This window comes from Cryptotermes secundus, unplaced genomic scaffold (assembly GCF_002891405.2).
Source record: "Cryptotermes secundus unplaced genomic scaffold, Csec_1.0 scaffold152, whole genome shotgun sequence".
NCBI lineage: Eukaryota > Metazoa > Arthropoda > Insecta > Blattodea > Kalotermitidae > Cryptotermes > Cryptotermes secundus.
In genome coordinates, this window is record NW_019720705.1 from 1,362,102 (window position 1) to 1,493,882 (window position 131,781).

The 131,781-nt window shown below is 41.1% G+C and overlaps 6 protein-coding genes across 18 annotated transcripts in view; 3 read left to right on the plus strand and 3 right to left on the minus strand.

Annotated features, from left to right (window-relative positions):
- The window catches only part of LOC111871089 (protein cortex), a 16,019-nt gene extending 916 nt beyond the window's left edge, over positions 1-15,103 (plus strand). For 3 of the 4 annotated variants that reach the window (XM_023863907.2, XM_023863897.2, XM_023863889.2), the window contains 8 exons: positions 1,060-1,227; positions 2,972-3,191; positions 5,475-5,662; positions 6,039-6,160; positions 8,123-8,348; positions 9,097-9,286; positions 10,101-10,241; positions 12,077-15,103. In XM_023863907.2, the coding sequence (XP_023719675.1) occupies positions 1,069-1,227; positions 2,972-3,191; positions 5,475-5,662; positions 6,039-6,160; positions 8,123-8,348; positions 9,097-9,286; positions 10,101-10,241; positions 12,077-12,327 (1,497 nt within the window). In that variant the 5' untranslated portion in view covers positions 1,060-1,068 and the 3' untranslated portion in view covers positions 12,328-15,103. Of the gene's footprint in view, positions 1-258; positions 462-1,059; positions 1,228-2,971; positions 3,192-5,474; positions 5,663-6,038; positions 6,161-8,122; positions 8,349-9,096; positions 9,287-10,100; positions 10,242-12,076 lie in introns of those variants that run through there. The other variant, XM_023863881.2, reaches the window with a different exon arrangement.
- A 20,122-nt stretch (positions 15,104-35,225) lies between these two features.
- Positions 35,226-62,707, plus strand: LOC111871122 (monocarboxylate transporter 9). Of its 3 annotated transcripts, XM_033754338.1 has the most exons (11): positions 35,226-35,338; positions 42,661-42,815; positions 43,083-43,339; positions 46,175-46,301; positions 49,227-49,370; positions 53,073-53,363; positions 54,451-54,599; positions 57,099-57,413; positions 59,639-60,113; positions 61,239-61,430; positions 62,401-62,707. In XM_033754338.1, the coding sequence occupies exons 3-11, from the start codon at positions 43,217-43,219 to the stop codon at positions 62,562-62,564; spliced, it is 1,980 nt and encodes a 659-aa protein (XP_033610229.1). In that variant the 5' UTR covers positions 35,226-35,338; positions 42,661-42,815; positions 43,083-43,216; the 3' UTR covers positions 62,565-62,707. The 3 variants fall into 3 exon arrangements, with proteins under 3 accessions (XP_033610229.1, XP_033610235.1, XP_033610233.1); XM_033754344.1 differs by lacking the exon at positions 57,099-57,413; XM_033754342.1 differs by lacking the exon at positions 42,661-42,815.
- A 5,691-nt stretch (positions 62,708-68,398) lies between these two features.
- LOC111871340 lies at positions 68,399-87,288 on the minus strand. Of its 3 annotated transcripts, none has more exons than XM_023864375.2 (6): positions 87,037-87,288; positions 79,371-79,497; positions 76,955-78,017; positions 74,871-75,181; positions 72,250-72,438; positions 68,399-68,873 (listed from the first exon to the last, which is right to left on the minus strand). In XM_023864375.2, exons 1-6 carry the CDS (start codon positions 87,142-87,144, stop codon positions 68,728-68,730), a joined length of 1,944 nt encoding a protein of 647 aa, XP_023720143.1. In that variant the 5' UTR covers positions 87,145-87,288; the 3' UTR covers positions 68,399-68,727. The 3 variants fall into 3 exon arrangements, with proteins under 3 accessions (XP_023720143.1, XP_023720151.1, XP_023720161.1); XM_023864383.2 differs by lacking the exon at positions 87,037-87,288 and adding an exon at positions 79,596-79,681; XM_023864393.2 differs by lacking the exon at positions 87,037-87,288 and adding an exon at positions 79,638-79,680.
- LOC111871303 lies at positions 69,902-120,226 on the plus strand. Of its 6 annotated transcripts, none has more exons than XM_023864310.2 (3): positions 69,902-70,293; positions 110,612-110,672; positions 114,807-120,226. In XM_023864310.2, the coding sequence occupies exon 3, from the start codon at positions 115,121-115,123 to the stop codon at positions 118,280-118,282; it is 3,162 nt and encodes a 1,053-aa protein (XP_023720078.1). In that variant the 5' UTR covers positions 69,902-70,293; positions 110,612-110,672; positions 114,807-115,120; the 3' UTR covers positions 118,283-120,226. The 6 variants fall into 6 exon arrangements, with proteins under 6 accessions (XP_023720078.1, XP_023720105.1, XP_033610136.1 ...); XM_023864337.2 differs by lacking the exon at positions 110,612-110,672 and having other exon boundaries at positions 114,807-117,940; positions 118,043-120,226; XM_033754245.1 differs by lacking the exon at positions 110,612-110,672 and having other exon boundaries at positions 114,807-117,365; positions 118,011-120,226.
- LOC111871326 lies at positions 93,190-108,658 on the minus strand. Its single transcript, XM_023864356.2, has 6 exons — positions 108,373-108,658; positions 105,617-105,743; positions 102,043-103,393; positions 100,113-100,423; positions 98,003-98,191; positions 93,190-94,767 (listed from the first exon to the last, which is right to left on the minus strand). Exons 1-6 carry the CDS (start codon positions 108,484-108,486, stop codon positions 94,622-94,624), a joined length of 2,238 nt encoding a protein of 745 aa, XP_023720124.1. The 5' UTR covers positions 108,487-108,658; the 3' UTR covers positions 93,190-94,621.
- A 6,133-nt stretch (positions 120,227-126,359) lies between the features above and the next one.
- LOC117282845 (helix-loop-helix protein 6-like) lies at positions 126,360-126,905 on the minus strand. Its single transcript, XM_033754195.1, has one exon. It carries the CDS (start codon positions 126,903-126,905, stop codon positions 126,360-126,362), a length of 546 nt encoding a protein of 181 aa, XP_033610086.1.
- Positions 126,906-131,781: the final 4,876 nt, after the last annotated feature.

The following is a 131,781-nucleotide window of genomic DNA, read 5'->3' on the forward strand; positions in this document are numbered from 1 at the left end:
ATATAAAGAGTAGGAATGGCAGATACTTCCGTTTAGTATGAACTGCCTTAGGAACTAAAATTTTAAGTACTATTTACGATTTTACTTCCCTGAAACCTACGGCAGTGCGTAAGAATTATTGCCTGTTTCGTGACGTCAACTCACGAGGCCCTTCAGAGGTCTGGGTCTTGGGCGGCTGCGCAAATCGCTACCCACGAGGAATGGTTTCGATGGAAGTTGACATTTAGGCAAAGTCTGCAGTCTCTTGTACTGTGAGCTCTGTTTAGGATCGCAGAGTGGGTCGGCTTTAGCCTGCAGTGATGGTCGGGCACATTCTCTCTTCGAAGAGGAGGCTCCATTTCAAAACAGATATAATGCGTCATAGGTCCCGACGGGGCCACAAGTTTAGAATAACTATGCCGCCGAAGACCAGCAACAAATTACAGTTTTGGTTCCTCCTTCATTTTGACTACTTGATTAAGGTTAAAGTCCACACCATGAGAATACATATTCAGGCTCCATGAATTCTTGATTTCATCACTAGATGGAAGTGAACGGTAAAAGTAAGATAAAGTTGTCCCTATGCATTAGGGGGAGTGGATGTATAGAGCCACATTTTCTTGACCTCGACACTAGCTGGATGTGAGTGGTCAGCTTCACGCTCCTGCCGCTTTACCCCCGGAGAAAGAGCCCCCAAGTACCCATTGGATTGGAGATTGGGTGGACCCCAGAGCCGGTCTGGACGACGTGAAGAGAAAATTCTTGACTCTACCGGGACTCGATCTCCTACCTTTCGGCCTTCCAGCCCGTAGCCAGTCGCTATACCGACTCCGCTTTTGGCTACTTTGTCTCCAGTGACGAAATCCTCTGTACATATTGGATAGAGGTATCAGTGGGGCCCAGAAATGGTGCCGTCGTTTTGCTAAACAGAAAAACTTCTGTCCCTGGCCGGTTTCAAACCTAAGTCATGCGGCCCATAAATAGCCACCTTGGTTCAGAATTCCATATAGATTTGTAAATATTCTGAATGTAGTGAGTTGGCTTAGATTACATTTTGAATTTATTTTTAAAATTTTCTAGATTTTGAACATGCTTATGCAATCCTTTGCTTTCAACCAAGAAAGAAGGGCTCTTCACTGTCATACTGGTGACCGCTTCATTCCTCGCAGATGTCGGCTCAACACAGACAATTTTCTGTACACCCAGGCATTATCAGAGGCTTTACAAGAGGAGGACATCTTGAAACAGGTATGCGGATGCTACTCCTAGTAAACGTTTGCATTAGTCTGTTCAGTACATTATCAATGGTTCATCATTACACAGGTAGCATCTCTGAGATTTGTTCCGACCCAAGGAAATCGTGTGTAACGTACACACAAAAGAAACCCACCAAAACTACAAAAAGGGCCCCAAAATTGAATAAACCTGTAAGATGTGAGGTTTTGACAGCAGTGACTATGAAGAATGCCGTCTTCTGGGATGTGGTGACGTGTAGATATTGTGTGAACAGGCGTTTCGGAGGAAAGTATCGCCTCCANATGGAACAATATTTGTAAGTAAAGTAAAAGTAAAGGTATCCTTGCAACAGGCCGTGGAGATCTATAGGATTGTGAGATGTTGAGGTTCCCACATTTTCTAGACAATCGGCTCACTGATGGCGGCAAGGTTTTCAGCCTTAGACGCCGGCCGCCCTTCATCCCCAAGAACATTCCAAGAATATTCCTGGTACTCATTTCTGACAGAGGCTGAGTCAACCCCAGGGCCACAGTGAGACTGGAAAATTAGGTCAATTGAAGACATCTAATGACCTCATCGGGACTTGAACCCGCGACCTTCTGGCTTGTAGCACAGTGCCTCAACCAACTACGCTAACGCGTGCCCCTTAATATTTATAAAGATTTCACAAATATTAAAACTTTTTGAGAATTATGATCAATTTACTGTTTCTGTACAAGATTCCCAGAACACCCTCTACCAAGATGGACACACCCGACACTTTGGAAACCACTCGGTTAAAACATACCCAAGTGTACACTCTGCATTCTGCTACAATGCAGGCAGACATTTGCCAGTGGAGTCTGAACTCATGTCTGATAGCTCATGTTCGTCTTACGGCACTAACTTGTTGACTAATGATGTTACAGACACATCGCAATGTGTTTTGGTCTCTTTTGTTACTGAAGATACTGGGAATTAATAGGAGACATATATGAATAGAGACTACTGAAGTACATACCATATATTTATACATAATACACTGATCTTTGATTGTAGCTGGCTGCGTTCCCCTCTTAAGCACATTTCCTTCTTGGGGCAGTTAGGGAGTTTAATGTTCTCACAATTCCATAATTTACCCAGATAAAATGCTGTTGCATTCTTAATCCACCTCTTTCCACCACCTAATTCTAATTGTGTTGATGGATTTGTAGTCTATTACTCCAGCGTACACTATCACGTCAGCTCTTATCCATTATCAAGTCCCAGCTATCAATCATTTTTCATTATGTTTCAAAATAGAAACTTCACTGTGCACTCTACGGTTTTGTCATACTTTTGGGGTTCATGGCCTCACAGTGCACTGTGATGAGATCCACTATTCGTGTCATAATTCTTAAAATAGTTTGGTTTACATATTTGCATTACTTGTTTAGACTGCTGGTCATGATTTAAAAAAAAAAGATCAAGAGAAATTAATTTTTATTTTATGACAGCACAAAAAAGGAACGACAAATGTGGATGTCATTTGGCTCTTTGTCCAGCTGTGCTTTTGCGCTGGTCCTGCAGAATACTGAATTATGTTCCCATACCATTAAAAGTGTATTGACATGAAATGGACTGATGATGTGAAAGAGGGATAGGTATAAAAAGCGTCAAAAAAATAAATATTGCTTCTTCCAACTTTCATTAATTTCTTACAGTCCTTAGCGGCCTGCCCAGTACTTCTTTGAACCTATTACTATGCACGTAATATATTCAATATGTATTATTTCAGGATATCTGCAATATCTATGTGGAAGAATATGGCAGGCTATTGCAGTCAGCTTTGAACCTTAGTCATGCACATGCTCGGCTGCTAACATTCTGCTGCTCATCCCCACCAGAAGAGAAAGCACCTAAAGAGGTGTATCAGTGGCCTATTAGATGCCGAAGACGACCACTGATTAAACAACCACATCACTTATTGGATTTGCCAAATTTCAGATCCAATTTTTGTATGCATTAAATCATAAATTTCATTAAATTATTTGAAAATGTTTTGTTAGTTTGGTTAGTTTTAGTCTGTTTAACAATTCTTTCTTGTGGCATTGATCATACAATGTCAAATGAGAGGATGATTATGAACAATGGAAAAGGATGGCTCTAGAAGGAAGCAGTTATATCCCATTTTAAGGCATTGTACCAGAATTTGTCCAAATTTATTTTTATTTCTAGTTCATTTAATGATGCTGTCAGTAATTCACACTACACAATGTCAAATGGCTGAAAAGAAATTTGAAAAGTTATGAAATGAAGTGGTCATACTATGTAAGATATTATAATTGAATTTTTCTGGAGGAACTGAGGAAACATCAAATTTGTTCTCAGTCTGAATATTAGGTGTCCTCATAGAGATTCAAATGAACACCTCCCAAATAAGAGTCAGTATTACCATTTGACCCATTTGCTTTTTCTTTCTTCTGGAGTTACTGATGGAATCTGTGAAAGGACTCAATCATGATAACAACCCTTCACCCTTTCACATTTAAAAATGAAATGTTATTTGATTCACTAGGATATGTGTATTAATCTAATTTAATTCCCAATGAATTTAACAACTGTTATTTAACGCTTTTTTGTAATTTATGTAGCAAAGCTGTCAGTAACTGGACTATATAATCTGGAACATAACTTCTACTTCTCTGATATTTAAAGCATAAAACAATAAATGCCACAATTATATATACAGTAAAACTTGGTTATAGCAACATCGGTTTCTGTGACACCTTGTCTATTGCGTCAAATATTCAATGGTATGAACTAATTCCTCATAAAGCAACTGTTTTTATACCTTGCTTAGTATGACATGCACAAATGCATCAACCTCGTATGTAACGTCATTTTCATTCCTGAATTTCTCTGATATCGTGGGAAAGTTCGATGTGTCTGCCCACCCTCACTTTCTCTACTTGCCGACGTGAATGTCCTGGAAGAATACGACCGCGGGCTGCAAGAGGGGCGTGGGTTTTATGCGAAAACAAGGGTGTGGTGTGGGACTGCGTGAATAGTGCAAGAGGATGCGGCAGGTTGTTAACAGCATTGCTTTCCTAGAATCTCGTCTAACAGGACCTCACATTGTCTACTTACCCTATAGTGTACCTGCCTATACCCAGAGAAGTGCAGTAGCGAAAACATGGCGTGACTAACATAAGGCTACTATGGAAGTGCCCATTTCGGTTACAACGACATTCATTTATAATTACATTATTTTTAGGTCCCTTTGATGACGTTATAACCAAGTTCTACTGTATATATAAAGCTAAAAATTATTCTAATATGTTAAAGACTGAGTTGGTATGCTAGACAGTTCATAAATTCAGTATACATGGGAATATAACATTAAAGAGAACTCAGAGAAACATGGCATTAAACTGGCTGGATACAACAGGCTTAGGATACAGCCCAGCAGCAGATATTTGTTAAGTATGATGATGAAACTACTGTTCCCAGAAAAGCATGAAATGTTATTACCTGAAAAAGTGACATTTATAATGAAGGCCAGTGAGACTCACTGAAGCTAAGGCATATCATCCAATCAACTTGTCTCCCTTAATGAAGATGATAGATACACTTGTGTAGAAGCACATTAGAAAAATGTAATGAAGAACTATCCCTTGCATCAAAATCAATCTGCCTACAAAACTGGAAAATCCATTCAAACTGCACTTTACAATATGGTACTACACAGTGGCAGTACAGCTTAACACAAGGAAAGATCCTTAGTTGTCTTCCTTAATACAGAGGGGCTATCTTACATAACCTCATCTGAAGTGCTAAGACTGAAAGGTACAGAGATAATTCCAACATTATTTGGTGAATTTACTTTATGCTAGAAAGTGGAAACATAACATCACACTACCACAAGAAATCCTTAACTGGTAAACAACCTGCAACAGCCCACAGGGAGGCNTGGGCGCGGCATACAGGCTCTTGTTCATCGATGGCAAAAGTGCATAGCAAATGGTGGTGATTATGTGGAAAAATAGCTGTAAGTAGCTGAAATCTTGCTCTATTTAACTGCGTTATTATGATTTCTGTATCAGTCGTAGTTTTCTTTAAAAAAAAAAAAGGAGGCATTATATACAGAACGCCCTTAGTACATTACTGGACGACAGGACTACAGTTACAATAAAACCAACTCAGCTCAACTCCCCAATACATATTTATGATGTGGTTCTCAGTTAAGCATAGGGGCAATTTTACTTATTTCGCTGCTGAACCAGTAATGTGTGTTGCAGTTCTGAATCTATTAGACTGGGGGCCATCAAACTATTTGGCTGCTTCTCTGCACAATTCTGTTTATTTGTATGCTACTGGAGAGGACACTACAGAGCTCACTACCATTGCAAATGGCTACTACTCAGCTGTCAAGTGGGATTCTATTGGAGAGAAATTAGTTATAGGAACTAATAACTCTGCTATACAGGTGAGAATTTTGTTATAGTGGATGTACACTGCAAATAAAAAATTGTCTTTGGATTTATCTTGCAATAAAAATGCAGAAACATTAACATGTAATGAAGCAGTCGGTGAGTTATGGGTTTCATTTGCTGTTATGGTAGTTCAAATCAATTCAGTTCTTTATTTTTGCATTCTAACTCAGCAGCTACAGAAGACAATTGAAGAGTTGGCACAATAGAACAAATAAAAATTGAAAGAAACAATACAGTGGTATAGGACAAACTTGTGCATGTAATATATTCTATTGCATAGTACTAGCACTCTTTATTAGCTGCAGAATTATTCAATTCAGTATAATTAATTAATGACAAAGCATTTGAAATCTGTAACAATTTCCTCAGGTATGGAACACACGAAATAGAAACCTGCTTGCAGAGACAACATGTAACTGTGCTGATTCCTTGGTTAGCAAGTGTCTTATTAACGCTCTGGCCTGGCATCCCAGTGACACAAAATTTGTAAGGTAATTTGGTTTTAAAAGTATGATATGTACAGAGAATTTGATGGCTTCTTGGCTTTTTTCATATATTGGCCATCAAACCTCTAAATTATGAGTATTTCTTAATCGTGCCTCATCTTTTCCAGCTTCCTTTAAATTTTAACTATTTCCTACGCCATTTCAATGTATTGCATCTTGTCCTGAGTAATTATGGTTCGACACTAGAATGAGAACTAATTTAACAAAATTATTACATTATATGAAAACAAAATTAAAAACGTAGGAACAGGAATAAAATACATGAATTAAATTCTTTTCTCAAAAAATCATAAATCTTAAAATATATTTATCATATCATTACCAAAAGAATATTTATATTTAGGTCTTGTTTGAATAATACATTTTTTTAACTGGAACCATATATATTATTTGGATTTTCTGAAGGGTAATACAGTTCTCATCCTCCATAAACAATCTTTCCAGCGCACCAAAATAAACCCAGCAGGTCAACTGAGTATGAGGCCAGACAGTTTAGTTGGTGTAGTGTCAGGCTTCAAGCCATACAGCTTTGGTTCGATTCCTGGCAGGGTTAAGAGATTTTTCTCTACCCCCCAGGAGCCAGACCGAAAGTGGGGCACACCCAGCCTCCTATACATTGGGTGCTGCATGCTTCTTACCCAGAGATAAAGCAGTCATGACATGCAGTTGTCCATTCACTTCCATCTAGTTCATAGGTCAAGAATGGTGGAGCTATACCTCCACTCCACAATATATCTTCATGGCGTCATGTTTAATTTATTAATCAGTGAGACAATTATAGGCTTACTTTAGAATATTGTGAGAGTGGAGAGTGGTATGGTTACATCTTCTGGCATTAGCGTGCCTCTCATTTGATTGAAATATCGAGACTCCCCTTTCTAGATTGTTCAAGATATTGCTGAGCTGATGCTGAAGGCTGTGGTCGCCCAAGCACTCGTGGGAAACCTTCTGAAGAATGCAATGCCATGACATCTAAGGCTGAAGACAATGGTGGAGCACCTGGAGAGACCGGCGTCCGGGGGACTGCTGTGGACAAGCAGCCTTGACAAGGGAATGGTATCACCAAGGATGTGATTCTAGCCTAGGAGAGCTTCTCATTTGATCAAAATTACAAGACTCTCCCTTTCCACATTTTTCAGACAGGAGCAGATGTGAAGTAGTGAGTGCTGTGAGTTGTCAGTTCATTAGTGAGTCAGTGAGCTAGGGTACTTCGTATCAGTTTAGTGATAATAGAGAAGAGGGAAGAAAAGGTGAGCAGAGTGAGTGAACAGTGGTGTTGTGGAAAATGAACAGAGAACTGACCTGAAGAGCATAAGGTCAGGAGTAAAATAACTATTCCAAAGATCAGTAAGCATTACAATACCATATATAGTTAAGAATATGTTAAATCCTCTGAGAATCTATCTGACTTGATGGGCCATTGATGCAAATTTGAAATATAATGTATTTATTTCAAGAAGTTTATTTTCCAGTTCCCCAGTTTGGACTTCTATTATAGTGTTTTCTATACAAATCACAATTAACAGTATCACTGCCTCATATATAACATCAGAGTCCATCAAAAATGTGGTAAAAAGATAAAGTTGTCATTGTGCTTAATTAATTAAACACTAAGCCATGAAGATATATGGAGGAGTGGAGCTACAGCTCCACTATTCTTGGCCTCAGCATTAGATGGAGGAGGTGAGTAGTCAGCTTCATGATCCGGCCTCTTTAGCCCCAGTACCAAATTGATAGGAGGGTGGGTGGGCCCCCGAGCCAGTCTGGAAGTCATGGAGGAGAGAAAATTTTTGCCCTTGCTGGGAGTCAAACCCTGGCCATCCAGCTAATAGCCTTTCACTATAATGACTGAGCCAACCCAACTCCCACTAAAATATTGTATAAAACTTAGTGTAGTTATAAAATTCATTGGCATACAGTTCAACTTATTTGTATTCCTGTGTGCAGTGCTTGCTCAAATGGAACTTTGCTCTTGATTCCACTCTCATCCTTTCAACTTCGAAGTGAACAGACATCTATTTTACGAGCTCATGAAGGTCAGATTTGCAGTTTGCGATGTTCCCAAGATGGTCGGTTCTTGGCATCATCAGGTGAAGACAGTGCAGTGAGACTGTGGCTTTGGCCTTCGCTGACACCAGGAATGGAGATTATTAACTTTGGTGATCCAGTAAGGGTAAATTGAACATTAAATTCAATACCTCATCTTGAAAGTCTTTGTAATTTTGGTAAGTGCTGGAGCAGATATGGACACCAGTACAATACTTTTCATTATGTTTAAACATTTAAAGAGGGGGGAATAAACATATTATACACCACAGCTTTGTAATTTTGGTAAGTGTTGGAGCAGATATGGGCACAAGTACAATACTTTCTATTATGTTAAAACTTTTAGAGAAGGGTGAATAAATATATTATACATCAGTGGTTCTGAATATTTATCAGTCAACATATCCCTTAATCTGGATATGATACATTAGAGGCCCCCCTCTCAGTGGTGATAACAGTCTAATTGTCTATTGCCAAAATGATTATTCCATTTAAACATACTATTTTATCCATGGATAGAAAAAGATACATATTGAAAACACAATGACAAATTCCAAAACATACCAAAAACTTGTTAGTCTAAACACTGTTGCTGCTTACTAGCAACCAACATTTCAGGTCTGACTGACATTTTTGACAGAGCCACATGCATGTCATTTTTAACTTTTAGTTTGTTCCTTACTTTTGAATTGCAGAGATAAATTGTGACAGACACAGCTAGAATTTTGTACCATTGAGTAGATAAGTCCAACTTAATAAGATAGAAAGAGTTAATTATAAGCCCTTTAACAGAAGTTCACAAAGCAAATCAGTGGGACTTACAGAAAAACCTGCTTCATTAATTAAATGATTGCATTCAACCATATTATTTTCAGGCAATGGCATGGCATCCATGGAAACCTTCATACTTAGTCATTGGGAGTTCAATAAGTGGATCCATCAGTCTGTGGAATGTTAATAAATATACCCAAGAAGCTCATCATACATTAGGCTCTTCAGCTTTTGTGTGCAGCTTGGAATGGAGTCCAGTTACTGGAGAACTGGTAGCAGGCATCTGGATCTCAGGTGAGCCACAAGAACTGCAATTCATTTACTGACATGTCACTACCATAAATGGACCCCATAATGCTTTCATTTTGATATGCTGAAGTCTAATTACCAAATCCATTTATATATAAATAGAAAATTTTATTTTTCTTGGATGTTAGGAAGATAATCGTTTCTTATGTAATTCAAGCTCCCACAATTCAGAATTCATTGTAAGTGAATTGAATCAGGAAATGGAGACACATGAGGGATCAATAGGAGCTAGGGTGGTAATATTAATATAAATCTTAAGGAAAGATTGCAAAAGTGGATAGAAATAACTCAGGATTTTGTCCAGTTTTGGGCTGTGGTGAAATGAAACTCCCATTTAAGATTTCTCTGTGTACCAGTGAAATAGGATATTAAATTGAGAACAATCTGAAATAAAAGAAATTTAACTCAGATTATTGATTTGCATTCATTGAAATTCAATAACGAATTAAGGAAAAGGTTAAATTAAGAAAGCTTAATTAGTTGTTCTACTGCATTATCAGTCTTGAACCAAGTTCCACTCCCAGAGATTCAGTTTGATGATGTGATGAAGATAATGACAATGTAGATGAAGAAGATGAAGACAACAATGACAAAATTTGTAAAATGATTTGACAGATCTCTAGGGAATATTATAGGTCCTGAAAGTTAATAGAAGTAGGGAATTTCCTTGCCATATTTTTCCATTACATCAATATGAATGTGTAGACACCTCCATCATATTAATATATATGCATTGCAATAAATTTTATTGTAATATATGACATTGTACTTAATCTCACAATATTTGTTCTTTACGTAGAACCTGCAGAAGATGAGCAGGAACCATTAGGACGGTCTGTGCTTGTGGTTTTGAAAACGCTGAACAAAGTTGTTGACAGAATGGAATGTTATGCTGGACAAATCTTCTACCTCTTGTGGAGTCCAGATGGCAGGCAGATTGGTGAGATATCTATATTTCTATAATATGTCACATTATTAATTGGCAGAGTACAGGTAGCAAGCAGAACTCTATAGTGTGCTGCTGAAGCCTGTGAAATAGGATGTGCACAAAGCACTTCATCATTGCATAGAAAAGCAATGAAAGCTGAGCAGCACAATGACATGGAAGAGCCTTAAGCCATTTTTACTCTTTCAGCAGGCTATATATTAAATATCTGGTATTGTTAAGATATGCATCTTGAACAATTCAAAAGAATACTCATAGAATATCAATCTTATACAGAGTTTTGAATGCTTATAAAGATGCTGAGATGCAATAATATGATGAAGAGGTAAATCAAAGCATGCACATGAATAACAGTGGATTATTGTCATGTATTGGAGTAACTATAGACGTGGTTTTGAATTGGCAAATCGATTTATTGACCACTTAGGGGTCATAACTGTAGGGCTGCGCCATAGCTCAAGCGGTTAGTCACTGATTTCTCACTGCAGCGGCCCAGGTTCAATCCCGGGTCTGGTCAAGTGGGATTTGTGGTGGACTAAGTGGCGCTGGGGCAGGTTTTCTCTGAGTACTTCGGTTTCCCCTGCCAATCTTCCTTCCACCAATTGCTCCACAATCACCCTCACCTATCTGGGGCTGGTATAATAGGTCAAAAGTGGCCGCAGTACAAGGGACTTAGTCCCACCCCACTAGAAATACAAAAATAATAATAATACAGGTCATAACTACAACAAATTATAACACTCTAAGGATAGCTGTAATTATAACACATAAATAAATTCTTCTACATCCGCTTGCACTGGTCATTGCTACGTAACAGAACTTAACTATGGCTAAATCTTGGCAATGTTTTCATTATCCATTTCCTGTCAACACATTTTACACAAGAACTATAAAATTCTCACTTAATATTACACTCCCAATATTAGTGTACTAAGCACACATAAAGTCTTCGAATCACCTGTTAAGTCTTCACACACAGACTTTTAATTCTTCTTCCACTACGAACTTCCCATGTCTGACTTCCATTCCCCAGTCTAATGCTGTCAACAGGGTTGTAGTGCCAAATGTCTTCAAGATAACTCCTCAGTATGGACCACTCACAGAAAACATATGTCACATATTCGCTATTTCGTCAGTCAACTGGGGTGCTGCCTGGACCCATAGGAAACATATCATGTGACTGCCACCCAGCAAGCTCATTGGCATGCTGACTGCTGCCTAACAACAAGCTATAACATTTGTCCTACTGTTGCATGTGCTTATCACAGGGCGTTTATCTAGCCCTTGCTTAACAATGTTTTCAGCAAATCTATTAAATATGAATAAAATATCTCCTTTTCTGCAGTGTCTTACAGATTTATCTTAATTTTCCAATTTTTACATAAGAGAAGTTATGTACCAATAAAATGAAAACTCTGAAGTTACACAAATTCAGGTTACCATAGCAATGAATTTTTGAACATTGATGTTGAATGAACATAACAGGTCTCAAATGAGCAGAGAGTATTGTAGTTCAGTGTACAGTGTCTATTCTGTGAGCACTGAAAATATAGTGATGTGAATTGTAGTATATTGTATGATGAATCTGATTTATAATTGACTATTTTCTCATATTATTTGTGGAAGATGGTGTTGAACACTGTCATAACACGTAGGACAGCAAAGGATACAAGAGAAAAGAAGGAAGTTATTTGTAAAATGTTTACATAGCTAATGATGGGTCTTCTAATTAATTCTCAATGGGTGTTAAACCGTTGTATCTATAAAAACATAAAAATAGAATAATTACTGCACAAAACAGCATTTTCACATGATTTTTATACATACAGCCACAGCTGGCTCTGACGAGGCACTCAGAATCTGGTACTTCCTTGGACCATCTTCTACAAGGGAGAAGGATATTAGGAGATTCCTGAAACCACTGATGCCTGCATCTTTCAGAATGCTGCCATGTATTAAGAAAAGGAACCAGAATCGTAGTTCTTACACACAAAAAGTCAACAAAAGTAACTTGAGTTCATTTATGGAGGAAATGCATTACAGTATAAATTACAACAGTTTTGGTTGCATAATTCGTTAAAAATCATTACATGTAATTTATGTAAATAATTCTATTTTACTCCTCCATGTATCCTGATACAAATTCTGACTCATGGGCACAGTGACAGTCCAGATAATTATCCCATGACTCTTGGCTTTTTAGCCATTTCAAGTAATCTTAGCCCTCCAGTCGTTCAAATATATTGTTAGGCCCTGCAGTGTGCCACTTGTATTGGGATACAAGCTGTTAAATAGAGGATTTCTTGTAGATATGGTGTCGTGATTTGCTTTTATGCTATATTATAAGTATGAATCAATTTTTAATAATAGCTTAATCAACCAGATCTTATATCTGCTGTGCATGATAAATTACTTCTTTAACAAATTATAAACAGTCACATATTCTGTGGTAGGAACACTAATTGCACCATTGGAAACATTATATTTAATCAGTAAAAGTGTAATAGGATATGTGCCATGAGACTTTATTTTTATTGGTTGGTTTTGTGTGTTTTATATGCATGTATGTTGAATGTTTTGATAATGTACAGTTTATTTAATTTTGAAAAACCTTTCCAAATAGTTATTTCATTCTCCAGTTTGTAGGGACAGTATTTTTTACTACATAATGAAAAATGAAATCTCTTGTCTATGCCATAATCTCCAAACAATTACTTTTGCAACATTGACAATAGTTAATTGATTTAACTGAAAAATTATTCCAAATGAGAGAACTGTAAGTAAAAGCTGTAAGTGTTATGTGTATCGTGAGATTCAGAGTGTGGTAGTTAATGGTTCTACATAGTCAATGAAATATTACATAATCTCAAGTCTTAAATTTTAAAAATTTCAATATTTCATTCATGTTTCATTGAATTTTAATGTTAGATATTTCTAGAAAACAAACGTGTTATCTCTTTCTTGTTTTAAACGACCTTTTAAATGACTGAATTTATCCATTCACATTACATAACATGGTCTATACAGTGTCTGGTAAGTCAATACATATTTTTAAATTTCTGTAAAAGTTTTATTTGAGAAGTGATTTCAATGAAAAGAACTGTAAATGATAAGAATCTTCCTTAAATTTTTGTGCACAACACTTAAAATTCTCTGTGATCTCTTGTATTTGCAACACATTTCCTTAAATGAACTGTCATATTCGCTACTATAGACTGCAACATGTATTCAGTAATGGTGGTAAGTTCATTGGTTATGGTTTCTTCCAACTGTTTCAGATTTTGTGGTTTCCTGTGACAAACTTGTTCCTTGGCTTACCCCCATATTAAAATGTCACAAGGTGGTCTGTTTTGCAATGTCATTCATGGACACCATGTCTACCAATCTGTCACCCTGTTAAATGGTCATGCAGCCATGCACAGACATCATTTGCAAGATGAACATGTACCTTATCTTGCTATCTTGCATGAAATGAAGTGTTGTAATGTGTTCCATTGTGAGATTATCTGCCACAGCCTTGAAACATTTTGAGGTATCATACAGCATTCACTGTACCCCTCAAAAGGCAAGGTTCAATAAGTGTGGGTGCTGTAACACCACACTAAGGTGTCGCCTTCGGATGACACCACATTTTCTGCACATTGGTCTGGATAAATTTTCAGACAACCAGTAATGAAAGTTGCATTGATTCACAAACTCACCAACATAAGACACTGCCTCATCACTGCACACAGTGTTATTAAATAACTGTGACCAGTCATCATTCCATCCCAGAAAAGATGCTGTCATCCTTCTGTCACAGTCATCAGGAAACAAATGTTTCCCAAAATGGGTTTTCCAAGGTTTGAAACAGTTATTTTCTGAGGATGGTTTTGACTGTATAGAGTGTGAGCCCACTTCCATGAACACCTGTATGTATTTCCATAGGATGCTTAGAAACATAACATTTACTGTGGTAATGTTCTTGGTAGTCAGCAAGGTTGATGTTCATCCTGATTTTGCTTCATCCATGACACAATCTGTTGTCATTAAATTTTTATGGCACTTTTTGTTCTTTTGTGCATTCAGTGTTGGATGAAATCCATGTTCAGCCTTCCACCACCCCTCAACGCATACCCTAGTCCCAAAACCTCATAATAGGTTGGGATTTTGGCTCTCTCTTGCACACTTACCATTGGAAGTATTATTCCTCTGAGAAACATTCATGTTATTCCTATAAATTCTTATGGAATGGTCTGGTATTTGCTTGTTTCATCAAAATCAGTTCACAAATATATTTTTTATAATTTAAAAATCTGTACTGACTTGTCAAAAAGACTATAGCTGTCATAACTGTAGAGTTTGAGAGGAATTGTAAAAACATTTCCAATTTCATGGTTAAAAAGAATCGGTATTATTTTTTTTACTTCTTCACTATCATCATATTCATATTCAGGGATTGAAAAATATAATTGCCAGCTGATCTGAGGTTAGTTAATTTCTTGAACTTGTAAGAAAAATTCACCATAGTCATTATATTAATGGACCATAATCTACATGATTCTGTAAGATGCAGGATGCTGCATGAAACAAAATTAATGTGTTAATGTAACTATAAATGTATGCTTTAGCAAACCAGTTCTTTATGTTATTTTGAAGTTTAGTGCAAGCAATAGGCTCCACTAAATTTTCAAAGTTAAAATAGAATGTTATACAAGGTCATTGCTTTCTTATTTATCTTCTGTCTGTATTAATTCCATACATAGATTTGTTGTAATTTGTTTTATAAATCTTCATTAACAAAAATTGGTTAATACATATTTAAAAAAAAATGACATTTCTGAACCTTAATAAATTCACCTCTCAAAGTCCGTCCAATTTCCAGTGTTCAAAACTGTTTCGTAAAATGTTACAACCGGTGTAAATTTACCAGCGAAGGATTAAAATTTTGTATACAGACACATAAAATAAGGCTTTAGGATTGCAGATGAATTTATGGTTTTGCAAGATAGACTTCGGTCAGTCTGCTTTTACCGGTTCTCACGGTCTCTTCGCTTGCGGATTTCTTATATTTTTCATTCTACCCTGAAGATGGAGGCGATACGTTCCTCCGAAGCGTCGGTTAACACCACATATATACGGTGCCAAATCCCAGAAGACTGCTTTCTTCATAGTCACCGCCGTGAAAGCCTCAAATCCTACATACGTAAGAACGGTTTAACACTTGTATACTTAATGAACTGATAATGAACTGGTGTTTTTTAGAGTTTATTGAGCACATTCTTTTGCATTTGTTATATTCTTGTGTATTTAAACTCTCATATATTGAAATGTTCCTCGTTCTCAAGCTGCAAATTACGTTTCGATTCGCCAAAGAGCCCGTTTGTTCCTACATTGTACCCTTTCCTCTTGAAACCCTTTTGTTACACGCAACCAGTAACACAACTTCTCGTTCAGTCTTTACATTTCTCCCTGAATTAGCGATAGCACTAGAGTTACTTGTAATTACAATCATTAAGGGTCTAATAAATCTGATTACCAATCCAAGATCGCTCTAATCACGTGACAGTATATAAGAAATATTATTATGGCAAAAAATAGATCACGACATATCGACAGATTTGCATGTCTAATCCCTCAGAAAACGAATAAATGTTGTTTCGAATGTCGTCTCTCGACCTGTATGTATGTACAGAGTCTGTCAAGGAAACCTGGTGGTTTCTAAATTAGTATAATAGTAAAAACGTCAGGTTCCTCTGCCGAAACCTGCATGTATGTATGTGTCCGACCTCTCGCTAGCGCCTGACCTTTTGGACGGATATATTCATGTACATTGTTTAAGAGTAATGTTGTATTTTAGCGTCCTGTTGCACTGATTTTCATCCATGATACGTATGTAATGGCCGTCTTGTAGTGCACTCAATTTCATATGTCGCTTCTTACTACATGTTTCGGCAACATAGTTCCATCTATGTACATTATTCGTCAACTACATGTATAATACAATTTGTAGATACTAAAACTTATTAAGATTATTCATCTATATGTCTTAATTCAAACTCGCGTATAGTATGGTCGTCCACTATGGGAGTCGTTTCTATGTGTACTGTGTCTGTGATGTGTCCTTCCTTTTTGGCTGCGAGTTCATTGGCCGGTGGATTTGGACATTCTAGATGTTCTAGATCCATAAATGCCTTTCCTTCAGATGCCCTCCCCTCAAAAGATGGCGCCTTTCTCGAAAGTGGTTGCAATAGTTTTGATTAAAAGTCACTAGTTTATAGAGATCACCTTAAATTATGCTCTGTAGGAGCAGTCTTAAGGAAGATAATGGTATGCAGAGTAGGGCCCCAAATGTTTACATAACACATACATTCCCATTTTGTGTAATCAGCTACCAGTAACAGCCTGCCAAACAAAATTCAGCTTCGCTTTCAAAGTAACGTAGTGAAGGTGTATCGTGTATGTTAAAGCATGTGCAGCGTATTTGCACTGCTTACTTTCTCATATTTGTAAGAGGATTGCGTGTTAGAGAGTGCTGTGATTGTGAAACTAATGTGTTTCGATATATTGACGGATTTAAACGTTTTTAGTAACCAAGCATTACGAGTTGTTCTTGTTTATGTGTAGTTTTGATCAGTTCGAAAAGAGAATTACCAAAAAATCGACACAGCATGCTTGGATATCGACCAAAGAAGATTAAATCTCTGAAAAGCTTGTTGTGAGGATAGGAATTATGATTGGTTAACTCACGATTATATCTAATTCTGCTAGTGGAGTTGAAATTTTGGCTTCATTACAAAGGAAGTTACGCCGTGATACGTGGTAATGATCCATTGTATTAAAAGCTATAAGCACTCACTGGAGCCAGGATAGCTCAGTGGATATAGCGATTGGTTACCAGCTGGACAGCCGAGGTTCTATTCCCTGTAAGGTTAAGGGATTTTTCTCTATTCCATAGGGTCCAGACTGGCTCCGGGGACAAGCCAATCCCTTATCCGATTGGTCCCCAGCGCTCTTCCCCGAGGAGGTAAGGCGGCACGTGCGTTAAGCTGACCACCCACTTCCACCTAGTGCTGAGCTCAAGAATGGTGAAATAATGCCTTTACTATCCCATAGATATTTATGGTGAAGTGCCTAAATTCTTAATGAATTAAGTGCAGGGACAACTTTACATTTTATGATCACGACCTTCCCATATAATGGGCATTGTCATCATTCTCGGATTTTCAAGAAGAGTAGAAACATATTTTCCAAACTTATTTCCACCTGCTTTACATACTTAACATGTCTTGGCGGTCATTTATTTCCCAGGCACACATACACGTATTCGCATGAAGTTAGAAACAGTTTTCTTTTGTATATTGTAAAGTATTTACCTCAAGACATGTTTCAGATAAATTTTTCTAATTATAACGAAATTTGATGTGGTTTCGCAGATGATGGCACCTTTCTGAGAAATTGGAATTTCGATTTCATGTAAAGTAACATTTGTAATTGACAAAATGCAACAAAATTTACTTCACCTTGCAACATTTAGTGTAGATACCAAGTAAAAAGTAAAGCTATCCTTGTAACAGGCCGTTAAGACCCACAGGGTTGTGAGACGTTGAGGATCCCAAATTATCTAGACAATCTGCTCAAAGATGGCGGTAAGGTTGTCAGCCTTACGCGCCGTCCGCACTTTACTCCCCTGGAAAATTATTTAATTAATTCCTGGTACTCATTTCTGTTAGAGGCTGAGTCGACCCCAGGGCCGTAGTGCGGCTAGATTAAACGTTCAAACACAAGTTTCCGTTAAAATATGTGGAACATTCGGATAGTATAAAAACAATACTCTGTTCGTAATCATCTTGACTTACATCAATGTTTCCGAAATTCAAGGAGCTCTGTATCAAAAAAAAAAAAAAGATGATTTGTGCTTAGACAGTAAAGTGAAGAAAATCCTGATTATGCAGTCGGAATGTTTCATTTGAAGCCTAATAACGTAATGAATTCCTAATTTAGAGTTGAATTTCGGACATATGCAGGTTTATATTAGATCTAGTAACCAAATAGTTAAGGCTTTTAAAAAGTTAAATGGATTGTACAGAATAGAAAGTTTATATTATGCTCAGTGAATAAATGAAAAACCACACGAGTGACTAGTTAGGTGGAGTAGATTAAAAGAATTTATATTAAATTTAATAAGTAAATAGAGAAACATAAAAAATAAAGTTAGGATATTATGCACGTTTCTGTTGCCTTCAGCAAATTATTGCTTCAGGATTTAACTGACTAATTTCGTGGATCATGAAGTTCATGAAGGATTAAAATTGTTTAGTAATTCTATAATCCACGATTTCAGTGACAAAAAAGATGTGTGTCTAAGAAATGAGAAGTTCTTCCGTTGCAATTTCAACGGGCATTAAACTTTTCCTAATGGGAGTATATCCAATGTCATATTGGATTAATGCCTATCAGTTTGTGTGTATGTTTGTCCATGTGTGTGTAATATTTACTTGCATATTTGAAGTATGATGGACGAGAGAGGGTTCGAATTTGGAGTTCCAGCAGAGACAAGAGTTTTCTCTTCTCCACGTCGTCCAGATCGGCCCTGGGGCCCACCTAGTCTCGTATCCAATAGGTACTGGGGGCATTATCCCCGGGGGTAAAGAGGCAAAGGAGTGAAGCTGACCACTCACCTCCAAGTAGTGCCGAGGTCATGAAAATTTGGATTTATATATCCAATCTCGCATACGTCTTCATGGCGTAGTCCTTAATTAGTTAAGCACAGGGACAACTTTATTATTTTGCTTTTATTAAAGTAAGGAATAGGCAAGGAGTGGTAAATTGCTAGTAGCAATTATTACTAAAATATTTAGGATTGCATTTCAGTCTTCCCGTAAGCAAGCGGCTAGACTTGTGGACAGATAGCAACCAGAGGGGAGCCTATAGTTTGCATTGCATGTTTTCATATGGAGTGCAGGGGGCGTGTTTCCATTTTGTCTCATAATTGAAATCTCAGTTTAATAGATACGTATATTTCTTGGCACAGAATGTAGTATTGATGTAACCAAAGACTTGGTAGCAAGGTTGCAGGAGAGAGATGGTATGCCAAGGTTATGTCTGATGTCACTTGTTTTTGAGTTACTTTTTATGAATTTATTTCCATACTGAAACTCAATGTCAGCAACAGGTTCAGGGACAAGTTGGTGTGTGTTTAACCCACCCTGTTTTATTGAGCTGCATGTTGTACTGTTGTGCTTCAGGATAATAGCGATACATAGGAAACTTCATTGATATATAAAAAGAAACTAAAATGGTGTGACAAAGGGGCCAAAGTATATGCCGCTCTCCTTCAGATGATTTCATTGTATTTGCGGCCTATGTCCCATATTTTAGAAAGTTATGTAGGCTCGTAGTATCCATATGCCTCTGTGCCTGCTCTCCTCAACAACTCCAAAGCTAGTTCAAGGATTTCAATAAAACTCGATAAGTACAGCAAAATACCACCATAAGTCATTCAACCTTTTCGCTTTTTCATTTCTTGTTATGAATAATGCCAACACGACGGCAGTGGTAGCTTCTGAATTGATAGCGTGGACAGTAAATTTGCTCTGTGCCTATGAACAGCAGAATGAGTGTGTCTTAACTTGGCTCGCCAAACGACACTCTCGAGTGTCGAGTCTATATAGCGTCTGTGATAGGACAACTAATTAATGTGACGCGGTTTCCGAACGAGAAATGGCGAACAAAATTGCAATGCTTAGTGCCACTTTGTCCACTACAAATCCCTGTTGAACTAATCTGGGATCGAACTGGACCGCAGAGGCTAAAAGCAGGCGACTAATCGTATGAGCTGTGGCATGGCCATAAAGTTGTTTAGGAACAATGAAAGAAAAGACTAATACAACTGAGAGCTCGGTAGTTTTGAGAATTAGGACGATAAAAATATTTTGGCGTAATAAGCGCGAAAAAACAAACAAAGCAAAGAGTTCGTTATAATGCGTTCTCTGAAATGCTTTGCGTCACAGGACAGTTTATAAATCTGCGCAAATACAGGTAATGGCACTTCTTATAACAACTGAATTCAAGTTAAAAAAGAAGACTGCTTTGGCGCAAAAGAAAAGACATACGAGTAACTCCTGGTGGAAAAATATAGAGTCTACACAAATGAATTTGTCCCTTTAGCTAAAACAGGTGAATGATTAGTTTCTTTCCGCAACACGGCACCCCGAGACCCATTACATAGGAGGCTGGATGAACCCAGAACCTGTATGGATTTCGAGGTGAAAGGTCTCTCTCGGAAATCGAATCCCAACTGTCCGAGAATCACGAAGGAAACACGAAATATTTTTGAAAATATTTGTGTCCTGCATAAGCAAGAGGGGGCACGCGGTAGCGTAGTTGGTTGAGAGGCCATGCTACAAGCGGCAAGGTCGCGGCTTCAAGTCCCGATGAGGTGATTGGATTTTTTTTCAATTTACCTAATCCTTCCAGCCGCACTATGGCTCTGGGGTCGACTCAGCCTCTAACAGAAATGAGTACCAGAAATTAATTAAATAATTTTCCTGGGGAGTAAAGCGCGGCCGGCGCGTAAGGCTGACAACCTTACAGCCATCTTTGAGCCGATTGTCTAGATAATGTGGACCCTCAACATCTCACAACCGTATGGGCCTTCACGGCCTGTTATAGGGATAGCTTTACATTACTTTTACATAACCAAGAGTCAACGGGATCCAGTTCCCTGCAGGGACATTGAGGCAACTAACTTAGAAATGTAGAAAATGAAACATATGACTGACATTCCATTTACAGCCCCGAAAGGTCCTAAATCATGCGTTTAACCTGGGGTAGGAATCCAAATCTGGGATGTCTTGAGGCAAATGCTTAAGTTTCAGGGCCATTCTTATAATCTGAAAATCTCCCTTGTCGAGTCTAGCTTAAAAATCAACTATCTGAATAAACAGGATGACTGCATATCAGAATTAAATAGAAATTTTCTGTTAAGCAAATATTTAAGTGTCCCGAGATCAGAGTGCAGGAAAATCGTGGCGCCTGGCCTGCGCGCGCATCTCATACCATTTGCTCAGGAGACCTCTGGACTGGCGAAGACAGAGGCCGTCCATGAATGTTCTAGAAATTTCCCTACGCGTGACATTCATATTGATATTTATGATTTAAAAATACCAATTCACAGATCTCATTATGAAGCTAGTAGTCGTTAAGCATATCAGTGCAAATCTACCGTTCGATGGAACCCGAACTTTTATTATCTCGTCGCAAGAAAATGCCACTGCCCACATTCTTTTGCTAGAGGAAGCCAGTCCATATCCGCAGATCCCATTCGCTCGAGGTCCATCTTAATATTATCTTATCACGTGGGCATATCGCTAAAACAACAAAGTGGTCCATTTCCTTCAGGTTTTCCAACTAAAGGAGCCAGGACAGCGTAATTGGCATAGCGACTGGCTACGGGCTGGACGACCGAGGGATCGGAGTTCGAGTCCCCGAAGGATGAAGAATTTTTCTTCTCCATGTTTTCCAAACCGGCTCTGGGTTCCACTCAGCTTCCTACCAAATGGGTAACGGGGGCTCTTTCCCCCGGTGATAAAGCGACCGGGGCGTGAAACTGACCACTCACCTCCAACTAGTGTCGAGGTCAATAAAAGTGGATCTTTACATCCACTCCCCCATACACCTTCTTGGCGTAGTGCTTAATTAGTTAGCTGTTCCAACTAAAGTTCTGCACGTGTAAGCATTTCTTGTCTCTCCTATCCGTTCTACATGCTCCGCCGCATGTTCACAAACTTTGAAGTTCTTCACTGTGCATTTCTCTCCAGCATCCTGTTAACCTCTTCTCACATCAAAATATTTTCCTCGGCATTTTGGCCTCAGACACTCGCAAATCTTCTGTTCTCCCCCTAAGGTTGAGCTTTCGTTCTCATATATGTGAATTCTGCCAAACTTTCCAAGGACGCGTCTCTATGTCATGATTATACACCGCATTCTGGTGGCGAGACATGAACTTACACCTATAATTACGTATGCTGATTTTTTTATTTGCGTTTACGTTTAGGGTATCCGTCTTATTATCTTCTAATACTTTCTATGTCATTATTTAAGGTTTAATGTTTTCGTTAAAAAGTACCATCATTAATGCAGAGAAGATGCTGATGTGCTCCATTCCTTTCCCGTCCTTTCTGATCTTGTTGAGTTCCTTAATGGCCTAATCTAATGTGAAATTTAAAATTAACAACGTTAAGTACGAGTTTGACCGCCTCTGTGGTCTAGTGGTCAGAGTTCCTGGCTATATATCCAGAGGTCCCGAGTTCGATTTCCGACGCTACCAGATTTTCTGAGAAGCAGTGGGTCTGGAACAGGGTCCACTCAGTCTCTTGAGGATAATTGAGGAGCTACTTGAATATAAAAGTAGCGGCTCCGGTCTAGAAAACCGAGATTAACGGCCGTGGGAATTCGTTGGGCTGACCACGCGACACGTTCTATCCGCCGACAAGCGGCGGTCGCTCGGTCGATATAGTTTGCTTGCGGACTAAAGGCATGCAGTTAATTACGAGTTTACATGTTTCAGATCATTTTGAATATTTAATGCATCAGACAAATGTTCACCTATACATGAATAGTGTCCTTCAGACCCATTTGATTAGTATGTTTTCACTAGCGCTACGTACTCACCGAGAATCCACTACATAACGTACGGAAGTCTCAAGCCGTGGCCCCCCGTGTCTTCAGACTTTGTGAGTGTTTAGGTTCTTACAGCGGCGACGGTGAGTTATGCTGTCTCACAGAACATGGTGCCATATAGTCCGGCAGATCTTTACCGACATTTTGGAGGATTATGCTACCTCCATCAGATTAGAAGAAAAAGCCAAGCGTGGGAATAACTGTTCAGAGATAGTGTGAAGGAATTCTGGAGCCAGGGTTTTGAGCAATTCAATAGGAGCAGGGTGATCCACGAAAGAATATAGGACCCATAAAATGGTCTTTTCCAAGCAAGGGTATAGCAGTTTGGAGAAGTAGTAAGGAAACCAGTGGAAAGGAACAGGTAGTCAGGAGAGAGAGTTGAGAAACACTGGCCATTAAAGTGGCTTGCTGTAGGTTAGTGTGGCTGGGAGAAAAGCAACACCTTAATATGGGTTGATTCATGAGTTAGAGAAAGAGGAATTAACGGAGAATGAAGAAACTGAGAAGAGATGTAGTCAGCATACAAAGAAGGAATAAGAAGGTAGCTCTAATAAGGGCAGTGTCTGCCTCCTGATAAGGGCAATTATTGTGCCCTGAAAAGAGAATCTACTCTAGGCGTAACAGTCCGGATTAAAACGAAGGATTTCTAAGACTTGCTTGGACTGTTGTCATTCTGAATTGTAAGAAGATGAATTGAACTAAATACGGGCTGCCCTGTTCAAAACTTAGGGAGGCACCTAAAATTTTAGATACACATGGATGTCGTCCGTTTGGACAATTATATGAGGAAAATAGGAATGCAGATACCCTCATTTCAGGAAGGTGGATGTTTTTTTTCTCTCAAGGGAAATTTATTTACCCATTAACTAAAATACTGAGATATTAGGAGATATAAATCCCGAAGGATTATCTTGTCCTCCTAGAATCGACTTGGGAATTGATAAAATATATACTTGACAAGGAATGTTGCCGATAAATCAAGTCCAGTGTCACGCCCATATTCCTGGTCGTGACAAAGCCCTAATTTTCATTTCGAGTGTTCAAGGATAAAGTTTCGGATTAAGAATCTTGGAGACCGCGGTTGAAATTTGTGCAAAATCCAGGGCGCCCGTTTGTTCTCAAGTGAAAATACTGAATGCTTGTTAGTGGACCAAAGGAAGGACAAATATTCATATTGTGTGATCCGAAGCCTCGATCTCCAAGCTGGGAGGAAGAGGACTCCCCGAGATCTCAAGAGAGTTACGTACTGAATTGTGAACCCTTGAGTCTCAGTCCGCGAAACTATATTCATCCCTCCTAAACTACGACGTTTCAGATTAAATATTTTATGTTGAAAATCAATCCCAAGTTTCGGTAATTCAGTCTAGAAGCCGTAACTCTGAACGTGTTCTGGCAATGACTAAAGGAAGAGTGAGTCCATGTTTGCTAGTGGTGTAATATGCTGAAAGACGAATTGTATTTTCAGTATTGAGCAAACCGCAGTTCACGTCTTAGAATTTGAGGTTGTGACAGCGATGGTTATGAATTGTTCTATCTCCTGGAAATATAACGCCTTGTAGTCTGTTTAAGGTCTAGTGACGTTTCGGAGGAACATGTTGCTTCTATTTTCAGGGTCAAAGAATAAACCAAGAAGTCAGTGTGAATGTAGGTGGCAACTTGCTTTCAACGCATACACGGTGTTATATCCCACAAAAATAGAATTATTCAATAGTTCATTCCTTTTTTTCTTTTCTTTTCTTTTTTACCACTGTGTTTTCTCTTACTTATCTTCGTCTGAACCACTGCCCTTCCTCGCGGGCAAATACTGAGCTACCTATCCGCGTCTCCTCGCCCATAAACTCGACGTCCAAGCCCTCGGAGATTAGATGCGGAAGCTGGGACATACAAACATCGAAAAGTGATGCAAGTCCAAAAGAACGGCTGTATGAATTAAGTTTCACGTATGTTTCACGGGGTAGTGGCTTTTACATACGTTGAACTCTGCATTGTTTGGCTTAGATAAGCTGCTGGAAATACTGATCCGATAACCGGCCCAGCTTCGATCGAACCGCTGAATACGAAACTCAAGTATATAAACAGTACTATACAGCGTGTACTTCATAGCCCCTACAGTCACCGGCTGTGCTCATTTATCTGTTCTAACCACTTCTGTATGTTTATATTTCATTACATCATATTTTAAAATCTGTATTTCGTCTATAAAATAATTTTTTACAAGATATCATTGGAATTTCCAATTGACCTAATCCTTCCAGTCGCACACTGGCCCTTGGATCGACTCAGCCTCTAACAGAAATGAGTATCAGGAATTTTTTTGAGTGTAAAGGGCTGCCGGCGCGTAAGACTGACAACCTCACCGCCATCTGTGAGCCGATACACTAGAATATGTGGGTGTTTCAACGCCTCAAAACTCTATGGCCCTCCACAGATGTTACATGGATATTTTTACATTTAGGGTACGCTGTAATGTAGTTGGTTCAGGCACTATGCTATAGCCGGAAGGTTGGGGGTTCCACTTCCGATGAGGTCATTGCATTTTTAAATTGACCTAATCCTTCCAGCCGCACTATTGCCCCGGGTTCGACTCAGCCTCTAACAGAAATGAGTTGCAGGAATCTTCCTGGAGTTGAAGGACGGCGGGTGCGTAAGGCTGACAATCTCACCGCCGTGTATGAGCCAACTGTCTAGTAAATGTGGGAACCTCGACATCTCACAACCTTATGGGCCTCCACGGCCTGTTATAAGGATAGTCTTTTTTAGATACACACATCATTTACCTTCTACCCATTGGCATAAGACAAACGTAAAGTTGTACCTGTGCTCAGTTAGTTAAGCACTCTACCATTAACACATATGGAGCAGTGGAGATGTAACAACAATTCTTGACCTCGGCACTAGATGGAAGTGAGTGGTAAGTTTCACGGCACGGCCGCTTTAACCGGATGAAAGGGCTCCCTGTACCAATTAGGTACGAGGCTGGGTGGGCCCCAGAATCAGTCTGGATGCTATGGTGGAAAACTTTGTCCCTACAGGGAACAGAAAACCGGCCTTTAAGCCCGTACCCCATCGCTTTACCTACTGAGCTATCCCGGCTCCCAGCTCATTAGAGTTCTTTTTCGAATTGAACAGTGATGTTTGTTGCATACAAATTGTTCTCATTCTACAGGTTAGCCTAAAAGAAAAAGACAATTTAAAGTTTTACAGAAAGAAGAGTTTTAATAGCATGGCCGAGAAACTTACATGGTTTGAAAAGTACGCCCTGAAGATTACATGGGTACACCATTTTACGGGATACAGCATAAAAAACGTTCACTTTAGGTGAATCCCTCACGCGCTCTACTACGGCTGTCGGGTTTTCAGTTCCCCATATACGAAGGTTGTATTTGTTCATCGTACCGCTAATGTGGAACGTTGATTCGTCACCGAAAACTGCCGGTTACAGAAATCATTACCTCCTTCATTCTGTTGCTGCATGTCCATACAGAATGAGTGACGGGGGGTTTTGTCGTTTTCAGGGAGGTTCTGCAATAATTGCAACCGGTAAGGGAACATTAGTAAACGTTTACGCAAGATATTCCACACAGTCTTTTGTGGAACTTGAAGTTCTAAACTTGCATGTGTTGTCGACTTTTTTGCGCTGCGCGTGTAAGTTTCACGAACACGAGTCATTTAAACTGTCTATTTCTTTTAGGCTAACCCTGTATATAAATTTGAGGCAGACCTGTCTTCAATATTTACTTTTAAGACGCTGTCAATATATAAGATTACATAGGATTGAATTGCAGGGTGACTGGGGAATAATGAATTGGAAAGGATTCCGAAGGAAGCTATCGTAACAAAATCGAGCTCCAATCCCCGAATAAACCTGGCGAGAATGAGGAAAACTATGAAATATCTTAGGACAGTTGGTGTCCCGAACGGACGAGATTCGATCCCAGCACCTCCCGAATAATGTTTGTAGCGCTACGCTGCACGTCTGTCGTGTCTGATTTGTTGCTAAGAAACCAGGGAAAATGGATGTCTTCTTCATCTCCCTTCAGCTTCGTACTCCAGTAATATTCACTTTATTCTGCACCAAGTATCGTCTGCAATTACCACAATGTCGTCAGTCAGTAGTTTATCGACGTTCCGGAGAAAGCAGCAAAATAAAGAGACCATCAGATAGTTCTCCATGCTGCTTGCTTCTTATTAATCGCTTGCTAATCTTGTCTTTCTTCTCTGAAAGAAGAGGCATTTTGTTCTTCCGAAACGTCGGTAGACTTCTACCCAACTACACGCATCGAATGACAGAAGATAGTAAAGAAAGTAAAAGTGTCCCTGTGCTTGACTATAAATTTGTTCTTTTAATAGGTATTCTATGGTACACCATCCGCTTCATTTGCGTGTGAAGACCCCAAGTCACACATGATTTAATGGTAAAAACAAATACATCTAAATATTCAACTTATAACAGGGACCATTTTAACACCTAACTGCGAGTAGAACGCGAAATTTTTTCTTTGTGTTCCATATGTCTTTGTTATGCCGATCACAGTGGCCGCCCGTTGTAAAGCATGAACTATCTTCTCTCGCTTGAACATTGGGATCGTGGGTTCGAATCCCACTTTAGGCAAAAATGTCTGTATGCGTTTATTATGTGTTTGTGCTGTCCTGTGTGCGGGTAGAGGTCTTGCGACAGTGTGATCCCCCGTTCAAGGTATCCTACCGACTCTGTAAAAGATCAAGCAACTGAAAAAGCGGCCAAGGCCCAACAAAGGGCTGTAGAAACATAGATAAATGCGTCTTTTTTACAATTCCTATAAAGTAATCCCTTGGTGACCAAATTGCAGAGTTTGTGTGTTCATGGAACTGTTTTATTCGAGCACGCAAATGTTTAATTGCATACCTTATATAAAACAGATTTTTAATTACTGATACGACACTGGAACATGATTTCGTCCATCCTCTCGAAGTACAGATTTCTTCTTTTGTGTTCAAATATTTGTCTTGGAAACACAAGGTGTTAAAGAGACAGAACGAGGCGTCAATAAGACCATTCTTCCTTACAGGTATTGCCACTTGCGTCACGGTGATTAGCAGGGAGAAGCTATTTCTACGGCTACCCGACTCAATAGTCGTTCGTGTGAAGGCCAGAAGACCTGTGCTACGTACGCGTGCGTCGTGGTTCTTCAGAATGTAATGAACAACCTGGAGACGACAGCATTTTCTTTAAGGTCTGTGCCATCTTAATACAAATCACACTTACAATTGAATTCGCAGTTAATTTGTAACTATCATTATTTGAAAATCTACTGGGAATATCCCATGATTGTGTGTAAACACATGCACACGTGATATAGGCAGGTCCGGTCTTGAAATAAAGTCAGCCCATGTGTTAATACAGGGTCAGAGAGTGCAAAATAGGATTGAGAAGATATTTCAGTTGTACACAAGTAAATGTAGTCATTGTATTTAGGTACCACGAATGAGTTTTATTTTGTTTATAGCTTATTTAACGACGCTGTCAGTAAATTAGAATTTATAACGTCGAATACTGAATTAGAAAGAATTTTGAAGGAAACAGTCGTGGCTAAATTTAAGGTATTGTCTCTGAATTTGTCTTCAAGAGAGCAGGAATGTTATGAATAATACGACCAGGATACTCGGTGTTCCGACCAAGATTTGAACCAGGCGCCTCCCGGTTTAAGCCAACGTTCTTGACCCCTACACCTAAAGGAGTGGTGGTAACAGACTCCACGCATTCCAGCACTCAACATTACTTAGCGTGAGTGTTTAGGTTCTCGTCCAAACAGTTTTATTTTTCCGAAGAACAAACCGGAATACCAGTCATCTCCCAGTCTTTTCCTCTCTTTCAGATTTCTCACAATTTCAGATACAGCACTCATGAATCCCCTTCAAAAACAGGTCTTTTAAATTTCTATTTTTCTGTTTCTGTTTACATTGGCTATTGCCCTGCAAAAATTGAAGCAGTTACCACTGAATTGTGGAGGTCTATGTATTGACAGTCGTAACTGGGTATTCAGACCTCCTTGAAGATACATTTAATAATGTTCTCCGAAACGCCTGGAGTACTTTTTGTATCTTCAAGTGCCATCATACAGAAATAGGATTTGCATTAGCATTAAGCACCGGTGAAATACTCAGATATTTGCGTTAGTCTCTCCCTGTAACCGCATGATGTCACTCGTCTTTGAACTGATTTAGTTTGAACTTATTGTTAAGTCCTTATTAATATATACTGACCGCTTCATAGTTTGCTCTATGTCACCATTTTATATATAGTCCTGTGAGCCGGGATAGCGCAGTGGGTATAGAGACTGGCTACTAGCTGGAAATCGAAATTCTGGTCCTGGTAGGGGCAAGTTGTCGAGACGGGTTTCGGGACTCACCCAACCTCCAATTCAATGGGGACCGAGGACTCTTTCCCAGGGATGTAAAGCGGCCGGGTCGTGAAGCTGTGCACTCACCTCCAGCTAGTGTCAAGGTCAAGAAAATATGGATGTGTATATCCACTCCCGTACGCCATCATGGCGTAGTGTTTAATTAACTAAGCACAGGGACAACTTTACCTTCTTCACCTTACACTTGCCGTTGTGGTCCTGCCTGGTCTCTGACCAGAGGCTGGGTCTGTTCACAATTGCTGCTGGTTCTTCCCAGCGTAGTCATTTTGAGGTCCGAGTCCCGTGGGACTCATGACCATATTTTACTGTCTCAGATTCGAGACTCCCCCAACCTGGTGGACCAGGTCGCTGTATTTATATCCCTCAGGAACAGGGTGGCCCAGCTAAGCCCCAGGCACTAGGATCCCTTCTCGTCGCCACCTACGACTCGCAGGGTTACAGTGGAGGTAATCGACACCCCCCTTCCTCCATACGGCATACATCTCAGGTCAAAATCAAAGACATACCTCTCGTTTCATGTTCTCTTTATAAAATCACGGCGCGGACCTCACAGAAAACGTCTTCTGAAGTTATTCTAGTGTTGCACGTTTATTCATTGCCTAAAAATAGCTCTCTTGCTTGATGACGTAAGAGCTTCTTTGCTGTGCCATTACCGAGCAACGGATGACGTCTCTTGCTAAACTATTCCATCATGTCTCAATACAATTCCTCCCGTCTTTCCAGACAGGAGAAAAGCGAATGAACCTAAATCGCGACACGGTGAATTTTGGAAACATATTTTGATGTGGAGAGCAATGTAATCTTCTTAACCACTTTTAATTCGCTTATTGGGGGTGGAGTCCAACTGGGTCCACTCGGCACGGCGGCCACTGATTGGCCTATTGTAGCCTGCCCGGGTGATTATGATGATGGAGAATTTAGTGGACTGAAGATTGCAGAAGAAACCGAAATACTCGGAGAAAACCCGCCCCAGCGTCACTTTGTCCACCAAAAATCCCACTTGAGCAGACCCCGGCATCGAACCCGGACCGCCGCTGTGGGAAGCCAGCGACTAACCGCTTGAGCTATGGCACGGCCTATCTTCTCAACTTACTGCAACTGCTATTGCTCCCTTTCCTGTAACTGGACAAATTCAGCAACGATTGACCTTGGTCACTTTTCAGACCCTCAGGGCAGTAGCCTTCAATGTGCGCCAGCACTCTATATAAGGTAAAGCTGTTCCTATGCGTACTTAGCTAGACATCACACCGTGAAGACGTGTTGGGGGTAGAGGTATAACTCCACGAATTCTTAACTTCGACACTAGAGAGCAACGAGTGGCCCACTTCACGCTAAGACCGCTTTGTTTACATGGACCATTGTCCTATTGGACAACACATCACATACCGAGCAGGCTTGTGTAGTGATAACCGAGACTTGTATTCGGGAGGTGCTCTTTTCGGATCTCGGCTGAGACACTGACTGTCCTGACTGGAGAGTTTCATGATTTTCCTCAGTCATCCATAGCAAGTTCTAATTTAGTATCTCGATTAGGCCACGGTCGCTCGTTTCCAAGTTCCTCCCTATTCATTATTCACCAATCATCCTATCATCCTACGATACCTGGTTAGATACAGACAGCGTCTCTAAATGAACCACAAAAATTTTGCAAATTATTGTAAAGTTTTTTGCTTGACTATTTATTATTTATGTATATAGGTAAAAAGGTAAATTTGTCCCTGTGCTCAACGAATTAAGCACTGCGCCATGAAGGCGTATGAGGGAGTGGATGTATGAATCCATATTTCTTGACCTGGGCACTAGCTAGTGGTGAGCGGTCAGCATCACGCCCTTGCCGCTTTACCCCCGGGGAAAGAGCCCCCGGTACCAATTGGATAGAAGGTAGGGTGGACCCCAGAGTCGGTCTGGAAGATTTGGAAACGAGAAATTTCTTAACCCTACCGGGACTCCAACCCCTCAGTCGTCCAACCCGTAGCCAGTCGCTATACCACCTACACTACCCAGGCTTATGTATATAGGTATAAGCATAGAAGTGGATCTTAGAGAGAAAGGATGAGGTGGTATGAACTGAATTGATTTGGCTCAGGATAGGGACAAGTACAGAGCTCTTGTGAACACGGTAATGAACTTTCGGGTTCCATAAAATGTTGAGAAATTCTTGCGTGGCTGAGCGACTGTCGGCTTCCCAAGATGGGCTAAGCTCCGTGGAATCAGTAAGTTATGTACATGTGGACATAAGGCGCATGCGTAAACTGTCTTCATACTGGAGAGTAGGGTCTTCTGGGATGTGATTCGCCATATTCTGGTGTATATTTATCGACGTTTCGGAGGCACATATTGCACCTATCTTTAGAGTCGAAAATTAAGCCAAAACTAGTAGACAACACTGCGCCACATCGCATAAGACAGCAACTTTCATAGTCACCGTGAGGAGAAATTCACGTCCGATACATATTCGTGTTGTTCCTCATTCTCTTGTTTCTTCTTGTCCTTTGTGTTATTAATCTGTAGAAAGAAAATGTAGCCCTTAAGGTTCGGCCACACAGAGCGCTACGTACGCTATGTTCGCTATACGAACAGAAAAATATCTCCCTTTATTGCCAATGTGACTGGCCACACAGACTTCAGTACGCTACGTACGCTACGTACGCTATGTTCCCTATGTTACCTGCGTCACAGAGTGTACACAGCGTACATAGCGTACGTAGCGTACGTAGCGAACATAGCGTAGCGCTCGTGGGGGCCGAACCTTAAAGATATATTATCAGGGCGATCAGATAAAGCAAAATGATGAAGGCTGTACATGTAGCATTCATGGGAAGTACGAGAATTGTAAAAATATTCGACTAAAATTCTGTGGAGAGGAGATAATTTGAAAACCCTAGGCGTAGATGGAAGGATAATATTGTCAGGTGTTTGAATGCGACTATAGACGGAGTTTGGATTGGTAATTGGATTACTGAACACTTACAGATCGTAATTACAGGTACCTATAGCGCTATGGCTAATTCACACACACTCTGCAGCTCACTACAACACGCACTAATTCTTCACAGTCTTCTGTGTCATCACCAACCGTTGACTAGTGATGGTTTTCAACGCCGTAGATCCCTCAACTTCCATGGTCACGTCCTGACTGACCGGCGGTTATCTCACAACTGATTCCTAAGCTGGGCTCCATCTTGCGCCAAATTTCTACTTTTCTGATTGGCTGAAAAATCAAGTCTTACTGAGGTCGTCTTAAATTCCTCTGACAAGGACCGCGAGAAAAAACCGCTCCTCATTATTGTAGTTCAATTGTTGCCGTGAGAACGTGTTTGTTTGCGGAAGTATTACTCAGGAAGGGCTGTTGTATTTTCTTATTTTCTTATTCTGTGGTCGTTGCCTAGCAACGGGTCTTTATGCCGCAGTATTAAGAATGGGTTGAAGGTATGCACTGGATTTATCTGGATCAGGATAGGGATAATTAACCGGCTCTTATAAACACGGTAATGGACCCTCGGGTTTCACAAAAAAGCAAGAAACTACTTCCTCAGAAGAGTTGTTCCGTATGGTGTCGATAACTTTCTTTTATAATGACTAACAACAATTTTAGAAGCAGAAACCATTGTCAAAATGCTGTTCCCATTGTGTTAAGTAGCAGACTGTAATGAATATAAGGGCACAAGAAAAAAAGTCCTCGTAATTGAATTTTGTACTTTTTTTTTAATTCGCTTAGTGGGGGGTGGAGTCCAACTGGGTCCACTCGGCACGGCGGCCACTGATTGGCCTATTGTAGCCTGCCCCGGGTGATTATGATGATGGAGAATTTGGTGGAATGAAGATTGGAAGGGGAAACCGAAGTACTCGGAAAAAACCCGCCCCAGCGCCACTTTGTCCACCAGAAATCCCACTTGAGCAGACCCGGAATCGAACTCGGGCCGCCTCGGTGGGAAGCCAGCTACTAACCGCTTGAGCAATGGCGCGGCCTTTTAAAAAAAATTGCATTTTGTACTTACTTGAGGCACTATCCTACATGCCGGAAAGTCGCGAGTTCAAGTCCCGATGAGGTCATTGAATTTTTTTTTTCAATTGACGTAATCCTTCCGGCCGCACTATGTCCTTGGGGTCGACTCAGCCTCCAACAGAAATGAGTACCAGGAATTAATTAAAAAAATTTCCTGGGGAGTAAAGCGCGGCCGGCGCGTAAGGCTGACAAACTTACCGTCATCTTTGAGCCGTTTGTCTAGATAATGTGGGACCCTCAATGTCTCACAACCCTATGGGCCTTCACGGCCTGTTACAGGGATAGCTTTATTTTATCTTTTTACATACTTACTCATGGAGCTGAGCCCTTCCTGAGAAGCCGCCAATTGTGTGAGCTAATCAAGAACTTCCCTGCAATTTATGGAACCCGAATATTCGTTACCGTGTTCACAAGAGCCTTCCACTGGTCCCTATCCTGAGCCAGATCAATTCAATCAATACCATGCCATCCTATCTCTCTAAAATCTATTGTAATATTGTTCACTCACCAACTCCTTGTTCTTCCCAGTGGTCTCTTTCCTTCTGGCTTTCCCACCAATAACCTCTATGCATTTCTCGTCTCCCCCATTCGTGCTACCAGGCCTGCCAACCTCATCCTCCTTGACTTGATCATTCTGATTATACTTGGAGAAGAGTACAAGTTATGAAGTTCCTCATTAGGTAGTTTTCTCCAACCTCCCGTAACTTCATTCCTCTTCGGTCTAAATATTCTCTTCAACACCCTGTTCTCAAACATCTTCAGTCTATGTTCCTCCCTTAATGTCAGAGACCAAGTTTCACACCCATACAGAACCAGAGGCAAAATTATAATTTTGTATATTCTAATTTTTATGTTTTTGGACAACAAACGATAAGACGAAAGGAATAGAAATGTAAGTGGAAGTGTGCTGGCAGGTGAATGTTAATGTTAAGTTTCACCGCTAATATGCACACCAACATCAGCAGATTATTAATCAGAGTAGCAACGATTCAACCTAGAAACAACACCTCAGACTGATAACAAAAGAGGGGTGTACAAAATCTCAACACTGATACCACAGTTCGCAAACTAATTTTGAACGAGAAGAAAACCCCTCTGATTCAAACTGTCGCGATACACCGACAGAGAATGAAATTTTATGGAGCCGACAGAAGACGTGCATTGTAGTGTGTTTGTGTGTGTGCATGATGTGCACGTGCCCGTACAGAGAAAATGACTTTGCAATTTCAGGAACCATTTCGTTGTCCCTGGTGGCTACTTGGACCGCCTCTGTGGTCTAGTGGTCAGAGTTCCTGGTTAGAGACCCGGAGGTCCGGGTTCTATTCCAGGCTCTACTAAATTTTCTGAGAAGTAGTGGGTCTGGAACGGGGTCCACTCAGACTCGTGAGGATAATTGAGGAACTATTTAAAGGAAATAGCTGCTCTGATCTATAAAACCGAAATTAACTGCGTTGCGCTGACCACGCGACACACAATTCGTTGCTACGATTTTTCGCTGCGTTAACTCCCCCAATTTCCTCGTATTCGTTGCCGTGGAAGTGTCCCTTCCGATTGTAGTTGTTGTCGCGGCGATAGACGTAAGATAACGCGTCACAATATTCACAGCACAACGTGTGGAGGATATTTTAAATGAAACTGCATTTACGCACTAAACGTCGAAATATTATTCGAATCTTACGTACGTTAAATCGTAGTACACGACTTGTAGATGTCGTCCAGACCGGCTGTGGGGTCCACCCAACCTCCTTTCCAATGTGTACCTTGGGCTCTTTCCCCGGGGGTAAAGTGGTCGGGGCGTGAACCTGACCACTTACTTCCAGCCAATTCCCAGGTCAAGATCTATAAGCCTTCATGTCGTAGTGGTTAATTACTTAAACACACGAACAATTTTAACTTTTTACCTTACAGTGGGAACGTCTCGAACATGCACCTAACGTCCCGCACTTGGCCCCTAGTGACTCTCATCTGTTTGATCTGCTAAGAACGAAGGTTTCGGTGACGACGAAGACGTTGAAACGGAGGTGCGTAAGTGGATGAGACAACAATCAAAAGACTTTTATGCTGTGGGTTTCGACACTCTGGTAAAGCGTTGGTGGAGGTTATGTCGAGAAATATACTGTTTTTTTTTCAGATTTGAATATTAAATATTTTGCATTTTATACTCATCTGTGGCCTATTTACTTGCTCTCCCTCGTATGAATCAGAAGCTCCTCTGCACAATTTTGTCTCCCGTGGCCAAATTTCTTATACATACNTGTTGAAAATTTTAACGGAATACTCAGACATTTTTCAGAAGGAAATGTTCTCATTTTGGCTCTTGATGTTTTAGGCCGAAGTTCAACATGTTCTCGATGTACTAATTAATCGTACTGGACAATAGTTGCTAGTTTATCATTTACAAGGGAAAATTAGTTAAGAAATTTACAAAATTATGTTTCAAGCAAGAGAATTTAAAGTATTTGAAAGAGTTAAACGTGTTTAAAAAGAGGTAAAGCTATCCCTGTAACGGGCCGTGAAGGCCCCTAGGGTTGTGAGACGTCGAGGCTACCACATTATCTACAGACAATCGGCTCACAGATGGCGGTAAGGTTTTCAGCCTTATGCGCCGGCTGTCCTATACCCCCAGGAAGATTCCTGGTACTCATTTCTGTTAAAGGATGAGTAGACCCCTAGGGCCACAGTGCGGCTGGAAGGATTAGGTCAATTGAAAAATCCACTTCATCGGGATTCGAACCCGCGACCTTCCCGCTTGTAGCATAGTTAAACTTGGACGAAATTACAAAAGGAATTAAATGTATTGTTAACGAATGTTAAAAGATATTAATACACTGCTTTATGTAAATTACAGTGTACTCTGGTTATTCGGTAGATCTTTGAATGGTGTCTCACAGTTATAATCACTTGAAAGAAGCCAGAATTGAAGAAGACTATGTCATATAGTTCTATGCCTCCACTCTTCAAACTACTGACCCCTTCTTTTTTATTATTTATTTCTCATTCACGACCTGTGAAACAAACATCTATCGTTGTTACAATTCCGTTTTCCTAGCCTTCTGGCATTTGGATTTATAGCTCATCCACTCCTTTTCAATCAGAAAATCCAGCGTCACTAACATGAGGCTCCTTTTGCCACGGACTGACCTTGTGGTTTGCATTCTTCTGATGCTGCAAAAAAAAGGTGGTGCAATTATGACATTTTCCGTATTGTTTATGTAATCCTATGGCACGATACAGGGTTTATGTAAAAAATCATCTATCATCCTTCCCCCACTCTCCCCCCCATCTCCCCAGACCTAAGCCGTACCCTACTGACGTAAATGTAGTTAATCTCGCGTTAAATTAGCCGTCAATGTACAACGCAATTTGTTTTACTGCTACAGTAAGTTACTAAATGTGTATGCTCTTTCTGTTACGTGTTATCCTGTCGTACAGCACTCGCAATATACGAGGCATATTTTACTTTATACTCGTAAGTTCCGCGCAATGTTGAAGTCGATGTGGCATGCTCCAATGTAGGATAAATCGTTTACCTCACCTCAATATTCGGTAAGAAGTGAGGACTTTCTCGGTCCGTCACTTGCTACAAGCTTCACTGAAGTTGGAATTGGGGTGTAAGAGCTATATGAAAGAAACCTGAGGGTGGAATCTAACAGTGGAGTTCATAGTTTTCAAGCGGGGAAACTCAACTGATCTTACGATCGCATTTGCATAGAATACTCCATTGTTTTTACATATTCGTAGCAATAATAGTTAATATCCTACTTATGGGAGATTAAACTATCGAATTTACACAGACACTGTTCACATAACTCCACTACTGCAATATTTATTCCGATAAAAACCGAGGGATTATAATGTGAATATCTGAGAAGGCACTCTTCACCTCAGCGGAGGCGCTGAGGCCCTCAAGTTCTTCAGCGCCAGTTAAATTAATCCTATCCTCTCCGTCTCTCTCTGTACACATTTATTTATTGTCGCCCCGTCGTATGTATACAGATATTATCAGACAGAATGTTTGCATATGTCTCTGAATGCTGATAAGCTAAAGGTGTAGGCTGACAGACAAGGGCACAGTACAAGTGATTCACTTAGTTCCATTCGCGGCAGTGGTACGTACTCCCATTTCATAACATATATTCATTTGACTAGGTCAGTGATTTCTTTATGGAGAGCAGCCGTGAAGGCAAATTTTGCTCTATGGATCGGCTCCACTTGGCAAAAGTGTCCAACTCTTTCTTCCGCAAGATTTCGGGCTCGGAAAACATCTCACTATGTATATTTTAGAAATTTGTTTCTATAACTCTGATATGATTTCTCATATCGTTTTAAAAGTGGATAAGTCCTTTTTAAATCCAGACTGTTGTGTACGAAGAAGAGTCAGTAAATGGGACACAAATAGAAGTACAACAACTCTAATGGACGTAATAGGTTTTCTACATATATCACTAGGTAGCAGCAAACATGCTTGCCCTTGTTTAGAGGCTGGTTTCAGTAGTAAAAATGGCGACACTACTTGAGGAATGTATTACCGAACAACAGCGTTTTGTGGTGTATATTTTGTGGGCAAAATGATTCAATACAAAGGATATTCACAAAGAAATATTCTCTGTTTACGGTGTGAAGTGTTTGTCGCATAAAGCCGTTCACAACTGGGCAGAGAACTTGTCATCTTGGTGACAAATTTTCTCTGATGACGAAGAGCTTGAAACGGAGATGCGGGAGTGGCCGAGACAAGAGTCAATAGACTTCTGTGCTGCGGGTTTCGACTCACTGGTAAAGTGATTGGATAAGTATATCAATGTTGGTGGAGGATATGTCGAGAGAGAAATGTTTTCTTAGGTCAGAATATCACATATTTTACGTTTTACATTCATTTGTGAACTACTCACTGACTCTCCCTCGTACTATTAAGGATGTTCTAACCACATCCACCCAAATAAACATGGACGTTGTTAGGATTTTTCCAAGTGGAGCAGCTGTTTTTTAAAATGGGTCAGATCCTCCAGAAAATCGTTTACAAACTTAAGTTCAAGACGTTTAAAACTAATTTTATGGATTGTGCAAGAATATTCAGGGCAGGAAAATAATATATTTAAACACAATAATTTTTGGCTTTAATATTTGATTCTGCTGGACAACTCCTGAGAGTGGTTGGAAGGCCTGCATGTTCCAATCGCCCTGAGAACTATACCAGAAGGCCGTAAGCATCCGGTAGGCTCACGCTTGTTAGACAACTCGAAGGGTAATCGTCCGGCGAAAGTCAGCCCCTCGTTTCCAGGTTAGGGGATTGGACCTCAACCCGAAAAAGAGTTTGTCCTAAGGTGCCTAACGGTATATGTCAGTTGGAAATTTAAGGAAAATACGAAGGATATTTTATAAACAATTTTATAAACTCTGTGGCTTTAGTCGGCAAGCGAACTATACCGACCGAGAGATCGCCGCTTGTCGACGAAATTAGTGCAAACTTTAGCGGATAGAGGGTGTCTTGTGGTCAGCGAAACGAATCCCCACGGCCGTTATTTTCGGTTATCTGACCGGAACTTCTACTTTTCCATTCAATTAGCTCCTCAGTTACCATCACGAGGCTGAGTGGACCCCGTTATAGACCCATTATTTCTGAGAAAATCTGGTAGCTCCGAGAATCGAACCCGGGACCTCTGCATCTGTAGCCAGGAACTCTGACCACTAGACCACAGAGGCGGTCCGGATATTTTATAAGGGCAAAGAATTATATGACTGGAAATTGTACAGAATGGTGTACGGGATCTTAAATTGAAGAGGCAAAAGGCAAATGACAAAGAACAATGATCATCTGTAGTAAAAAGTACCAAGGTTCGTAAGAGGACCGCAGAGCTGAGGAATAGGTAAGCAGGAAGCAATGTATAGTATATTTTACTCTTTTTTCCTTCCTCCCCCCCACCACACACACACAAATTCAGGGAGGAGGTAGATGTTTGAACTGCAGTCACCCGCTGGATACCAATTTAGAATAAAAATTAGGGCATGTAAACTGGGCTATTGAAATGGTCATTAAAGAAACCTAAAATAAGGATAAATATATCGTACGTTTTATCTTTCCTTTTGCTAAAGAATGAGAAGAAAACGGGGCACTATGCTACAAACCGGAAGGTTGCGGGTTCGAGTCCCGATGCGGTATTTTTTTTTCCAATTGACCTAATCCTTCCAGCCGCACTATGGTCTTATGGGTCTACTCAGCCTCTAACAGAAATGAGTACCAGGAATCTTCCTGGGGGGTAAAGGGCGGCCGTCGCGTAAGGCTGACAACATTACCGCCATCTGTGAGCCGATTATCTAGATAATGTGGGAGCCTCAAGGTCTCACAACCCTATGGACCACCACGGCCTGTTACAGCGACAGCTTTAACTTATTTTATGAGAAGAAAACGTTCTTACTACTTAGACCCAATCATGGGGTAGAGGGATCTGGGATTTCTGTTCAGGCTGAACGGCTCTCCTCCTGCTCTTGCGTCTTCTCCTCCGGAGACGAATGACCTATCTCTTGGAGCAGTTCCCTCTGCAAATGTGTGACGACATGTCTTGCGCGGGTTGCCGACCTTGATGACAGCAGACATTTAAGGTCATCACTTTACATTCATAAATACCGCTCGCAAAATTTACGTGAAGGACTGGTCATCCATCATTTTAGATCTATGTAACAATGTAGAGAAAACAAAACCAAAATTGCTGTTCTTCGGTCATAGAGTAGTTCTGTGCTAGAGCCTCGTAAAATGCCACCCGTGAAAATAGTAATCACACCGTGACGTTATTACGGTATTCTTAATAACAGAGATTTTATTGATTCTTTCTCTCTCATATAACAGACTAGGCTGCAGCCGCTCCATTCCCGGCAGGGGCAAGATGTTTCTATTTTCCATAGCTTGCAGCCTGGCCCTGGGGCCCGCCCAGCCTCCTATTCAGTTTTCTAAGTCCCTCCAGACATGCCGCCATAGTATCTCAAGTTAGGCCATAACTTCGCCCTTCCACAAATTCAGTTCTTCCATTCATTACCCACTAATCGGTCTACCATTAGATTCTGTGTGGACTGAGCTGTTGATAGCGTCTCTCAACGAACCTTGAACAGAGAAAACAGCGGTGTATGCTAATACTTATCGTGCGGTTAATTCTGAAGGTCGGACAGCAAGACGGTGTACGCTGACTGCTCGGAAGGAGATGAGAAAGAATTATGCATTTCGGAACGTTTACTATGCCAGTGTAGAAGGGGCCGGAATATACGTAGCTCAGTCGGCATAGCGACTGGCTAGGGCTCGGCGACGCAACGGTCGGAGTTCGAGTCCCGGTGGGGGTAAGAATTTTCTCTCCTCCAAGTCGTCCAGACTGGCTCTAGGGTCTACCCAAACTCTTATCCAATGGGTACCGGAGATTCTTTCCCCGAGGGTAAAGCGGCAAGGGCGTGAAGCTGACCACTCACCTCCAACTAGTGCCAAGGTCGAGAAAATATGGATCTATACATCCACTCCCCTATACGCCTTCATGGCATAGTACTTAATTAGTAAAACGCAGGTACAACTTTACCATTTTTTACCTTTATGCCACTGTAGAAAGTCTATCATCGACAAAATCGGGTTTCTGAAAAGAGAAATCAAATTTCGTGAATTATTACGTACTATAACACGTTGACGCCGGTCACGGAAGCCGAGCGGTCTAAGGCGTGCACTGTCTTCGCTCGCTTGGAAGCCGGGATCGTGGGTTCGAATCTCACTCAGGGCATGGATGTTTGTGTGCGTTTTTCTGTGTTTGTGTACTGGTAGAAGCCTTGCGACGAGCTGATCACCCGCCCAAGGAGTCCTACCGTATGTCTAAGAACTAGAAAAACCGAAGTGAACGGAGAAGTTCATGGAGTTAGGCCTAGGCCCACTGGGACTGTAGTGCCAAGGGGAAAAAAAATAACACATTGACTTCAACCTGAATTCGGTCAACGTAGGTAGGATGTCAGACGCTTTCCTACAGTTTCTAACACAGCTTAGCTTACATTCAGCCAGGACGTCTACAGACAGTAAGTGGCATACGTTACGTAACGGAGGAAATATTGACTAACGCACCTCAGAATTGTTCTCCCGTTTACTGTTTCCCCTGGTTTCAATGTAATATGTATTTGCAAGAGACCACTCCCATCTCATAAGCAGCAATACATGTCTTCAGCGTGTGTGTTCGGACCGGATGGGAAGGAGTGACGAAACCCCGACGCCACACGGATGCGTGAAAACAGATGGAAACAGCAAGTGTAAGGGAAACACAGGTAATGTTGCAGCGCGGCGAATTCTGCAACACCTAGAAAATTATTTTGTTGTGGATTTAGACACTGAAATTAGAAAGTTATACTTAGGTCTTCCTGCTTTAGAGGTCCCTTCCTCTTAAACATGTAAAAAGAAATGAGGTCTCGATTTCAATGTCTTCTTCAAAACACAGAAATATTCCAGGAACGAATAAAAATATTGTCATGGGTCCCAACGGGTTTCGAAATGTACCGTAGAACAGTTGCAGTCCATAGTTATGTTTCTTATTTGCGTTCGAGACCATCTGGACTACATAATATGGTTTCGTTTACTTTTCGTGTTTGATTGAACTGAATACAATATTTTTTCTGGACACATATTCATTTTGCATTCCTAAGAACGTGCAGTAATGGCTTGGCACATTGGGTGTTGAACAAGATTCTTAGCTTTTTAGGTTGGACACTTCTTTCGAATGCTGCAAAATAACAACTGAAAACATATTATTGTGCCATTCTTTGAGCTGTAAGTAAGAAATGAGTTACAATGTACTGTTCAATGGTCCTTAATAATATGTTATGGAGATTACTGTAGTACGACAAGAAAGGGAAAACTGTTTTGAAAGTAGCATGAAAGCTGCAGTTCGACGAAGTTTAAACTATAGAAGGACAGAGTGCAAAGCCTATAAAAATAAACGGAAGTGCCCGTTTTGAGGATGGGAATGGTGTTTAATTTGACCACGGATAAAGAGACTGAAATTGTGAACTACGTAAACGAGACAAAATCCTTAGGTTTCGGACAGAGTGCAATAGACGACAGGCGACCCGCTCGAGGAACATAGAGTAGGGTTGTCTCTCTCAGTGTCTTCTGAATTTACCCTCCGAAGTCTGCTGCTAACCCGTGTACCCTCTGCCTCAGAACAACGAGAGGAGGTTCCGGCTCATGCAACTCTAGCAAGACAAAACTTTCCCTGTGCTCACTGAAGCATCGTATAACTGAGGTGTATGGCGGAACAGAGATATATCTTCACGCATTCTTCAGCTTAGCCCAAATGGAGTGGTTGACTTCAGGATCTGTCTGTTTTTTCCCCAGGACTAACCCCGCAGTACCAATCGGATAGGAGACTGGGTGATCCCAAAGGCCGGGCTGAACGCTGTGAAGAAGAGAAAACTCGCCTGCCTCTCTCAGGGATCGAACCGCGACTTTCCTGTCATCCAGCCCGTAACATAGTCATCAATCCGACTGAGGTATCCCAGTTTTGTATTCCAGTTAGAGCCTATCCTAACCTTTCTCGTAGGTACGTCGTTCTCAGGCAATGACTTAGAGCGTTACGTCGCCACTCTTGCAGCCAATCAGTGCATTTCCACAGATTTATGACCTTGCAGTGTGTTTTGGCAATTATTGTTATGCAGTGGACGAAGAACTCTGTTCCTCTCTAATGACCTGTATGGCCATTTGTGTAATTGGTTTGAGATATCAATGTTTATATGTATGTTTGTTTAAATGATTTTCAGTAATGTTAAACCAATCCTGCAGTTCTTAGTGGCTACAGTGCCTCCACGGTCAGGTGTTCAGCGCTACCCTTGCTTCCACGTATAATGTGCACATCCACAGTAAAACCCGGGCGTCTTGTGTCAGCGTGAGTTACATGGGAGGGCTCAATGGTGTCAATGGTCGCCACAAACATGGGCAGACCCAGATTCAAGAATCACTACGACCCCCGGAAGGAGGCTGGGGGTGGATGGTTGCCTTTGGAATGGCTCTCATGTTTGTAAGTGTATCATCATCAAACAAATTTTTAAACTGCTAAATCTTATTTAAATATTTATTTGCACATATCATGCCCTGAGTTTCTATAGGCCTAGACAAGCCGTGCAGCACAAACACAAATGCAAAACTTTAAGTTCTTGTAGTGAGCTGCAGGAGGGTCCAAATCTTGAGGCCCCTATTTCTCAATTTGTTATCTCGCTCAAGTTATTTCGATTGAGCTTGATACCTAGTCCTCGGTCTAGGCATTTTCGTATTACAGGCTATACATATTATTAGGAACACACCTTTTTACATTCCATGTATCCGAATATATATATATATATAATTCCTTAAAGAAAAAGACGAAGTTGTTATTATACTCAATTAAGTACCACTCTAAGAAGACGCATGGGGGAGTGGAGTTATACCTCCAACATTCTTGAGCTTGAAGCTAGGTGAAGGAGACTAGTCAGCTTTACGCTTCGGTCACTTTACCTCCTGGCACAAATTCTCCTATACCCATTTTACAGGAGACTGGTTGGGCCCCAGAGCCGGCCTGAACGCCGCTAAAAAAAAAAAATATACCTGGCTTCTGCCAGGAATCGAACCCCAGTCTCCATCCTGTAGCCCCTCGTTATACCGAAAGAGCTGCCTCTGGTCTATATATAATTCCTTATCCCTTTTCGAACGAAATTTCCTCAAAATGGAAAGCCGCTAAGCTGCAGCAACACACATGAAATCCACGAGCCGCGAAGTTCACAATTCTTCACCAAAAGTCAGAGCAGAATGTCAGAACTTTGGCCTTCAGTGACCGAGACTAACTCTGTGTAATGGGTGCAATCTTGCTTCCTGTGCATGATGGCGGAAATAGAGCCAATTTCAGAAATGTTGCCTTGTGTAAGCCAAGGCAATGGACAAAGCCCAAAATAAGGGTCATGTATACTGTAACACATAACCGTCAGAATCAAATTTGGCAAACGATGCTTACTGTACTTACGAAGAAATTTAAGGTATGCCAGCCGTGTTAACTGGTTAAAAATTACCGAAGTTTGAGGGACCATCTCTGTCCCCAATATCAGGGCAAAAAAGATGGTTCCTGAAACGTCGGTAATTTTTAACAAATAGTCAAGGCTGATAACCTGAGGGGATTAATTTTTTTTTTCCTTGGCACTACAGCCCCAGTGGGCCTAGGCCTACCTCTATGAAATTCTCCATTCACTTCGGTTTCTCTAGATCTTACACATTCGGTAGGACTCCTTGGGCGGGTGATCAGCTCGTCGCAAGGCCTCTACCTGTACACAAACACAGAAAAACGCACACACACAAACTAAACATCCATGCACTGAGTGGGATTCGAAACCACGATTCCGGTTTCCAAGCGAGCGAAGATAGTACATGCCTTAGACCGCTCGGCTACCGTGACCGGCAAAAGGTGCTCCTACTTTATATAAATTCCAAATAAAACATTCTTTTCTTTCTGGCGCTACAGCCCCAATTTGGGCCTTGGTCTATCTCCATGAAACTATCCGTTTCATTTCAGTCTACAAGAACTTAGGCATTCGGTAGGAATCCTTAGGTGGGTAATCAGCTCGTCGCAAGGCCTCTACCTGTACAGAAACACAGACACTAAATATTCATGCCCTGAGTGGGATTCGAACCTACGATCACAGGTTCAGAGCGAGCGAAGACAGTGCATGCATTAGACCCCTCGGCTACCGTGAAGGGCTAAATAGAACTTTACTGATTTATTTTAAAATATATCATTTTACGAAGTATTGGTACAGGTGATTCGACTTAAACTTAGTTAGACCTATTGTTATAAGGGAGGACGTGCAACACGAAGTGGTAGCTGGTCGATGCAGTGATGTCGTCCCATATAAACCAATTTAGGTCTCTTACAGTCTGTCCAATGATTTACGTGGGGATCGCCGGTAGCTGTGTGTTTCACCGGAGTGCCAGGAAATTGCAGGTGACGAACAGGATGTACAGTGTAGCGAAGCCCAATCGAAGTGAGAAAATATTCAAAGTCCAGTCTGGTAGAAGACAGGATAGATTTTTATTAAGCGAACCAACGTACAGTCGAACAGACCAGTTATTAACAAAAGCTGCTGACCTTGAGGAGAGGGTTTATATTCAAACTAAGCTAGACGTTGGCTCAAAGGAATGTGCTTTGTACTCCCAGTCCTTTAACCTGGTCATGATCCGTAAAATTAATAGCCTTTACCTTCCTCTCAATTAGTGAGTACTGCTCACTAACACTTTGTTTACACAGTGTTAGTGTGAGGACCAGAATGAAACAATTCCAAAGCTTTATTTACACTTTTAAACTGTCGAAAGGTTGTCAATTTTATAGCTGCGTGTGGCTTTACTCTGTAACCATACCCAGTACTAAGAAGTATTCGGTGTCATGTTTAAGAGTTCATGGTTAATGCACTGCAGTGATAGCGAGCAATAATATTAGAGTCCTAGCTGGCTTATGTATTTTGACAGCCTGAAATAACAGAGGGCTTGGTTCCTATGACAAGGGTCCATATAGAGTGAGGATTTTTGTGAAAAATTATGATCACATGAATATTTTTGACCAAATTAAGATCAAGTTGAGCCTGTGCTTAATTAATTAAGACCCACACTTCGAAGAACATAGTACTAGACGGAAATGGGCAATTCTGACCAAAACGAGAGAAATGAACAGGAGGATGGAAATTATTTCATAAGTTTTAAAATTTGTAGCATATTCGTCAAGAATTTATTGCAACATTAGGACGATAAGAAATGAAGCAGGAGAATTCTATTGTAAAGTAGTTTTATTAATAATTGTTTTCTTGTATATTAACTTAATATCTTGTCTTGTGGTCAGATTTCCACTTCTGGTCACTACCTCTCCTTCGTCCCACTCTTCAGCGGAATTCTGGAGCAGTTGGGTGAGCAGACAACAGGCGCTACTATCATCATGACGGCCCTGACTGCGTCTGTCAACTTCACAGGTGAATAATTCTTCAGCCTTCCACAGTCCAAACTGCATATACATACATACATAAAGACGTTTAGAATGAGTTTTATCACTGTCAGTATAACATAATGAACAGTCGAACGCTGACGTGTCGCGTGAACATAAGCCATGCAGTAGTTCACAAAAGAGCGACAGTCTTTTGTTTCATTGTATGGCGTCTACTCTATGAACACTGGTGCTATTCTTCTTTATATTTGGCGTGTAGTGTATTATATAATGGAGACAGTTTTTACGATTAAATATTTTTGAATGTTATTCTTGGGAGATGGCCTTAAACTTCGGCCTCGAAGCATTATTCAGTAACGTATAAGGATAGAAAGTGACAGCCGAGAGAGCTCTGTACACATGCAATAACATACTTCAGAAGTTTCCCATGGTTCCTGTTCGTCTCCTACCATAAACTAAAAAATTTCCCCAAGCGCTATATTGCGTGGCTGACGGTTTCTCCAGAACGGTGGGCTTCATACAGTGTCACAGAATGTAAAAAATGTAGTATTTCAATATGAATTACGCAGGGTATTTGGTCACGTTGGATTTCAGGAATCAACTTACTACCACAGTCAATAAGTTCGTGGAATGGCCGCAAAGGATCGTATGGGATTTTACTGCCAATATGTTTCAGCAATGTTTTCGGCAGCTATATCAACGTTGGCAGACTTGCATAGCGGCCAACGGCAACTATTTTGAGGGCCGATGTGGATCTGTGTAAGTGTATGTGAATACCTTGTAATATGATGCAATAAAACCACATTCCACGAACTTAATGACTCTACCACGTAAACTATTGAATATAAACAATTTCTTTCATTATCCGGTGACACATTTGATGGCTGTGTGAGTTGAGCCTCCTGCAGAGGTTAAACAATTTTAATTTTCTGTGAGAAGCCACAGGTTGAAATTTGAAACTGTTGGACATCATTGTGCCTCCATATATTATACGCTTACAAAATTATTTTGATGTTTATGATGAGTTAATTTCGAAAATTTTAATTAACGTTATGCAGATATTTTAACTAACTAATTAAAAGACTCCATGGAATAAGGGGTCCTTGAATCTCATAGTCACTGACCGGGTTATGAAATTACCAGCTCTTTTTGCAGCCAGAAGTTTCAGTACTGTGTTAATATTTGCCTGTCACTGGTCCCTATCCTGAAATATGTGAATCCAGTCATTTTCTTCCGCCATACGTCCCTAAGATCGTTTTAATATTATCTTCTCATTTATTTCTAGGTGTCTCAAAAATTGTGCATACATTTCTCATTTGTTCAATACGTACTACGTATCCTCTCTCTACAAAATTTCCTGATCATATCAGGATCATAATATTTGGTGAGTAATACGAGTATTAGGCATAAAATTTCTTTTTCTCCAGCCTCCTCTTTCATCCTTCTTGGTAGGCGAAAATATTCTGCTGAACATTATGCTCACAGAAATCCCAAGCCTATGCTTTTTTTTTCCAACAGTGCAAGAGACGGGGTTTCATAGACAAACAACTTATGGGAAAAATGACACGTCACGGTATCTTAATATTACTTACTTACTTACTTACTTACTTACTTACTTACTTACTCATGGAGCTGAGCCCTTCTGGAGGAGCCGCCAATTCTGCAGCTACTCAAGAATTTTCCAGCATTTTATGGAACCCGAAGGTTCATTACCGTGTTCACAAGAGCCCTCCACGTGTCCCTATCCTGAGCCAGATCAATCCAATCTATACCATCCAATCTTATCTCTCTAAGATCCATTTAATATTTGCATTTTAATTTTGGAAACGAAATCCTGGACTGATTAAGTGACGGTGCCAGACAAAATCAAATGGCATGTATAGGAGTTTCGAAGACTAAAACGTACTTCAGTCTGAAGGTGCAGTACATAATGAAACACGCCGGTGGAAAGGGCCCGTTGAAATTCACCGATGAAACCAATCTTTCATGTCTTTCTCCTTCACTCCTTTATTTTCGTTTAACACTTCCGTACTCGTTTCCATCCCTCGTCTCTGTCAGAAGGATGGAGTTAACCTGTTTACGAGTAACTTCAGAGATGCAACTACTGCGCTGATAAATGTGTGACAGCAATGCTGCATAACAAACACACACACACAGTCAGTCATAGAACATATCTTCTATATCAATACAGGCATATATACAAAGAAAACCAACTCCTTGGCCTGTAGTCCGCAAGCGAATTATACCGACAGAGCTACCGCCGCTTGTTGGCGAAGTTAGTGCTAACTTTAACAGATGGAGAGTGTCGCGAGGTCAGCGCAAGGAATCCCCGCGGCAGTTAATTTCGGTTTTCTAGACCTGAGCCGCTATTTCCTTGAAATCGCTCCTCAATTATCCTCATGAGGCTGAGTGCACCCCGTTCCAGACCCACTACTTCTCAGAAAATCTGGTAGGACCGAGAATCGAACCCGGGACCTCTAGATCTGTAGCCAGGAACTCAATATAGGCATATATAAAAATATAATTTTCTCCTCGGTCTTTGTCGGTTATTTCTTTCCTGCAGTGGGCTGAATATAGACAACGATAGAGGTAATTGAATTTGTTGAGTAACCTTACAAACACCTTCGGATAGGAATGTTGTTAAACAGACGCTTAAGTGTTGAAGCTAATTGAAGAATTGGTGATTCTCGATACGATTCGAATTATCATTCCCAGCCTTGTTTTTAATTACATGCCTGGCTTATTCTCCAGTTTCACAGTCTGACTCTTACTTGTTCCTAAAGTTGTATCCACTCTGTATTCCGATATTGACGTGAAAGAGAAATGTTCCCGAGCGAAGAAGAGGTACTTCTGTTTGTTGAACACATTTCTATAGAAAATACATCGATGAGGAATGTTTGAAAAAGGGACGTATGTGATCACTGTACGCCCATCTCATGAATTACATTTGCAGGGCTGGTGACGAACCGTCTGTTGAGGACCATGTCTTACCGTGTGGTGGCCATGTTGGGTGCATTCCTCTTCGCGCTGGGTATGTTGCTGACGGTCTTTGCCCAGAGCATGGTACATATTGTCGTCACTTACAGCATAATCGCTGGTGAGTTCGATATCCTATAATTTTTACGTCTACTACATCGATAAAGTATGTCAAAAACAACTCATTAGTTCATAAAAAACTTATTTCAATTGCATATGAATTTCCTTGGACGGTTGATAAGTATTTAGCTTACCAAGACTTTTCCCTAATGCAACATAAATACTCGAAAATGTCACCATATAAATCTGCAACTGAAGCCTATTCTGCGCTTGCTCAGCCATATTCACACAATTTATTCTTTGAAAATCCATCTAACTATAAACTTGTCCCAGTAACAGCCACCGAAGGCTCATAGGGGTGTGAGAGGTCGAGGCTCCCAGATCTTCTAGACAAACAGCTCACAGATGGCGGTAAGTCTGTCAGCCTTACGCGTCGACCACCCTTTACCCCCAGGAATCTTCCTGGAAATCCTTTCTGTTACAGGCTGAATCGACTCCAGGGCCCTAGTGCGGCTGGAAAGATTATGTAATTTGATAAAATTCAATTACTTCATTGGAAATCGAACTCGCTACCTACCGGCTTGAAACATAGTGTCTCAACCAACTACGCTACCTCGAAAAGGTCATTGGATTTTTCAATTTATCTAATCCTTCCAGCCGCACTGTGGCACTGGTTCGACTCAGCCTCTAACAGAAATGAGTACCAGGAATCTTCGTGAGGGGTAAAGAGCTGCCGGCGCGTGAGACTGACAACCTTACCGCTATCTGTGAGCCGATTGTCTTGAAAATGTTGGAGCCTCGACGGCCTGTTACAGGGATAGCTTTACCATCTTACTATTGCCAGTGAAATGTCCATTGAAACTCTACGGGAATCTTTGAAAATTTCCTTTTTCCAGAGGCATCCAAGGCTTACAATGATCTATTAATACTGTAACATTTGATGAACACTTTAAAATCTTTATTTCACTAAATATGCACGCTATATAACTTTTCTTCACAAAGGTTAAGTCTGTAACACGGACTGAAACGTAGGTACCTTCCGCAGTCATTTGTTTCTGTCATTTCTGAGTTTCGTCTTCACTTCTACCAGTGATTCATATTCCTGTATAACTGTCATATAAGTTAAAGGCGAGGTAAAATTGTCCCTCTGCTTTACTGATTAAGCACTACGCCATGAAGGCGTATGTGGGAGTGGGTGTATAGAGCCATATTTTCTTGACCTTGGTACTAGGTAGAGGTGAGTGGTCAGCTTCACGCATCGGCCGCTTTACCACCGAGGAAAAATCCCGCGTTACCCATTGGATAGGAGTTTGGGTGGACCCCAGGGCCGGTCTGGACCTCAAGGAGAATAGAAAATTCTTGACACTACCGAGACTCGAAATCCGACCTCTTGGTTATTCGGCCCGTAGCCAGTCGCTCTCGGCTCTCATATAGCCAATCATAAGGCATATCCTCTTTTACAGAGGGCCTAAGGATATGGATTCTTACCTTATGTCTATTCCTATGAGGTTTCCCAACACAAATACGTTATGGCTTTCTTTCCCTTTCTCGTGTTCGGAGTATCTACCCTGAGAATGCTACGGAACCTGTCTATGAAAAAAAATAGTTCCTGCAAGTTGAAGGAAGGGGAGCAGTCTGTGCAAATACGCCGTAACTGAAGAGTTAAAAGCTGTACAATCTCGCAGCAGTTAACGTATTTTACATAAGCGTTATGTGTTATTTTGCAAGTCTCATTGGCCTTGTTATTATTGCAGGTAAGCATGCTGTGTTGCAGAGTGAAGCACACTGCAGCCACCAAACTGCAGGGATCAGAAAATATTTTCCCCCGCATTACGTAATTAAACTTTTATAGCATTGAAAACCATTTCACTAGAACATTAATTTTAATAGGAACCAAGCCCTCTATTATTTCAGGCTGTCAAAATACATACACCAGCGAGCACTCTGATATTATTGCTCGCTGTCACTGCAGTGCATTAACCATGAACTCTTAAACATGCCACAGAATACTTTATTAGTACTGGGTATGGTTACAGAGTAAAGCCACACGCAGCTATAAAATTGACAACCTTTCGACAGTTTAAAAGTGTAAATAAGGCTTTGAATTTGTTTCATTCTGGTCCTCACACTAACACCGTATAAACAAAACGTTAGTGAGCAGTACTCACTAATTGAGAGGAAGGTAAAGGCTATTAATTTTTGGGATTATGACCAAGTCAAAGGGCTGGGAGTATAAAGCACATTCCTTTGAGCCAACGTCTAGCTTAGTTTGAATATAAACCCTCTCCTCAAGGTCAGCAGCTTTTGTTAATAACTGGTCTGTTCGACTGTACGTTGGTTCGCTTAATAAAAATCTATCCTGTCTTCTACCAGACTGGACTTTGAATATTTTCTCACTTCGATTGGGCTTCGCTTCACTGCACATCCTGTTCGTCACCTGCAATTTCCTGGCACTCCGGTGAAACACACAGCTACCGGCGATCCCCACGTAAATCATTGGACAGACTGTAAGAGACCTAAATTGGTTTATATGGGACGACATCACTGCATCGACCAGCTACCACTTCGTGTTGCACGTCCTCCCTTATAACAATAGGTCTAACTAATTTTAAGTCGAATCACCTGTACCAATACTTCGTAAAATGATATATTTTAAAATAAATCAGTAAAGTTCTATTTAGCCCTTCACGGTAGCCGAGGGGTCTAATGCATGCATTGTCTTCGCTAGCTCTGAACCTGTGATCGTAGGTTCGAATCCCACTCAGGGCATAGATATTTAGTGTCTGTGTCTCTGTACAGGTAGAGGCCTTGCGACGAGATGATCACCCACTTAAGGATTCCTACCGAATGCCTAAGTTCTTGTTGACTGAAGTGAAAGGGGTAGTTTCATGGAGATAGACCAAGGCCCAAATTGGGGCTGTAGCGCCAGAAAGAAAAGAATGTTTTATTTGGAATTTATATAAAGTAGGAGCATCATTTGCCGGTCACGGTAGCCGAGCGGTCTAAGGCATGTACTGTCTTCGCTCGCTTCGAAACCGGAATCGTGGGTTCGAATCCCACTCAGTGTATGGATGTTTAGTTTGTGTGTGTGCGTTTTTCTGTGTTTGTGTACAGGTAGAGGCCTTGCGACGAGCTGATCACCCGCCCAAGGAGTCCTACCGAATGTGTAAGATCTAGAGACACCGAAATGAACGAGAATTTAATAGAGGTAGGCCTAGGCCCATTGGGGCTGTAGTGCCAAGGAAAAAAGAAAGGAGCACCATTTATTCTTTTGAAGCACGGTGATTATATGCCAGCTTCTTCAGCGTTAAAAAGACTCTATATTTTGGCAGAGAGTGTATTTAGGCCTGTGCCATTTATATGATACAGCATTAATTGTTTGGTCTTTTTAATGGAGATGCAGTGTGTTTACTCTGAGAAAGAAACTTGACTTCTAAATATTAATTAAATTAATTTTATGCATAAAACTTTAAATCAATATTAAATGTAACATTAAATTAACCTATAACTTTCTTTGACAACTCCAAATGCCAAATTGAGTTGCTATCTGTTTGTAAGATTCAGATATTAAAAGAAAGAGGAGACAGACACCAAATTGCAATTGTACTTCCACTTCATACATGTCATAATCTTATATAAAACCTAAAATTTATTATTTATTCCTTCCGCAAGAATATTTACTTAAAGGGTGTCCGCTCTGAGACAATATGCTAGAGTTCTGAAGTTCTGCACAAAGTCACTGGATCTCTGACTTACTTCCCAGGTATTGGAATGGGTCTGGTGGCGCCCTCCTCGTACCTGGCCATCAACTCGTACTTCGTCTCAAGACGTGGATTGGCAATGGGGTTCTGCCAAGCTGGGATTGGCCTCGGCTTTATCGTCGTACCGTACCTGGTGGAGGCTATGTTGCATAGCTACGGTTTCAGGGGCACGATGCTGCTCTTGGCGGGCATTTCCTTCAACTCCTTCGTGGGAGCTCTGCTTTACCAGCCGGTGGAGTGGCACACGGTCCTCTTAAGGCTTCATAAGACGATAGTAAAGGAGGACGAAAGCGGTATCTAAACTATCGAAGAAATAATCACAATTTAGTATGAACTTTGTGCCATATTAAACCTTATTTCTATTTTATTTGACAACACACATAAATTGTTTATAAACATAGGCTCTTCAATAAAAGTTAAGCTATTTAAGACCGCAATTTTGTAGAAGGCATTGATGTGAAATAACTGAGCCCATACGCAAGTTTCTTTAAAATTTGCTTTATGAGGCGCCTTTCGTAATAAGAAAACATTCTACGGATAATGTGATTTTCTCCAAATAGTGTTAGGCAGATAGGATTTTAGGCTGTCACAGCGGTGGTTGTGAAGAGCCTCTGCTTTTCACTTGTTTTCATGCTGGTTACTTGCTCGGCCTATTCTTCGATTCTGAAGATAGAGGCGAAATTTTCTTCCTAAACATAGTCCAATTGATTTAAATAGAATGAATGCCGTTTTGCCTATTTAAATAGTTCGGCAATATTCAGTGCGTATGTATATATGTCATCTGGCAGACGAATGAAATGCTGAAATGCTGAAAACCGAATATATTTAACCTGTGGAAAAAGTTAACAGTCATTCGTGTTGAGGAACTTAAAAACTGTTTTCAAGTCCTTGGTACTGGGAACATCGTAAAGAATTGAAAGGAGATCATTTTGAAAAAATCTAGGTTGCTAATATATGCATCTCTTAAAATAAATTAAAGAAATAAGTTTAGAAATTTATTTGCCCGACCTTGCGTATACCTTTACACTATTGGGACCTGTCACAGACGCTGACGAGTGTTACGGTTCTCACAAGCCATTGCGAACACACGCCATGAATGTCCGCAGGCAACCAGCGGACGCACGAAAATGGCGAGTAGAAAATATACTGAAGCATAAGAAGTGGCACAGTGGTGATCACCATGGCACGACTTAAAGGGTTTGAAGGAAACGCCAGTGAATGCCAGTCAGATAAGCAAATGTTGTGCAGAAACACCTGTGTCCGCTACGGCAGTCAGTGTGAAATTCGTGATTCCACTGGCGTGCACAAACGCTACACTATATTTTCCTGCCGACCATATCGACACTTCGTATCCTTTAATTCTAATTTGTCTCTTGATAGATATGGAAGACGTACCTCTGGGTTCGAGACCAATATCAATGATTGGCGCCACTACACTGTTCATGGACGTCATACCCGACGAGGAAGACGACTTAACTATGGTTTGTTCCCACGGTAACAGTTTAGCAAACAAGACTGCGGAAGATACGGTGAGTTGCAAGTATAATTCAGCTAACATAGAGATGCATGCTTTCTCCCCAACGTTCATTGGCTGTCGCTCCCTGGATCGACTGGAGGAATTTATACTATTTATTGCACTACCATACGTAGTGGAAAGAGACAAATTGGGTAGTCAATTTGACAGGAAGATCCCCGAAACATGGCCAATAAAACCTGGATCTACACGGTTCCATAAGCAGGACCCCACATTAACGATGAACAGAATTCGGACTCCCAGTATGCCTATTATCATCATTTGACTAATTACAAGATAAACTAATTGTAACTAGAATGATGGCCCGAAGATGGCATGTACGTGCCGAAATATCTTGCTCTAGACAGCGACTATATCTGCTGCAAATAGTGTTGTGCTGAGAACAATAAAGTAAGTATTGTTTATAGAATATTACATATTATTCTACTTTTCGTGCTAATCCCTCTGGCATCTTTCCCATCAGAATTATTCTGGAAGTATGTATCTTATAAACAGTTGATAGGACTCTTTAGATGGGTCATCAGCCCTGTCGCAAGACCGTTACCTATACAGGACAACACAAACACAGAAGGAACGCGGAAAGACGTCAATGAACCGAGTGGGATTCGAACCCACAATCCCGGTGTTTAAGCGGGCATGAGATGACACCGCGTGGCCACTGTGACCATCTCTGTAGAATGTGACGAATCATATGAAAAGGAAGAATACTGTCATGTGTGATGTGATACAGTGTCGTGTAACAGACGGTTACCGATGTTCTGCAGGGACGTATATCTCCATCTTAGGGGTCGCAGCAAGAAAAGCAAGCATAATGCTGCTACCGCACTTGCTTTCTGCTCGGTCACTATCTCACCGCTGTCTTCCTTGCTCGCTTGATTCTTTACCTGAAGATGGAAATAATGTCTCTGAAGATAAATATACTTTACCAGACTACGTGGCGGCACATTCAAAAAGCAGCCTCCTCCTCTATAGTTGCAGCCTTGGGAATACATCTCAAAATTGAAAATAAGTTAAACAACTAACTTTTATTATACAGTTCTTATGGATTGTGACTCCATGTAGTCTTGTAAGCAGTATCATGCTGCCTCCAACTTCAGTCTTGAAGTCAGTTGAGTAAGGATGTGGTCAAGTTAGACCTAGAGAGGCATGGTGACGCGTGGCAGTACCTTAAATGAACGTTTTTAAGTAGAAGAACCGGTGTATACAAAATCCTGCATTGTCGTTTTGAAGAACCTCCATTTTTTTCTTATATCATTTACATATAATCACATTAAACAGAAGCATGATGTGAAGCATACTGTGTGGCGCGAAACCTGATGTTCAAAATATTATAAAAAGCAAGCGGCCTTACGGATTTGAATGAAACTCATACATGTTGACCAGAATATACCCATGTATGAAGTGGGTCTGGAACGGGATCCACTCAGCCTTGTGAGGATAACTGAGGAGCTATTTCAAGGAAATAGCGGCTACGGTGTAGAAAACCCGAGATTAACGGTCGTGGGGATCCGTTGTTCTCAACGTGACACCCTCTATCCGTCAACAAGCGGCGGTCGCTCGGTCGGTATACAAAGACGCTATTTTTAGTTCGTTTTTTTTTTTAATTCGCTAGGTGGGTGGTGGAGTCCAACTGGGTCCACTCGGCAAGGCGGCCACTAATTGGCCAATTGTAGCCTGACCCGGGTGATTATGATGATGGAGAATTTGGTGCAATGAAGATTGGCAAGAGAAACCGAAGTACTCGGAGAAAACCTGCCCAAGTGCCATTTGTCCACCACAAATCCCACTTGCCCAGACCCGGGATCGAACCCGGGCCGCCGCGGTGGGAAGCCAGCGACTAACCGCTTGAGCTATGGCGCGGCCTTCAGTCCGGTTTAATCTTTACGTATAAAAATACTTTCCACTTTGAGTGTTAAAATTTATTATTTTATTTATTAGTTCAGTTACATTTTTTATTGGAATCTTTGTAGAATGGGCCCCTCATTTTCTTCGATTACTGTCTAAATTAATTCTCCCCCCCCCCGCCAATTGATGCCCGATTTGTTACTGCCTTGTGTTACGAGAGGCCACGAACTTTAACTTCTGTGTTTCGCTTCCTTGATTTTGTGTTCCAGGCATGGCAATGTAATGGAGCTGAATGTGAAGAATTTTGGTAGCCATCCTGTGGATTCGACAAATTGAACTATCGCGTCATCCGGCACTTCCAAAGATATAAATAAATATAATAATGTATGTTTTTAAGAACCGAGATACGGACCTATTTTTCTACGTAACGAATCAGCCAAACTGAATAAATCTTTCCTGTTTTCTTCACATACTGAGGCATATTGTTTGCAGCTTATATGAGTTTCATTCAAAACATAACGCTTTTTACTTTTATCACTTTTTAAGGAATGAGTTTTCTTTTTATTTTGCTCTACTAAGCAGAAGAATTTTTAATAGATAAGTTTGCTAATTGGCTGCTGTGTTTGGTTTGGTTTACGGTGGCATTCAGCTGATGTCTGACGACACAGACTGTGAGGACCATGTTGTTATCTCACGAAGGGGCAGCATCATTATATCTTCGATGCCTGATGGACGGTCCCACCAACTCCTGCTTCCAGTCCAGGAAGAAACTGGAGAAACAGGAAGGCAAGATCTCACGCAGTTCCGCAAGTCGCAAGACAATCGTGACGGTTGGACCACAATAAAACGGCCGTCGATTTCCTTGGCCAACTACGGGAGTAATGTACTTATGTTTGACAATACCATTGTGGACAATTCACCGAGGAAAGCTATTGGTGATCACATCCTGAAGGCTTTGCACAAGGTCAGAATTTACAGGTTTTAGAAGAGAGAACAAAGGGCTTCGGAGAATATTTGTACCGAAGGCAGAAAGTAAAATAGGAAGGGACTGACCGGTCCATTCACCCATTTCGTCCGCCCCATTTCCAGCCCATTTCAGCCATTGCTTAATTAATCACAATAATAACACTGAATGGAGGGTACAAATTAAGAAGGTCTCTGTCATGTAATGCATCCATTCTGCCGCTACTTTACATCTCTTGATATGATGCAGTAAGATTTGTAAAAAGAAAGAACGACTCTTTATATTCGAAGGAAATTCGTGTACGTTTTTTAGAATATACCCGAGAATTTTTATCAAAAATTCTATTCCATTTGGTTGTTTCGTTATACAGAAAAATACTTAATCATTTTGGTTTTTAGAAACAGGCATGGTAACAATCTAATTACCAGTTCTTTGAAAGTGTCGAATGGAACTGCAGTTGAATTTGTGAAACCAACTGAAAGATTACGGAAGATGTTCATATTTATATCCTTTAGATTGCCACATCGGGAGAGATTTGAAATATTTGCTGTACAAAAATTCAAAGAAACCCTTTTCAGTTCTCGAAGTTAGTGCATCCAAAAAGTGAAAATACTTGTCCTCCCGTAAAATATGAAAATATCCAATCAGCTGTCGGAAGCCGGAAGAGACGGATTCTTATGGTAATCTAAGAAAATTGGCGATTTACTCAAAATCGATTCGAGTAAATAAATGCAACAAAATTATGAATATAAACCAAATTTCAGTATTTAAGGCGAAATTTATTTCTATATGTATGGAATGAACGAAAGTGAATATTGTTTTTCAGATTCTAAGTTCTGACAGCTGTGACCGTGAAGATACGATCTTCAGAACCTAAGATCGTGCAGACTAAAAACTCCAGACACTTCCGAGGAACACATTACCCCCATTTTCAACGTCGAAGGATAAAACAAGCAGGAAACCAGCAAGAAGCAGGCGGTAAGCAGGATTCCTCTTTGGTTTCTTGCTTCGTTTATTCTTCTTCCCTGAACATGGAGGCAATGTATTCTCCTCTGAAACGTCAGGCTTTCTCCAATCTACACGACGTCACAACACAGAATAAATACCTACCTACCTACAACCCTCGCTACAGCCCTGGGCTAGCCTTGGCCTCCTCTACAACCAGTCTCCGCACACAATGCATGCTACCATAGGAATGGACCCAAGCATAATGACTCGAGGCTGTTTGTTAGGTTTCTGAACAAAATTATTTTTACAGGATGAGGTTGTTAGTCTCATGCCCAACCCCCAACCTGGAGAACCAGGGTATCTCCCTTATTCTGTACTCTACCCTTTGACCTTTCCGGCATGGGTGACCCTACTGGTAGTTAAACTACCGCCGGCATAGCTCTTTGTACATACAAATATTCACATGTATGTTCTAAACAACTTACATGAAATTCATCTTCATTATACTCCTAATGAATATATGAGAAGCAAGAAAGGAACAAAAATTAAATTAACTTAAAAGCTGAGTGTGTTCTATGATGAAACAATCTGAAGCCTAACAGTCAGCCTTGTACTACTATAATTCGCTGGTCACCTGAAGCTGCCAGGACGCTTGTTTTATCTGCAGGTACAAACCAGAGTAGAGTGAAAGATTCCCTCTGCAGATGATACACTTGAGTATGGCATTTCTTCATACAATTGCTCCATTGCGTGAGTAAACCGCCTGGTTTTCGAGGATATGCCACTTTCTGTTACATATTTCCACGTGTATCAGTGGCTGTAGATGGAGTTTCGATTGGTAATTGGATTTAATGACCACTTACAGATGGTAACTACAAGTAATAATAAGCTGTCGCTAATTCATCTACTCGTCATCTCGCTACAACATATACCAAGTCTCTGAGTTTGTTTTCACTACCCATTTCCTGGTAACGGATCTTAACAGTGCCTCTGCTTACGTCCTTACCGACTAGCGAATATCTCACAACTGACTAAATCGTAGACTTGTCCCGCTTATAACCCCTCTGCACGGACGGTGTATAAAACACCTCTCCTCATTTTTGTAGCTTAATCGTTGCCGTGGGAACATGTTTGTTTGCGAAACCGTTACTCAGCAACAAATTGCTGTATATTTGCCTATTCCGCGGCGTTTTTTATAGTCATTACTTATCATAGGGTCTACATGCTACAATGAATAATGTTATAAGTGAATATGTGGATTTACTTTCCTCTTTCAGGTGTCCGACCGATTCATGCAGCCAAAGAATGAGCACACCTGGACATTACTTCGGCAGGTTCCTGACGAAGCAGAGGAAGGAGATTACGCAACATTCAGCAAGCCTTCCACATCTTCAGACCCGCCTCCTTCAGTAATCGGGCCTCGCAAATCCTCGTGCTGTCTCCGTTTAGCAAATTCGCTGAGCCAATCTCTTGATTTGGCGCTCCTTAAGGACCCAATTTACGTAAATATTGTTCTGGGACTTTCAGTGTCCTTTGCGAGTGACACCATTTTCTTCACCGTCTTTCCATTCCATCTGGCACAGAAGCCCTGGCCGGCTTTCTCAGATAAAGAAGTGGCACTTTGTCTGTCCATAACCGCCGGCGCCGACGCAGTAGCCAGGCTCATCTTACCCATAGTGACGGACAGACTTGGAGTCGGTCCTCGTGTGGCCTATCTTCTAGGATGCTTCTTGTCTGCAGTCGTGAGGTCAAGTAAGTAAAATTATAGGGACAAAATGTTCATAGATTTTTAGCAAATTTCGATCTGTTTGCATTCGTATCTGTGGTCTAGTAGTCACAGTTGCAACCTACAGATCCAGAGGTCCCGAGTTCGATTCCAGGTGCCACCAGATTTTCTGAGAAGTAGTGAATCTGGAACGGGGTGCACTCAGCCTCGTGAGGATGACTGAGGAGCCTTTTCAAGGAAATAGCTGCTCCGGTCTAGAAAACATAGATTAACGGCCGTGGGTATTCGTTGCGCTGACCACGCGACATCCCCTATCGGTTAAAGTTGGCACTAACTTCACCGACAAGAAGCGGTCGCTCGGTCGGTATATTTCAGTTGCGGGCTACAGATCACGGAGTTTGTTTGTTTGTTTTTTTTTTTTTTGCATTCGTATCACAGTATTTAAACTAAGTGTGCAGCCAATCAACTCCAGATCCGTGAAGTTGCTACATTAGTTTAAAATGTTTAGAATTTATTTATTTTTCTGTACGTTTCTGGCAATAGTTTACAATGCATATTCAAAGAACTTGGCGTTGGAGTAATATGGGATATGTTTAGCGTTTTAAATTATAAAAACATATATATATTAATTTTTTAATTATGTACAAATTATCATCTGAGATTCCTTCAATGCAGCCTATGAATATCTCCTATCTGATACGCACCAGGATTGTGTCCTTTAGAATTATGCTGTGGGGGAGTGAATCTGATCGCTCACCTCCAACTATTTTTTTAATGCTAGTGGGGTGGGACTGAGTCCCTTGTACTGCGGCCACTTCTGGCCTATTGTACCAGCCGCAGATGATAGGTGAGGGTGATTGTGGAGCAATTGGTGGAATGAAGTTTGGTAGGGAAAACCGAAGTACTCGGAGAAAACCTGCCCCAGCGCCACTTTGTCCACCAAAAATCCCACTTGACCAGACCCCGGGATCGAACCCGGGCCGCCGCGGTGGGAAGCCAGCAACTAACCGCTTGAGCCATGGCGCGGCCTCACCTCCAGCTATTTGTGTAGTACCAAATGCGTGGAGTCTTACTCCTACTCCCGTATACATATTCATGGCATGGTGATTAATCATGGCCTTGTACCGATGCGTAATTCTGTTTGTCGCCAGTTTTCGCTAGTGTGCATGGATTCCTGACAATTGCCACCATGTCTGGTGTAGTGGGCTTTCTGAAAGGCGCTCTCGTTGTTAATCAGTCTCTCATTATCGCCGAGCAATGCCCTCTGGATCGTTTCGCGGCAGCGTACAGCCTTTTCATGGTCATCAATGGTGTAATTACATTATGTCTTGGACCAGCAGTTGGTAAGTTATCATGTACGTCTTACAGTAGTCTAGTTGATAAGTCCTATTGTAGGACTTCACACACAAATGTAGTTGGTGAGTTCTATCGTACTGCTTAAAGAAACATGTTTGGAAAATTCTACTGTACTACATTGCTTTCATTATTAAGGTCCTGTATTTCATAGTGTAGTATAATTGATAAGTGTTGCTGGACTTCAGACAATAGTCTCGTTGTTATTGTACTGCATACAAAATATATTTTGTTAAGTTGTACTCGTAACCCATCAAACAACTCTTTTAGTTGTAATACTAGAAGGAATTCTGCAGTTAATTTTGAAATATCTAATTTGTAAATTCCTTTTATTTTGATGAGTAGCGTAATAGATAAGTTTTATTGAACTTAAAAGAATAAAAGTATTGTCAATTCTGCATGAAAATATTGAAGCTCTGGAAAGTGGGCAAACTACGTAAATGCTAGTCTGTTTTCCCAGTACTGTAATAAACAGTTCGATGCAGCAGGACATGTTTACGGCTAACATTATTTGTCCCAGTGTAAGTTCTAGGATATGTATACTGTATATGGACAGAAAGTAGGTTAGAGAGAGAAAATTATTCTAAAATTAAAATTCTTTGATGTAAGAATAAAATTTTCAGTCTTGCGACTAGCTAATCTACAAAATATTGTAATAACATATACACATATTAAATAACATCTACAATATATGTAGATGTATTCCATTATGAGTTACCCATCGTGTCTTGTTTGTACGAAGGGAGTCAGTAAATAGATCACAGATGGATACTACTGAAACCAGCTTCTGAAAGTGCGCATGCGCATCTGCTACCTAGACGCACATTAAACTGGACTGTGCTGCTAACTAAAGATATTAATAAACATTTATTACGTAATTACAGCTGTTTTAATTCAAATTGTGACCTACTTACTGACCCTCCCTCGGAAACATTTTTTAACCAAATCTCTCTATTTCAGGTGTGATTCGAGATAAAACCAATAGTTTTCCCTTCAGTATTCATGTGCTGTCAGCAATTCTATTCCTGTGTGTGTTAATGTGGGTGCTGGAGTACATCTGGGTATCATGCAGGGCACACACCCTGAGGTCCCTCTCTCACACCCTGAAGACGCGGCTATGTTGAAAGCTGGTGAATGAGAATGTATTTGGATCTCTACAAGTGACACTTCTACATTATTCATGGACTATATTTATACAAAAAAATATAATACTAACACTGTGAAGTGTTCTTTTTTAAATAAATATTAAATCGAAAATACCCAGTAAGTATTGGTTGAATTAGGTGAGCAGGTTTGAGAAATAATTGTAACTTTCCTCCTTCCCTAGAGCACAATAGACCACTGTAGGTCGCGGTGCAAGGGCCGAGAAGGCCTACCCCTCATTCATGCATTCATTCATCCATCCATCCATCCATTCATCCATCCATTCATCCATCCATCCATCCATCCATTCATCCATCCATCCATCCATCCATCGCTCCATCCATTCATCCATCCATCCATCCATCCATTCATTCATTCATCCATTCATTCATTCATCCATCCATTCATTCATTCATTCATTCATTCATTCCTCCTTCCCTATACACGTACTTGTCTACGAACATTTATAAAGCTTTGTCTCCCATACGACACATGCCCATCCTTGTCTGCTACTTTCCTTCGTCTTGATACATTCATTTGCAGCTCTGGTTAACCCTTCTCTTCATCTTCCAACCTTCTCGGTCTGGGCCTTCCCATTACTTCTACCTTCTGTGTCCTTTCGATTTTTTTTATTCTTCATGCTCCTGTCCTAAATAGACTGAACAGACACCAAACAGAAAGATGTAAATCATTCAGCTTCTAGTATTCCTTGGGCTTTTCCCAGCTTTATCCTTGTGATACATATCACTAGTTTCCTGACTGTATTTTGTTCCCGAGGGGAGGTTGCTAACCTCACGCCTAACCCCCAACCTAGATGACCATTTGCTTCCTTTGTTGGCTTAAATTCCCGCTAACATAGTTCACCAGGTGAACACGTAAACCAAACTTCTCCCAAATTTAGAACTGTTACGCAAGTGGAGGGCCTGCCTCTGTGGTCCAGTGGTCAGAGTTCCTGCCTATAGATCCAGAGATCCCGGCGCTACCAGGTTTTCTGACAAGTAGTGGGTCTGGAACGGGGTCCGCTCAGCCTCGTGAGGATAACTGAGGAACTATTTCAAGGAAATAGCCTTCCGGTGTAGAAAACCGAAATTAACGGCCGTGGGGATTCGTTGCACTGACCGCATAACACCCTCTATGAGCTAAAATTGGCACTAACTTCACCGACAAGCGGCGGTCGCTCGGAAGGTATAGTTCGCTTTGCGGGCTACAGACCACGGAGTGTGTTATTTGTCAGTACAGTCACCAACTCGAGGTTGCATACTCGTGTGCTAAGACATACGGTTCTATATTACTTTCACCACAGTCTAATGTTTGTGAGGACGGTCACGGCAGCCGAGCGGTCTAAGGCATGCACTGTCTTCGCTCGCTCGGAAGCCGGGATCGTGGGTTTGAATCCCACTCAGGACACGGATGTTTACTGTTTGCGTGTGCGTGCGTGTAGTTTTCTGCGTTTGTGTACAGGCAGAGGTCTTGCGACGATCTGATCACCAGCCGAAGGAGTCCTACCGAAAGTCTAAGATCTTGTGCACCTTAGTAAAACGGCGAGTAATTACTTTTAGTTCCGAGTTGTGTGTATAAGTGGTAAATAAATAGAGTTCAAATCCAAACCCCCGTCCATAATCACCCCTACACATGAGAGTATTTAAAATTGTCGCAGAATTATATTGAAATATTTCATACTACGAGGTAGTGTAACTTTAGGTAACATGCATGCGGTGCGTATGACAGGCTGTAAACGTTGTCTGCGCACAATGACATATCACACAGTAACCAGTAGAACCTCGTGCCGTGCCTGCATTATTTCTGTATTTGCTGCAAACCATGCGCAAACGCTTTTGCTGTGCAAATGTTTTCCCAGAACAATGAAGTCTGCAGTCTCATTCGCTTAACTGGCTAACGTTATCTGCTGCTTCACGACGGTGTCACGCAGCTCGGTGCTTGGAAGCTTTACGCAAGCCTCCTCACAGACATGACTGAGAACGCCAGTTCTTCAGTAGGATTACAAATGTTTTCAATGTACATTATGACGGAGCTCAGTTCTGTTACATTCGGTAGCTCCCAAAATATCTCCCCACATTCTGGTAAGTTATCATGCCATAGTGCTTAAATAATTAAGCAGAAGAACAACTTTACCTTACTTCATGTATCTCTTCTGCATGCGTTACCTTACTAGAGTGAATATTTGTAGCGGCTGGTGTAGAGGGCCTTTCCCCCATCTTGTTTATTGTAGTTACGCGAACAGATAGGCTTTTGTTCCTCACACTTCTTTTATGCCGCCACTCCATTACTGTCACCGGCCCCAGTTGCCGGGTAATTATAGCGACTAGCTACGGGCTGGAAGACCGAGGGGTCAAAGTTCCAGTCCCGGTAGAACAAAACTTTTCCCTTCTCCATGTCGTCTAGACCGACTCTGGAGCCCACCCAGCCTATCAAGCAGGTAAAAGTAAAGTAAAGCTATCCCTGTACCAGGCTGTGAAGGCCCATAGGGTTGTGAGACGTTGAGGGTCCCACACTATCTAGACAATTGGCTCAAAGATGGCGGTAAGGTTGTCAGCCTTACGCGCCGTCCGGGCTTTACTCCCCAGGAAAATTATTTAATTAATTCCTAGTACTCATTTCTGTTGCAGGTCACGGTAGCCGAGCGGTCTAAGGCGTGCACTGTCTTCGCTGGCTCGGAAGCCAGGATCGTGGGTTCGAATCTCACTCAGGGCATGGATGTTTGTGTGCGTTTTTCTGTGTTTATGTACAGGTAGAGGCCTTGCGACGAGCTGATCACCCGCCCAAGGAGTCCTACCGTATGTCTAAGATCTAGAAAACCCGAAGTGAAAGGAGAAGTTCATGGAGGTAGGCCTAGGCCCACTGGGGCTGTAGTGCCAAGGGGGGGGGAACTCATTTCTGTTAGAGGCTGAGTGAACCCCAGGGCCATAGTGCTGCTGGAAAGATTAGGTCAATTGAAAAAAATCCAATGACCTCATCGGGACTTGAACCCGCTACCTTCCGGCTTATAGCATATCCCCCAACCAACTACGCTACACCGAAGATACTCGTAAATCGGCTGGAGCGTTAACGATTTACCTCCAACTAGTGCCGAGGCCAAGAAAACCTGGATCTGTACATCAATTCCCTCATACATTTTATGGTGTAGTGTTTAATTGGTTAAGGACATAGACAACATTGTCTCTTACGTTTTTAGTTTGAAACCATTATTGCCTTGAGTAACCATTGTTTCAAGTGACTGAGGTTAGCTGTTTCTAAGGGACCCAACAAGTAGGTGTCCTCCTCCTAATCTAAGGGAGGAAAAGGATCCGGTTTCCAAAACATTGTGTTCTCCAGTTTTTAGAATATTGGACTATGGAAACAGTCCAAACCCCAGTAATTCTTACCATTCTTTTCTGTTTATGATACAGTCCCTGCACAATAAATGTCCTTTGTTGTTAACAGCCCGGCCAGAGATGAGAAGTTTAAAAAATTACCCACCGAGATTTTATGGCCCCATTTCTAGCGTCTGTTCCACCACAAGCGGAACAAACGTTGCTCGCTTCGTCTTGCTCGTTAAGTGAGACGAGTAAAATGTCTACCTCCCACACTTGCATACCAAGGGAGACCTTAAATATTCTGAACTGGATTCCCAAAAGTGTCCAAGTCTTTTTGCCAAATCTGTCTTCCTTCGGAGAAGAATACCTTTTGAAAGACAAACATCCTTACCACCAAAAATGTTCGGGGATTAATGACTTCTTTAAATCTTTGTTCGGATGCACTACATCTGGAAGAAATACTCTATAATGACAATTTTCCGAAGAATTGTGAGGTCTAGCATTTATTGAAAGCAATTAACATTATGTAATAAAATCATTTACGTCTTTCCAGGTAAAGCAAACATCAGGGTCATTGTCACAATAAGACTAACCCTGTCCCTGTTGTTCCACATCTCTTCGCACTTCATCAGGAACAAAAATATTACCTTCAGAATCATAATTTTAATTAGTGATGCCATTTTAAGTGCTGTCTCCAATGAAGACATTTGAATCGTTCGGAATATCCGAATGCCACGGTCACACATTCATCTTCTGACCTCACCACTCGTATCTCATCTTTCGTCTGGCGCCACATAATCTCGTAGTTGAGACGGCGTCGTAAAATGGCAAAATAAATAACATATATTTTCTGAAACGTGCTGTCGTCAGTATGTATTGAACACCCTCTGCCTACTGTACCACAACACATGAACAATACCGCCTTTCTGAAATAAGATTTGAACATGTAGTCTCTCAGATTCGAAGCAGGAGTTCAAATTAATGCACTGCAATATTCATTATAGTAAACGCTCCAACTTCGCGATATATCTAGTGTATGTTTGCTGTACATTCGTGCCCCCCCCAACCCCTATTTTTTCCTTGGCACTACAGCCCCAGTGGGCCTAGGCCTACCTCCATGAACTTCTCCGTTCACTTCGGTTTCTCTAGATCTTACACATTCGGTAGGACTCCTTGGGCGGGTGATCAGCTCTTTGTAAGGCCTCTACCTATACACAGACACAGAAAAACGCACACAAACATCCATGTCTTGAGTGGGATTCGAACCCACGATCCCGGCTTCCGAGCGAGCGAAGACAGTGCATGCCTTAGACCGCACGGCTACCGTGACCGGCCTTCGCGCCCCTTTAGCCTCGCAAATAAGCAGATTTGTCTTTGCGATATGGCCGCGTGGACAGAAAAAACAATCGAATGTAATCCTGTAATGGAGAAGAACCTCAAATTTAAGAGAGCTAATGAGAGTGCATCCCGCCCCACCTTGCAAATCAAGGAACTGCAAAAAAGAGCGAAACAAACGACCATCACAATCTTTCGGCCCTCACGCTGTTTTGTTCAACGCTTCAACAGCCCTCCCTGAGTGACTCAGACTGACCTCGCCTCCATATTATTATTGTAATGTCATTATTCTTAAGAGGAACCGGGATAGCTCAGGTGGTACAGCGAATAGGTTACGAGCTGGACGGCCGAGGAATTGGTGTTCGATTCCCCTCAAAACTATTCAACCTCATAACCAATAGGTATTCTGGGGGGGGGNGCTGAAAGCATGGGAGGTGTATACTCCAAGAGGTCCGATAGAAAGGAAGACTGAGATTTTCTGTTTCTAACGGACCCAGCAGTGCACGTGTCCCGCACCCTTCCACCTTGGGACGGTGTTTCTTAGAAACAATCCCAAGTGCTAGTTCAGTGCTCTTTTACCTGTCAGTGGACCGGAAGTGATCCGCGGCTTGGTCTCTGTCTATGTGTAAGTCATACTAGAGTTACGTATATTATATACAGCAGAGCTAATTTAAGACAACGAAAAAGTTTCCGTCTATTTTAGCCTGCGCGTTCATGTAGAGTGAATATATTTCAATGTGAGCCCTTAATTCTAATATATTCATTACCAAATTCTCGCAGACACAAACACATCTTCAACTCCGGATGGATCTGTTATTATTGTACACCCTTCCATTTCTGTCTTCAGTGGCGTTATGAAGATGTTAAGTTGTCCCTGTACCTAATTAACCGACTCGTCGTGAAGACGTTTAGGGGAGTGGAGGTATAGATTTTTACATTCGTAATCTTCGCACTGGCTTCGCTCGCTTGGAAACCAGGATCGTGGGTTCGAATCCCACTCAGGGCATGGATGTTTAGTTTGTGTGTGTGCGTTTTTCTGTGTTGGTGTACAGGTAGTGGCCTTGCGACGAGCTGATCACCCGCCCAAGGATTCCTACCGTATGTGTAAGATCTAGAAAAACCGAAGTGAACGGAGAAGTTCATGGAGGTAGGCCTAGGCCCACTGGGGCTGTAGTGCCAAGGAAAAAAATCATCACACTAGGTGGAGGTGAATGATGAATAGTTTAAGGCCCTGTCCCTCTTTTTTTTCAAGAAAATTGTCCTCCTTAGGCCTCAGAACCTATTTTATCTCTGTAGGGAAGAGAAACTCTCTTGTCCCTGCCGGCAGTTTAACCTATCTTCCTATCTAACCCATGATATAGAATTGTCACTAAACAGACTGGGCTGTCAGCTGGTTAAACAATTAGTTTCTCGAAATTCCTGTCTCATTAGAAAGTTTTATTAGCTATGCTCTCTTTCTAGTGGAAATAGAAATAATTCCCAAACACTGGTGATGCTATGATCCTTCCCTTTTATTGGATTTTGACCGCATGTGCACAACAGCATGTTCTGCAAGCCAAGGGATTATACAAGCAAAGACGGTTAAACCGTTCAGCGTGTTGATGCAGGCTGGGTAACTATTTGTTACATCTCGAACCAAACCTGCAATAAAATCAACATATATTAACATATAAATAATATTAAATTATTCAAAGAACTTATTACTCATAAGTTTCATCGGATGGTTGAATGAACTGGTGAAGTCAGCAAGAATCCCTTATCAATTAATATTTCCATAAATTAAGCGTCAATTTTTGTTTTTCTCTACTAGGCCTCATAAATTTTTGAGTATATTATATATTGTAACACCGTGGGAGACTTATGCATTGATGGGTGAAGCAATTAAACTTAAAAACCTTACAGCCAATAGTGTCCGCCACATCACGTCTGCCAACAGTAATAATACAATTTCAGCATTTTGTCCACACGGTGAATTAGCCTCTAAGAGAAATAAGTACCAGGAATATTCTTGGGGGGGAAAGGGCGGCCGGCGCCATCTATGAGCCGATTGTCTAGAAAATTTGGGAACCTCAACGTCTCACAACCCTATGGGTCTCCGCGGCCTGTTACAGGGTTTTACTGTGTTTTATCTCATAATGAAAACGTATGGATTGGAGGTGAATGGTGAGCTCCCTGCCCTGGCCGCTTTATCCCAAGGGAAATAACCCCGGTACCCATTTAACAGGAGGTTAATGGTCCCCAATTAGACAGAGCTGTAAAGAAGAGAAGATCTCTTGTCCCTGTCTACAATCGACCCTGATTCGTCGGTCGTCCGGACCGTATCCTTGTCTCAGTATCGGCGACGTTATTTAAACTAAAAACAAAAATATACGCATAGAAACGAGTGGTAGTGCCCCATTGAAACCATAGAGGCGTAAAAAGCCTGTGTGGTAATACATCACTGAACCTCACTGTAATTAAAGGAAAATCCATAATTGCGGACAATGGAAAAAGTCCAAAACCCCAGTAATTCCCTCATCCACCATCGTCAAAATTCTTTAGAATCTAAAGGAGAATGTTTGTCAATAGGCCCATAGCTTCGCTATCCCTACCCCCTCCTCCCCTCCACGTACAGTTAATGGTGTTCATGGTTGGCCTTCCCCCCACTCTTTCAGTTTCTCCTACTCCACTGTCGCTGATCAGCGCCAGTTATAGAGCGTATACACCAATAGAAAGTAAACAAGAGAAATGGTGTCCTCAGTAGACCACATTTTGCCACGGAATAAGTGAGGCTTGATTCTCTGTTTTGCGGCTTTGTGCTTACATACTCGTATGTCGATCGAAAATAGTAGGTGGCCTCGAATTAGTCTGGAATGAGATTCAGGAAAGGTTCTTTATCCCTCGCCAGCTAAAGGAAGTGCATCTCTTTCGCTCACAAGGTCACAACGGCGAGCCGGCGAATTGGCACCGACCTGCAGTCCAGCTGCATATGTTATTGACGTATAAGGGGGTCTGAAGCTCAGGAAAAGTAGAACATCAAGGAAACAGAAGCGAGTTTGACCACTTCGTCCACTAGAACCTGGTAAGCTAAAGGAGTCTAGCATATAACATGGAAATATGAGTGATTAGTGTTATGGTTTATTCTGCAGTGTTTAAGCTAATTCTCAAATCTTACAGTTTATTCTTGAGGAATTTACAAATGTGAAAATTTTAAATTCGTGTTTATTGGTTCGCTGTTACTTCAGATTGGGAAGGCCCCGTTTGGAATTTTGGCTCTGACGTAAGCTACTCTGAAGTATGTATCTTTCCACTGGTTTCAGTTCCTGCAGGGATCTTCAGAAATTGTTCTTGGAAGGGCCCCCAAACCGGGCTTCCTTCGGCATCGTTTTCAAACTGATCGTTCATAATCGTCTTCCATATACATTTAGTACTCTGTAAGAGGGGCATGTCAGATTTTCATCAGTTTAAATTTATGTTAACGTTACTTACTTACTTTCTCATGGAGCTGAGCCCTTCTGGAGGAGCCGCCAATTCTGCAGCTACTCAAGAATTTCCCAGCATTTTATGGATCCCGAAGGTTCATTACCATATTCACAAGAGCCATCCACTGGTCCTTATCGTGAGCCAGATCAATCGCATTCATACCATCCCATCCTATCTCTCTAAGATCCATTTTAATATTGTCCAACCACCTACGCCTTGGTCTTCCCAGTGATCTCTTTCCTTCTGGTATGCCATCGTTAGGTATACTTATATTTTCCTCTCATTTGAATGGCATCAGTAGTTTGATTCCAGCCCCTATACAACGTTCAGCTTCCAGACCGTCTCTGGGGCCCACACAAGTTTCTATCTAATTCGAATCTTTAACTGGTTTTCTGGGGTTAAAGCGGCCGGGCCGTACCACTCGCCTCCGTCTCATATCGAGGTTAATATGCGTAGAGCTATTACTCTACTCCCTCCCCATACGTCTTAATGGCGTGATATATAATTATATGCAAGGGCCGCTTTACTCTTGGTGAGTATTGTCTTCAAATTATGACACCATATAGTTTGGAGGGTCAGGCTTTTCGGAGGAGCACGTCGCCTGCATCCTTAGGGTCGAACACTAAGTCAAGCAGGAAACCAGTAGAAGCAGACAGCAAGTTGGACCAAGATGATCCTACACTTCACAGCCACCGTCGTGAGGACCTGGAATCCAACATTGTTATCATGGTGTAGGAGCTCCGTGGCACTCTGCCTTCTGTTGGCTTCTTGCTTGGCTTACTCTTCCGCGATGTTCCTCCGGAGGGGCACTACGCTACAAGTGGGAAGGTCGCGGGTTCGATTCCCGATGAGATCGTTGGGTTTTCCAATTGACCGAATTATTCCAGCCGCACTGTGGCCCTGTGGTCGACTCAGACTCTAACAGAAATGAGCACCAGAAATCTACCTGGCGGTAAAGGGTGGCCAGCGCGTAAGGCTGACAACCACACCGCCCTCTGTGAACCGATTGTCTAGAAAATGTGGGATCTTCGGCGTCTCAAAACCCTATGGGCCTCCATGGCCTGTTACAGGGATAGGTTTTAGCTTTTCATGTAGATGACTGTGCACCCTGGTGTGAGGTTCTATAGTGCGGTAAAAGTTTGTCAACATTTTGGAAGAACGTACATCCAAAATCCCCCTGAAGAAGGAGGGAGAACATTCCTCCGAGAAGTCTACCGACTTATAGTATACTACACAGTGTAATATCTCAAAATAATATTAGCAATAATCGCCGCTGTCGGTACCACAAATCTCATTTCATTTTGCTTGTTATTTGATTAAATTTAATTCTGTTGGTAACTTAATAATAATCCATAATTGTATTTTGAAGAGCTACAGACATTTAGTTTCAACTGTCAAGAGATGGCGTGCGACGGTTATTCATTAATCTCAAGATATGTATTAAATCCAAACCTTATAAGTAAGATATCTCGTGCACACCACGAGAAAGTTTTCTTATAATAAAATGAAAAAGGGACAACAATGACCAGTTTTTCATAATTAAATTAATACTTACCAATGAAAGGTCCAACCATGACAGCAATTAAGCCAAAAATGACCGAATACAAGCCAAAAGCGGAAGGAAACCTCTCAAGGTTGTATTCCGCAAACACCAGGGGCAGTGGAACCTGGATGAAACTTCTGGCAAAGCCTAGAAATCCGGTCATGAGGGCCACTGCCAGGAAGTCGTTGAAGAGAATTAACACTGCAACAAAAAGAAAAAACTGAAAGCAAAATATCAATGATTGAGGACCATTGATTTTTATATATTAAATTTACAACAACAGTTTTTTTCCACGCAACGTGTTACGTCTGTAATAAAACTTGTCAGTTAAGCCAGCTTTAGGGTGCAAAATACCCCACCCCACCACCAAATTCAAGCAATTTAAGTCATTAAGTGCTTGAATATTATGTTGTGCTTGACCATTTATATATGTGCCTATATAATATTTATAATGTCCAAAACTACGTATAATTTTGCCTGTGGCTCTGTATGGGTGTAAAACTTTGTCTCTGACATTAAGGGAGGAACATAGACTGAGGGTGTTTGAGAACAGGGTGTTGAGAATATTTGGACCGAAGAGAGATGAAGTGACAGAATGTTGGAGAAAAATGCACAGTGAGGAGCTTCTTCTCCAAGTATAATTCGAATGATCAAGTCAAGGAGTATGAGGTCGGCAGGGCATGTAGCACGAATGGGGAGACGAGGAATGCGTATAGGATATTGGTGGGAAAGCCAGAAGGAAGGAGACCACTGGGAAGACCAAGGCGTAGGTGGATGGACAATATTAACATGGATCTTAGAGAGATAGGATGGGATGGTATTGATTGAATTGATCTGGCTCAGGATAGAGACCAGTGGAGGGTTCTTGTGAACACGATAATGAACCTTCGGGTTCCATAAAATGCTGGGTAAATCTGTAGTAGCTGCAGAATTGGCGGCTCCTCCAGAAGGGCTCAGCTCCATGAGTAAATAAGTAAGTGTATATAATATCTGGAGATGTACATGTTTTTCTTAGAATTTTAATGGGAAGCAATGTTCAGCCTTGAAGAGCGGAGTGTAGAAGTTTCTTTGTTATATATGATAGCTTTGGTATGCAGTGCATTAACTTAGTAATTAAAGAAAGGAGTTTTTTCACTGGCTTTACAGCCCCCTTGGGTCCTGGCCTCTGATTTTCCAGTTTCATGATCGTTTTACCGACGGTAGGACTCCTTGGACGAGTGATCAGTCCGTCGCAAGGCCTCTACCTAAACACAGGACAGCACAAACACAGAATAAACACACATATAAACGAAATATCCATGCCTTGTGTGGGATTCGAACCCACGATCCCGGCTTCTGAGCGAGCGAAGACAGTGCATGCCTTAGACCTCTCGGCTACCTTGACCTGCACATAGTACACTAGTTCATCAATTTTATACGTGAGAAGTAATGGCATGTAAAAGGACACAAACTGTTCAGACTACAAAAACTGAGTTGGACCTTTCCGAGCAGAGTTTTAAGGCGCATCTGATATACTCGGGCCTGTTCTAACACCGTCTATATGACTGACAGTATTGAAACAACACTGAAATAACACGTTTTATTTTGTCGATGAACGCTGTTGAAATTGACAGCCTATAAGAATGGGGTTTATTGAAATATACCATTATCTTCTCAAATGACCAAGAAAAATCATTTTGAACAGTGTTCTTTGTTTTAATTTTTCTGTGATTTGTTTAAGAATGCTGTCAGTATCTCAGGACTGGTACTACCCCGGTATTTGACTGAAAAGACTGAGAAAAATCACGATAAACTTCATTCAGTATTTCGGTGTCCCGCCGAGATTCGATCCAGTCACCTTCCGAATACTAACCATTCGAGTTACCGTTTCAGCGAAGCTCCTTTGTACAAGGTGAAGTTGATTTAAGCAATATTTACAAGATTGGTTCCCACCTCTAAGAAAACATGCCATATCTCCATTATGAAACAGCGATGTTCAGAGAATGATAATTCCTGGCGATAGTTAGTTAGTTATTGGAGAGGGTGGGTTTCCCCATGCACTTAGATCTGTATTGGTCCATTGTGCTTCCCTCTGATTTCTACCAGTCTCTATATCCTACCGGTACTGGTGCTTACCATCAGTCCCGCCCAGCCAGCGAGACCGGCTCTACTAGCTGAGAGGTATCTATAATGCTTCCCCCATCTACCAGAGGTATTAGAGACTGCTGTTGGGCGGGAAACGTCCGTAATTTGGCTCAGTGACCTCCTTTGGAGATATGAGGTTCTTTTACGTGCCGTAAAGCTACGACACGGGACCCACGGCTTAAAGTCCCTCCCGGAGGACTTGTTCCCTGAATTTTTCCGCCCTTAAAAATTCGACGACCTCCGCCGGGTATTAGAACCCGCGTACTACGAGTCATGAGGTGGGAACGTTACCTCTAGACTACGGAGGCCGCTTCCGATTCCTGGGGATAATGCGACCGGAGCATGGAGATGGCCACATCATTATAGTAATAAATTTTCATCAGTTAAATATGGCAAAACTGAAAATGTTACCACTTGAGTCAACTTTTTTGATGTTGGTAGTGTTATTTAGTAATGCGCATTCAGATGTTAATGTTCACAACAAATTGAGACGATTGTAGGCAACTTACTGAGTCTTCCAGCGACCGTCGTTACTGTTCCAACCATGAACAGGCTCCTGCTAGTGAAGTTTGGGTTCAGAATACCAATAAGCGCTATGACAAGGCGTCCCGCAAGGTCCATAGCGTTGCACACAGCAATGAATATTGCAGTGTCAGATTTCGAATACCCGAGATCGAGGACAAGGATTGGATAAAAGGCAAAAAATTGGAGCATGCAGATAAGAGAGAATGAAATGCCAACTGAGATGTTGACGTACACTGGGTCCAAGAGCAGACGCAGATCCAAAAAATTAACGACGGACGTCCAGCATCGGTCACATCTGAAAAAACAAACAGTTGCATTGTTTGTCGCATGCACACAGCAAATAAAATATGAATCATTCAGTTCACAACACACGGGGTCTACACATACTGCTGCAAAATCAAATAGATTTGCAATAAACTCCGTGGTTTTAGTTCGCAAGCGAACTATACCGACCGAGCTACCGCCGCTTATTGGCAAAGTTAATGCAAACTTTAGCGGATAGAGGGCATTCACGTGGTCAGGGCAACGAATCCCCACGGCCGTTACTTTCGGTTTTCTAGACGGGAGCCGCTATGTCCTTCCTCAGCTATCCTAACGAGGCTGAGTGGACCCCTTTTCAGACCCACTACTTCTCAGAAAGTCTGGTAGCGCCGGGAATAGAACCCGGACTTCTGGATCTGTAGCCAGGGACTCTGACCGTTAGAACACAGAGGCGGCCCCCATGGTGGGACACATAAAAAGTATGTATATGTTTTCCCAGTATACGGATACACATTTACTTCCTGAAATCGTCTACTGTGTATGAAACACGAATCAGAGCGCGAAGTTGTAAAGCGTTTATTAACATTTAATCAGTGGTCAGGCAACGCAATTCTGCAGAATACATAATTAGGTAGTCAAGCAGTGTTGCCATGTTGTTGCTTAAAATGCAGCCACTAACAAAATATTAGTGGCTGCATTTTAAGCAAAAACATGGCAACACTGCTTAAAATGTAGTCACCAATATTTTGTTAGACTGTATAACTTTAAGTTACGAGGAACCCTGACCTTCGTGCTCGGAAACGAAATATTTAAGACAGGGTTGAAAATGAGGCGGAGAGAGAAGGACGGAAGACAGACAAGAGCAGCGCTGCTAGCTTTGTCTCTCTCACACCCTCCCCTCTTGTGTATTATCCAGGAGTCTTGCTTAAGCATGAAAAGGCTATCCCTATAAAGGCGCGTCCACATTACCCGTGCTCGTGAGTAATGTGGACGATATGACAAGTCACGAGACAAGCAAATTTTAAATTTTTAATTTAAAAACTTTAGCCAATAAATTAAAATACGACTACAGCCTATACACACTACGAGTAAATATACGGATCCTCACGCGCCGAAACCTGGCGAGCAACTGAAGTAGTGTGGACGAAGATTTACGAGCGCAAGTAAAAGCCAGACGAGTCTCCCGACGAGCACGAGTAATGTGGACAAGCCTTAACAGACCGTATAGGCCCGCAGGGTTGTGAGGCGTCGAGGCTACCACATTTTCTAGACAGTCGGCTCACAGATGGCGGTGAGGTTGTCAGCCTTACGCGCTGGCGGCCCTTTACCCCCAGGAAAATTCATGGTACTCATTTCTGTTGGCTGAGTCAACCCCAGGGTCCGTACTGCGGCTGAAAGGATTAGGTAAATTGAAAAAACAAAAAAAAAATTCATCGGGTCTCGAACCCGCGGACTTCCGGTTTGTAACATAGTGCCTCAACCACTACCGCGCAATATCATGCTATTTATATATCTACATGAAGTGTAAGTAGTTTATATACACGTATTATAGTAAATTTCGCCTAATAATCGTGGGAGGGGGGGATTAAATTAAGGAAGTTTCGATGAGCCGGATATGTAGCACGCACATGGTGAATCACACAGGTGCGAAAACTTTGATCGCAAAATCTTGAAAGAGGGATGTGGTTTAATTTGATGATCCAGTGGCCTGTATTTTGTGATAAGGATAATGAGACACAGAAGGAGGAATTCTGCTTTAGCAGGTGAATAGCCCACTGCCCAATCACAATCACGCTGTAACACTCACCCATCTTGAGATTCGGTGCTTCCCAGGCTCGGAGCATCTCTTATTGAGTCGTACCTCGTTCTGTAAACATCCTTTATTTTATCCGTGACTGGAACTGAAACCTGTGACCTACTTTTTGGCATCCTTGTCACAGAAGCTGGATCCGCTCTCTTAACTGTAATTCCAATTTCTGCGGTCACCTGCTCGACATGCCCATATTTTTTGGAGTGTCCACTTTGCATCAAAAATTTATGTTCATCGGACACATTACTTTCCGAATCCACATGTTCGCCCACTTTTTGTGCACTATCGTGTTCATTTTTTTGTTTATCAGTCTCTGTTTCCATACTTTCCTTACTCCTACCCGCATCCTTTACTTCGCCTAAAATTCCAAGAGATTCTTTTCCATCAGAATTGTCCACACACATATTTTTATTCTGAAATTGTATATTGATTAATTCTTGAGAAATTGCCCTATTTCTGTTTGTAGCCTTCAATTCGGAATGTTGTTTATTAATTTTTATATTCACCTCACTATCTTCCCCCATTTCTGAACGATGTTGTTGAATTCTTATATTGACTTCGCTGCTTTTCTCAATGTCTGCATGCCACGTTCCTTCTCCATGAACAATTATATCAGCACTTGGACGTGGTGTAAAATCTGACGATAATGGAATGGAATGTTTCTTTCTTTTTATATGATACTTCACGGGTTGTTGCACGACCATACCAAGCATTGCATGCAGGCTGAAGGCTGCAATTATAGCTTGAGTGCCTCTGAATCCATATTCTTCTAGCAACATTTGTATCGCCAAAGGAACCACCATTGCTGCCCCTCCAATGATCATCTGAGTTACTGCCATTGCAAATGTCCTTCGGCGGACGAAGTAATGGTTGAAGCTGGTGAAAGCAGCTGGTACCATAAGTCCCAAACCAATTCCTTGCATTATACCGTACGTGAATATGATCTGGTACACATTAGTAGCAAAGGCTGTGAGAAAACTGCCACAAAAGTATATAACTGAACCCGTCAGTCCCACTTGGCGACAGGTGAAAGTGTTCAGAGCATAGTTCATCACAAGACCTGAAACAAAATGGAAAATATACCAGTAATACCAGTGATTTCGTAGAAGCATCTCACACAGAAAGCGTACGTAAAACTTCACTGTTAGTGACGACCTATAATTGCATATTCATGAAGAAGGTACAGGAAAGGTAAAGCTGTCCCTGTATCTTAAAAGTAAGTAAGAAAGTAAAGGTATCCCTGTACCAGGCCGTGAAGGTCCATAGGGCTGTGAGACGTTGAGGGTCCCACATTATCTAGACCAGTGGTTCTCAACCTTTTTTTGCTCGTGGCCCACTTCTGACTTTCATTCAGTTCTGTGCCCCCCCCTCATATTGTTTAATTATAATAATTGTAATATTGATTATAAATATGTACTTTATCAACTGTACTTTTATTTACAACAATTATTATTTGTTTATAGCATAAGGAATATTGGTAAGAAGGAAGGGGTCCTCTTCCAAACACTTCGAATGCTGAACTGAAGAACACCTGAAATTTACTGAAAAGGTGGCGGTAAAATTCATGAGAGGAGGGGGAGATGTTTAGGAAAATAAAGGATAATTCGTTATGGCTCTACCCGTTCTGAGAAGGCGCATACCTGTTTACCTGTACTTGGAATTCCCAGACCTAAGGTTGTGGTTTAAGTACAGTAGGTTCTGTCCCTTCTAAGTAAGGCACACAAAAACAAGGATATAGAATTATTGTGTTATTATATATACTGACCATTTGGCATTTTTATTTCTCTTTATATTATTAATAATTTTATTTTAGAAGTGAAAATTTTGTCGCCCACTTAACAGTTTCCATGGCCCTCCGTTTTTCCAAATTTTGTCAGCGGCCCCACAGAAATACGGCTTGGCCCACTGGGGGGGCCATATGGTCCCCGTTGAGAACCACTGATCTAGACAATCGTCTCAAAGATGGCGGTAAGGTTGTCAGCCTTACGCACCGGCCGCGCTTTACTCCCCAGGAAAATTATTTAATTAATTCCTGGTACTCATTTCTGTTAGAGGCTGAGTAAACCCCAGGGCCTAGTGCAGCTGGAAGGATTAGGTCAACTGAAAAAAATTCCAGTGACCTCATCGGGACTTAAACCCGCGACCTTTCGGCTTATAGCATAGCCCCTCAACCAACTACGCTACCGCGTGCCCATTAAATAAAATGTTATCAAGACTTATTAGAGGGCAGGATGTATAGCTCCAAATATTCTTTACCTCGGCACCAGGTGGAAGATAGTGGTCAACTTCAAAGCCCTCTCATTTTACCTCAGGGCAAGAACCCGAGGAACCCAAGGAATAGGAGGTTATGCGTGAAGAAGTAGGAGTGAAAATGGAAGGGAACAAAGAGTCTGAAATATTGCAAGAACCATACCTAGTGCAGCCGCGGAACCGATGCACACACTGACACCAGTTGTTACATATGCTGTTCCTGCACCCACGTCCACCAGGAAGTCTCCAAAGATGAGACCAAAACAGCTGTCTGGCGTTAATGTGACAACCTGAAAAAAATAAATTGCCTTTCAGAGTGTAAAGATTAGTGTACCTTGAAAATGTTCATAAAACTGTTAGAAATCGTATCAGATTAAACTGATCTCACTTTGGCAGTAACCAAGAACCCGAGACTCAACACCGCTCATACCAGAGATGCTAGTTTCGTTTTACTGGTTCCGTGCTTGAGCACAGCTGCACACTGAAACAGCTAAAAAGTCTGGCGCTGTGACAAATGTCAGGACATTTCAGCACCGAGATAACGTCACAATCTTCAGTTAAGACGTAGGAGTGAGTGCAGAAAAGCACGTTTTAGGTATACATACAAGCGAAGTCGAGATTAAGGTACAGATGTGGAAACACAAGTATTGTAACGTAGCGTTATGTTGCATTGTGTTTCCAGTTGTATTTATTTCCATCATGACAATTTCCATATAGATTCACTATACGTTAAATATCAACTGCATGAATATTACTGTCTTTTGAGATACAACGCCGTGTAGTCCGTTGAAAGTTAACTGACGTTTCGAGGAACACATCACCTTTATCTCTAGAGTTAAAGAATAAGCCGAGCGAGATACCAACCTGAAAGCAGGTGACAGCCTCTGAAACGTCGGTTGACTTTCAGCGGACTACACGGCGTTGTATCTCTGAATATATTACTCTTGATAACCATCTCTGTGAGAATCACAAATCCTATCTACTACACGTCTCGGCCTTTCGGTTTTCCTCAGGTATGCATAGAATATCAAACCGACAATTCAAAATAGACGCACTATAAACACTGGCCAGTACAAGGGATAAGCAGTGCAGCCAACCGTGGATATGGGTAAATGATGGCCGAAGGGCCGAAACATGTCCTAGATAATTAAGGTGTAGTTTATCTATGCAGATGTTGTCATAACGGAAATAGATACAAGCAGTTGTAGAAACGTTTACTTTTAGACACACCCCTGTGGACACTGAGCCTTGATGTACCGAGAAAGGGACACATTGTTACTGGTCAAATTTCATGCGTTTAAGGGGTTTACAATCATTTCTTGAAATTTACATTTTCTAATAACCACGAAAGGAAAATTAGCGGTTTAAGATTTTATTATTTTAACTCACCATAATGTGTATATATTTACCGTCTTTTAGTGCATACAATTTCACTTGTCACTTCACACTACATGTTTCGGCATCGTTCTGCCATTCTCAGGTGTGTCAATCACGTTAAACCATTGCATTGCCTGCCATCAAGTGTCCATTTATCAGTGCAACAGAACGCTAAAATACAATATTATTAACTCACCAATTTATCTGTAATTAAAGTCTTTGTATGAAACTATGGGCAACGTTGAACTTGATATACTATGATTTATGTAATAGTAATTTCCTCAACGTGTTATTTGCCTTCTGAAAATGGTCATTAATTGACCGAAATATGTAAAGGAATCATATATATATNAACTTATCAGTCATCATGGCTGTGTTATTGGTTATAATTTCTAAGATATGCTGAGATTTATAGTATTTCGTGCCAATACTGGCCATAAGGAAAATACATGAATTGTGTCTGACCTCCACTGTGGTCTAGTGGTCAGAGTTCCTGGCTACAGATCCATAAGTCCTGGGTTAGATTCCCGGCCCTGCCAGATTTTCTGAGAAGTAGTGGGTCTGGAACGGGGTCCACTCAGCCTCGCTAGGATAACTGAGGAGCTATTTCAAGGAAATAGCGGCTCTGGTCTAGAAAGACGAGATTAACGGCCGTGGGATCCGTTGCGCTGACAACGCGACACTCACTATCCCCTAAAGTTGGCAAAGTGGTTGAAATGCGTTAGAGAGCCCATACATGTACGAGTCTGGCTCGCGAGTCCGACTCGGCTCGGGTTCCAATGAGCCAAACTCGTCCATGTGTGGTTTGCCACGCTCATACATGCGTGGTGAAATTAATCCGAGCCCGGATCCTCGCCGAGCCGGACTCGCGAGCCAGACTCGTACGTGTATGGGCCGCGTTACTGTGTTACTAATTACTTCGCAGAAATAGAGAAGGCCTTTCAGTTAATGCGTATAAAGACAAAGAAATAGCTTCTAGACAATCGGCTCACAGATGGCGGTGAGATTGTCAGCCTTACACGCCCACCACCATTTACCCCCAGTAATATTCCTGGTACTCATTTCTGTTAGAGTTTGAGTCGACCCCAGGGCCATAATGTGGCTGGAAGGATTAGGCCTATTGGAAAATGCAGTGACCTCATCAGGAATGGATCCCGCGACCTTCCGGTTTGTAGCATAGTGCCTCAGCCAACTACGGTACCGCGTGCCCCTTTACAAGACATACATGCAAAACACTTGTCTTATATTATACAATGTGTACACAATAATGCTGACTGCTGTTCAACATCTGTACAAAATGAAAGAAGAGCGCGGAAGAGAATATTAACGAATACATTCGAAGATTTTTCTACTTGTTGGCCTTTAATTTTCACTAGTCACCGACGTTCAGAGGAGTGCGTCTGCAAATAACCCTGTTTATGGTCATATGATTTTATTAACTTTTTATTTTGTTGCCTGGTGATCCAGCAGCACGCCGCCAGAAAATTGGTGGTGATATTCCAGTCACCGTGAAGCGTCAGATTTAATCGGGATTAATTATTGTCACGTGTGACTGTAGACGGGGGTTGGAATGGTAATTTTGTTTATTGGACACTTGCAGATCGTAACTACACGCTAAATCACACATTCTGCAGTTCGCTATAGCATGTACTAAGTCTTCATAGTCTCCCGTGTCTTCATCATTCGTTGCCTGGTGACGGATTCCAACAGTGTCCTCTGCTTCCTTGCTCCCACAACTAAATCATTTCTCCAGCTGTCCTGTTTATATGATCTCGGCACGGACGGCACAGAAAACTTTTCCTTTGTTGCGTTCGCGTTTGTTGGAATGCCTGCGTGATCGCTATTCAGTCATTGTCTAGTTACGTGCGTTGTATACAGAGCTATTACTTAAAAACGGCTGTTGTACAACTGTTTATCTCGCTGTCATTGCTTAGCAACGGGTCTACATGCCACAATATGTATTATTTCTCATTTCACTGGCAGTTATTGCTTCCGTTTTAGAACACCAGGACAACATTTACACAAATCCTGCTTGCCCTTCTGTTACGCATGATGGAACGAAATTGCAGTTGAAATTACGATAAACACATTTAACAGTAAAGGAAAATGTAACCACTTTCGTTATCAGAACCTCGTTACACCCGCCATGAGCCAAGTAAATAGTACCTCGGCGCCACTCCCTGTGAAAGCATAATCTGTCTCAAACGTATGGTTTTCTGGGTTGTAAAGCCGTGTAGTTCGTAGTCCGATATTTCGGAAGTCTATATCGCCTTCCAATCCAGGGTCGAAGAGTAAGCTAAACAAGAATTCAGCAGAAGCAAACGGCAAGCTGAGCTCACCTGCTAATTTGTTGCTTGACTTATTCGTCGACCCTGAAGACAGACGCGATATATTCCTTGGAGACGTTGGGATCTCTCCGAACTCCACGGCGTTACAACCCAGAAGATTACTCTTGAGGGCCAGCCCTGTGGGAGCCTCAGATACAGCACAGAACCTGTATCTGTTGCAGCAACACTAACAGCTCGTCACCAAGAGGCTTTAGAGAGGGATTCAGTTAGAAGCTCGGAATATGGTCCAGTGACGTCCTTCTTCAAGGCGAAATTATACCAGCGGGAGTTTTAATAAAAGTAACGAGACCATTCACAATGTTCACTATCTCAGGATTCCGGCTTCAGCACTGTTTCTTTTCGAAGTAATGCCCTTCACATGATGTATATCTTTTTTTTACTCACTTAAACATGGAGAGTAGGCAATTTCCCGACATCTTGCATAGGGTGTGGACGTTATTTGTTTCATTTCAGTGTCAGTGCAGAATTTCTGCCCTTGTTCATGTTTAAGCAACCGAAATGCCCCCCAAATCACATGGAGTTAGGTTTGGTCTGTAAAATGGGTGTTCTACTAATTCCTGCCAGCGCATCCTTCGTCACATGTGCAAAATGCGGCCCTACATTGTCTTGAAGCAGAAACCGCTGTTTCATCAAGAACTCCAGTCCTCGTTTCCGAATATCGTGAATTTTAAGTGCATAGGAAACACCAGTCAAATTTTTCTTCCGAGGTAGTCAGTGTTAGAGAATAATGGCTTTTGAGTCAATGAACAATATCAGCATCGTTTTTCCTGACAATGGGGCTATATGAAATTATTTGGTGTAAGCGAATTTTTGTGTTGGTAAGTTTGAATGCTGCTTTTCATTCCGGATAATAATGCGAGGTCTATTCGGAAAGTAACTTCCGTTTATTTAGGCAGCTAGTGTAGGAACGGCGGAGAGCTCGCGCATGCGAGGTAGCGTCACATGATCCATTGCTTTGTAAACCATTACATAACTAGTCCCCTAGTGTTTGTTCTTGCATCTGCAGAGTGAGTTATAATGTGTTCTGCGGTTGATGATACCGCCAGCTGCGGAAACCCGCGCAGTTAATCCGTTTGTTCACGCTAAAAACACGAGTATTGCCCAGGTCTATAGTGAATCTTGCGCGGTTTACGACAACATAGGAGTATATTGAGTGAGCTACAAGACAGTGGTGTAGAATATTCAAGTGGAGCGAACACATACTCACGATGAAGAGCGAAGTAGTCGCCTATCTCTGTTGAGTGGTGATATTCAAAGTGTTGGCCAAAAGTTTATGAAAGACGCCGTTTCAGAATTTCAGAACTTTCATGTTAATTTCCACGAATTTCACTCACTGTTCTCTACGAGATTATCACAGGCTAGGCTGTCACAAGTTTTGTGCGAGATGGTTTCCGAAAATGCTCTTGGGTGCGCACAAAATGTAGAGAATTGCTTCAGCTTTGACTTTCTTTTAGAGCGATACCACAAAGATGGCAATGATTTTTTCAGTCGTATCGTACCGAGGCACCGGTAATGAAACCTGGGTTTCATCTGTGAATGCTGAAAACAAAGAGCCGTCAAAATAATGGATTTTTACAATTTCACCAATCAAGCCAAGACAGTTTAAACAAACGCCTGCTTGCCAGACAGCTGATGAGATGTTTTCTGGGACAGAAAGTGAGTGCTGATGCACTAAAAAACTGCGTAAGGCCATTCACAATTCACAATAATGGGCGTGGAGTGCTCCTCCATGACGATGCACGCTCGCATATAACTGCTCGCACTCGAGCACTGCTGGAGCATTTCACCTGGGAGTTGTTTGACCACCCTCCTTACATCCCTGATCTCGCTCCGAGCGACTACCACCTGTTTATCTACCTGAAGAACTGGTTACAATCACAGCGCTTCAATAACAATGAGGAGTTGATGGTAGGTGTCAAAACGCGGTTGTGCTCACAGGCGGCAGACTTATTTGACACAGGCAAAAAAAAAAAAACTTATTCTCCAATACGACAAATGACTCATTCAGACGGTGACTGCGTTGAGAAGTAGTTTATCTACGTATTTTTTGTATATAATAATTTTTTCTCATTGATTGTTTTGTAACAGCTCACCGGAGGTTACTTACCGATTAGTCCTCCTGTCTTGAACAAGACTCGTCTCAGTTGATCATGCACAATAAATTGTCAGGATGATTTTTCAAGAAGAGTAATGTGTCGTTGGCAGAATTCTACACACTTTCTTTTCTCATCATCACTGAGGTTATGAGGAACCAACATTACACATACTTGATTAATGTCTAATATCAATCTAATAATATGATGAACCCTTTCCAAAATGCCTTTAAACTGCCAGACAATTCCCTTAACACTCTCCTGTCCTCCTGCAACAGTTATTCAGTTTTATCAGTATTCACATCTGTGACAGCAATGCGTGGTCTCCCACTTCGAGAGTTGTCAACCACCATTTTGTTTCCATCTTTAAAATGGTTCCACCATCGAAACCCTAGCTCCGTTAATTACTTCTGATCCAGATATGTTCTGCAGTATCTCCTCAAGGCGTTTTCCAAGAATCACACAGAATTTTATAGCACGTCTCAGCTATGAAACACTTGAAATATCGTGCTGTTCCTCCATTGGAAAACAGGTTTCTTACAAGAGCCCCATAAAACACCGACACATAAGGAAAAATTGTGACCTCTGCACTACTAGCTTAACACACTTGAAGCAATATAGCGCATGCGCTATCTAGAGTAAGGAAATTGAAGATGAATGCTGTTGCCAGTCTCACTTTTGAAATTCCTTTAGTTCGATAGTACGAGTAACAATTATCGATGTTAAGTTTTTCCATGGATGCAACTACTCGTGTCAGTATCGAGACGGTGCAGCATCGGGATTTCGAGTTGCTGGCTAATTTTGGTAGTGAACTGAAGTCGACGGTGAACCTTCGGGTCCCATAAAAGCATTGTATGTTAAAACTTAACCATAGGATTACAGCAGAATATTTTTAAACGAAACTTAAAAGACCTACATGTCTCGTATATAATTTATGACAGACATAAAAAGAGGTGCACCAAGCGGGCGCTGTAAAAGGGATTTTGAAGTCAGTATAAATATTAAATTATATATTCCATGAAGACAACGAATATAAAACTTGAAACAGAAATAGTATAATCCATCATCACATACCACCCATAGCTTTCCATTTTATTTTATTTATTTTTTTTTTTGTTTTAGCTTATTTAACAACATTTGCAGTATCTGTAATTACAGCAAACCGAACAGTAAAAATGAAGTTTTTCTCTGTACTCAAATAATTAAGCACTACGCCATGAAAATGTGTGGTGGAGTGAATGTATAGAGCGACGTTTCTTGACCTCGGCAGTAGCCGGAGGTGAGTGGTCAGATTCACGCCCCGGCCGCTTTACCCCCAGAAAAAGAGCTCCCGGTGCTTATCGGATAGGAGGTTGTGCGGAGCCCAGAGCCGTTCTTGACGACGTAGAGAAGAGAAAATTCTTGATCCTACCGGCATTCGAAATCCAGCCCGTAGCCAGTGACTATACCGACTGAGCTACCCCGGATCCCTCACTTCGAGCAGTAGGATTATTAATTAATAATGGATTTGAATGTATGTGGAAGGAGGCGACAGTGACGTACTTTGAAATACTATCTCGGTATTTCCTCGAGGGAGTGATGAAATCCATGGAAAGCTCTGGGTCGAGACTTGAACCCAGAATATCACGAAGGCAATTTTCAGCTTCTCGGAAATATGTATAAGAAGTAACTGTGTTGGAAATAAAATTGCATCAGTGAGTCGCTCGAGTGCTGAAGTTAGAAAACAGGTGAGCCGTGCCATAGCTCAAGCGGTTAGTCGCTGGCTTCCCACCGTGGCGGCCCGGGTTCGATCCCGGGTCTGCTCAAGTGGGATTTTTGGTGGACAGAGTGGCGCTGGGACAGGTTTTCTCCCACTACTTCGGTTTCCCCTGCCAATCTTCATTCCACCAATTGCTCCACAATCACCTTCACCTATCATCTGGGGTTGGTAAAATAGACCAGAATTGGCGGCAGTACAAGGGACTTAGTCCCACCCCACTAGCAATAAAAAAAACAGGTAATCACTACTTACGAATAATGCTGCAACTCCTATCGCCACGATCCAACCCCATCCACCATCCGGAGCTTCAAATTCATGAGAATCCACACCGCTTTTCTTCTCGAAAGTCTGCAATCCCATTATTGACTTCCGCTTTATAACATTCAGTTCAAAAAGTAACAAAGTTATAACAAAAAGTTATATATAAAGGTCAGTATAAAGATAGTACAAATATTTGTATAAAAAGAATTAAAATATAACGTTCGGCGAAGATGTACAGACACAACTGAACACAAATATCCAAGTACAGGAAAGTACAAATGGCGACTCCTCACCTTATCATGATCAGAGATACGGCACACTTGTTCCACGCAACATGGTCACATGTAACATCGAGCACCATGAATGCATCTCGTATGCACTCGACGTCTTGGTCGAGTTGTCCGGGGTTCAAATCTGGGCCAGGAGATCCGCTGTCCTGACTGGGGCTTTATGTTCATGGTTTTCTCGGTCCTTTGAGGCAGATGTTAGGATAGTGCCAACTTTTGCGGATAGAGGGTGTCGCGTGGTCAGCGCAACGGATCCCCTCGTCAGTTAATCTCGATATTCTAGACCGGAGCCTCTATTTCCTTGAAATAGCTCCACTACAAAAGTTGGCACTAATTTCGCCGACAAGCGGCGGTCGCTCGGTCGGTATAGTTCGCTTGCAGACTACAGGCCACGGAGTTTGTTTTGTTTTTGTTAGGATAGTGCCTCAAATTAGGCCACGACCGCTTCCTTCCACACCCTACCCGATTTGTTACTCATTACCCTATCATTGTAAATTGTACAGTATGTGCTATTGACAGCGCTGAAGAGTTCTACAGTCTGGGACATAACGCCTTGTAGTCCGAAAGTCAGCCGATTTTTCGGAAGAATATATCGCTCCCGTCTTCAGGTTCGAAGAAAAAGCAGAGCAAGAAACCAACGTGAAAGCAAATGGGAAGCGGAGCCAGCTGCAGCTTGCCACCCACTTTATGTTGGTTTCTTGCTCCGCTTTCTCTTCCGCTCTGAAGATGGAGGCGAATTGTTCCTCTGTAACGTCAATTGACTTTCAACGAACCGCACGACATTATATTCCAGAAGATAGAATTTTTCATAATCACAGCTATGAGTACCTCAAATCGTACGTATTGACAGCGTTGTTATGCAAGCCAGAAATGAATGCATGAATACATAAATGGCACCTGCTTTTAGTTTCCTATGTTACTGCACATATTTTGTAATAAGGTCTCATAAGGAAAAGGTAATCACTTGGTCGTCGACTTACGACCGGCAGCACAAAAAAAAATGAAAAATATAAGATGATTAAAATGTAAAAGTTTTCAAAAATAAATTATAAAGATAATAAAAAAATTAAGAAATATTAAAAATAATGTTAATAAATATATGGCCGACATACGACCAGATCGACTTACGACATGTCAGAGCGGAAATCGGTCGTAAGTCGACGACCAAGTGTAATAAATAATTTATTTACAAACGGTAGGNGACATCTGAGCGATTGAAGACAGTACATGTCTTAGACCGCTCGGCTACCGAAACCGGCCCTTGATATAGTATAAATGTATTATGTACCCGTATATTACGAACAGTTTATCACAACCGGAGGGATGCTGAAGATGGCAACTAATTGCAGAATCCCGATCTGTAGGATTGTCACATTTGATTTACACTGTTAGACCATTCTTACACTGAAGATAGACTCTCGCTTGGTAAAAAGAACAGTTATTTACATCTGATGTCACTTATCTCAAGCCCATTGTATATCAGCTCGTTAAGACCAGAAACTGAATAACACTGCCTCATATGCGAGTGGGAGTTACACTTACCGACAGCAGAACGTCTCAGAGTAGTGTTTCTTGGTAATGATGCTTCGCATACAGAAGGTTCCACGTTTGAATCTAGAATTGTAGAGTGGATATGTATTACGACTGAAGTGGTTTTCTTATGTGCCCCCAAAGGTGGCTCCTTTTTTTTTTTATTGCTAGTGGGGTGGGACTAAGTCCCTTGTATTGCGGCCACTTCTGGCCTATTGTACCAGCCCCAGATGATAGGCGAGGGTGATTGTGGAGCAATTGGTGGAATGAAGATTGGCAGGGGAAACCGAAGTACTCGGAGAAAACCTACCCCAGCGCCACTTTGTCCACCACAAATCCAACTTTACCAGACCCGCGATCGAACCCGGGCCGCCGCGGTGGGAAGCCAGCGACTAACCGCTTGGGCTGTGGCGCGGCCCCAGAGGTGGCTCCTTAATACATACAAGTAATATTACGTATCATTCGACACCGGTGCGATTGAAACATAGTTGATAAACGAAAGAAATCATTTTTCCGCGTCGTAAATTTTATTTTTAATATTGGTTGATATTTCGCTTTGGAGGAGCTGTTTCAGTCTAAGAACTCGAAAATAAAATATGGTATACACTAACTAGGGGCCATGCGGTACCATAGTTGGTTGAGGCATTATGCTACAAGCCGGAAGGTCGCGGGATCGAATCCCGATGAGGTGGATTTCTTTCAGATTCACTTAATCCTTACAGCCGCACAATGGTCGACTCAGCCTCTAACATAAATGAGAACCAGGAATCTTCCCGGGGGTAAATGAAGTCCGGCGCGTAAGGCTGACAACCTCACCGCCATCTGTGAGCCGATTGTCTGGAGAAAATGTGGGACCCTCAACATCTAACAACCCTGTGAGCCTCCACGGGCTGTTACAGGGGTACCTTTACCCTTTAATCCTACAGTGACTAATTTAAATTAAATCTCTTACAAAATACCCTTTGCAAGTAATATGAGATCGTGACAGATTTGCACATTTCAATGGCTACGCAGATTCTGGTAGCCTGCCAACCAGAATCCACTCAATGTGTAGAGGCTTGGCCGCAGTTTCCTGTGTTAAATGTAGGCTGCGCCATAGCTCAAGCGGTTAGTCGCTGGCTTCTCACCGCGGCGTCCCGGGTTCGGTCCCGGGTCTGGTCAAGTGGGATTTGTGGTGGACAAAGTGGCGCTGGGGAGGGTTTTCTCCGAGTACTTCGGTTTCCCCTGCCAATTTTCGCTCTACCAAATTCTCCATCATCATAATCACCCAGGGCAGGCTACAATAGGCCAATCAGTGGCCGCCGTGCCGACATGACCCAGCTGGACTCCAACCCCCACTAAACGAATTAAAATATAATTAAATGTAAGGTTTTAAGGCGTTTCGTATCTCATGACGTTTCGCGAGAAGTTGTGTAGTTGCCGCTGATTGCCACTTTGTGGTGTGGCGCCAGTAGCAGGGCTACGAAACTGGTATCGGAGCGGACTGAACTGTTTCGTCATTTATATGTATTTTTTTCCCATAAGAGTAAGTGTTGCTTTTTTTGCGAGTCGGAAATTCACCTTTGTCATAAAATTCGGAAACATTTCTGTGTATTTCTTTTTGGAAGTCATCAAGGTTTATTACTCTTCGTTGAATGTTTCTGTTTTTTCTGGGTGACAAACACCTTCTTGAGTACCCTCTTCTTTTCCATTCTTTGCATACGCAACTCAATACGCTTCGACTGTCAGGTCCTGATATTTAGGAAACTCAAGTCTGCTTCATTCTCCTTTAGGCACATTGTTCTAAATAAATTATACACATTAAAAGCTATTTAATGGAAGTTGTTGCCGTAACCGCTGGAACGACCACTATCATTTGCACAGAGCTTACTAAGTAACACGCTGTATACGAAAACTTAAATCAGAACCTACAGAGAGGTTCTTAACTTTGATGGCCAGTTCACTCTTCTGCGCTTTACGGCCACTGGTGCGCCGCTGGCTGCGAGGCGCATACAAATTTTATACTGTCTCTGACATCTACCAATTCTCTGTGAGTTCCTCAGTGTCCCGCGTTTAGATTTGCCCTCTGGTCATGGACTTCCATAGACCTATGTCATTGAGCATCGTACATTCATTCATTCATCGGTAATCTGTCATACGACAGACTGTCCACAGTCTCTTCCAAAACAGTTCCTCCACTTAATGCGATCTGAGCATCGTACGTATCCTGATAATTCATGTAGGAAACCAAATAATTTTATTTAAAAATATGTAATTTTTTGGGGTCAGTAATTTCCCCACAGTTTGGTTTCAAATCATTTGTATCTCTAACTAGGCATGAATTCGACTACATTTAGTACCAGTTCCTCGCATTTCAGTTTTTGCAAATTGTGTGCAGTTATGCGTTTCTTCATTCACTGCGGATAGAAATATTCATTTAACTACTTTCTGCTGGCAAATTTACGCCTTTTATTAATGTAGTATCCTTTATCATTCTGTCCACAGCCGCCATTTTTGAACTGGCATATTGTAATATCCAACATCCGGTTAAGGAGGAGAAATTTATGAATAGCTTTACTTTACAATGCATTAGCCATGCGGTAGCCGCTGTAATGACAGTTTCTGTCAGTAAGGTTTTAATAAAAATATTAACATAATTTCCACGACTAATATACTATCTCATATGTTGCCTTTAAGATGAATGAAAGTCTCCAGAAATAAAACACAATGCGTGATGAAAATAAAGGGAGAGCGAATTTGTATTTTTCACAAGTAGGTGACAGATTTAATTTCTAATTTCCAACTTATTTCTTATTCAAGATCACTACACAATTTTAAATCTTACTAGTAGGTGCGTTACTAGTGGAATGCTTCAACCAGAAATTGAAGTAGAGTGCATAAATCTCTGCCCCTGTTCGGGATTTCCCGGGTTCAAATCTTGAAGCGGAGACAGGTCATACTGACTGATCTTTTTCTTAGTTTTCTCAATTCCTCCAGGCGAATGTAGAAGTGGTGAATTAAATTAAATTCCAGCACCTTCCTTTCATATCCCTTCCTGTTCATTTTTTGCTTATCCTATCAATCGACGTTGCATAATGTAAGCTGTCGAAAAGTAGTCGAGTGAATCAACAGTAAACACTACGAAGAATGATCCAGAATATTAATACAGTCCATAATCATCGTTATGGGAACCTCAAATATTTGGAGAGTATTTGCCTGGCTACTAAATTTTTAAAGGGGGCCCGCGGTAGCGTAGTTGGTTGAGGCACACTGCTACAAGCCGGAAGGTCGCGGGTTTAATTCCCGATAGGTCATTGTATTTCTTTTCAATTTACCTAATCCTTCCAGCCGCAGTATGGCCCTGGGATCGACTCAGTCTCTAACGGAAATGAGTGCCAAGAATCTTCTTGGGGGCAAAGACCTGCCGGCGCATAAGGCTGAGAACCTCACCGCCATCTGTTAGCCGATTTCCTAGAAAATGTGGGAGCCTCGACTTGTCACAACCCTATGGGCCTCCATGGGCTGTTACAGAAATAGCTTTACCTTTACCTTACTAGAATTTTAAAGACTTTCAGCACCTGGGATAGAGGAACCTTAACTTTCTTTAAATTATGTAAATTGGATACAGGCAAGACTAAAGAGTGTGACTCCCCTTACAGAAAACTCAGTCGTAATTTTCACGTTCCATTTAGGACCAGAAAGTACCAGATTGCATGTTGCGGCCGTTAGATAGGGCCCAAATGTCATTCTGCTTGACCTGGAGCCAAAATGGAGAAAATTCCTACTTGATGTGTGAAGTTACCTGTTAATCATCTGCTTAACGTTCAAGACGCAGACGCAGTGACGAGATCATTCCAAGCTTCGGTGAAGTTCTGCTGCTTGTTTGGACGTGACGTCTAGTTGAATTTTGATTCGGTGGACCTGTGCGCCAGTACATGATAACCCTTGGATCTGAGTAGCTAGCTAGCAGCGTAATGGTCTACAACTCGATTAAACCTTCAAAGTAGAATGGTCGTAGTATATACTATCTGCTTTTGCATAAAAAATATTGCGTTCTCATGCAGAATGTATTTATGAGTTCCGTATTATTTTCAGAATATGCAGTGATTATTTGTCTAATTAAATAACTAACTCCAGTTTTTTCCCCCCCTTGGCACTATAGCCCCAGTGGACCTAGGCCTACCTCCATGAACTTCTCCGTTCACTTCGGTTTTTCTAGATCTTACACATTCGGTAGGACTCCTTGGGCGGGTGATCAGCTCGTCGCAAGGCCTCTACCTGTACACAAACACAGAAAACGCACACACACACAAACTAAACATCCATGCCCTGAGCGGGATTCGAACCCACGATCCCGGGTTTCCAAGCGAGGGAAGACAGTGCATGCCTTAGACCGCTCGGGTACCGTGACCGGCAACTAACTCCAGTTAGCTGAGTGTTTTATGAGAAACCAGTAGTTGGTCAGATAGTAAAATATTCCCAAGATTCTATTGAACCCGAAAGTTTATTATCATGTTTACAAGAAACCGCTACTGACCCCTATCCTGAATCCGGTTTGCAACCTCCAACCCTAATTTAACGTAAAAATTTTAATATTCTCCCATCTAGGCTTAGATCTTCATACTGGTCTCTTTCCAACAGCTTCTTGTACCAAAAATTTGCATGTGTTTTCCTTACTTTCAATGCGTGCTACATGCTCTTTGCAGCTCCTGGATTTGATCATTATACTTTTTGACGAAGAGTAAAAATTATGAATCTCCACATTACGCGGTTTTCTCCAGTCTCTCATTACTCTTCGGTCCAAATATTCTCATCAACACCCTGTTCCCAGACACGCTCAGTCTGTGTGCCCCTCTGAATGTGAGAGACCAAGCGTCACACCCACAGCAAACTGTGATTATTTGTAGGGTCTGAGGTTCTCGTGCATAAATCGATTAGCCTCTAATGGAGATGCGTTCTGTTTTCAGTGAGGTAGGAACTGAATCATGAAATATCACTTGTATCATCTTCATGCCTCAAAAGTCTGACTAGCCAGACCAAAATTCGTACTTCGGGTCTCACGAGCCTACGGAACGAAAATGAAATTTACTGATATGGTGAGGAGGCTCCACATGGACTTCAGTTGAGCGAGGTCTGTCAAATTCGGTTCCATGCTTTTGGACTTAACAAAATTCTTCTGTTACTGCAAAATTCGGAACTAATACATTTGTAATATTCTAGTGACTATTATAATATACCAAATACGTTAGGGCCAAATTAATATAATTTCTATGCGGATTACAGACTATGAAGTTTGTTTTGTTTGTTTGTTTTGCTAATGTTCCATAGCAAATCTGTATTCAGCACATTGTATTGTGAAGAGTCACCGTCTCGGTCCTGACAGCGCATAGTATGGTAATGAAATTAAGTGTTTTAGAGGAACTTTCACCCCTTCACTGCAGAGGAAGAAAAATTTTACTTCTCCGAAATGTTTGTTACTTTAAGACTACAAGTACCGAATCTTCTACCCTGAAGACGAAGACAGCACATCTTTCCGAAATGTTAGTAGCATCTTTCATGTGATTACACAGAAGTTTCTGCAATGAAGATGGAGATATTGGTTTTCATCGAAACATTTGTAACCTTTTACCAGAGTTCAGGGAGTCTTCCACCCTCAGTGTGGAAGCAGAAACAAGGAGGGACGAACAGACATACATGGATGCACGGGAACATTCAGTGTTATGGTACATGTACTATACTGAGCTTCACACACGCACTTTGCGGCTGGAACTGCATTGCATCTATGAGCTGTTTTCTCTTTTGGATGGTGTTCGAAGACGGGAGATGGTGAACTCCAGAGCCCAAGGAAATATACAAAGTACTAACTGCATAATGTTCACTGCGTTTATGCAGACGGGATAGCTGTTAGTAACATCTCGAATCCAGCCTGAAAAAAAAATACGCAGCTATCAATAAAACTGATGTACATAATTTTAAGCATACAGTTCATGTTGTGTTTACGAAATAAGGAACTGTCGACTGCAGTGATTAATATAGGAAATCGAATTAGACTATGAATCAAAGACAGATCACTCAGATAGAAAAAAGAGCGTGTAAAATTTCTGTGTCTTTATTCCTGTATATTCCACTCTCCTCAGTTTTTAATTTATCTTTTCTTATTTATTTTTCATTCTTTATTTTAAATAATCCATCACTGTCGTCCTCGTTGTCACAGTCTTCATAAAGACCATAATCAGCACCATCTAGCACTCAGATATTTAGACCATCCGTTGACCGTCTCTGTCATCTAGTGGTCAGAGCTCGATTCCCGGCGCTACCGGATTTTCTGAGGACTAGTGGGTCTGGAACGGGGTCCACTGAGCCTCGTGAGGATAATTGAGGAGCTATTTCAAGGAAATAGCGGCTCCGGTTTAGAAAACAGATTAACGAACGTGGGGATCCGTTGCAGTGACCACGCGACATTCTCTATCCGCTAAAGTTGGCACTAAGTTCGTCTACAAGCGGCGGTCGCTCGGTCGGTATAGTTCGCTTGCGGACTATAGGCCACAGATTTAGTTTTGTTTGTTTTATTGACCTATTCCAGCTTCATTCGTCCAGTGGCCTCTTCAGAGGCATTCGGCGGGTCGGAAAAAAAATGCATACGAATAAGCCTGTCTGGATGCTTAAAGATTACCCTATCACCAGAATACTCATTGATGGGCTGTTAGCTTCATTCCTTGAAATCCCTGTAAATGAAAAAGCTTTTAATTAAAGTTACTAAATAACAACAGCAAAAATGAAAATGTATTATTACGCATTGAACTCTCAGGGTCAAGACGTGGTCCCCTCTCAGTGCCCTCCCAGAATGTAGTCTAAACTTAATATATGGCCTGCTATTGTCTCGTTGAGAGATTCTCCTGTCGTCTAGGAATTATGTAACATGTTTTTATGTTCTCAAATAGTGTAATTGCTCGAACGTTGTCTTGCTTACCGTGAATGTGTCTTGCTATACAATAGATCATGGAACACACTCAGAACAAATTGGTACACACTGGGGGGGGGGGGGGTATCCATGTGTGAATTTTAGTTTTATAAATATTATTTTAAGATAAAAGGAGAGGAACTACCATTTGGAGTTCACCATTTTTATACTCGTTTGCAACCCTGCCTAGCACGTACTGAGATCGCTCGGTCCGTCCGTTTGTAGGTATGAAACAATTGAAGAACAATCGAAATTCAATACTGAAGAATTTTAAGAAGACTGTGAGGAAGCCCTTTCAGTTTTCATTCAGATCGAGTAATGTTAAACACCACTTACGCCAATATCTACACGATATCCTTCTGCGTGTATCTCAGGAGTAGAAAAAGAAAGCTATTCCTGTAACAGGCCGTGGAGGCGCATAAGGTTGTGAGACGTCGAGGCTCCCACATCTTCTAGACAATCGGCTCACAGATGACGGAGAATTTGTCAGCCTTACGCATCGGCCGCCGTTTACCCTCCAGGAAGATTCTTGGTACTCATTTCTCTTAGAGAGTGAGTCAACCCCAGTGCCATAATGCGGCTGGAAGGATTAGGTCATTGAAAAATCTACTGACCATCGGGAATCTAACCCGCGACATTCCGGCTTGTAGTATAGTGCCTCAATTCCAACCGTGCTACTATGGGGAAGGAATATCCTACAAGCCTAAGCTGTAGAGGAACAGGAAACACATTTTGCCTGTAACACGGTATTTCTTTAGTCTTGTGGTTTTCAAGATAATTAAACAGATGAGATTCTCTGCGTACATTTATGAACTTGAATATTCAATAATCAATAATGACCTCTGAATACAATTACTCTATGTATGAATGACTTTAGTAAGTTAACACTGAGTTGAAATCAGATTAGCTTTATTCTTTTAATGTAATTCTGAATTAAAATACTGCTTTGACGTACATATTAAATAATTTATACATATTGAATTTTACTTCTTAGTGTGTGTAATAGCAGTGAATAATGGCACCTCAATACTGATTACTTATTCAATTAGTAGGGTCCTTGTTTTGACTTCTCGCCTGTTTCAGTATCAGTTGACGGCGAATTGTTGCATGTGACTTCAATGTTTGTCGGTTACAGAGGGAGAGTTCATTACAGTCTCAACTATTTCATGTATAATTACTTATGCTGAACGCGCGTGTTTTGTTTTGTTTCTTTTTTACTTAGCACTACAGCTTACACTACGTAAACATTCGGTAGGACTCCTTGGGCGGGTAATCAGCTCGTCGCAAGACGCACATACACAAACACTAAACATCCACGCCCTGAGTGGGATTCGAACCCACCATCCCGATTTCCGAGCGAGCAAAGACAGTACATGCCTTAGACCGTTCGGCTACCGTGACTGGCAGAAGACATATTTTTTTTTCTTGGCACTACAGCCCCAGTGGCCCTAGGCCTACCTCCATGAACTCCGTTCACTTCGGTTTTTCTAGATCTTACACATTCGGTAGGACTCCTTGGGCGGGTGATCAGCTCGTCGCAAGGCCTCTACCACACAAACATCCATGCCCTGAGTGGGATTCGAACCCACGATCCCGGTTTCCAAGCGACCGAAGACAGTGCATGCCTTAGACCGCTCGGCTACCGTGGCCGCCAGAAGACATGTAGTTAGCTTCAAATTCATGTGAATTTTCAAAATATGCCGTCCTAAACACTCGTTCGACTGGGCATGCTGAGTTCATGGACCGTTGACACGGGTCTTGGAACGACACGAGTGAATATAAAATTTAATTTTTTAACTCCTCTTTGAGAAGATAATTGTCGTTCAGCCAGTTAAGATTCAAGGCCTTATATGGAATCAAAAGGTTCGTTACTGTATTCACAAGAGCCCTTCACTGATCGATACCCTGTCTGTGCCAGACGAATCGACTGAATATCAAATTTACATTTTAATATAATTATCTCTATACTGAAAGCGTTACTAACCCACAAATATAGAATTCCTGCAGGCGTCCCCTTTAAGTAATAATCTGACAGAGAAATGCTCAGAACTTGGAGCTGCTCCGAAAATTTCTTGCTTAATTATTGCGGTTCCCGTGTTTATTGTAATTAGTCCAATATTCTGTCATTTTTTTTCAATGACGATTAAATGACAGGGATGAAACATGATGTTTGCGTCACCTTACACTTTCCTGGACATACCGACAAGAGGTCCTGCAGCGAGGCCCAGTATCCCAGCCACCACCATGCTCAGACCATAAGCAGCGGGAAATCTCTTAATGTTGTACTCCGCTAAGACCAGAGGCATGGGCACGTGGATGAAGCTTCTAGTAAACCCGAGGTATGCGATTAGCGCTGCCATTGCAGTGAAGTCATGGAGGAAAACGAAAACTGAAACCACAGATACAATTTCTTGAGTCAGGACAGTGGTATGTTGGGTTGTGACATGGTGTGATATCTCAGATGAGGACAGATGTTTCGCAGGAACATGCTTTGTCCATCTCCAGGATCTAAATGATTGTGGGCAGGATTCGGTCAGAATAAAATCTAGTTCAACACACCATCACTTGAATCAGCAACATGTTCGTCCGAAAGTTTGGCACCCGTTTACAATAGTGCATATTAATGCAGTTCAGAGAGTTACAATCTGAACAGCCATCACTGCTTGCTGTTTTTTCTGAATACAGTAGTGAACACTTAGGTTCAATGAATGTTGGGAAATTTACCGAGAAGCTGAGCGGCTGTTGGCTGGTAGGATCTGGACTTTCATGGAGACAGATGCATAATGAGGAGCTTCGTAAATTATACAATTCGCCAAATATAGTTAGGATAATCAAGTCAAGATGAGCAAAACATATAGCAGGCGTAGGAGCAAAGCGGAATGCATGTAGGGTGGGCAACACTAGAAACACCGAGACGTAGGTGGCTGAACAATATTAAAATAGATCTTAGAGAGATTGGATGGGGTGGTATGGACTGGATCGATCTGGCTTAAGATTGGGAAAAGTGGAGGGCTTTTGTGAACACGGTAGTGAACCTTCGGGTTAAATAAAATATTGGGAAGTTCTTGAGTGGCTGCACAATTGGCGGCTTTTTAAGAAGGGTTCATCTCCATGAAGTTGGTATTATATGCGACATCCTATCACTAATGATTTATCGTACCTTCTGTATTGCTGATATAAATATCTTGTTTAAAAAGTGTTGTCCATATTTCATGATTCTGCTTCCCATTTCCAAAGGAAAATTTACATTATGCTGGTTTGGTGCCGCCCGTGTCCCGTCTGACCCCCTGTACTCCTAATAAATGTAACGTAGACTTCGCCATTTCTCCGTCTGTTGTAAGTGAACCTACTTTATACAGACTCCTTACATTCCACGTGCCAAATCCGGAATAAGTTTTCTTTAGTTATAGTCGTTACAAAAGAATCGGTCCAAGTTCGAGGCTCTGCGTAACAATTCGTAATTCTCTTCATGGCAATGCGTAGTTAGCCCAACATCCAAGCTGAAGGGCCATACCTTTTCTGCTGTTCGCGACTTGTTCAATACATTCGCAGCTAACCTACATATATGACCACCCCCTGTCTTCTCTCCTCGACTTCTTGTTCAATATATTCGCAGCTAACCTCCATGTTTGACCACCCCTTTTCTTCTTTCCGCGACTTTTTGTTCAATATATTCGCAGCTGACCTCCATGTTTGACCACCCCTTTTCTTCTTTCTGCGACTTTTTGTTCAATATATTCGCAGCTAACCTCCATGTTTGACCACCCCTTTTCTGCTGTTCGCGACTTTTTGTTCAATATATTCCCAACTGACCCCCATATCTGACCACCCCTTTTCTGCTGTACGCGACTTTTTGTTCAATATATTCGCAGCTAACCTCCATGTCTGACCACCCCTTGTCTTCTATCCGCGACTTCTTGTTCAATATATTCGCAGCTAACCTCCATATCTGAACACCCATTTTCTGCTGTTCGCGACTTCTTGTTCAATATATTCGCAACTAACCTCCATATCTGACCACCCCTTTTCTGCTGTCGCGACTTCTTGTTCAATATATCCGCAGTTTCCCTCCATATCTCGAGGCCGTCTCCTCCAACCATAACCTGAGGACACACCACGCCGTGACTTCGCGATTATGGAGGAGAAGCTATGCAAATTTCACAAACCCGCAGCGCGGAAAAGTTTCCAATTATATTTCATGATAATATAGGCCTATTGGTGGGGACTCGGCCAAAAATGGCGAATTTGCGAATATGGAATTACAGCTTTATTTCCTTCTGTTGTGGTTTGTAAGAACTGTATTGACGTACCTGTTCTGCCGATGACGGACATCACCGCCCCCGCAAGGAGAATAGCTCGACTACTGATCCGGGGGCAAAAGGCCCCAATGAGGGTGACACACAGTCTGCCGAAAATATCTGCAGCTGAGAGAATGGAGATGCAGAGAGCCGAGTCCGCTCTGGAGAAGCCCAACTTCAGGACGACCAACGGGAACAGAGTGCAGTATGTGACGTCAGCAAAGAAGGAGACAGCTATACCAATTGCAATGTTCACATACACTGGGTCCAACATCAAGCGCAGGTCCAGAAAATCTACTACAGCAGACCAAAATCTTGAAAATCTGTCGAAAGAATGTACATACTCCGCATAACTTATTAAGCCCGTTGAAATTTCAGCAGGAAGCTGCTAGAAATCAGTTTAGGTAAAAAGTGTGTGTACCTAACAACCCTTTCCCCTCACTTTCCTTCAGTCCCAAGTTGGGCAACTGTAACAATAAGAGATTGGCCATCGGTTAAACACTGTGAGACGCTATGAATCTCACCAGTAACTATCAGTTCCTTGTTACCACCATATACTCCTTTCTGATATTGATAAGCAGTATTAGATCTTACAAAATCAAGAAATTGGTGGAACCTTTGAAATAAATAGTTACAATCTCTACAGACAATCCCTTCATTGATCTGCTCTTCCATTTAACATGTACGCTAGAAACAAGAGACTGCTTGATTTTGTGAGCAATGCCGACTGAAGCATAATTGACATTCAGTGCCGCCTGGCGGTGCTAACCGTAACTGTCATCAGCTGTCTGCTACATAATGACAAACAGAATTATAAAAACTAGGCATATATGGATCATTAGTGCACAAGGTCTTTCTGCTTAATATCCTTTTCATGACCGTTGTCCCTATATTTTAATTGTATATTGCCTTTCGCGGTACAAGGGGTCATATGGAACATGATTATGAATCTAGTTTATGATGAGCTTCATTTCTCCCGTATCGATAAGTACATGTTCACTGGCATAAGTATAAAGAAATCTGACGCGTAAGCCTTCCCTGTCTTATAACCTTATTCCTATCCAGTGGGTAACGGGGAGTCTTTCGCTGCATCCATCTTCAGGGCAGAACAGTGAGTTGAGTATGGAGGAAGGGAAAGGCAAAACCGGAACTGGGGCCCCGAGCAGACCGATAGGAGTAAGGATAAAAGTTTGAAGTTTGGATTCCTTGAGGAGCCGAGATAGCTCAGTTGGTATAGTGACGGGCTACGGGTTGGAAAGCCTGGTTTCCATTACTGGCAGGGCAAAAGATTTTTCTCCTCTCCACAGCCTCCAGACTGCCACTGTGGCCCACTCAGCCTCCTATCCAATTGGTACCAGCGGTAACCGGGGGTAAAGCGACCGGGACGTGAATCTGACTACTGACCATCTAGTGCCGAGGTCAAGAATGGTGGAGCTATGCCTCCATCCCCAATATGTCTTACTGTAGTACTTAGTTAATTAAGTACAGGGACAGATTTTTTTTTCCTTGGCAATACGGCCCCAGTGGGCCTAGGCCTACCTCCATGAACTCCGTTCACTTCGGTTTTTCTAGATCTTACACATACGGTAGGACTCCTTGGGCGAGTGATCAGCTCGTCGCAAGGCCTCTACCTGTAGACACAGAAAAACGCACACAAACATCCATGCCCTGAGTGGGATTCGAACCCACGATCCCGGCTTCCGAGCGAGCGAAAACAGTGCATGCCTTAGACCGCTCGGCTACCGTGACCGGCACAGGGACAGATTTACCTTGTATTATTCTCATCCAAGTCTATATCTTCTAAGTAACAACTTCTCTTCAGTTTTTCGAACAAAATACATTTGTTATTTCCCGTGCGTGCTGCATTAGTCGTCAATCTCAATCTAATTATGGACAAAATTAATCGCGTAATTATTTTTCCAGCGCACTATGCTATACTTACATGTTCGGCTCTCCAGTGTTGACTGCATACTTTGACATGGGTGCCTCTTCTATTGTACGTGTTCTTCTCTCGCAGCTACTGGTCCGGCTTCTGAGACTACTGACTGTGGCCCTCAAATCGTTCATAGAAACCCGAGTCTCTCTTACAGTTGAACCCATGTCTGTGGATAGGCTGTCTGGAGGGTAATGCACCTTCAAAATATCATCCCTTAACAAATTTCTTTCTGCGGAATCGTCATCGTCATCATCATCATCATCATCTTTGTTAAACTCATTTTGGTTCTTTTCATCATTCATCACAATGATTTGGGACTGTTTACTTACTTCACTGCATCTAATAATTACTTCATTCAAGTTTACTGTTGAATTACTTCCATTAACATTATCAACGTGACTCTCACGTACCAGAGATAGATTTCCATATACGTCGGCAGTGGCGTGAGATTCTTTGCGGGTGTGTGATTTCACATGAATATCTGTCACATCTGAATTTGGCGTTTTTGAATCGTCAGTCACAATTACTCCTTTGACCATTTCACATGTAATAGTTTCTTCTTGATAAAGAAGGGAGTAACTATCAAAATCTTCCATAGCCTCACGTGTTTGTGATTCTTCTAGAGTCCCAGGTTTGCCGTTAACAGCTCTTGTTTCAAAGTTATGAGACTCCCACGTGTCGTCATGTGATTCTTTTAGTGCTTCTGCCTTTCCGTTAATGATTCTCATTTCACGGTTAGGGGATTCCCATTTGTCATGTGATTCAACTAGAGTCTCAGGTATTCCGTTAACGATTCTCGTTCCAACGTTAGGAGACTCCCATGTATCATTACGTGAGTCTCGTAGCGTGTCAGGCTTCCCATTAACAACTCTCATTTCAAAATTTGCAGAGTCCCGCCTAATATTAGGCTTACCATGGCTTTCAGATCCGGTTTCTTGCTTATACACAGCGACTCCTTTATTTCGTTTGACATGCATCTCTACAGGCCGTTGAAGAGCAGCACAAATCAATGAATGAAGGCTTATGGCTGAAATAATCGCTTGGGTTCCCCTGAAACCATATTCTTCTATCAGTTTCTGCAGAATTATTGGTAGAATCATGCTGCCTATTCCTGTAATTACTTGGGTTACACCCATTGCAAATGTCCGCCGACGACAGAAGTAGTGATTGAAACTGGTGAGTGCTGCGGGAATCATGAGACCAATGCCAATGCCTTGCAGGACACCGTAAGAGAAAGCCAGGAGGAACGTTGAATTGGCAAATGCACTCACGAAACTGCCCGTGAAGAATATAACAGATCCAACCACTCCGACTTTTCGACACGAATACTTAGTTAATATGTAATTGATCACCACACCTAGAAGCAAATACCCAATACATTAAAACATGTACGAACTGCAGCTACAGCAGACAATCTGACAGTGGAGAACCGAATCAAAATCGGATTGAAGATTCATATGGTCCTCCCTGTAAATTAGAAGCCTGTCTTACTTTCCCGTCAATCAGAAGTGGTTGGAATCACGGAACGAGTCAGCGTAACAGTAACGCTGGGGCCACAAGAGCGCACGAAGTACGTCCGTTGCAACGAACGTACTTTATGACTGACGTTGCTGAGGACACCACACAGTTTCAGAATGCGGTGCGTAGTTTTTATCTGCAATGGAGCCAGAAGAAAGCGTAACATTGGCCTCTCTTGTTTATTTCTACAACGGGCGTCACGACGTTCGTTACCACGGACGCATTTTGTGCGCTCGTGTGGTCCCAGCCTAAAGTGTGACTCATATTCAGAAGGTATTTGGTTTGAGTCTCGGCTGGGACACCTACTATCTTGTCTTATCTCTTTTTTAATAGTTTTACTCAAAATTTCATGATATCTCGATTAGACCACAACTACTTCGTTATAATCATTTAAGTTCATCATTCGTCTGTCATCCTACCATTCGGTATTAGTCAGAATCGTAAAATAGCCTGCAAGAAATAGTTTACAGTATTTGATTTAAAGTATTATTTAATCCATCCTCTGTTAACGAGTAACGAGGAAGAGGCAATGTTAGCTTAAACATTGAAATCTAATAGTTAATTTGTAGGTTAATTAATTCCCTTAAATTTTGAATAATTTATTATCAGCTGCATATGTTATGTTTCTTCGAACCGAACGTGAAGATGAACAAAACAGTCTTCTGGTATGTGACGCAGTGTAGAAATTGTGTTAACCGACGTTTCGGAGGAACGTATCTTCTCCATCTTCAGGGTAGAAGACAAGAAGAAATCCGCGAGCGAACCAGCTTGAGCAGGTGCAAACATCTGTTAACACAATATCTACCCGGCACCACATGCCAGAGGACGGATTTCTTCTTAGTCACCGCCGTGAAAACCTCAAACCTTACGAGTGTGAAGATGATTACGAATGTTTTGATTGCGAAGGACCGAGAAAATTCTCCAAAACTATTAATCCTGAATGACAATTTAACAGCTGGGATTTGAAGAGAAAACCCCGCTAATACATATCATGTCTCTGGGCCACGACCTATTTAGTGGGACAGAGATAAAAGTAATTTAAATTTGTTGCCCAAAATTATGTAACATTGGACATCGAAAGATGCTGTATTATAACGCTTTAAACTCTGAATTTTGTTCACAGAATATATGTATTCCTTTAGTGCTCTGAATAAAAAGCGATTGCATCCTTGTACACCACTAACCGATTTATCTTTCAAATACAATCGCAGTGTGTTCTCTGTGAGGTAGGAACTGAATATAAAAAAGAGGAATATGGATGAACTAGTGGTAGTGCCCCTGTAAATTCAGTTGGATGTCCTAATTTGTTGTACAAATTTAGTTTCCTCCATTCTCTCGCGTCTCTCCAGTCCCTTTTATTTGTCCGTCCTAAAATCTTACTTCTCCCCCTTCCATCTCCTCCTTTATGTGACGTCAGTTCACACAGCTGTCTTTCAAAATGTGCCTGGTTTCGATTAGTTTTATTTATCGTACCTATCTATGGCTATACAGCCTTTGTGGATCTTGGCCGCTAGTTCAGTTTCTTAATCTATACACAGTCGGTTAGACTCCTTGGAAGGGAGATCAGCCCGTCGCAAGACCGTTACCCACACACAGAATAACACGAGAACATAATAAAAGCATAAAATATATCCATGTCTCGAGTGGGATTCGAACCCACGATCCCAATGTTCGAGCTAGCGAAGACCGTTCATACCTTAGACCACGAGGCCACTGTGATCGGCTGTCGTTATTTTTATATGAGGGTCTAAATAGAGGAGTTAGTAAAAATTGTGTTCCAGCGCTTTTCTTTTCATTTCCATGAAAATTGCGCGAATACAGCATAACAAGGCGATAAACCGACAAACACTGCCCTGCTTAGACGAAGTATGTAATAAGTTCAGACTTAAATGTAAAATTGTATTGAAATCCATTCAAGGAGAATACTGATAGGCTGCTACTGGTCCCAAACGCGGAAAATAAAACTAGTTCATGCACATGTCGCATATACTCGTATAACTAGATCAAAGTACAAGAGCCAGTGCAGATAAGAAACAGCAGTATGATTGTGGCCGATACGCACCTAGCAGGAAACTGAAGCTGGCTGTCATATTTGAAATCATTGTCACTATCTGCGTTCCCTCACCCAGAGATTCCAGAAAGCCGTCAAACATCAACCCGAAGACTGAAAATGGCGCAAGGATCACAGTCTGAAAGTAAACATCACCAACGATTAAGATTATTTTGTAACCGGAAGTCCTTACTTACCTTTTGATGACAGTTCAGGGAATGGCTATGACATTTAACAACGGGTGTAGCTAAAGGGCGAGGAAGAAAGTATCTGCAATTTATTAAATAATACAACTACGAAGTGTATGTACATTAGCACCTGTCTGTATTCACCACATCCTTTCAACACACTTAATCCAGCAGTCCACAGCCTTCTGAATGCACTCAGGAAAATAACATTTCGATGAGTGACAAACCACTTATGTACCGCTTCTTTCACTTCCTTATCACCAGCGAAATGGCGTCCTCTCGAAATGTCAGACTGAACGAAACAAATGATAGTCAAAAGGAGCCAGTTCTGGACTAAACGGAGAATGATTCAGCACCTTAAAATTCAGTTAGCGGAGACTTTCAGTGGTGTGGGCGGCAATGTACCGACGGAAGGTATCGTGCAACTTCCGACAATAAGTCGTCAGAGTTTATTCGGAGTAGCTGGTTTCCATTGGTCCCGAAGCATTTCAATATAAGGGGCACTTCTGTTGTGCCTGTCTCATGGTAAGTAAAGCTATCCGTGTAACAGGCCGTGGAGGCCCATAGGGTTGTGAGATGTTGAGGTACCCACATTTTCTAGGCAATCGGCTCATGGATGGCGGCAAGGTTGTCAGCCTTACGCGCCGGGCGCCCTTACCCCCAAGAATATTCCTGGTACTCATTTCTGTTAGAGGCTGAGTCGACCCCAGGGACATAGTGTGACTGGAAGGATTAGGTAAATTGAAAAAAATGCACCTCGGAATTCGATCCTGCGACCTTCCGGCTTGTAGTATAGTGCCTCAACCAACTACGCTACAGGACTCGTGGTAGTGCTCCAAAATTGGCCTAAGTGTATCCAAGAGAAGTGTCAACATCACTTTTCCCGCCAGTGTTTGAGTTTCGAACTACTTAATTCGAAACTGTGATGTTTGCTTTATGGATTGTAATGGTGGACCTACGTCTCGTCCCCAGTGACAATATGACTAAAGTAAACGTCACCTTCAATAACGATTCAACAGCACTTGACAGATTGTCACGGTTGTGCTTGCGCTCTCCTGTGAGTTGTTTCGTAACCCATCTTTCACGCACTTTTTGAAGCCCAGTATGGTCTTGAGATGATTCCATGAGCACAACAACTACTGATGCATATATAATACGGAACTTCGTCGATATTCATTCTCGATTATTCAGAATCATGGCTTGAACGCCCTCAGCGTTGCCCTCTGTAGTGAATTTGGACTGGCGGCATGATTATTTTTCGCCAGTGACATTTTTGCGAGCGTTTTTCAACACGATAATAAATTCGTACGCGCTTCACTGCAGTAAAGCATTGTTCCCATTCTGTGCCCGAAAGTCTGCGGTGGGTTTCTGCCCCTGGTAAATATTCATCCCACAATCATATCGCTGCGCGGCGCTCTTCTTGAGTGCATGCGGAAAGCAGATCGGCCACGTTAACGCTGCAGCGACACTGCTACTGACCGATCAAGCTCGAAAGTATTTCGTAATCACGTAGGGAGTTCGTGCTTCTGCCTGCGCCAGAAATAAGCAGTGCATCCAACGCAACAAGTTTTCAAATAAGTCATTGCTGAAGCTTACTGACCCACCTACGCAATATAGGGTGTCTGGATCCAGGGAGCTGGGAGATCAGGAGAACAGATGGAGGATTCTGGATAGGCGAATGTGTAGATCGGCAGCCACTGGAATCGTAGAACGTGAAATACCGCAGCCTTCTTCACTACCGAAACTTCAGCATTGTAGGAAACGTAAGTTAATCGAAAAATCACCAGTAAGATATAATACAGCAGTTTATAATGTCCGCTCAGCGCCAGTGGCAACGAGTCTTTTGGGAGAGGCAACGGAGTCGTTGCTAGACAGTCTGCAGTATTTACAATTCACTGTTTGTTCAGCATTTGCAAAGGTCAAAGGACAAAGCTCTGATGAATTTGAAATCTTGATCTGGAGCCTATGACATTTCTTTCCCAGAAACAATTGTATGTTGCTCTATCGAGATGTAGATGGAGTATAAGTTTCAGTAGAACATGACTTGAAGAAATTTTGTAATATGAGGTAAGAATAAAGCATGGAATTTCATTATAACGTGCCTCTTTCAAATTTCAAGTTGAGAGATACCCAGCTATCGAATGCCACGGCTCTGGGCCGATAGCCAAATCATCGTTCGGTCAGTGGCTGTAACACGCGCACTTGTCCGTGGGCGTTATTAGTGAATTATATGAAAGGTAAAAGTAAAGTTATCCCCGTACATAAGTAATGAAGCACCACGCCATGAAGACGTATAGGGAAATGAAGGTATCGCTCCACCTTTCTTGACTTCGACATTAGATGGAAGTGATTGGTCAGCTTCACTGTCCGTCTAAATTACCTCTTAGGAAAGAGTCCCCGGTACTCATTGGGTAGGAGGTTCGGTGGGCCTCAGAACCAGTCTGGACACTAAGGAGAAGAGAAAAATCTTCTAACCTCTGCCGCCCAGACTGTAGTCCTTCCTGCACTGAATGAACTGCCCTGGATCCCTGAATTATAATGCAGTTAACACAAAGACAACGCATGAGTCTCGATACTTACAAACATAACTGCCAAGCCACAAGCAACAATCCATCCCCAGCCACCTTCTGGAACCTCCATGTCACACACTACACGGTAATTAGAATCTTCGTTAACGGTGCTCTGGCGTCCCATTTTTATATATTTCTGTTTATGGCTTAAAAAAAAACAGTTTCTACTTATGAACTGAAAAAAGGCGAATGTTAATATTATAAAACTAGTCGATGTGTAATTATTTATGCACTAATTATTTGTTCTGTATCAATGTGTCTGCAACTAAAAAAAAAATTGGTTTTGCGAGCAGCGTATGGCACGTTGATATTCAGAATGGTTTATTAACTAATGCAGTAGTCTTATTTGTTCCCTTATCTTGAATGCGTCATATTTAAATTAGGCCTAATAATTCAAGATGAAAGGTGAAGATTTTTACTAATACTTTGCCGCACCTATCCTGTACAGAGTTGGCCTATAATAGTAATTTTCAAAACATGCAACATTTAATGAAGTCCTCACCAGGTGTCCTCCTCCTCCTCTTCTTCTTCTCCTCCTCCTCCTCCTCCTCCTCCTGTTGCTCCCACTTGGAGAATAGGACATCCGTGAAACGCTTCATTTCACTTCAGTTTCTTAATCTAAGACAACCGATATGACTCCTTGGACGGGGGATCAGCCAGTCGCAAGGCCGCTCTCTAACACAAACACAGAATAAACACAAAAATACGTCCATGCCTTGAGTGGGAATCTAACCCACGATCACAGTGTTCGAGCGGCCGAAGACATTTATTACCTTAGAAGGCGTGGCCAATGTGATCGGCCATCAGGTCCTACATTTAGTTAAATTTATCTTTTCAGGTTCAACAGTTTGCTCTTAATTCGAAAGAATATATTACTTGTAAAATAATTTTTTTTCGTGCTGCAATATCAGCACTAAATAACCGACCATCAGACCATCAGACCAACCGACCAACCGCCCAAACACTCATCAAACAATCTTAAGATTTGATGTTCTCAAAGAGGGTATAAGAAGTACTAACTTCTGAGTTGTGACGCCGTGGAGTTTGGTATGGTTTCGGAGAAATGATAGGGTCAGAAGGTAATCAGAGCATGCAAAGAAGCAGAACAAGCAGCACAAGCTGAAAGTTCGAAATATAGGCCGGTGTAGCAGCCGTGGACAAGTACAGGAGAGCTAGGAGAGGAGATAATGAAACAAGCCTCTCTCGGACCGAGAGTCTCACATTCTGCTTGCTGCAAGCTTGTGGCTCTCTTGCTCATGTTCCTTTTCGATCCTGAAATTGAAGTCAGTGCATTCCCCTGAAACGTCGGTATTCTTCCACACTACACGGCGTCACATCCCAGGAAATGGTATTCTTCGAAGTCATCGCGTTGAGAACCTCAAGTCTGATTGGCTACATTTGTATTGTGTACCATATCTTGTTTCATTTATAACACCTACTTTAAGTGTCACGCGTTGAAAAGATGCTATGGGAACGTGTTTTAATTCTCGAGATTTTAGGTTATTAAGGCGGTGCACGGAGATTGCTGTCTTCAGAGATATGATAACTGTAATTTGATGGAGGGCTGCAGACTCTGCAAAGGAGTCTGCTGCCTCAATCATCAGGGTGGAGTTGGAGGCAACAGGTTCCGCTGGGGCCTGAAAGACTACACCGTATCACATGATAGACAACAGCGATCTTCATGTTTAATAAATTCTGCTGGGATGCATTTATTAATACTTTTTTAACACCAGTAAGACGGTAGAAGAACTGTTTGTCTCGTTGTTTGTTTTTATACCATTGTCTGGTTCACGTACATAAATATGCAGAGTTTCTGGTTAACATTCAGAGTTAAATATTCACTCCGGAAAACATGTTATACACCACTGCTGCATTGTCTTACCTAAAAATTAAAAAGTGAGTGGAAATAGAGATTTTAAATGCGCTTTACAAATGCAGGCCAATGTAATGCTGACCTTCATAATTCGTACCCTTCTCTAAGTATAATTAGAACGATCAAGTCACAGAGGAGGAGATGGGCAGGGCATGTAGCACGAATGGGGGAAAAGAGGAATGCATATAAGATATTGGCGGGAAAACCAGATGGAAAGAGACCACTGGGAAGACCAAGTTGCAGGTGAAGATATGCCTTTATTATGTGCATAATTTTAAGATCTCCTGTGAATTAAAGGAACAATTTAGTACATTCTTGTTTCAGATATATGAATGTTCTGTTGTAACAAAAATTTATGTTGCCTTTTGTTTTCCAGATAAAGCGAACAGTTTTATGTCAAATTTAATACAAACAAGTCTAGATGTACAATTTTTATAGTAAAGTATTGGCATAAATTTATTTTCTAACACTTTACTATTACCATAGATTAGATGTTTGGGTGAAATTCTAGATTGCTGAGGCACTATTGGAACAAGGTTTCACCTTCCTAACAAATTTAAAGTTCTCTTTTGGATAACAGTCATAATTCTTCATGTTGTGCAGATTACTGAAAAATGAACTCTGAATACTAGGATGGAATATATGTGTCAAGATAAAAATATGTGGAAAAGCAGCTTAAGAAGTGAAACAGATTTTCACATAGTTAATTTTCTGATATACAGTGTATATTGCATGCAGATGTAAGTCATCATCTATGTATATCTGATTTTTTTTTTTAATTCTCTGCCGAACTGCCGTGGGAATCGGTTGCGCTGACCATGCAACACCCTAACTCTACAAACTCTCTAATTTAGCTGTCAAAATTGCTGGATCACAGTCTATTGAATTGTCATCATCGACGCCACACAAAGATTCCCATCTACCATGGAACTATTAACATCCTACACACTTCTGACATTGCTTGCAATTTGTAACAGATAATGTTTTTCCAAATTGTATATATAAAAACAAATAAAGCAATCCCTATACCAGGTTGTGAGACGTTGAGGGTCCCACATTATCTAGACAATCGGCTCAAAGATGGCACTAAGGTTGTCAGCCATATGCGCCGGCCGCGCTTTACTCCCCAGGAAAATTATTCAATTAATTCCTGGTACTCATTTCTGTTAGAGGCTGAGTGAACCCCAGGGCCCTAGTGCGGCTGGAAGGATTAGGTCAATTGAAAAAAAATCCAGTGACCTCATCGGGACTTGAACCCGCGACCTTCCGGCTTGTAGCATAATGCCTCAACCAACTACGCTACCGCGTGCACCCAAAATTGTATGTAGGGACTCAAAAATATGAAACATTTTGCCTGGGAGCTAGTATCCTAATGGTATTTGGGAACTTTAAATTCAGTTTTATGCCATTATCCTAAGGCTGGCCTACGGTTGTTTCGGTCTAGCAGTCAAACAACTGGAAGAAATTAACTTTATTAAGGAAGTAGAGGCAATCCAATTTTTTCTGCTGACCAAGTTTTTGTCTGGCTATTAGATTTTCAAATCATTTTCCACCTGTGCTTGTATATATAAACATTCTCACATCACACACTATGCTGCTCTAATTTGTTTGGATGGAAGAGAAAATATATACTTGTTCTGACATTGTCTATTCCATTCTCCTTCTCCTGAAACTCCCATATTGATACTTGGTATCACATTGTCCATTCCCTTATCCCAGTACACAAGCTGCCTAACAGGAACTTGCTCCAACATTGTGTTTCATTCACCATTCCAAATTTTCCCAGTAGACACTTGCTGGCATGTTCATTCCATGCTCCCTCCTACAAAGCTCCCCAGTAGATAAATCCTCTCATATTGTCTGCTCCATTCTCATTCTCAGGGTTTCCTTTACCTTGGCGTTATTATGTTGCATCATGTAGCTAACTCATATATGTTTTTGGATGCTGAAATTTGTGTTCTGCCATGTTTAAAGTACATTTACAGGCTGAAATACTGGGAGTCCCTTTTGAACACCATGGAACTGAAAGATAACTTTCCACCTTGTGCCAGAAGCTTTGTGCTGATATTGCTGCTCACTTATTCCCATACCACGTAATTAGCCTTGTTCAGAGAAGCGACAGAAAGATTCACCTTCCACAACTAAGCAATGTTGGCATTAAGAGAATGTGTAGCTTCATATTTGGCAGCTTCAGTGTAGTGACTGGCTGTGAGCTGGATAACTGGGATTCAGTTATTAGGGCAGAGGATTTTCTTGTTGCCATCATGTCGAGACTGGTTCTTGGGTTTTGTGTAGGTACCAACTGGCCAGTGAGTACTAGGGTTTCTCAACCTGCAGTTCAAGGCAATAGAACATGTAATTGACCATCATATAGTTTTGAGGTTAATATATGTGGAGCTATATATCTACTCCTCCACATATCTTCTTGAATGATGATTAAATAAGACTTGACATTGCTCTTCTTTGGAATTGTAAATTTCTCTTCAAATAACCTTTATGATTAAAGTAAACTGAACTAAAATAGAAATGGCTTACAGAGTTGATGTAGATCACTGTATTGATTTTTATTCAAATTAGTTGGGCAGTTTTGGAAACTATCTTTTGGACAGATGAACTTTATAAGTGGACTGATAGGGAGAACCTGTATTTGGGTTTTGTGATGTACCTAGAAATCTAAGCGTGAATGGTGAATTTATGGTGATTGTACAGGTCAGCCAACCAATAATTGCCAGTTGAGAAAACTGCTGTGTATATTTGTAAGTGGGATCTAACAGAGCAAGATGCATTTCATGCATAATCTACATATGAAACATTGCATGCATGCAGTTTTGACTTTTATATGACTAGGTATATATATTTATTAACTGAAACTTAATGTACTCACATAATTACTGGTGGTACTAGTACAGAAGAGGCTGGGTTCCAGAAAGGTTGAACATACGTGTAACCTGTTTCTATGTTACTGTCACTGTTTTCTTCCTCAGCAGCATTATTATTTGTGTTGAAGTCTTCATCACTGCAAATCCTGTAAATATAGTACACATATCTCCAGTTCTTCCTTTTTAAAGCCATCCCTGCAACGGTATTTTTCTTCAGAATTCTTCTCATGACTGCAAGCAGAAGTCCAGTTTACTTGAGCATTTCTTGTCAATTTTTTGGGTGTTGTAATTGATATATTGCGAAAATTTTTGGTGACATTGTTCTGCTTTGATATATCCCATCAGTTTCTTTTGGAATTCGGTTGCAGTTAAGTGGAAAAAATTGAAGTATTACAAAACATCTTTTTCTTTCAGGAGTCTAACTCACGCTTTCTAGTATTTATGATTTTGCAATGTCTTGGCAAAACTGGATATTATTAAATCTCAGTCAGTTCTAAGTTTTGATTTGCATTGATTTCTTTTAATCACTTGTTATAATTGGTACTATTCAAGTGACCATAATAGTTTTGGGATTTTGACCTAGATCTGTATATCACTCCCAGCACCTTCAACAGATCCTATCTCCATTCTACATGGAAAGCTCTCAGTCTTTGTCCCATACTTGAAATCACCAAAACTTTGGGGAAGAGTGCCATGTTGCCAAGTGCTTTTTGGCTCTATGGTGGTTATGAACTGAGGTCTTATCTGAGTAGATAATCAATTATTTTGTTCCTCTGCCTTTTATTCTTACTCTGAGATAGGTTTCACAGTGTGCTGTTGAGTCATTGTGTTCGAAGAGGATATGTCATTTGTTTTTAATTCTGTAAACTGATCAATTTTTTTTTAGTTTCTTGTCCTCTATATTTAATTTCGCTATTCATTGCACTGAGGAGCTTCCCCAATATTGGCACTTCTCTCTCCAGTTCACAGTACTTGAAAAGCTGTCATTGCACAATTCATTTATCACAGGCTTCAACCTGTGTCCCATTGTTTTGCTTTTGAAGCTTTTGAGGCATTTGAAACTTCTCTCCACTTTCTTGTCCTTTCTCACAATGTCTACCGATAGAGATCTGCCTTCTGTGATAAAACGCTGTGTAGCATGATGAAAATCAAGAATTGTTTCGGTGGAACATTGATTGACTTTCGCCACAGTACCTAGAATTATATCCCAAAAGATAGAACTCTTCCTAACCACCACTAACAGAGTTCAATTTGAATAAGTTTATGGACATTGTGTAACATTTTTACACGTAATGCAACAGCCTTTGCAATTTTTTCAGAAGTATCATTACACCAGTCTTATTCTCATTAAAAATCTTGCTTATGTTATTCAGTATATTACTGTCTTCTCTTCAGAAAGGGCTACCGTAAAAGACACTGTGTTTTGCAATAATTCCATTGCACTCTCTAAATTCTTTACACTAATTGTAGCCCACTCTCTATTTGAAGCTCCAATGCATGCTATAAGTTAGTGCAGAAAGTTGCAAGACTTTCATTATCACTGCTGTAGTGGGTAGGAATGCTAGGTAGTCAGTACAGCTTTGAAGCTTCTCTTATCTACCAGTGGTAAACATAATTTTGGCCACATATGAAAAAGAAAATGACACTTTTCTACTTTTATAATTGAATTTTAATTTTGTTTGTTGTTTTCAGGGTACAACAGATGAAAAACAGAATGATGTAAACATGTCAAATGGATAAACATGTTTGTCCTGCTTCCTTTACTGCAGGGACTGTGTAGGATAAACATTAAGAGCCCCAAAAATGGAAGTTCACTACCTTTATCTCTTATCTCATAAGTCATGAATCTAATAGATAGCTGACATTCATATCAAATTTGGAATTAACATCTGTTAAAACAACAGATATTGAACAGTGTTACACAACCTAATCAGCCTGTCTCTACAGCCATTACTATTTAATTGATTTGGTGAGAGCTGCAGAGGGTACAGGATTTGGAAACAACAATGAAGCCCAGAAGTCGTCAAATTAGAGTTAACAGTAAAAGAAGGAAGACTGAGAATTCTGTACACAGAGACAGTAATCGTATCTCTGGAAGGAGAGTTTGTCCCACTAAGAGTAGAACAAGAAAAATTAAAAATTCCTTATGCAGGAACAGTGATATTGCTGCTGAAAGAAGAAAAATATGCTCCAGTGCTTCATACTTTGAAAAAAGACAACAGTCTGCTGCATATAATTTTGAGCCCAGCAATAACACTGGAGGTTCATGTGTGTCTGCTAATGTTGTGAATAGACATAGAAGTCAGGTCAGTTATGCAGTCAATGTGACAGTCATCAAGAAATCTGTAGGGGTGGAAAACCTTAGACAGTGTTGTGAATGTGGGGGAGTGGCTATGAGTGTGCGTACTCTGAAAAAGTATCACTTGACAATGAAGCCGCTATGTTTAGTTTGTTGGAAGACAGAATCTAAATTAAGACTCAGATCATCCATGAACAAAGAGTGTTTTGTCAGACTGACAGATGTGATGAAGACTGAGAACTTCCAGAAACTTATCAGCCACAATAAGGAAGTATTTGAACACAGAGTCAAAAGGAAGCATACAAATGGCACTGAACTATGTCCACCACATAAGTTCATGCAAAAAAATGTTGGACAGCCTGAACCCTCAAGAATTGTTGAGAGACCTAGAAGAGAGTTGAAAACTACCACACAGGAATGTAAGAAGAGCATTAGCTATATACAAGAAAATCTGATTGATTCGAAGAATTGTATGAAGCAAGATATTAGATTATTACAGTTTAATCCAGAGGTAATTAGTTCAAGCAGGAAGTCACTGAACACTAGCAAAACATTTGCCTATGCACTGAGACATGATAGAAAGCGTAGCCCTGAAGTGCTGGCCTCAGTTTCTAAAACAAGACTGAAACAAACCACAAGATCAGTGTCAAGTAAACTAAGCGTTACATATTTGAAACCAAAACCCATTGTTCCATATACCTGCTCAGTATGTTTGACCAAATTTTCACAACTGAAGGATGGTAAGATTCATGACCTAAAGCATTCTGATAGGTTTCCTGTACTTGTTTTGAAACGTTGCAAGATGCCTTTTTCCCAAGTTTCAGCTGAAGCTAGTAAAGCTTGTGGAAGTGAAGCTCATGAAACTGGCAGTACAGGTGTGAATACTAGAAGCAAACATGATAAAGCTGTACAAGTCAATTTTGCTAATGAAAGTGAAGCTCAGCAAACTGGTAGTACAGGTGTGAATACTAGAAGCAAACATGATAAAGCTGTACAAGTCACTTTTTCCGATGAAAGAGAAAATCACAGAAGTAGACAAAATATTATAGATAACAAATGTGGCCAGGAAGCTGCTACTGCAGGTATAAGTACTAAGAGAAAATATCAGGAAGCATTACAAATCAATTTTCCTGCCAAAAAATATCAACAAGGGTTACAGATAGTTATACCTCACAAAAATAAACACAAAGGTATTAATGGAGGTCCAGTCATTGAAAGTGAATGTGAAGAAGCTGTAGAATCAGGAATTAATGAAAGAGGAGATAAGGATACAGATGAAAGTGCCAAAGATTTTAATGGAGACGTAACAGTTGAAAGTTTATTTCATGTAAAAACGAGTAAAGTTAATAAAGATGATGAAGTAACCATTGAAGAAGGTATTGGAGGTGAATTTCATGAAAGCATACAAGAGAAAGATGGAGGACATTCGAGTGAAGTTCATACAAATGAATTTCAGGAAGCTGTTGGAAGTGAATTTCATGCCAATGTACAAGCTGAAGAAGAAGAAGATCGCAGGAGAAATTATGGAATTGAAGCTGATATGAATGGTGGCAAGGAAGCTGTTATTGAGGATGTTCAGGCACATGTTGCCAGAGAAGATGATCAGGGAGGAAGTTACACAGACAGGGCTGAAATAAATGAAAATGTACAAACAGATGTTGCTGAAGATCACAAAAGGCATTATACAAATGTGGCTGGCATCAACAGTGACAAGGAAGACACTGAAAGAGAATATCATGAAGGTGTACCAGCAGATGTTTCTGAAGATGATCAGGGAGGAAGCTGTAAAAGTAGGGCATGTATAAATGAAGGAAAGGTAGCTATTGAAAATATACACCATGAAGGTGTAGAAATGGATGTTGCTGATGGTGATGATGAACAAATAGAGAATTATTTAAGTGAAGGTGATAAAAATGAAGGTCTTGAATCTGTTGAAAGTGAATATTATATACATGTACAAGCAAATGTTGCTGAAGTTCATGCAAATGAATCTCAGGAAGCTGTTGGAAGTGAATGTCATGCAAATGTACAGGCTGAAGAAGAAGAAGAAGATCGCAGGAGAAATTATGGAATTGAAGCTGATATGAATGGTGGCAAGGAAGCTGTTGTTGAGGATGTTCAGGCACATGTTGCCAAAGAAGATGATCAGGGAGGAAGTTACACAGACAGGGCTGAAATAAATGAAAATGTACAAACAGATGTTGCTGAAGATCACAAAAGGCATTATACAAATGTGACTGGCATAAACAGTGGCAAGGAAGACACTGAAAGAGAGTATCATGAAGGTGTACCAGCGGATGTTTCTGAAGATGATCAGGGAGGAAGCTGTAAAAGTAGGGCATGTATAAATGAAGGAAAGGTAGCTATTGAAAATACACATCATGAAGGCGTAGAAATGGATGTTGCTGATGGCGATGATGAACAAATAGAGAATTATTTAAGTGAAGGTGATAAAAATGAAGGTCTTGAATCTGTTGAAAGTGAATATTATATACATGTACAAGCAGATGTTGCTGAAGAACATCAGGTAAGAAATTATGTAGGTGAAGACATTATGAATGAAGCCAAGGAAGTCGTTGAAAGTGAATATTATATACATGTACAAGCAGATGTTGCTGAAGAACATCAGGTAAGAAATTATGTAGGTGAAGACATTATGAATGAAGCCAAGGAAGTCGTTGAAAGTGAATATGATATACCAGCATATGCTACTGAAGAAGACAAGGAAGGAAAGTATACAAACAAAGATGAAAGAAATGAAGTCCAGAATTCTGTTGAAAGTGAATTTTATGAAGCTGTATATGTAGAATTTGCTGAAGTAGTAGTTCAGGGAGGAAGTTGTACACCTGAAGCTGATGTAAATATATAGATCAGGAATCTGTGAAACTGAATTTTATGAAGATGTACTCTGACAGAAATGAAGATCAAGAAGCTGCTATGAGTGAGTTTCATAAAGATATGCAAGTAGATGGTGAAGGATGTGGCAGAGGAAATTATACAGATGAAGACCAGCAATTTGTTAGTGGAGGTGAAGCTGTTGAAAGCGTATTTCCCAAAACCATACAACGAAGTGTTTCCTATGAAGGAGAATATCAAAGAGAAATGCAAACATGTGAACTTAATACAAATGAAGTTTTGGCATCTGTCAGCGGTGGTGGAACTGTAAAGAGTAAATTTAATAAATCTGTAGAAACAAATGTTAAGTTATGGGGAATATTGACGGGTGAAGGTGATGAAGATTAAAATCAGGGAGCCATAAATGAAAATGTTGCTGTTGAAATTAATTTTATGCAAGGCAGATAGAAGGGAAGATTAAGAAAAGAATACCACTCATAACTGATAAGAATAAAAACGTTAAGGGTGTTAATGGTGGTGTAGCTGATGGTATGAGAGGTTAATGTCATGAAACTGTAGTAACAGTTGTTGATGGTGATAGACAAGGGTAAGGAGTTCACAAGAGATGGCTCTGAAATATGTGACATCAACTACCAGTATGTGGAAGTTGTTATTGAAAGTGAATTTTATGAAAATGTAGAATCACTTGTTGCTGAAGGAGACTGTCAGGGAAAGAGTACAAATGAAGGTAATGTATAAAAATGAACATGAGGAATGAAATTTAAGAAACAAGTGACATGAATGGAGATCATACTTTTGTAACAGTATCTGTAGAATGTGTCAGTAAAAAAATTGAATCCCCAGTATAATAATAGTTTTTCAGAAATTAGCAAGTTCTTTAATATTGATAATTTTAGTAACAAGACACTTGAACGACAATTTAGGGATATCAGTAATTGTAATGCTGCCATTGAAACACTAAGCCCCCTGATATGTGATAAATGAGAGGGTATTGTGATAATGTTTAAGACAGTGGATTTCTATTTTTCAGTTCCCCCAATAGGCTTTGTATGGTAACTCAGAATGTGATGAATGTTTAATGGCTAGTACTAGTCTTTCAGTGATGCTTTTATGAAACAGCTTCAGTTCCAGAATGTGTGATTGGCACATGAGATAAAAGTGGTAAATAAGAAGCATGGACCTCCATAAATCTTCCAGGTAGAGAATAAGATTGAGAAGGAAATTGAAGCTATTTATGTTACATTAGTGGTAATAAAATTTACAGTTGGGTTATCCCCTTCCAGTCAAGAGTTACATAGCAATTAGTCATATTTCTTTGATGCTGTTCAGGATTTTTTTTGCTATGTTAAATGTATTTATATGGTACTGTTACAATTGGATACTTTAGAATTCTAGAAGACTTTGGTTTGTTATATGCTGTTTTACTATGCAGTCTAAGATGGCCTAAAATGAAAAGAATATGGAATTAAATAGTATGGAGGAGAGAAGGTGTTACCACGTCCATTGCTTGCAATGAAGTCTGCTTAAAAGATTCTGCATCAATCCAAATTATAAATTTGAAATTCTGAACATTGTATCTGGTCCTTTCATCAGTCAAGTCAAATTTGTCTTCATTATAAACATGGCTGAATGTATAAGAAGACTTCATTGTGTATATTGTTTGTGTAAACTTTAGATTTTGTGTTTAGCTCTTCCACGTTTTCTTTCATAATATATTCACAAAATTGCAGGTCTCTATGCATAATTTGCTACCATCTTTTCTAAGTACAGAACATCTCTTTTTTAAGCATCCTCATTCCACACTACTTGGTGTTTGAAGGTCCCTCTAATATCATCTACATTTATTTAAGAAGAAAAAATGACATTTTAATTTAATATAGTCACTATGATGTACATAATTTATAACATCTGAAGTCTTCATATCAATGAACATGAAGAATTAACAATCAAGTTCCTTCCGTCAAATGTGACACTTTTTTAAGTTTTCCACCTCGTCAGCACCTGCCTTACATGTTTCGGCTCACCACGGAGCCATCATCAGAGGCATTTATAGTAGAAAAAGAAATCACCAACACACAAAACTTCACTTTGTCCAAGATAGCCACGTTCCAGTTAATTAAAATAATTACAAATAGTTAAAATTACCCAGAATGTCGGTTCACTAAAAGTTTTTCACACACCACAGTAGCTTCCTTATTTGATTCGTCGTTAATTCTGTAAAATTATGTTTCGTTATTTGAAGTAAGAATTCTTAAAATCCCTAGAATTCTTACTTCAAATAACGAAACATAAACATGTAAGGCAGGTGCTGACGAGGTGGACCAGAATGAAAGACCTTGAACATGAAGATTTTGGTCTTTTGGCTTGTTATATTGCGTCGTCTTTAAAAATTTTTCATAGTCTCAGAAGAACCTGTATCCAAGGTAGAAGAGTAAACTGCACAGGAAAGCCATGGTACAGATACAGGGAAACAGGCAACAGATTCAAATGGAACCCATGGAGACACTGGCCCCCTTCCTCATTTCCTTATATCCATACCATTATTTTGTTGCATTGCATGCTCTTCTAACATGAAGGCAGGGGCATCAGGTTCTTCCAAAACATAACTTTTTATGAGCTATATGTAGGAATTACATTCTATGAGATTTTGTAGTGTTATATTGTGACATGTTGCGCTAAGGAGAACCACCCCCCACCAGCAGTGACGCGGCGGGTGAGTCAGCGCTCCCCTCCCCCTCCTCCGCACGGTAACGAAGCCCGCCCCGCCACTCCCCTCCGCGGTGACATCACGCGGTGACGTCGCGCGGTGACGCGGAACTGCTTCCTACTGTGACGTGGAACGTAACAGGCAATCCTGCGGCTATATAAGTGGACGGCAGAACGGCTACCAGAGAGTTCTAATGTGGCTACCAGAGAGTTCTACTGTAGCAGCCGCCTAACACAGTTGTACTGTGACATCCGCCGAGTTGTAAAGTAACCGTCAGCCGACTACAAGTTGGAATATAGCAGCCGTCGCGGAAAGAAGAACCGGACGTGTGAGTGATTGTGTAATTGGGAGCGTGTGATACAGTGATACAAAGCTCCCCTACTGTCAACGTGTATACTACTGAAGACAGAGTGAACTGATTTGCGCATAGGGTTATAAGTCGTGAAACCCCGCAACAGTGTCGACAGATTAATGCGATTAGGGTTATAAAGTGTGAAACCCCGCAACTGTGTGATAATTAATTGTAGCCGTTATTTGTAGATTGTTGAATAAACCAATTAACCATCTCTACGGCGTCTTCAGTAACGTAAACACGTTACAATATTAAAAAACAGTAATTTTATGCAAAATTGATTTGCAGCTACGCACTGAAATCCATGGCGACAGCAAGTGTACTTACTATGAATTGTGCATTCAGTTCTTAATTTGAAGAATTATGTGTGCTACAACACAACTTTGTGTGTGTGTGTGGGCCTAATACTATAGGTAATGTAAAACCTTTGATTCCAGCAAGGGTTTGTTTGACATAGAGCAATGATATCGCCCTTGCTTTGTTTTATAGACAAGAGAATGGAAAAATCTCCATCTTTGATTCAAGTAAATGCATTGTAATTACTCTTCATTGTCGTGACAGAGTTTTCACAGTTCAATGGTGTTTGGTGAAAAATTCATCTAAATACTGATATCCAGAGAGGGAAAAGGGGAGATTCCAGCATTTGTGCTTAAGTTGTAATTTTGATGCATTCTGCTTTACTAGTTTATCCAAGTTGGCATACAGAGGCATTTTCTGCTTAAGCATTTAGTCGTAGTTGAACTGATAAGTTATATTGTAACAGGCCATAGGTTTTCAAATATGACTGCAGATAAATACTACAGCTTTTTATATTTTGTTTCAAAATGTACATGAAATGTATTTCATTTTAGTAAACAGTTCATTTTTACCAGTTTCCTAGTATCTTTGAAAGTACTGACTATTAGTGTTTGAAACAAGACCTTTCTCCAGAAAAATGACTGCTGAAGTCAGCCTTTGAAAACATGTCATGTCACAGTGTATGCAGTCAGACATTCTGCAGAATTATGACAAACCTGAGGCGGAGTATGAAATATTAACTGTTTCTTACATTCTTTTTTATCATTTCATGCATCCTCTTGTGTTATAATATATAAAATTTTTATTAAAACCGTCACAACACAACTATACCAATAGTTTTGGCTCTGGTGAGCTCTGCTCAGAGCTCAGCAGAGCCAAAACTAGGCACTGACATCGATATAGTTTTGTTGTGACGGTTTTAATAAAAATTTTATATATTATAACACAACAGGATGCATGAAATGATAAAAAATGTAAGAAACAGTTAATATTTCGTACTGTGCATCAGGTTTCTCATAATTCTGCAGAATGTCTGACTGCATAAAATAAAATCTCCATCACTGTATAAATAAAATGTTCACGCATTAATATTATTGTTGCTAGTCCATTAGTCCTTAGAAAATACTAACTTCAGATCTCTGTCTTCTAATAGTATGAAATTTTTGTTTCAAATTACATCATTCCATTGGTCCTTAATAGTAACAACAGTAACAAACCCCTGACCCAGCGTGGTGACTGAGCTCCTAGACAGTGGCATGCAAGGTAAGTCTGTGTTCAAAAAGCTTAAAATCTGAGTTAAATGGCAATATAACAATGTGGCCTATAAGATACTGGAGAAAAAATGGAAGTACAATGAGACAGTACATCATCTCTTTGTAGACTTCAAGAAAGCCTATGATTCACTTAGGAGAGAAGTATTGTACAATATTCTGATAGAGTTTGTGGTACCCATGAAATTAGACTGATTAAAATGTGGTCAAACGAAATGTAGAGCGAAGTCTGTATAGGTAAACATTTGTCTGATAATTTCCCTATTCAGAATAGTCTAAAATAAGGAGATGCTTTATCGCCACTCCTTTTCAAGTTTGCTTTGTAATATGCCATTAGGAATGTCCAGGAAAACCAGGTGGGACTGAAATTAAAAGGGACACATCGGCTGTTGGTCTATGCTGATGTGAATCTACTGGCTGATAATATAGATACCATAAAGATAAACGCATAAACTTTAATTGACGCTAGAAAGGAGGTTGACCTAGAAGTAAACACAGAGAAAACTAAGCGTATGTTGCTGTCTCGTCACCAAATTGCAGGACATAATCATTACATAAAGATATCTAACAGATATTTTGAAATTGTGGCACAGTTCAGATATTTGGGAACCACTATAAAAATCAAAAACTGATTCAGGAGAAAATTAAGCGATGATTGAATTCGGGAAATACTTGCAACCGTTCAGTTAAGGGTTTTGAGAAGAATATTTGGACCGAAGAGAGATGAAGTGACAGGAGGTTGGAGAAAACTGCATAAGGAGGAGCTTCGTAACTTGTACACTTCTCCAAGTATAATTAGACCAAGTCACGGAGGTTATGATGGGAAGGGCATGTAGCACGAATGGGGGGAGAAGAGGAATGCATATATGAGATTGGTGGGAAAGTCAAAAGGAAAGAGACACTAGGAAGACCAAGACGTAGGTGGGTGGAAAATATTAAAATGGATCTTAGATAGGATGTGATGGTATGGATTTCATTGATCTGGCTCTGGATAGGGACCAGCAGAAGGCTCTTGTGAATATGGTAATGAAAATTTTGGTTCTGAAAAATGCTGGGAAGTTCTTGAGTAGCTGCAGAATTCTCAAGAAGGGCTCAGGTCCATGAGTGAGTGACTCCAGTAATACCAAAGTATGTAGATATTTACACAAAAACCCTTCCTATACTGTATGTGACACAAAATGTAATAAATTTGAGAAACATAAAAACGTAGAACCTAGTAAAATGGTGATGTGAAAAAGGGAGAGTTTGAGGAGTGCTGGGGAGATCAGGAGAAAATGTTAGAACACATGATGATGTGTACAACACTAGAGCTTGTTTGGTGGACTACGGTTTTTTTTTTTTTTGAATTCGTAAAATAATCATTCAAGAGAGCGAGACCCCCCGAAACCGGGGCACTGAGCGAACCAATAGGAATGAAGAGATCTGCGAAAAAATATAAGGACTTTAAATAGAAAAAGAAACAAGCTGCACAGTCTGCGAATATTTCCCTGTGGTGCCTCAGTTGTTTTGATGGAGCTTACCTTCATCAGATTGTAAAGGACTCGAACGACACCCATGAGCTTGGCTGAGTGGGTACACAATGTAGCATTCTCATTCAGTACTCAGAACTGACAGTGTTTATCCTGATGTCAGTATGTACTTAGCTCTCAACCGAGCGACTAAATGGTAGCATTCGGTGTGTACAGGGTCAATCATCATCAATCAACTTCAGCGTTGTCTTGTTTTAGGTGGGCGGAATTCGCACATGTATCATTGAGAGTGATGGGTGTGTGTTAGCTGGTATGGGAAGTGAATGGGCCAGACAAGCGGCATATAACGATGGATGAAAACTTTTCTGTTACCAAGATGTATCTTCATTTCAATCCGAGCAGCGCTCCAAGTAGTGAATTAGAAACAGCTGAATTTGCTTGACCAGTGTCCTCAGAATCCTAAACGAATCAGTGGACAAACAATTGTTCTTACTTCATGTGAAAGTTCAGGTTCTCACGGTGGCGACTGTGAAGAATACTGCCTTCTGGGATGTGAGGCCATGTAGTCTGGTAAATATTTACCTATGTTTCGGAGGAACCATTGCCTCTATCTTCACGGTATAAGAGTAAATCAAGCGAAGAAGAAGAGGTGCGTTTCTATGGAAAGGGAGGGATAGGACCATAGATGAAACGGAAAGGTCGAAGTATAATGGTGAAAAGATATGCAGTTCTGAAAACTGTTTCCAAGAGCAGAGGGGTAGGGAGGAACATGGTAATGGGTAACCACTGGTTAGTAGAGGAAAGGCGTAGTAAAGACACAGTGACAGAGAAGCAGAAGTCTATTTCAAGGGCAGAGTGTGTGTGAGAACAGACAAACGGGAGTTCATGGCAAATTCCTCTTCCCCCACCGCACTGACGTCAGCCGCAATATCTCCACCGACCCTTTTAAAGATGCGTTATCAAGAGATACAGTTGAGCCATAAAGTGGTGAATTTAAAATACGTAGAAGAAGCGGCCCAGAGGGACTCGGGACAACCAAGAAATCTGTGTCAGACTGCAGATCTTCGGGTCGAGATTCGTTGTCGGGTCATGTCGAAAAAAAAAAAAAACAGGTGCGCGAACCCCTTCGCTTCGAATTTCTTCCTTTATGTATATATAATATAAATTGGGAAAGGCAAAGGGGGGAACATATAATTCATTTACACTCAAGCGGAAAGTTAGTAATTTTTGCGCTTCTTTTTCAAAGCATAGCCCAGCGTATCCTCTCTTTGCATCACTCATACACTTGGAAGCTTTCATGGGGCTGATGACTGTCTATACAAACCAATAGGTTAGGCTGCGGAGGAAATTTCAGGATCTTTTAAATTGGGTCACACTCTTAATGTTATGGTAGCAGAGGTCCGTGAATCGAGCTCTGCTACCATAACATTAAGAAACTACGGGAAACTGAAAATAACACTTAACAATCACGTCTTAGAAATGAATACAGCCATAACAATGAAAAAGTGCAATGTGTTGGCACATTAACAGATGCTCGAAGTTAGTTATTTTCTCAGGCGCGCGGAGCGCTGACAACAGAGATTAAGTAAAATGGCTAATTTTCCATTACCCGTCCATCATATGATATGACTGCAGAAGTCTGTTCTTGTAGACCTTCAAGAATCACGCGTATCGACTCCCTTTGTGTGAATCCCTGATGAAGTGCGAACGAGGACTGCTACAGTTTTGCCACGGTTGACACTGATATTATCACTCGAGTGTGAGAGGACATAACGAGTATATCTGCACAAAATGGATATTGTCCGCGTTGGGTTAGGGCACAACGTAACATATCTGTGCAGCTGGAAAATGCACTGATAATAGTGTCTGTTCTTTACTAATGCAATACAGTTCGTTCAGTACGTATAATTATATTAATTTCTGAGGCATAATTGTTCAAAAGTGCAAAATAATTTAGAAAAAAAAATGTACTTTTATCATGAAAGGCAGAAACTTCAGCACGGTTCTTCTTCACCGAGCAGCCCCTGGAGATGTCTGATGTACATAATGGCCGCCCGCAACACATCCACCTTACTACACCGTCGTTTCTGGCATCGCCTGGCCCTACCGACAGTAATCACTTCACATTTGGATCCGTCGGAACACTGACAACCCAGCGGTAGGTATCTACGGAGACGTTCAAACCCTTCGTTCACACTTCGAACCCTCTGACGTTCCCGCTCGTTTCTTCGTCTGCCGTTTGTTGGTGACGGCATCGTGTAAAAGAAAATTCCTCCGTGATCTTCATCATTGCTGAATCCTTCATAATCGTTGCTTGCTATCTTATGACAGTTGAATTTGGGTAAAGGAATACGGTTTTCTGGCAAGAAGGGATCTGATCTTTTATAGCAGAAATTTTTGGTATCTGGAGAGTTGGTCCCTAGTGAAGATGAGTCGAACAGTCCGTCTTTCTCAACATTTGAATGAGGCAACCAATGCTGGCAGGTGCTGTTATTCTGACGTGACATGTCGTTCACTGAGATGCTCTCTTTCTGACGCATTTTCGTGTAGAGTTCATCTGAAATCAAACAAAGTTCTAAATCGCTCAACTGTAACATACAGCTATGATTGTGGTCTCTTTGCTTACGACGACACCGTGTTGTCCGCCAGGTACTTATAAGCAGTGCAAGCATATACTGATAATTTCAGACGTTGAAGACGCATCAGATGGGCAGTAAAATTGTCCCTGTGCTTAAATAACTAAGCACTACGTTATGAACTCGTATGGGAGAGTGGTTGTATAGATCCATATTTTCTTGACCTCTGAACTAGTTGGGAGTGAGTGATCAGCTTCACGACCCGGCCGCTTTAACCCTGGGGAAAGAGCCCCCAGCTACCCATGGAATAATAAATGCCGCTCCATAGCTTAAGCGATTAGTCGCTGGCTTTCCATCTAGGCGGCCCGGGTTCGATACCGGGTCTGGTCAAGTGGGATTTGTGGTGGATAAAGTGGCGCTGGGGCAGGTTTTCTCCGAGTACTTCGGTTTCCCTTGTCAATCTTCATTCCACCAATTGCTCCACAATCACCCTCACCTATCATCTGGGGCTGGTACAATAGGCCAGAAGTGGCCGCAGTACAAGGGACTTAGTCCCACCCCACTAGCAATAAAAGAATACCCATTGAATATGAGGCTGGGTGAACCGCAGAGCCGGTCTGGACGACATGAAAACGTAAAAATTCTTGCCCCCACTGGGACTCGGAACTCCTAACCCTTGGTTGTCCAGCCAGTCGCTATACCGACTGCGCTACCCCGGCTTCTCAAGAGGAGTATATCGAAGTGATAACACAGGCGAGGAATTGAAATTTTCTACAGTATCTGTAAGTCAATTTTGAGTTTGCAAACTTGTGGAATATCCAAGACTGCAAACAATATTTCGAAACTCCTCTCCTTCACAAGTGCATACGTGTGTGAAGTAGTATTACGAAGTTCGCTTCAAATGAAAATTGAACACAGAAATAAACTCAGTGTGCAAGACAATCCTCGGTGCTCACAACTCCATTGGTGAAAAAAATAGCAAAAATAAAGCAATCTCATCCTCTTACATAGTTCCTCTGTTCTGTGAAGAAAGAAATTACGAGTGTATTCTTGCATTAATTTGTGATTGCTGATAATAAGCCTGCGTTCGTAACAGAAACAGAACAAGGAAAAAATCATTATTACGAACAAACAACATAAATGTTACTTTTCAACGTATTCCCATTAATTTTTAATTCTTGAAAAATATGCAGAATTATTTTGTTTGGATCTAAAATTTAAAACCCTGGTTTAAATACTTGGCAGTATGAGCCAAAGCCCTTCGCAAACAGGAAACTTTTGATTAATGCGTGTCACCTAGTCGTATTAAAATGGAAAAATATGCGAGGCTATGACGTTCTGGTGCTGTTCACCGTAGCCGGTCGAACGCTGGGATCGTGGGTTCGAATCTCACTGAAGGTGTGGATATCTATGTGCGTTTATTATATATTTGTATTGTTCTGTGTGCAGGTAGCGGCATTGCGACGGACTGATCTCCCGTCCGAGAGATCCTACAGACTGTGTATATGACTAAGAAACTGACAAAACGCCCAAGGTCCAACAAAGGACTGTGTAGAGAGATCGATAGATAGACAGGTAGACAGACAGATGTGCTGGACATTGGCTAGAATGAGGGACTAAACGATATTTAATGAAGAATATGCACTGCGAAGACCACAAAGGGGAAGGGAGGAAGACTGGTAAGAGTAACACTCCCACGTCCTGTTGTAATGACATGGTTGCAATTCGCGTAGTTGTTCTGGGCTACGGTTTTTTTTTCTTTTTACATGTGGACTGTGACAATGAAGTACTTATTCCTTGCATTTGTAACTGGACCAAATTGAGATGAACGTGCCGCCAATTCTGCAGCTACTCAAGAATTTCCCAGGATTTTATGGAACCAGAAGGTTCTTTACCGTGATCACAAGAGCCCTCCACTGGTTCCTATCCTGAGCAAGATCTATCCAATGCATAACATTCCATCCTATCACTCTAAGATCCATTCTAATATTGTCCACCCACCTACGCTTTGGTCTTCCCTGTGGTCTCTTTCCTTCTGGCTTTCCCACCAATATCCTATACGCCTTCCTCGTCTCCCCCATTCGTGCTACATGACCTGCCCACCTCATCCTCCTTGGCTTGATCATTCTAATTATACTTGGAGAAGAGTACAAGTTATGAAGCTCCTCATTATGCAGTTTTCTCCAACCTCCTGTCATTTCACCTCTCTCCGGTCCAAATATTCTCAACACCCTGTTCTCAAACACCCTCAGTCTATGTTCCTCCCTTAATGCCAGAGACCAAGTTTCACACCCATACAGAACCACAGGCAAAATTATAATTTTGTATATTCTAATGTTTATGTTTTTGGACAGCAGACAAGAAGACAAAAGGTTCTGGACTGAATGGTAGCAAACATTACCCGAGTTAAATCTCCTCTTAATTTCCTCCTGAATCAGGTTTCGATCTGTTATCGTTGTTCCCAAATATCTGAACTGGGCCACATTTTCAAAACATCTGTTTCCTATCATTACGTCCTGATTTTCCCTGCATTTTGGTGACAAGGCAGTAACATACTTAGTTTTCTCTGCGTTTACTTCTCTTTACTTGCATCATTTAAAGTTTGTGTGTTTTTCTTTATGGTATCTACATTATCACCCAGTACATTCACATCATCGGCATAGGTCAACAACTGACGTGTCCCGTATAATTTCATTCCCACCTGGATTCCCTGGACCTTCCTAACGGCATATTTTAACGCAAAGTTGAAAAAGAGTAGCGATAAATCATCTCCTTGTTTTAAACCATTCTGGATAGGAAATTTATCAGACAAATTTTACCTAAACGAATTTTACTATACGCTTCATTTAAACACATTTTAATCAACCTAACTAGTTTCATGGGTATCCCAAACTCTATCAGAATGTTGTACAATTCTTCCCTTCTAACTGAATCATAGGCTTTCTTGAAGTCTATGAATAGCTGATGTACTGTCTCATCGTACTCCCATTTTTTTTATCCAATATCTGACGAATGCAAAAGAACTGATCTGTAGTTGATCTGATACGTCGAAACCCACACTGACGATCTCCAATAATTTCATCTATATGTGGACTTAACCTTGAAAGAAGAATTTTGGACAAAATTTTATATGACGTTGATAGTAGTGATATCCCTCGGTAATTACTAGAGTCAGATTCATCACACTTCTTGTGAACTGGTACAATAATGACTCCTTCCACTGAGCAGGTAATTTTCCTTATACCAAATAGAAGTAATTATATTGCGGATCTTAGAACGCAATATATTTCGCCTCCTGCTTGAATAAGTTCTGCCGGTATTTGATCATTACCTGGCGATTTATACCTTTTCAATTTTGCAATAGCACTTTCAACTTCAGAAGGTCTAGGATCAGGTATTAACATCTCAGCTGTATGGATTTCTGTCTGCCTGACAGCACTGACCCTATGACCATTCAATAACCGAGAGAAGTAGTTCCTCCACCTATTCAAAATGTTGTGGGAGTCTGCAAGCAGATCACCATTCTCATCCTTCACTAAGTTACTGCTAGGTTGGTAGCCCCTCTTAAAGTCATTTATTTCTCTATCCAGGTCTCTAATGCTCTTGTTCTTACTGTTCATTGCAAGCTCAATAATTTTGTCTTTTAGATATTCCTCTTTTTGTTCCTGAAATTCCTGCTGGTTTTATGTCCTACATTGTTCAGATTATCCCCATTTAACTCACTTGGATCCTGTAATCATTGCAATTTGGCCTGCTTTCTTTGATCTAATAATTTTGAGCATCCTTCATCGAACCATGGCTTATGCTTCTTCGGTTCATAATAACTTAGACTCTCTTTGGCAGACATTTTTATATTCTCTCTTAATAGTTTCCCAAGCTTTATTAACATGCACCTCAGTTTCCAAGTTTTCCAAAGCTACGAACCTATTTGAGATTTCAACACAATACTGCTCTTTACCCTCTACCTCATTTAATTTCTTGAGATTGAACCTCTCGATATGAACTCATTGTGTTGTTTTGTTTGCTCACTGCCAGTCTTTTCGTAACCCTTGCCACCACCAGGTAGTGGTCAGTATCACAATCTGCTGCCCTGAATGATCGGACATCAAGTATACTTGAGTGCCGTCTCCTGTCTATCAAGATATGGTCTATTTGTGTATCTCCACATCAGGAGATGTCCAAGTAAATTTATGGATGTTACGATGTGGGAATACTGTACTTCTGACAGTAAGATTTTTGATGTGGTAAAGTTTACTACGCTAACTCCATTATCATTACTAATTTCATGCAAACTCTCATTCCCATACGTTGGTTTGAAAATGTCTTCCCTCCCTACTTTGGCATTGAAATCTAACAAAATTTTCATCGGGTACTTCGGGAATTTGTCAAATACATGTTCTAGTTCTTCATAGAATCTATCGTTTATATCATCAATTTTATCTCCTATTGGGGCTTGAACATTCATAACAATGATATCACAGCAGCGACCTTTTAGTATTATATATGATATCCTCTCGGTGCAATTGAAGGTGAAAGCGGAAATGCTGAAGTGCAGTGGAACAATATAAAAGAATGCATGTTAGATACTATCAGTGATTTGGTTGGTAAAGTTGAGAAGATAGCAAGAAAACCATGGGTTTCACAGGAGATGATGAATAAAATGGAGGAGCGAAGGAAATGGAAGAATGTAAACAACGAAGAAGGCCGGAGGAGATACAGGAGACTGAGGAATGAATTGAAAAGACCCACGGACAGGGCCAAAAAGGAATATCTTGAGAAGATATGTAATGAGATTATAGAATTTCAAAGAACAGGACGTTATGATTTGATGTACATGAAG

Excerpts from the sequence above, each read along its gene's own strand:
- LOC111871122 (XM_033754338.1), top strand. The coding sequence starts at position 43,217 with ATGGGAGGGCTCAATGGTGTCAATGGTCGCCACAAACATGGGCAGACC. Across the intron at positions 57,414-59,638 it reads TCCTGAAGGCTTTGCACAAG|GTGTCCGACCGATTCATGCA; the intron begins GTCAGAATTTAC and ends TTCCTCTTTCAG. Across the intron at positions 61,431-62,400 it reads ATGTCTTGGACCAGCAGTTG|GTGTGATTCGAGATAAAACC; the intron begins GTAAGTTATCAT and ends TCTCTATTTCAG.
- LOC111871326 (XM_023864356.2), bottom strand. The coding sequence starts at position 108,486 with ATGGGACGCCAGAGCACCGTTAACGAAGATTCTAATTACCGTGTAGTG. Across the intron at positions 105,744-108,372 it reads GTGGCTTGGCAGTTATGTTT|ACTGTGATCCTTGCGCCATT; the intron begins GTAAGTATCGAG and ends GTTTACTTTCAG. Across the intron at positions 103,394-105,616 it reads CAGCTTCAGTTTCCTGCTAG|GTGTGGTGATCAATTACATA; the intron begins GTGCGTATCGGC and ends ATTTGCTTCTAG.
- LOC111871303 (XM_023864310.2), top strand. The coding sequence starts at position 115,121 with ATGAAGCCCAGAAGTCGTCAAATTAGAGTTAACAGTAAAAGAAGGAAG.
- LOC111871340 (XM_023864375.2), bottom strand. The coding sequence starts at position 87,144 with ATGGGATTGCAGACTTTCGAGAAGAAAAGCGGTGTGGATTCTCATGAA. Across the intron at positions 75,182-76,954 it reads AGCACCGAATCTCAAGATGG|ATGTGACCGATGCTGGACGT; the intron begins GTGAGTGTTACA and ends TTGTTTTTTCAG. Across the intron at positions 68,874-72,249 it reads CATGGTTGGACCTTTCATTG|GTTTGGTTCGAGATGTAACA; the intron begins GTAAGTATTAAT and ends ATTTTATTGCAG.
- LOC117282845 (XM_033754195.1), bottom strand. The coding sequence starts at position 126,905 with ATGCGTCAGAAAGAGAGCATCTCAGTGAACGACATGTCACGTCAGAAT.